General features: G+C 43.2%; 4 protein-coding genes across 6 annotated transcripts; 2 read left to right on the top strand and 2 right to left on the bottom strand.

Moving 5' to 3' along the window:
• Positions 1-23,545: 23,545 nt before the first annotated feature.
• kdr (kinase insert domain receptor (a type III receptor tyrosine kinase)) lies at positions 23,546-39,831 on the bottom strand. Of its 3 annotated transcripts, none has more exons than XM_029750812.1 (29): positions 39,451-39,831; positions 38,077-38,173; positions 37,658-37,872; positions 37,311-37,432; positions 36,050-36,215; positions 35,753-35,889; positions 35,186-35,369; positions 34,847-34,967; positions 34,566-34,735; positions 34,165-34,321; positions 32,847-32,967; positions 32,646-32,754; positions 32,186-32,530; positions 31,875-32,021; positions 31,631-31,762; positions 28,622-28,728; positions 28,008-28,143; positions 27,789-27,893; positions 27,499-27,612; positions 27,000-27,088; positions 26,633-26,795; positions 25,993-26,213; positions 25,800-25,911; positions 25,597-25,696; positions 25,298-25,403; positions 25,002-25,150; positions 24,744-24,828; positions 24,571-24,656; positions 23,546-24,442 (listed from the first exon to the last, which is right to left on the bottom strand). In XM_029750812.1, exons 1-29 carry the CDS (start codon positions 39,518-39,520, stop codon positions 24,226-24,228), a joined length of 4,083 nt encoding a protein of 1,360 aa, XP_029606672.1. In that variant the 5' UTR covers positions 39,521-39,831; the 3' UTR covers positions 23,546-24,225. The 3 variants fall into 3 exon arrangements, with proteins under 3 accessions (XP_029606672.1, XP_029606669.1, XP_029606670.1); XM_029750809.1 differs by having other exon boundaries at positions 36,050-36,218; positions 39,451-39,830; XM_029750810.1 differs by having other exon boundaries at positions 25,993-26,210; positions 36,050-36,218; positions 39,451-39,830.
• Positions 39,832-68,288: 28,457 nt separating this feature from the next.
• Positions 68,289-71,523, top strand: srd5a3 (steroid 5 alpha-reductase 3). The gene is made up of 5 exons (XM_029750807.1): positions 68,289-68,528; positions 68,773-68,927; positions 69,060-69,251; positions 70,160-70,291; positions 71,180-71,523. The coding sequence occupies exons 1-5, from the start codon at positions 68,308-68,310 to the stop codon at positions 71,437-71,439; spliced, it is 960 nt and encodes a 319-aa protein (XP_029606667.1). The 5' UTR covers positions 68,289-68,307; the 3' UTR covers positions 71,440-71,523.
• A 647-nt stretch (positions 71,524-72,170) lies between these two features.
• On the top strand, positions 72,171-77,208 carry LOC115192383 (transmembrane protein 165). Its single transcript, XM_029750808.1, has 6 exons — positions 72,171-72,542; positions 74,699-74,927; positions 75,084-75,259; positions 75,377-75,559; positions 75,833-75,938; positions 76,262-77,208. The coding sequence occupies exons 1-6, from the start codon at positions 72,396-72,398 to the stop codon at positions 76,336-76,338; spliced, it is 918 nt and encodes a 305-aa protein (XP_029606668.1). The 5' UTR covers positions 72,171-72,395; the 3' UTR covers positions 76,339-77,208.
• Positions 77,209-83,271: 6,063 nt separating this feature from the next.
• Positions 83,272-143,461, bottom strand: clocka (clock circadian regulator a). The gene is made up of 24 exons (XM_029750806.1): positions 143,376-143,461; positions 126,570-126,659; positions 111,644-111,704; positions 111,139-111,384; positions 110,938-111,029; positions 104,367-104,429; positions 104,092-104,240; positions 102,250-102,341; positions 100,551-100,640; positions 100,279-100,399; positions 98,611-98,724; positions 98,343-98,461; positions 98,110-98,192; positions 97,603-97,709; positions 95,400-95,547; positions 95,183-95,264; positions 86,287-86,431; positions 86,085-86,179; positions 85,746-85,990; positions 85,565-85,643; positions 85,303-85,461; positions 84,660-85,078; positions 84,230-84,476; positions 83,272-84,144 (listed from the first exon to the last, which is right to left on the bottom strand). Exons 5-24 carry the CDS (start codon positions 110,955-110,957, stop codon positions 83,866-83,868), a joined length of 2,856 nt encoding a protein of 951 aa, XP_029606666.1. The 5' UTR covers positions 110,958-111,029; positions 111,139-111,384; positions 111,644-111,704; positions 126,570-126,659; positions 143,376-143,461; the 3' UTR covers positions 83,272-83,865.
• Between the last annotated feature and the right edge of the window lie 718 nt (positions 143,462-144,179).

The raw sequence follows: 144,179 nt of genomic DNA, 5'->3' as shown, positions 1-144,179 counted from the left end.
AGGATGTTTTTGTGCTGGTCAAGGGCAGACAGGTCTGGAATGAACCAGGGGCTATATCTATTCCTGGTTCAAAATTTTTTGAATGGAGCATGCTTATTTAAGATGGTGAGGAAGGCACTTTTAAAGAATAACCAGGCATCCTCTACTGACTGGATGAGGTCAATGTCATTCCAGGATACCCCGGCCAGGTCGATTAGAAAGGCCTGTTCGCTGAAGTGTTTTAGGGAGCGTTTGACATTGATGAGGGGTGGTCGTTTGACCGCAGACCCATTACGGATGCAGGCAATGAGGCTGAGATCTTGGTTGAAAACAGCAGAGGTGTATTTGGAGGGTGAGTTAGTTAGGATGATATCAATATGAGGGTGCCTGTGTTTACGGATTTAGGGTTTACCTGGTAGGTTCATAGATAATTTGTGTGAGATTGAGGGCATCAAGCTTAGATTGTAGGATGGCCGGGGTGTTAAGCATGTCCCAGTTTAGGTCACCTAGCAGCACGAGCTCAGCAGATAGATGGGGGGCAATTAATTCACATATGGTGTCCAGGGCACAGCTGGGGGCAGAGGGTGGGCTATAGCAAGCGGCAACGGTGAGAGACTTGTTTCTGGAAAGGTACATTTTTTGAAGTAGAAGCTCGAATTGTTTTGGTACAGACCTGGATAGTAAGATAGAACTCTGCAGGCTATCTATCTCTGCAGTAGATTTCAACACCACCCCCTTTGGCAGTTCTATCTTGGCGGAAAATGTTATAGTTAGGGATGGAAATTTCAGGGTTTTTCGTGGTTTTCCTAAGCCAGGATTCAGACACATCTAAAACATCCGGGTTGGCCAAATGTGCTAAAGCAGTGAATAAAGCAAACTTAAGGAGTAGGCTTCCAATGTTAACATGCATGAAGCCAAGGCTTTTACGGTTACAGAAGTCAACAAATGAGAGCACCTGGAGAGTAGGAGTGGAGCTAGGCACTGCAGGTCCTGGTTTAACCTCTACATCACCAGAGGAGCAAAGGAGAAGTAGGATAAGGCTATGGCTTAAGGCTATAACAACTGGCCGTCTAGTAAGTTCGGAACAGAGAGTAAAGGGAGCAGGTTTCTGGGCACGATAGCATAGATTCAAGGCATAATGTACAGACAAAGGTATGATAGGAAGAGAGTACATTGGAGGTAAACCTAGGCATTGAGTAACAATGAGAGAGATATAGTCTCTAGAGACGTTTAAACCAGGTGATGTCATCGCATATGTGGGAGGTGGAACAACATGGTTGGTTAAGGTATATTGAGCAGGGCTAGAGGCTCTACAGTGAAATAAGACAGTAATCACTAACCAGGACAGTAATGGACAAGGCATATTGATATTAGGGAGAGGCATGCGTAGCCAAGTGATCGTATGGGTCCAGTGAGGGGTTGGGCTGGCTGGGGACACGGCAATTCAGACAGTTAGCAGGCCGGGACTAGCAAGCTAGCAGTTAGCAGGCCGGGGCTAGCAAGCTAGCATAAGGGCCTTAGAGGGACGTTGCGATGTCGCAATGCAGCTGCATTGTTGTTTAGTGTGGCTGCCGGAGCAGAGGCAGTAGGGATGACAACACGTTTTATATTGATAGGTGCGTGAATTGGACCATAATTGCTGTCCTGCCCGAGCATTTGAAATGAAATCTCACTTTACCCCAACCTACATGTACATACCTCAATTCCCTCGACTAACCTGTACCCCTACACATTGACTCGGTACCGGTACCCACTGTATATATCCTCGTAATTGTTATTTTATTGTTGCTCTTTTATTTTTTACTTTAGTTAAATTAGTAAATATTTTTCTTAACTGCATTGTTGTTTAAGGGTTTGTAAGTAAGCATTTCACGGTAAGGTTTACTACACATGTTGTATTCGGCGCGTGTGTCACGCCCTGACCAGGGGAACTCTGCTATTTTTGGTCAGGGTGTGGTATTTCTATGGTTTATTTTCTATGTTTTGTTATAGCCTTTCTTTGTGGTTTATTTCTATGTTGGGCTCGGAGGTGATTTCCAATCAGACAGCTGTCGCTAGTTATGTCTGATTGGGAATCACATTTAAGTTCCTTTCCCCCCACGATGTTTGTGGGTTGTTGTCTCTTTGATTTTGAGCAGCTAACGTATCGGTATTTTCTTGGTTTTGTGTACGTGTTTTATTCAGTGTAAGAATAAACATGTGTTCGCTCCCAGCTGCGTTTTGGTCCGCTTCTTCATCACCCGACGCCAATCGTTACAGAACAACCCACCGAACCAGGACCAAGCAGCAGAGGAACAAGGAGTTGAGGAAAGTCGAGAGGCCTCCCTAAGAATTTTTTTGGGGGGGGCACAAGGGGAGTTTTGCGGGGCAAGTTTGGAGCCCCAGGCCAAATCCCCGGACTGCTTTTCGGAGGCCAGTTAATGGACAGGGCTTATGCTTCGGGGTAATGGGTGTTATGGCGAGGCCAAGTGTTTTTAGGCCAGTACGCGCTATACCAGCGCCCCGCAGTTACCAGGGGGTAGTAGGCATTCAGCCAGAAAGGGCGATGCCAGGTTTAAGCTCGAGACCGCCAGTAAGCCTCCATGGTCCTATATATCCTGTTCCCGCTCCACGCACTAGCCTAGAGGTGCGTGTTCCCAAGCTGGCATATCCGGTACCAGCACCACGCACCAGGATTATAGTGCGTCAGCCCGCCAGTCAACAGTCGTCGGAGCTGCCCGCCAGTCAACAGTCGTCGGAGCTGCCCGCCAGTCAACAGTCGTCGGAGCTGCCCGCCAGTCAACAGTCGCCGGAGTGGTCAGACTGCGCTGAACTGCCGGAGTGGTCAGACTGCGCTGAACTGCCGGAGTGGCCAGACTGCGCTGAACTGCCGGAGTGGCCAGACTGCGCTGAACTGCCGGAGTGGCCAGACTGCGCTGAACTGCCGGAGTGGCCAGACTGCGCTGAACTGCCGGAGTAGCCAGACTGCAATGAACTGCCGGAGTGGCCAGACTGCCCAGACTGTCCCGAGCTGCCAGACGTCCCCAGTCCAGTCTGGCCCGTCCCTGCTCCCCGCACCAGGTTGGTGGTGCGTGTCCCCGGTCCTGTCCGGCCCGTCCCTGCTCCCCGCACCAGGTTAGTGGTGCGTGTCCACAGTCCTGTCCGGCCCATCCCTGCTCCCCGCACCAAGCCAGTGGTGCGTGTCCCCAGTCCAGTCCGGCCCGTCCCTGCTCCCCGCACCAAGCCAGTGGTGCGTGTCCCCAGTCCAGTCCGGCCCGTCCCTGCTCCCCGCACCAGGTTAGTGGTGCGTGTCCCCAGTCCTGTCCGGCCCATTCCTACTCCCCGCACCAAGCCAGTGGTGCATGTCCCCAGTCCAGTCCGGCCCGTCCCTGCTCCCCGCACCAGGTTAGTGGTGCGTGTCCACAGTCCTGTCCGGCCCATCCCGGCTCCCCGCACCAAGCCGGTGGTGCGTGTCCCCAGTCCAGTCCGGCCCGTCCCTGCTCCCCGCACCAGGTTGGTGGTGCGTGTCCCCAGGCCAGTCCGGCCCGTCCCTGCTCCCCGCACCAGGTTGGTGGTGCGTGGCCCCGGTCCGGCCCGTCCCTGTTCCCCGCACCAGGCCCACGGCGCGTGTCCACAGTCCGGCACGGCCTGTGTCCGGTCCACCGGTGACCAGTCCTGTTCCGGTCGGCGGCTCCGCTTCGGAGCCTGAGCATGCCGCTCCACCGTGGTCCAGTCCGGGCCAGAGGGGTAGGGCTAGGGTGGAGGCAGGGGGAGAAACACGCCCGGGGCCAGAGCCTCCACCGAGGGTGAGGCGCCCACCCGGGTCCCCCCCCTAATAGACTTTAGGTTGGTGCGCCGGGAGTACGCACCGTTGGAGGGGGGGTACTGTCACGCCCTGACCAGGGGAACTCTGCTATTTTTGGTCAGGGTGTGGTATTTCTATGGTTTATTTTCTATGTTTTGTTATAGCCTTTCTTTGTGGTTTATTTCTATGTTGGGCTCGGAGGTGATTTCCAATCAGACAGCTGTCGCTAGTTATGTCTGATTGGGAATCACATTTAAGTTCCTTTCCCCCCACGATGTTTGTGGGTTGTTGTCTCTTTGATTTTGAGCAGCTAACGTATCGGTATTTTCTTGGTTTTGTGTACGTGTTTTATTCAGTGTAAGAATAAACATGTGTTCGCTCCTAGCTGCGTTTTGGTCCGCTTCTTCATCACCCGACGCCAATCGTTACAGCGTGTGACAAATACAATTTATTTAATGAGTACTTTTGTCTGGGAAAATGTATTTACAAAGTACATATTGTCTTTAGGAATGTAGTGGAGTAACAGTAAACATTTTCAAAAATATAAATAGTAAAGTACAGATATAGAAAAAAAATACTTAAGTAGTACTTCAAAGTATTTTTACTTAGTTTCTTTACACCACTGACTAAGACTAGACTAAATCTAAAAAAGAGTGCCAAAATTAACACTGCACCAGTGGCATACAGCAGTTTTGCAAGACCACCCTGCAAAGTTTGATCAAGGAGTTTTAGGAAAACAGATTGTTTGGAAAAACAGCTAACTTCTTGCTATTCTACACATTTTGCCATGGGGACAGAGAGAAACATGTTTAATTAGCTGATTTTCTGCTATACAAAAAATAAAATAGGGTGGGGGGGCTGCTGTGTTGTGTGGTACGCCAGTGACACACACACACACACACATCCGGCAGCATGTTATCATACATCTCTCTCAACCCTGTATCACCTTATCATCCAAACATCCTGTCTTACCAGTATAGTGATATCACTCTTCCTGCCCTCTCAGCCATCAGTATCTATGTTTACACTAGCTAAATAAACACACACTACGTCAACTTGAGTGTAGGTGATGCTTTCCCTATCCACACGGTAGTTTGAATAACAGATTAACCTCATGGTGTGATGTTGGCTAGGGACGATACCAATAAGACACGTTTTACTATCATTTTTTCTGGCTCAGTTGGTAGAGCATGGCGCTTGCAATGCCAGGGTTGTGGGTTTGATTCCCATTGTGGACCAGTCCAAAAATGTACTGTAAATTGCTTTGGATAAGACTGTCTGAAGGGACAGTTTTTTGTGATCTCTCAATGCAGAATTGTGTTGACGTGTTAGCTGGCCAACTCTGTATGTTCCTTTATGGCAATCTAAAGAAATAGCAAGTGTGGTGATGGTTTATTGAGAAGGGCCGTGGAGCTGGTGAGGGGTGTTAGGTGTTCAGGCTGATTTTGTTGGGTTGTGTTGTGATGGCATTGGTACCTATGTGGTCTGTGTAGGGGTTGATGTGGAGTTCTCTCAACTATGGTGTCCCTATCCCTGTCCCTGCTGCCTTTCTCCTGCCACTGTGGGTTTTCACGAAGACAGAGCACAGAAAACACTGGGACGTCTGCAGCGTAGCTGGGATCGAGAGTGACGTCCATGTCTCCGGTGAGAGTCCTGATAACCTGACAGGGTCGACTTCCTGTACAGCTGGACCACTCCAGCTACAAAACACTCACTGGTGAATCATTCACAGAAAGACACACCAGAACACACACACACACCGGAATAAACACACTTTACGTACGTGAAGTATGAAAAACTCTCTCTCAAATGCACATACATGCGAAGACATAGATTCTAGCAGAGGACAGGACACTACTGCCATTCGGTGTTTTTCCTTGATATTCCTTCCTATTTGTCATTTGTTTTGCAGAAGGAAGAGACGACGAGAAAGAAAAACATCCTGAGGTTATCCAAATAAAGATCCCTGTTCTGCACCCCTCTCTGCCCCAGCCCCCTCTCCCTACCCCTGTTTTCAATCTCAAACAGTTAATTACATCATTAGACATTTTGTGAATTGAGAGTGCCTGGTCATTCAGTCTTATCAGCCGCAGCAGATTTCACCCCCCCTCCGTAGGCCCAGGAGACACACAATAACAGTGAGACAACCCATCCTGTCCGCCTCAATGCATAATGGTTAATTGTGCAGTGAAATCTTGTTTTGAATTCAGTATAATTGCTTTGACATTACTTAATCTATTTGGGCAGGATGTCAACCATGATAACCTGGTCTTTAATCCATTTAATATTAATGAAGCTAACAAGAAATATAATGATCATAATCATATCAATTTAGCAACCTGTATAGCAGTCTATCTAATTCCAAGACACGATTATTCTTTGCCTTATATTTGAATGTTTGGAGTCTTCCTAAAAATCATGACCACCTTGTTCATTATCTGTCTTCTCTCAACCATGAATTTCCCATGATTGCCCTTTCAGAAACATGGTTTACTGAAGCGACAACAATGCATTATGATATGTCTCCTTATAATACTGTTCACCACCGTGGAACATCAAGAGTGTGGGGAGGTGTGTCCATTTTTGTTCATAAAAGTCCGAATTTCTTTGTAAGAGAGGACCTTGCGCTTACATCTGATAACATTGATGTTGAATCGCTTTTCCTGGAAATTCCCTCCTTGAAAAATGTTTGTGGTAAAAAAAAAATGGTAATTGGATTTGTCTATCGGCCACCCGATACTGCCATTGGTAGTTTTATTGACGTCCTTGCATCAACCTTGGATTTGATTAATAATTAAGATAAAAGAGGTATTCTATTGGGTGACTACGGCATGAATTTATTTAAAAGTGAGAACCACTCACTAACATCTGACTTTTTGAATATTTTACAAACCTACACGAGAGACCAGATCATCTGCCACCCTTATTGATAATTTGTTTACTAATTCTTTGAATAATGTGGCTATAACACGTATATTTTTGTACTGACGTTTCTGACCACTTTCCAATATTCCACTTCTCGTTGGTAGCTGGAAATGAACAGGTGGGAATGGATGGTAGCATTAAATGTAGAATATTTAACAAAAGCAATTGTGAGTGCTTTATGATGTTGATTGATGATATTTCATGGGAAAATGTTTAGAATCATCCTTCAATTCTGTATTTTACCACTTTCCCTTAGACTTAGTAAGAGAGCAACACATGGGTTTTGGAAACCTTGGTTTACAACCGGTCTTAGAAAAGTTGTATAAAAGGTTTCTCACAAATCTCAATTTAATGATGGAAATAAGACCTATAGTGATCCTCGTTATATCATGTGAATTTAATAACATTTTTGTGAATGTGGGTTCCTCTCTGTCAAAGACAATTAGAAAAAATGTACGTTTTCTGAATGGTTCCAGATAAACAAATTATCTTTCAATAAACAAAAATCCAACTTCATTGTATTCACTGGTAAGAATAAGAAATATAGTAAAAAAAATTGGGGAAAAGAGACAGAATCTCAATTGGTGGGAATGAACTACACCAGGTTGCGTACATTAGATTCCTACACTCTGAAAAATAGGTGTCACGTCCTGACCAGGTAAAGAGGTCATTTGCCATAGTAAAATGGTCAGGGCGTGGCAGGGGGTTGTTTTGTGTGGGTTTTGGGGTTTTCTGTTTCTATGTGGGAGTGTTCTAGTTTTCTATTTATATGTATTGTTTTTCCATGTTTGGCCGGGTATGGTTTCCAATCAGAGGCAGGTGTCTTTCGTTGTCTCTGATTGGAAGCCATATTTAGGCAGCCTGTTTTCCTTTGGGGTTTGTGGGTAGTTGTTTCCATTTAGTCTTGTGGACCTGACGGGACTGTTATCGGTCGTTTGTTGTTTTTTGTTGATTAAAGTAAAAAGAATGAGCACTTTACACGCTGCACCTTGGTCTCCTTTCAACGACCCCTGTGACAATAGGTGCTATCTAGAATCTTTTTAAAAGATTCTTCGGCTGTCTCCATAGAAGAACCCATTGAATAACTATTTTTGGTTCCAGGTTGGGTTCTACATGAAACCCAAAAGGGTTCTATCCGGAACCAAAAAGGTTTTTCCTATGGGGACAGCTGAAGAACCCTTTTGGAACCCTTTTTTCTAAGATTGTAGGTGTTCTAGTTGATGAAAAGTTGTCCTGGAAAGATCATCTCTTTGTCTGCAGTAAAATAGTGAAGTCCGTTGGTATAATCATAAAGATGAGTGGTTTGGTTCACCAGGCTTGCTTCCTTTTACATTTTAAGTCATTTAGCAGACACAATTATCCAGAGCAACTTACAGAGGTGAATACATTTCATAAACATCATACATTTTTCCATACTGGTCCCCCGTGGGAATCGAACCCACAACCCTGGCGTTGCAAACACCATGCTCTACCAACTGAGCCACACGGGACGGAGCTCCCTGACATTATACTACAGGTTACACGTGGCCAGTACATATGCTTCCTACCTACACAAATTACTAATCTCATAGAAGACATTTGCAAGACTAGTCACTAATTTTAGCTACTTGGCTCCATGTTCCTCTCTGTTTAAGAAAAACTTAACAAAAATATAGAAGTAACATGCAACAATTTCAAAGATTTTTCCGAGTTACAGTTCATATAAGGAAATCAGTCAATTGACATAAATTAATTAGGCCCTAATCTATGGGATTCACATGACTGAGATTACAGATATGCATCTGTTAGTCAGAGATACCTTAAATAAAGGTAGGGGCATGTGACCACCATTTGCCTCATGCAGCGCGACACATCTCCTTCGCATAGAGTTGATCAGGCTGTTGATTGTGGCCTGTGGAATGTTGTCCCACTCCTCTTCAATGGCTGTGCAAAGTTGCTGGATATTGGCGGGAACTGGAACACGCTGTCATACACATCGATCCAGAGCATCCCAAACATGCTCAATGGGTGACATGTCTGGCGAGTATGCAGGCCATGGAAGAACTGAGACATTTTCAGCTTCCAGGAATTGTGTACAGATCTTTGCTGCATGGGGCCGTTCATTATCATGCTGAAACATGAGGTGATGGCAGTGGATGAATGGCACGGCAATGGACCTCAGGATCTCGTCACGGTATCTCGTTGCATTCAAATTGCCATTGATAAGATGCAATTGTGTTCGTTGTCAGTAGCTTATGCCTGCCAATACCATAACCCCACCGCCACCATGGGGCACTCTGTTCACAACGTTGACATCAGCAAACCGCTCGCCCACAACGACGCCATACATGCTGTCTGGAAGCTATCAAATTACAGTACTTTTTGTTTTTAGTTCAGTGCCTGTCCAGTTTTGTTTTGGTCGGTTTGTTTTTATTAGACTCTAGTTTTCTGGATGAGCTCTAAAACAAAGAGCCTCTAGTGTTTCTGGATTAATTCTAAAACAAAGAGCCTCTATGGTTTCCAGGATTACTTCTAAATCAAAGAGCCTCTAGTGTTTCCTGGATTAGTTCTAAAACAAAGAGCCTCTATGGTTTCCTGGATTAGTTCTAAAACAGCTTTTTATCATCTGGTCAACAGATTCATTCTTAGTACAGTAACTGGCCTTAACGCAACACAGGTACCCAACAGCCAATAGCTTATTTCCCTCAATCAACCAATCCGTACTGGCTTGACATCAGTTGTTGAGGACACATTCCAACAGAACAAAGTGTATAAATCAATATCAAATATTTCAATGCCCAAGGTTCATGAAACATGGGACCAACACTTTACATGTTGTGTTTATATTTTTGTTCAGGGTACAAATACACATACCTCCCAGACAGCCTACCGAAACCCTTCAATGGATTCTTCCAGGTTAATTCCCAAATCCAACAATATACAACACAAGACACTGCAATAACCTTCATCCTCTCCACTGCCACACCTCACATAATCAATTCTCTATCAGATACAGAGGTTTCATACTCTCAAATTTCTATCTTCACAATGCCAAAACTTCATCATCCCTCAATAACTTGAAGCGTACACCGGGGATCAGCCTGATGACTCAAACTACCCAGTAGCCTCCTCCATGTAGCCTAACTCTCACACCCTTTTGGGTTTCCAACCTCAGCTGCACAGTATTTTTGACCATTTTTTTTATCTGTACTGTTTTGTCTTTACTTGTTTTCTTTTGTGCGAATAAATGAAACCATAAAAATAAAACATTTCCTGATAACAGCTGGCGATAGCTGTCTTTGGTCCAGAATGCAGGTTGGCTGGACAGTCATAGAGAGCCTCACGTGGGTGTTTGTGTTCACACTATCGTTGTGCTGTTTAACAGGGCTAATTGGGGTACCTGATAGGACACGCTGTGGGGGAATATAATTTACATGCCAAGTACCCAAAATCATTCAAAGAAAGGGCCACTGTACATTAAGAATGAACAGGCAAAATTTGAGAGGCTCTTGGCTACGTAGATTTTTTTTGTGCATAGTTTGATCAACAAGAACTTTGTATCACCATTATCCATAAATGATTGCTAAAGTAAACTCAATATCAGAATCAACATAATCACATAGGAATAATTTCTTATCATCCATCTTTATTGGTATTTTTCAAACTCATTTCACTGCTGCTTGTGGATAGGCTCACATATTAAGTTATGGTTTCCTTGTGGTCTTTTTCTCTGCAATATAATCACATTGCTTCTAAATGATGTGAAATGTATCTCTTTTCCATATTTCCTGAATGGCTCCTTGATGTAATAAGGATCTTGTTCTTCTTGATGTCCCGGTCATCTTTTGCTTTTCATTGGATCAAATCTATATTTCAGTATAGTAATATCTGTGAACTAATGATCCATCTGAATGATCAAATCTAATACCAGCGGGGGAAAACATGTGGCTCAAAATCTGCATCAATTTATTAAACCAAACTATTTCCTTAGGAGAACAGTATAGTGGCACCAGCACCATCTTCTATTCCTTATATGGGGATATAGGACACCTTGATAGGACGTCCTATTATAATACACACTCCATTGTTATGTCGCCTTGACTATTTTAAACAAATAACCAAACTGATTATCTGTAAGGGACTCGTGATTGGCTGGTGTTTTTATTAAAGGCGCAGTGCAGGGTAAATTAAACCCATTTGTCCCATCGTAAGTGAATGGAGTGAATTGGAGTACCACTATCTTGCTTTTGGAGACACAATACAGTAAAACATTTAAATAACGATGTTTTAAATGACAGCAGAAGAACAACAAACCAACAGAATGTGACACCTGCCGATGACTTTATCGCCACATACATTTTAACTGAGATGGATCAGTTGGCATTATCAGGGTCTGACCTCCCAGCTAAACCTGCAGGTTCTTCCAGACACATTTCTTCCTGTGAGTGTGAGGTTATACTGTAGATACGGATCAGTCGGTATGGGGCGTGCGTGGTGGCAGTATCACACCTGAGGATTGATGTGTAATGTCTCTTTAACACCGCTGACTGATTGGGAGCTGACACTGACAGATGGATGGGTGGCACCGCTGCTCTCAACATCCTGGCCAACCACAGCCGCACATAGAGATGATGGATAAACGAGGACATTATAATCTGGCATCAAAGGTGACACAGCACTTTCATCACCTTTGACCCCCTTGGTCATCTGCTCCGACTACAATAGGATGGATTGTGATAGCTCCTGTTGAAATAGGTTATTTTGCTCTGTTAGAATAGCGTGGGCACGGTTTCCCAAAAGCATCTGAAGGTTAAGTTAATTGTTAGAACCGATTGGAACCATTGTGGTTCTAACGATGGATTTAGCCTTAAGATGCTTTTGGGAAACTGGGCTCTGGTCTGTAACAGAGTGAGAGAGTGAGGAGGAGCAACACGGGCCTTCAAAGAAGCGGTGGTCATGACTCATGAACCAAGGTCTATGATGCCCCCTAAGGGTACATTTCAGTACTTATCATACTCTGCTGTTGTAGAAGGTCTTGAGAAAGAGATAACTACTCTGTCTCTTAAGCTGACAAGCAAAGATGAGAGATGAATTAGTAATTACATGAACTGCAGTTATCTACATACAGCAACGTCTCTTCAAACTGACAGCCCCCAGAATCAAACCAAAACCCAACAAATTCCTCTGAAATATCATGACCAGTCACCCTGCATGCAGACGTTATTTACGAATAAGTGTGTTTGAAGAAATGACTGGGTTATATCTAGCACTAGACAAACCTGCATCCGGACACACGACACAAGCACACACACACACATACACACACATTGTTTAGTAATAGACTGTTTGGCTGAGGGAGGGAGGAGCAGGTAAGAGAGAGATTGACAGGCTGATAACAGTGGGGGTGGAGGTATGCGGACAGAGCTGTGTGTCTGTTTCCCAGGGGCAGCAGGAGAACTACCCATCACACCCTGCTGCCAAGGCCCAGACACCTACCCACCCCACCCTACCCCAACTGACACACTCCCACCTCAGGCCTCTGATAGCACCTGTGAATAATGAATTATGCTCCAACAGTTTGTTCCATAATAAGCACAGTTATGAGTTATGATGATGCTCTGCTGTTCTGAGGATACATGCTTTCGTTTCCACAATGACGATGGAAAGAATCTGCCGTTATGATATTGTTTTTCAGTAGGCGTGACTAAATAATACAATATTGCCGCAAGATTCCAACTAAATGTTGTCCATAGTTATCAGCTCGAGGCTATTTGTTGTTGACATATCTCAGGGATTTTTTTTTTTACTAACGATGAGATCTGTGAATATTTCAGTAAATATTTCAGAGCACCTTCTTTAATGTGCTAATACAATATGCACAGTTAAATGTGGATTCTGATCATGATGTGCTCTTTTGAATACGATAATATTGATTGAAATGTTTGACAAACACAGCATAATACTTTTAGCTATCATTTTAAACAGAATATGTTTCGAATGCTGCAATTGAAAGATAAGCCAACCTCTCCCTCCACCATAAGCAGAGACACACACATTATTCCTTTACAAGACACAGACTCTTCCCACTCCTACAGTAGTTGCTTTTCCCATGCTGATTTCTTTCCAGATTGACAGAGAATCCCAGAGTCAATCTTGACTACAGAGGAGTGAGGGACAGGTCTTTATAAACCAGCCTTTAGAGGCGTGTGGCAATTGATGAGCATATCTGATAAAGGAAGGCCATCAATTATAAAGCTGTCAGATCCCAGTCAGATTCCAGTCAGAAAGACAAGCCTATTTCGCTGCTCTCTGTGTGTGTTATTTGTAATATAGGGACTGGGCACAGACGTCAGTTCAACGTCTAGTTTTGATTTAGATTTGGTTCAGCTGTCAACCAATGTGAATTCAATGTAAAATCAACAAAAAATGTCACCATTTCATTGTGATGACTTTTTGCAACTCATCACATTGAATTTGTTTGTTGAAATGATGTGGAAACAACATTATTTCAACCAGTTTTTGGCCTGTGGGTAGTGTTTCCTGGTTACTCAGACTCCAGAATGAGTCAGTTTTGTATACCTACATATGTAGATTTTGATCCCCCCTGTTTAACTTGTAATGAGGTAAAAAAGGCTTCTAAAGTTTGCAATTTACACAGTGAAATTTCAGACTTGATTTTCCCTTATGAAAAATGTATCAACCGCTACAAAAATGTCCATCAATTACACTGACTATAAAAAACATTTGGAACACCTTTCTAATATTAAGTTGCACCCCCTTTTGCCCTCAGAACAGCCTCAATTCGTCAGGGCATGGACTCTACAGGGTGTTGAAAGCATTCCACAGAGATGCTGGCCCATGTTGACTCCAATGCTTCCCACAGTTGTGTCAAGCTGGCTGGATGTCCTTTGGGTGGTGGACCATTCTTGATAAACACGGACACTGTTGAGCGTGAATAACCCAGCTTAAATCTTTTGTCTTGCCGATTCACCCTCTGAATGACACACATACACAATCCATGTCTCAATTGTTTCAAGGCTTAAAAATCCTTATTTAACCCGTCTCCTCCCCTTCATCTACACTGATTGAAGTGGATTTAACAAGTGACATCAATAAGGGATCAACTCTTTCACCTGGATTCACCTGGTCAGTCTATGTCATGGGAAGAGTTCCTCATGTTTTGTACACTTAGTGTATAATCCACATAATAATTCACATTTCCTGTTGCTGCAGGATTATTTTCCTGCCGTAGGAGGCTGGCTCAAATTAAGATCCTACATCTCTATAGGCCTACCCTTAAAACATCTATTGGCGATACATTTAAGAGAGAGACAAATCGTTGAAATCAATTCCTCAGATAAAACAATGTAAACATTGTCTACTGTCTATTGTTAGACCAGTGGGTATTGATGTTATGCAGTGAAAATGAACTCCAAACTCACATACCAGAGGGCGCTATAGCATTGTCTTAATATCGCATTGTCCGTTTACACAGTGCACGGTCTGTAACACACCAAGAGAGAGCTCATGAAAGGCAAAATACTAAGATACACTCAAGTTTTTCCAATACTCAGTGGTATCGGTGCTGCACAGACATTCACACCATAATGTAGGTTATAGTATACCCTCTAATGAAACAGCCTTATGGCTGAGTGTGTTTGTGCTGTTGGTGGGGGCGCATCTTATACCCTACTGCCCATAAGTCTCATGTCCAGTCAAGTCTGTCGTATGTGTGTGTGTGTATGCGTGCATGCGTGCGTGAGTGTGTGTCGTGTCAGGGTCTAGGCCTGTGTCTGTGTATATACCAAGGTATTTCCTGGTGGTACAGAACTATGCCCAGGGCCCATTTGTCCATTCCAGAGGAAATGACACCGAGTTCCTGAAGCAGAGAAGGATGAGCTGTTCTACCCTTTAATGTTCTGTTTTTATATGAGCGTCTGTGTGTCTCTACTCTCTTCACCGACAAACACATTTGTATCCACACATTTGCAGCCTTTCTTTTAACGTTTTGTTTTATTTTACCAAACAATAGACATTACCGGAATTTGGACCTAATCACAGACAGACACACACACACACACACACACACACAGGCACGCACACAAACAGATATGCATGCATGCACAGACACACAGACAAGCACACATGCATGTGCACTAAGATGTTCCCCACAGGACCGAACAGTGTAAGACATGTAGATGCTGTATCTACATCATTCAAACAGCATAGGGACCCGTAGCTCTGCTATCTTTTGAGTACAGACAAGGCACATAAGACAGAGGCATCTACAGTCAGTGAGTGGAACTTCATACAATTTCCTGAAACCCCTTAGAACTACCAGATGCTGCAGAACCACGGCTCAGAGTTCCGCTCGAACGGACAGTTGAGAGTTTTGGTGTTCTATATTTACTCCTCTATATTTATCGTAGAAGTGGGAAAAAATGTTCAGCTTTACTTCCTGGTACAGTGGGGGTCAGAGATAAAAATACATTCATTCAACAGAACCCAGTAAAGATGCCAACTCCAAACCAATACCTTGACACAAAACAGTTACAAACTGTCGGTGTCACCCAGGATAAGGCTCAAAAGTAGTTTTACAAGTACTGTATCTGCATGGATGTTGTTTTGTATTTTACATTGCCCTCAACTTTCAGAGTCATGCCAGCAGTGTACCCCCAGCTTAAAAACACCCGTTATGTCACCAAGTTCACACTGGCCTTGTCTGGGCTATTCTGGGCATCTGTTGAAGGCTGGATATACATAAGAAAATACCCAAGGGTGGTGGACGTATTGTTTCCACAGAGATCTCCTACACACAAACACACACACGAACAGAGGAACTCAGACCTTGGTTATACCCACGTAAATGGAATTTACTTAATTCCCTTTTTATGCCCTTTTCTGTCTACAGGGATTCTGACCTTTAATTTAAGCATGGGGAAACGCATGCGCCAGCCAGGTATTCATTTGGGGTGGAGATCACACAAATGGAGGTGTGGCAGAGGTGTGTCTACAGATATACCGTATTCTGACCTTGACTTAATTCCCTCATAATTCCATCACCTTTACACGTGAAGAAACCATGAATAAGGTAGAGCAACCTGTCAGTTCCACGTGTCTTCCAGACTGTCTTTTCCCAATAGAAATAACACCGATCTCCATGCACTGCAATTAATAAATGAATTAGAGCTATTGATAAGACTCAGGTAAATGGGTAATCCATTTGTGTAAGGGGATTGTAAATATAAAAGACAATTGTTTTAGACCTATTTGACCTTATAATGTGAAACCAGTCATATTTTAGCAAATTGAAAAGCATATCAACATGACAGATATTTCGGTCTCTTTTCCACAGTGAAGTGTAAATGGCTGTCATTATTTTAATTGTAGGCCTAACTTTGGTGACCCAAACCGAGGATGTAGCCTATGGAAACTTGTGAGCACTGACAGTAGCACCGATCCTACTGAGTGGATTTATGCACCCTAGAATGTTTTACTTACAGTGCATTTGGAAAGTATTCAGCCCACGACTTTTTCCACATTCTGTTACGTTACAGCCTTATTCTAAAATTGATAAAACAAAAAATGTTCCTCATCAGTCTACACACAATACCCCATAATGACAAAGCGAAAACAGGTTTTAGAAATGTTAGCAAATATATTAAATCTTATAAACAGAAATACCTTTTTTACATAACTATTTAGACCCTTTACTATGAGATTCGAAATTGAGCTCAGGTGCATCCTGTTTCCATTGACCATCCTTGAGATGTTTCTACAACTTGATTGGAGTCCACCTGTGGTAAATTAAATTCTTTGGACATGATTTGGAAAGGCACCCACCTGTCTATATAAGGTCCCAAAGTTGACAGTGCATGTTAGAGAAAAAAACAAGCCATGAGGTCGAAGGAATTGTCCTTAGAACTCCGAGAGAAGATTGTGTCAAGGCACAGATCTGAGGAAGGGTAAGCAAAACATTTCTGCAGCATTGAAGGTCCCCAAGAACACAGCGGCCTACATCATTCTTAAATGGAAGAAGTTTGGAACCACCAAGACTCTTCCTAGAGCTGGCTGCCCTGCCAAACTGAGCTCCAGAGTTCCTCTGTGGAGATGGGAGAACCTTCCAGAAAGATAACCATCTCTGCAGCACTCCACGAATCAGGCCTTTGTGGTAGAGTGGCAGACGGAAGCCACTTCTCAGTAAAAGGTACGACAGCCCGCTTGGAGTTTGCCAAAAGGCACCTAAAGGACTCTCAGACCATGAGAAATAAGATCCTCTGGTCTGATGAAACCAAGATAGAACTTGTTGGCCTGATTGTCAAGCGTCACGTCTGGAGTAAACCTGGCACCATCACTACAGTGAAGCATGGTGGTGGCAGCATCATGTTGTGGAGATGTTTTTCAGCGGCAGGGACTGGGAGACTAGTCAGGATCAAGGGATAGATGAATGGAGCAAAGTACAGAGAGATCCTTGATGAAAACCTGCTCCAGAATGCTCAGGACCTCAGACTGGGGCGAAGGTTCACCTTCCAACAGGACAACGACCCTAAGCACACAGCTAATACAACGCAGGTGTGGCTTCGGAATAAGTCTCTGAATGTCCTTGAGTGGCCCAACCAGAGCCCGGACTTGAACCCGATCGATCATCTCTGGAGAGACCTGAAAATAGCTGTGCAGCGACACTCCCCATCCAACCTGACAGAGCTTGAGAGAATCTGCAGAGAAGGGAGAAACTCCCCGGGAGACACTGTGGCCCCGTCCGACAACTAGGCAGGATATAACCCCACCCACTTTGCCAAAGCACAGTCCCCACACCAAAAGAAGGATATCTTCAACCACCAACTTACTACCCTGAGACAAGGCCGAGTATAGCCCACGAAGATCTCCCCCACGGCACGAACCCGAGGGGAGCGCCAACCCGGACAGGAAGATCAAGTCAGTGACTCAACCCACTCAAATGATACACCCCTCCTAGGGATGACATGGAAGAGCACCAGTAAGCCAGTGACTCAGCCCCAGTAATAGGGTTAGAGGCAGAGAATCCCAGTGGAGAGGTGGGAACCGGCCAGGCAGAGACAGCAAGGGCGGTTCGTTACTCCAGTGCCTTTCCATTCACCTTCACACCCCTGGGCCAAACTACACTCAATGATAGGACCTACTAAAGAGATGAGTCTTCAATAAAGACTTAAAGGTCGAGACCGAGTCTGCGTCTCTCACATGGATAGGCAGACCATTCCATAAAAATGTTGCTCTATAGGAGAAAGCCCTGCCTCCAGCTGTTTGCTTAGAAATTCTAGGGACAATAAGGAGGCCTGCGTCTTGTGACCGTAGTGTATGTGTAGGTATGTACGGCAGGATCAAATTGGAAAGATGGGTAGGAGCAAACCCATGTAACGCTTTGTAGGTTAGCAGTAAAATCTTGATATCAGCCCTAGCCTAAACAGGAAGCCAGTGTAGAGAGGTTAGCACTGGAGTAATATGATCAAATGTTTTGGTCAAGATTCTAGTAGCCGTGTTTAGCACTAACTGAAGTTTATTTAGTGATTTATCTGGGTAGCCGGAAAGTAGAGCATTGCCGTAGTTTAATGTAGAAGTGACAAAAGCATGGATACATTTTTATGCATTATTTTTGGACAGAAGGTTTACTGATTTTTGCTATGTTACATAGTTGGAAAAAAGCAGTCCTTGAAACAGTCTTAAAACCTCTTGGGGCTAGGGGGCAGTATTTTCACGGCCGGATGAAAAACGTACCCAATTTAAACAGGTTACTACTCTGGCTCAGAAAATAGAATATGCATATTATTAGTATATTTGGATAGAAAACACTCTGAAGTTTCTAAACCTCTTTGAATGGTGTCTGTGAGTATAACAGAACTCATATGGCAAGCAAAAACCTGAGAATAATTGAATCAGGAAGTGGGAAAAATTAGAAATGTCGTTTTTCTTTTGAATCCCTTGAAAAACTACAGTGACATAGGATTTACGTTGCACCTTCTAAGGCTTCCATTGGCTGTCAACAATCTTTAGGAACTGGTTTCATCCGTCACCTGTTACAGGGCAGAAAATTGGCCAGTCTGAGGACAGGTGTCGCGTGACGCACATGCACGCGAGTTCGCTGTTTGTTCTTTTTCTTCTGGGATGAATATCTATTGCCCGGTTGTAAAATTATCGCAATTTTATGTAAAAAAATACCCTAAAGGAATGATTGTAATCATCGTTTGACATGTTTCTACAAACAGTAATGGAACTTTTGAACATTTCGTCTATGGATTTGCGTCCACGCCTCATGGCATTTTAAAGTGTTCTGGATCGGTCAACAAAACGGACGTATTTGGACATAAATGATGGACTTTGCAGAACAAATGAAAATTTCTTGTGGAAGTGGGAGCCCTTCCGAGTGCATTCCGCCGAAGATCAGCAAAGGTAAGAAAATATTTCGAACATATTTTTAGAGATTTGTCGACGCCGTGGTTGTAGGCTAACTGTATAGCTTAGCATTGAAGGCTAAGTTCTGTACTCAGAATATTCAACAATGTGCTTTTTCCGTAAAGTTATTTTGAAATCTGACAAAGTGGTTGCATAAAGGAGTAGATTATCTCTAATTATTTAAATAATTGTTATAAATTTTGTCAACGTTTATGAGTTCTTCTGTAAATTAATGTGCCCATTCACCAGTAGTTATGGGGAGAAAACATTTCTGAACGTCACGCACCAATGTAAAAATTGGGTTTTTGGATATAAATATGAACTTGATTGAACAAAAAATGCATGTATTGTCTAACATGATGTCCTAGGAGTGTCATCTGATGAAGATTGTCAAAGGTTAGTGCTTAATTTTATCTGTATATCTGGTTTTGTGATGGCTATCCGTGCTTGGAAAATTGCTTTTTTTTTTTGCTAAGATGCTATCCTAAAATAATCTAATGTTTTGCTTTCACCGTAAAGCCTTTTTGAAATCGGACAATGTGGTTGGATTAACGAGTAGAGTATCTTTAAAATGCCGTATAATACTTGAATTTTAATTTAGAGATTTTTTTTTTTGAATTTCGCGCCGTGCTATCTCACTGGTTGTTGTCCAACCAATCCCGTTAATGGGTTTTATCTCGAAGGGGTCCTCAAGAGGTTATTAATATGTTTGTCAAAAGATCAGAGAGATCAGGGTCCAGAGTAACGCAGAGGTCCTTCACAGTTTTGAGACGACTGTACAACCATCAAGATTAATTGTCAGATCCAACAGAAGATCTTTGTTTCTTGGGACCTAGAACTAGCATCTCTGTTTTGTCCGAGTTTAAAAGTAAAACATTTGCCACCATCCACTTCCTTATGTCTGAAACACAGGCTTCCATGGAGGGAAATTTGGGGGCTTCACCATGTTTCATTGAAATGTACAGCTGTGTATCATCCGCATACCAGTGAAAGTTAACCATTATGTTTCCGAATGACATCACCAAGAGATCAAATATATAGTGAAAACAATAGTGGTCCTAAAACGGAACCTTGAAGAATACTGAAATTAAAAGTTGTCAGAGGACAAACCATCCACAGAGACAAACTGATATCTTTCCCGACAGATAAGATCTAAACCAGGCCAGAACTTGTCCGTGTAGACCAATTTGTGGTGAATGTGGTGATCGATGGTATCAAAAGCAGTAATAAGGCTGTAACATAACAAAATGAGGAAAAAGTGAAGGGGTCAGAATACTTTCCAAATGCACTGTATATGCTCAGACTTTTCCATTTTTTTTTACCATTTCACTGTCAGTAATATCCATATACTAAATAACTGTCATTTTAGTGCAGTGACTGTTAGTTTCCTTCAATTTGTAGCCTTCATTTTTCATCATTCCTTTACATTGTTAGTTTACCTTTCTTTCCTCTGTCATGTCCATGTGGTTGTTTCTGAGGGCCGGTAGTAAATTTAAACCTTTATTGATCTAGGCAAGTCAGTTAAGAGAAAATTCTTATTTACAATGACGGCCTACACCGTCCAAACCCGGACGACGCTAGGCCAATTGTGCGCCACCCTATAGGACTATAGGCCGGTTGTAATTCAGGCTGGATGTCATTGTTCCTGATGGTCAACTGAGGGTACTGCTGTGTGCTGCAATAGTGGATCATAATAGGCTAATGTATAACAAGTTGTGCAATAATTTGGGACATGTAGCCTATCTGAATCATTATGGAACGCAGACCATACATAGCAGTTTAAACATGAAGACTGGCCCACGGGTCATTGTCATCACAGTTCTGTGATTAGTGAGGATTATTATTGTTCAAGAACTATTTCTTACCTTACAATATTTTATGGATTAGACAATTGAATTATTATTTTCTATGGTATTTGTTGTTTTGTTCATTCAGTTTATTTGTATGTATTGCACAGTTTCACAGTTTAATAAAGAAAATGTGGAACGATACACACCCTGCGCTTTGGTCCGCTCCTTCATCCTACGACAACCGTGACAGAATCTCCCACCACCAAAGGACCAAGCAGCGTGGTAAACAGGAATGGACATGGGAGGAAATCCTTGATGGGGCAGGACCCTGGACAAGGCCCGGGGAGTATCGCCGTCCTAAGGAGGAGATTGAAGCAGCGAGAGCAGAACGGCGATATTACGAGGCGTTATACCATCAAGGCAAGCAGGCGGAGACAGCAAGAGAGGAACGGCGACAATACGAGGAAATAGCACGGCAACGACGGAAGCCAGAGAGGCAGCTCCCCCCAAAAATTTGGGGGGGGGGGCACACGGGGAGTTTGGTGGAGTCAGGTTTGGGCCCTGAGCAAACTCCTCGTGCTTATCGTGGAGAGCTGAGGGGTGAACCAGAGCCAGTCAGGGAGACGAGTGAGGAACTCAACGCAAGATTCCGGAGAGAGGTGTTAGCATTGAGAGCGCTGCAGAGCGGGCGTGCTGAGGAGCGTGACACCAGTCCGGTGTCATATGCACCGGTTTCATGACATCGGGCCTTCAGTGCACCTCCCCAGTCTGGTACGTCCTGTGTCTCCTCCACGCACTCGCTTGAGGGAGCGTGTGACCTGTCAGGCACCATGTTTTGCGGTGATACGCACGGTGTCTCCAGTGCGCATTCACAGCCCAGTGCGTCCTGTGCCAGCGCCCCGCACTTGCCGGGCTAAAGTGAGCATCCAGCCAGGACGGATTTTGCCAGCCCTATGCTCCAGACCTCCAGTGCGCCTCCACAGCCCAGTACGCCCTGTGCCTGTGCCTCGTACTCACCCTGAAGTGCGTGTCACCAGTCTGGCTCCACCTGTGCCAGCCCCACGCATCAAGCCTCCAGGGTGCCGGCCCTGTCCGGGGTGTCCTGTTCCTGCTCCCCGCACTCGCCCTGAGGTGCGTGTTACCAGTCTGGCGCCACCTGTGCCAGCCCCACGCATCAGGCCTCCAGTGCGCATTCCCAGTCCAGAGCTTCCGGCGACAGTTCCCAGTCTGGAACTCTGGAACCTCCTGAGACGGCCCACAGTCCGGAGCCTCCTGAGACGGCCCACATTCCGGAGCCTCCTGAGACGGCCCACATTCCGGAGCCTCCTGAGACGGCCCATATTCCGGAGCCTCCTGAGACGGCCCACATTCCGGAGCCTCCTGAGACGGTCCACAGTCCGGAGCCTCCTGAGACGTCCCCCAGTCCAGAGTCTTCAGCGACATCCCCCAGTCCAGAGTCTCCAGCGACGGTCTGCAGTCCAGAACCTCCGGTGATGATCCACGGTCCGGGTCCTTCGGCGACGATCCAGGGTTTGGTGACAAAGCGGAGGGATCAGCGTGCAGAGCGGGGGTTACGCCCTGAACCGGAGCTGCCTCCTCTGCTGGAGGATCCGCGGAATGAGAAGGTTCTTCGTCCTGCACCAGAGCCGCCACCGACATTAGTCACCCACCCTAACCCTCCCTTTTTTTTGTTTTATTTGTTGTTTTAGGTGGCATTCGGAGTCCGCACCTTTGGGGGGGGGGGGGGTACTGTCACGTCCTGACCATAGAAAGCTGTTATTTTCTATGGTAGAGTAGGTCAGGGCGTGAGAGTTTATTTTTCTAGTTTAGATTTTCTATGTTATGTTGTAGTTTTTGTTATTTTCTGTTGGGCTTTTTTGGGGATGATCTCCAATTAGAGGCAGCTGGTCATCATTGTCTCTAATTGGAGATCATACTTAAGTAGTTGTTTTTCCCACCTGGGTTTGTGGGAGATTGTTTTTGAGTACGTGTATGTTGTAACTCTTCGTCACGGTTTGTTGTTTTGTTCATTCAGTTTATTTGTATGTATTACATAGTTTCACAGTTTAATAAAGAAAATGTGGAATGATACACACGCCTGGCTTTGGTCCGCTCCTTCATCCTACGACAACCGTGACACTCCAACCCTGTTTATGTATGACTCGTAAATACTTTCCTAACCCTAAATAATCTACAAAATCAGAGTATTTTTTTTAATCTATCAGTTGGTGCAACAACAAATAAAGGATCCGAATATATGTGTATTATTTAAGATGGTTTGCTTTCATAATTCCTATTCTGAACTTCTTCTCTCGATATACAGTATATTCTAGTCAGTGAGTCTGTTGAGAAAATTCTAATTTTCGTATGTTTTCGTAAATCGTATGTAAAGATATGGCTTTTGATAAATGTACTGAAAACCCTGTTGAATGAAAACTCCATGAGAAAATCTGTTGGCCAGCAAGTGGGAGGGTTTTCAGCGGTTTAATTAAATGTTTTCAATGCACAGTCAGGGAGTCACACCTGCAAAGCCTGTTATGCATAAGGTAAGTGTAAATACCAATTACTGAGAAGGGCTTAAATCAAAACACGGACTATGGGTGGGAAAGTATTGTCTCCTCAAGTTCAATTTGACAAAGAAAGGAAAATACACACACACAGGTCTACAAGTATATATTTATTTTATAAAACTAGTTACATTTATTACAGGTTTAGTACAGTAGATATCGGTTTCGATCAAATAAGGCAAGTTATTATAATAAACTGTACAATTGAGAGGCAAGAACAATCTAGAAAAAGCAAAACATCTGATAGAAACTTGTCCGTACAAAATATTTGAAGGTGTTGCATTTGATAAAACCACTTGTGTGAGATGTAGACTGGCTTTTTCCAAGAAAACACAATTGACAGAAAAAGAAAGAAAAAAGAATGAAAACATTTGCTAATTCAATTGTCAAATTCCAGTTGCCATTTCCTGCAATAGAGGAAGTGGGCGGATTGCTTCTCAGGAACTGGGTGTGTCCCTGTGGCTCCCCTGACCTTCCATCTACTGTGTAAACATGATTGCATTCCAAGGGTTTGCTAAAAACAGTGGTCTTTACAATGATCTCATACAACCTTCATCAATCCCATTGAATATATTACATTTATCTCATAACAAAATACTTTGACTGAATAAACAATGCAATGGATAAGCCACTACTACGTATGTGATGTCATTGTTCCTGATGGTCACCTGAGGGTACTACTGTGTGCTGCAATAAAACAGGCTCAAGGAGAGGGGTATATTTTGTGGGCAGTTAGGGGAACAGTGCTAGTGATGATGGTGGTGACCATTAGGGGCTAAACAGGGGGTGCACTGTAGCGCACCTCAACACTGAACTTGTCTGCTGTTTTGGGCGGCAGTGGCTTCTTTACAATGCTTCTCTTCATGATCATCTCCTCATTAGCATAAATGGGTGCGTCAGTGTCGTCTGAGTGGTAGCCTGACTGGTACCCACTCGTCTGATTGGACGACTCGGAGGCCAGAGACTCCTTACTCTTACATCGCTGGATGTGACTATAGGAGGACAGGAGCCATTTATAATCCAATAAACAAATACAGTAACAATCACACAAATGCTGTGAGAGTCCAGAGTGTAACACATAACCATTGGGTTGGGGGTTATGGGCCTCCTGTTTTCTCACCTGAAGTTGGACGTGCGGTGACGCTGATGGTCCAGACTCTTCATCTCCTCTGGTGATAGGCCCATACCGCTGTCCGTCTGACCCTCCTGTAGGGAACACCCACATGCACTCAGATTATTGGCTGTTGATATGTAAGGGGGAGTGACACTGTGTGTAACCATGGAGACACTCACCATGATGCTGCTATGCCCCACAGGGACGTCATCAAAAGTCTTCACACTGAGTGGTCGACTGCACCTGTCACTCTGCTGGGAGAGCCTATAAGGAGCAGTGAGGGGGGGGGGATCAACAGCTTGGCATCACAAGTTACACTAACAACTAGCAAGTGTTCATACAAACTACACAAAGGTAGTCCACTATATTGGGGTTTCATTTGTGACGGATCAATGTGATGCTTGGTGTTAATTTGAGTCAGTGTGCATGTTGCTGACCCGAGGGAGATGGCGGGTGTGTTGTCGCAGTGTATCTGGGGGACATGGGTTTCCTCTCTGATGATCCTGGTGAAGGGGTTCCTGGGTTCAGGGCTGAGTGAGCCCCCCTCCACCTCCCCTGCTGTCAGAGGGATGTAGTCCTTCCCATCCTGAAGGTAAACACACATCGATTACACTCTCAGACCTTACACTCTCACCTCATACACACACAATAAGATGAACTAACTCACACACCGTGCACCAATACCCTCATAAATAAACTAGCGCTCGTAACACATGTATGTACACCAACAGACCTGATGAGCGCTGGCCTGTAGCAGGTTCCCCAGATGTTCTACGAGCTCGGTGAAATTTGGTCTGTCGGTAGGTTTGTCCAGCCAGCAGTCCAACATGGTTTGATATCTAGCAGAACAATCATTACCTGGTCATTTGTTAATTCATCACTGAAACACACTGCAATGGAGTCACATTGTTGTCTATGGCTTCACGTGGCAGATTCTATTGGCAGATAATTGTATTTCACAGTCATAATGGAATTGAGCAGACTTCAGTATGTAATGTCATGTGATATGCTGTATTTCAGTAGTCCACTCACATCTCAGTGGTGGCGTAGTCTGGTGCTCTCATCCTGGTCCCTTCCTTCAGCCTCCTGCAGAAGGCCTCATCAATGCCAACACCAGGGTATGGAGATGCCCCTGTGGTGGAGAGAACAGCCGTTATAATACAGTTACAGTGTGGTCATGGTCCGGCCACTAAGTGGTCAAGTTGTGTTTGAAGAGGTACTGTCACTTGGCTCACCCAGAGAGAAGATCTCCCAGAGCAGAATGCCAAAGGACCACACGTCGCTCTGTGTGGTATAGACCCGGTCAAAGATGGTCTCAGGAGCCATCCATTTCAGAGGAAGCCGCGCCTGTAGAGAGAATCACAGTTTATGAGACGTTGTAATAACCACTGCTAGTGACTGAGGTACGGCGTGTTCTTAGTAGCTTACGTCTCCCTTGCGGACGTAGTCGGGGTCTTTGTAGACGTCTCTGGCCAGACCAAAGTCACAGATCTTCACAATGTTGTTTTCTGAGAGCAAGATGTTCCTAGCTGCTAGGTCCCGATGGATGCACTTGCGAGAGGATAGGAACTCCATGCCCTTGGCCACCTGGAAGCTGTAGCTGATCAGGTCCTCCATGGTCAGGTGCTCCTCCCACTCACAACTCTCTGCTTGGGTTCAAATTGGGCATTTAGTAATAGCAGAGAGGTTCAATTATCACGTCATACATTATACATTGTGATCAGTGAAGTGGTGCATACAAATGAAGGATCTTAATTTGATCAATCTTTTGTTGTTTAGAATTTTCCTGCAAATAGTGTATTTGAGTTTTAAAAAGGCTTCTAAAGTTTGTAATTCCCACTTTGAAATGAATTTCAGACTTGATTTGCCCTAACGAAAAACGTATCAAAACCTACAAAAATGTATATTAAATATAACCCACATAATAATTCAAATGTACTGTTGCTGCATGATTATTTTCCCGCTGTAGCACACTGGCTCAAATTAAGATCCTACATCTATATAAATCCTATTGATGGTATGTACAGTATTTGCATGAGGTGAGTATAGCGGTATAGAGCTGCAGTACCATCCTCCTCCTCTACGTGGCTAACAGAGCTCTCCTCTCCCAGTCTGGAGCAGACTGCTGTCCCAGTGCAAATGTCCAAGTGGGTGCTGGTCCCCAAACCCAGGTCCCCTTCAGTCACGTCCTCCTCCATCCGCTCCCACTGACCTGACCGAGGCCGCCTCCTCTGTAAACATGGAGAAATGGCAGGTCAAAGGATCAAGGACGAAAGGTCCAATAGAAAAACTGGACTGGAAAACAGTGGCTCAGGCAGGCAGACAACGTGAGAGCATCACGGAGAACACTTGTGTAATGGTCTGGGATCAGTGTAACCACATCAGAGGCTGGCTGAGCTTTACAGACCTCTGTTGCTGGGGCATGGCTCATTTACCTTGAAGGGGCTGTACTCTCCACGCTTGCTCTTTAAATAGCTGGAGAGGTTGCCGTGTTTACAGTACTCCACAATCACCATCAATGGACCTGCGGGGAGAGGGAGAAAAGGTTCAATATCAGAGGAAGAGCATCACTTCACTAGAGCACTGTAGAATGGGAGTGTGTAGTAAAGTAAGGGAAAGCGTAGGAGTGAGAAAGAGAGAGAGGGCATGGAAACAGAGGCCCTCTTCCCCGTTCCCAGAACAGGGCTTCCTCTCTGCGGTTTGAGCAGATATACAATTAGGACAGATAGAGCATGCTTGTTATTCTCTGCCTCTCACCACTAATAAAGCAGACACTTCCTGATGAACACAATGTGCAGAACACAAATGGAAGAGTGGGAGAAAGGGGTGCCAAGAAAGGTAGAAGCAGAGATGGTGCGAGAGAAAAAGAGGGGGGAAAGAAAATAGGAAAGGGAATATGTGAAATATGAAATGTGTGAGTGTGTGAAGACTCACTCCCTGGTTTGGTGCAGGCCCCCAGCAGGTTGACCACATTGAGATGGTGGCCGATGTGGATGAGGATCTTCAGCTCTGACATCAGTGCACGGCACTCACTGGAGGTGGCTCCCTCTGTGGTGGGCAGAGATAAAAACTCAGTCAGCTCATTTAGTGTGCGTGTGTGTGTGTGTGTGTGTGTGTGTGTGTGTGTGTGTGTGTGTGTGTGTGTGTGTGTGTGTGTGTGTGTGTGTGTGTGTGTGTGTGTGTGTGTGTGTGTGTGCCAGGGGATGAGAAGGAGGTGTACCCACCTTTCAGCATCTTGACTGCCACTGTAGTACAGGTAGTGGCTTTCTCTATGCCAAAGGCTGCGGCCTCTACTACCTGTCCAAAAGCTCCACGGCCCAATTGGTCACCTTCAAAACACACCATATATCATTTCAGACAGTGGATTTAAAACGTTAAATCTCGCCTGTGTATAGCGTCCCTTTCTCCCCAACACTGTGCCCATAAGGATCTGAAAGTCTCACCTAGCTTCAGCCTGTCACGAGGGAATTCCCACTTGTTGGCGTCGTATGTGAGCCTCTCACAGTTCTCGTCCATGGGCATGTCCTCAGAGTCAAGGATGATGGACAGGTACCCTGTCTTCATGTCCCCATTATTTGGCTAGAGAGAGGGAATGGGGGGATGAGAGAGAACGAAAGAGAGAGAGAAAAGTATATATTTTTTATATATATTACATCTTTTCTATAATGACCTACAGATACAGTGTCTTCAGACATTACCCCTGATGGATGGAAAGCCCCCTTTTATGTTTATTTATGGAAGTTTGTCCATGAGAGTTTGTCATGTGTTAGTCCCCTCTCTGCTGGTTCATCAGTTAGATGCCATGCCAGGCCCGGCCAGTAACGGAGGGACTGGCAGCAGAATGTGGCTCTGTTGTTCCCCAACACAAAGGAGTGTAGACACTGACCGCTAGACCAGTCACTTCTCATCTGTCAGACCCATCCGTCTGTGTGTGTGGCTGTGAGTGTGTGTGTGTGGCTGTGTGTGTATGGCTGTGAGTGTGTGTGTGTGTGAGACTCTGTGTGTGGGCCTGTGCAGAGGAGTGTGGAGAGGGGATGAGTAGAGCAGTCTGTCTTACTCTTTTCCTGCTGCGGATGACGAAGACGATGAGTAGCCAGAAGAACATGGCGATGACCACAGAGCCAATAGGAACAATCAGCTCTACATTAGTCTTCTCCTCTGCTCCTACAACCAAAACAATAACCAGAGTGAGTATGAAGTAGTATGAACTACAGTAAACTGTACAAGGGTATTTACCTCTTCATTACTCAATCGTTATACAGTGCTGCTTGAAAGTATGTGAACTCCTTGTTGAAATTACAGATTGTTTTAGTTTTTACCATGAAATCTTAATTGGATCAGAACCAGTCGTTTTGATCTGACATAGCAGGTTTATATTTACCAATACCGTATGTTGGTGTAGAGAAAATCATGCGTGTAGTAGAAAAACGAAATGAAAAAGGAATTAGTGCAGGTGCAAAAATAAGTGAAAGCCAAGTTGCATTGGTTAAATCAAGTAGGTAAGTAGAATCAGGTGGGTAAATAATTGGGTACCAAATGAACCAATCAAAGGAGAGATCGTTAGGAAAGAGTTTGGGCGGGACTCTGATAAATAGAGATAAGAAGCCTGGTCAGTTTGTTGTTACCCATCCAGGTGAATGCAAAGCACACCATGCCGAGAGGAAAGGAGATCTCAGAGGACATCAGGACTAGCGTAGTGAGAGCTCATCAGTCTGGGGAAGGCTATAAAATCATCTCAAGATGATTTGAGCTCCATCAGTCCACTGTGAGGCAAATCATTTACAAATGGAGAGCATTTAACATGACAGCAACTCAGCCTAGAAGTAGACGCCCTTCCAAAATATCCCCAAGAGCCACAAGAAATCAGGTAAAAGCCAACCCTAACATAACATCTAGAGATTTGCAGACCTTCCTTGCTGCATCACAGGTGACTGTGCATGCTTCAACAATAAGAAGAACACTGAATCGAAATGCCATTCATGGGAGGGTTGCTAGGGAGAAGCCTCTGCTGTCAAAAAAGAACCAAACTGCCCGTCTTAACTTTGCCAGAGACCACCTGGACAAACCTGAAGGTTTCTGGAAGTCCATTCTCTGGACCGATGAGTCCAAAATGTACCTTTTTGGTCACAATCAACACTGCTATGTTTGGCAAAAACCCAACACTGTCTACCACCAAAATAACATTATCAGATCAGTCAAGCATGGTGGTGGGAATGTCAAGATCTGGGGCTGCTTTTCCTCCTCTGGACCTGGAACCATGAATTCTGAGGTGTACCAGGAGATTCTTAAACAGAACGTCAGGCCATCAGTCAAGGAGCTAAAGCTGGGCTTAAAATGGGTCTTCCAACAAGACAATGACCCAAAGCATTCAAGCAAATCTACCAAAGAATGGCTCAGGAGAAAGAAGATTTGTGTTTTGAATTGGCCATGTCAAAGTCCTGACCTAAATCCAATCGAGATGCTGTGGCAGGACCTGAAGCGGGAAGTTCATGCCAGACACCCCTCAAACCTCACTCAATTGGCTGAGTTCTGTAAGGAGGAGTGGGGGAAGAAATCTGTCAAAACAGACGTCAGAGACTGATTACTGGCTATAGGAGACGTTTACTCCCAAGTTATCGCTGCTGATGGAGGTGACACAAGCTATTGACTGAAGGGGTTCACATATTTTGCACACATCAAATCTGAGTTTCTGTTAAATAAACCACTTCTGTTAAATAAACAAAAAAATGATTTGAAATAGATTTTCTCTGTCAGTTTGGAATTTGCCAATTACAATGTGCTTTGGCTATAAATCAGTACCAAGCTAGGAGGAACACGGTTTCAGGAAACCTGTGTGTGTGTGTGTGTGTGTGTGTGTGTGTGTGTGTGTGTGTGTGTGTGTGTGTGTGTGTGTGTGTATTGGAGGAAGGGCACTGTTGGAATTCAGGCTGTGAGCAGACCTGATATTCTATCTAGTCATAACAAATGTTCTGGGGTCAGCATCACTCTGGCCAAAGTCAACCTGGGAAAAAAACTGTCATCACACCATAAGCCTGTGACGACAAGCTGTAGAACCCTAATGATCTACCCTCATCGTTAATGTTTCCACCCTACTCCTTCTCTCTCTTTCCATCTATATCCCCTTTTCTCTCTTTTGCCTAATATCCCTCTCTTGTCCTCCACCCACATATAAGAGGAACTTCTCGTTAGTGAGCTGAGGCAGCCTCTGTCCTCTGTCCTGCCTCGTTAGTGAGGCTCACTGGCGCCTGAGAGACCCTGAGCTCTGACTGGGTGACGGGCCGGTGGCCAGAGACCTGTGATGGGGGCTGGGTCACGTAGGCCCTACAGATGCAGGATCTTAATTTGAGACAGTTTTCTACAGAAGGAAAATAATTCTGGAGCAACATTAAATGTGAATTATTATGTGGATTAGAATTAATGGACATTTTTTTGTAAGGGTTGATACATTTTTTGTTAGGGCAAATCGAGTCTGACATTTTAAAGTAGAAAATTAAACACAGCAAGTTTGCATTTTCTGTTGTGCCAGGAAATTCTTAGCAACAAAAGAGTGATCAAATTAAGATCCTACATCTGTAACTGGTCACTCTCTGTACGTCTGTTTGTTTGTTTGTTGCTGTGTCTCAGCGTTCTAGGCCGGCCTCTCCCTTTGTCCTTGCTGGGCTTCTTATTGTTTGGTATTCTGAAACCCCCAGGAGGATGTGCTCTAACAGGGCCCGCTTCCTGCTCCGTGAGGGAACAGTTATTTATACACTTCATCTTTGATATAGCGGAATGTCTTAAGTGGGAGGTGAATCAGGCGAACCTTGAGGCAAGCTATAATAAAATCTATAAATGAATGAAAGGTCTATTTGGGAGTTTATGGGTAAGCTATCATGAGTAAAACTGAATAAATGCATTGTGGTGTGAATCCCTCTTTTGTTATGCCTGTACCTTCTTTTGTAAATGGATACACCACCAGAGAACAGGAAATACAGGCATTATGTCATACTGCATTATATCTGTAGCGTGATTAGTGCTGGCTGTTTCCTATGCTGTGGTCCAGTTTCCCGTAGTGGGAGAGACTGACCTTCAGTGATAAGGTTGCTCTGAGATGTGTCGCAGCCGCGGCTATTACAGGCAGTACAGGTATACAGACCACCGTCCTCCTTCTTCACACGCTGGATTGTCAGGGTCTGGTTCAATCGGCTCAGAATCACACCTGTGGCAAAAAAAGGTCCATGGCGTTAATACCAATATTGTACTGTATGTAACACAAAGTAGACATGGTAGCAGCAGAAGTGGTATTAGTAACCATTGGGTCATGCCATTACCAGAGCCGTCCACCACTGTTTGGTTGTGTTTGGTCCACATCACGGTCGGGGTGGGTGTACCGGTCACCTCACATATTAGCATGGTCGTCGCACTGACGTTCACTCTCTGGTCTGTCAAATTGTTCAGGATCCTCGCGGCCTCAAGTGCTAAAAAAAAACCAAGAAGACAGGACTCTAAATATTTTGCCAAACACTAGACTAGATCTAGAAACCTGCGGTACCCATGAGAGGACCTTGGTTAAAGACCTGTGAGAGTGGCCCAAGTGATTGTAGAGATGGCTGATAAATATGGTCCAGGTACAGATTTGTACCTCTGAGGGTGAGGTGTCGGAGGAGACAGGTCCTCTCCCCGGTCTTGATGTTCTCCACCTGGCAGGCGTACACCCCCTGGTCCCCCCGAGACACGTTGGTCAGGGGCAGCTCCAGGGTAACGTTGGTGCCCTGCAGCCCAGAGAGGACAGCCTGGGACAAGGGCTGCTGGGACAGGGACAGGCCTCGACAGGACTGCACGGCAGGGACCTGCTCTGGGTCAAACTCATTCTCCACACGGAACCAGGCCAGATTTCCATAGATCAGCCTGTCTGCCTTACACCTCAGAACCACCTGGTCCTGCTCAATGGGCTCACGGGACGGAGACACACTCAGCTCCAGACCACCTGTAGAGTAGACAATCACACACACACACACACACTTAATCATGAGGTGTTCTCATGGACGACGCACCAATGAACACAAACAGAAAGAACAGAAGAAGCATAAAAAGAAGCTTACGTGTCACATGGAAGACGATAATGCGTGAATCTTGTCCCGCTCTGTTAGAAGTCAGGCATTTGTAGAGGGCGTGGACCTTGGCTTTCTGGATCTTCAGAGAACTCACAGTCTGCAGACAAAAATGATCTTGACTATTATTTTACTAATTCATTGATATAATAAATGACTGAGATCACTTAGAGAGGAAGGAATGATCTTTACCTTGTGTAAGTTATCTGTGTCACTGCTAATTTGGGCGATAGGATTCTGCCCTGTGGATTTGCTGATGTCCCTCCATTTGGTACAGTCCTCCAGCTTGACCCCAGAGCTCACCACTCCTGACCTGCAGGGCAAAACCAAAATCACTCCATTGACACACTGCTATTGTCCGACACACACAAAAAAATCCATATAAGCACAGCACCGTAGATACACAAAAACAAATAAACATACACACGGACACAGAAATATAAATAGAAGACTATAGCCTTTATAATTACAACATGTTCCTGATCTATTGGTCCCTGTTCTCAGCTGGGAGATGGTGATTTCAGGAGAGGTTACGTCATTTGTTTACAGACTGGAGTGGGTGGGATTGTCAACAAAGACACACCACTACAGTAGAGACCAGAACTCAAACAGACCAGAACTCAAACAGAGAAGCAAGAGAACAGAGACGCATAGAAATAGACGGATCGAGAGAGAGAGAGAGAGAGAGAGAGAGAGAGAGCAGAGAGCAGAGAGCAGAGAGCAGAGAGAGAGAGAGAGAGAGAGAGAGAGCAGAGAGAGAGAGAGAGAGAGAGAGAGAGAACACAAAAATGATCTGTGAAATGGGGAGCCAGAGATGAATGGAGTGATGGTGGTAGTGAAGGATGGAGGGAAGACGAGGAGGTAGAGACAGGGTTGCACAGGAAGAAGCCTTTAGACTGAGTAGTGCACTGGGAACAACAGGAAACCCTGACCAGGTCCGAGGAAGTGCTTGGATGTGCAGGCTGAAGATAAGACCTTACTGTTGGTCTGTACAGTAGACTGGACCAAACACTCCAACCACTCTATCAACAATCCTCACATTACTGCATACCTGAGGGGCCCATTCACTAATCACAGCCCATTATGAAGCCCCAGCTCTACCCAATCACAATTTTCCTAAGAGACTCAATCATCAAAGTTCTCTGGAATACAAGGCTATCCATAATCCATAGAGAATACTTGGATCATATAAAAATCCATACAAAACCATACAAAGATAAGATCGGACTGTTTTCTCCGTCTAAAGCTCCCTGGTGTTTTTAAATTATGCACGCAACTTATTGTGAGAAGTATGAATCACATCCTACAATCTGATGCAGGGCACAGGGCACACTCATTGTCTCTGTTAATGCTTTCATCAACATCTAGAATGCTGATGTTCCTCTACAGAATCAACAACCTGTTAACAATGACCGTCTGAGGAGCAGCAGGGTGAGGTTACACACACATGCACACGCATCATGCAGACACGCACGCACACACACACACGCATAGTGAACGTGAGACTTACTGAAAGAGGAGTGGGCAGTCCTCTCTGGACATCCACTGCCATTGGATGCGTGTAGGTGTGGGGATTCCACGGGCAGTGCACCTGAGGGTGGGGCTGCTGCCGTACATGTGAACATCAGTGTCCACGGCAACCTCCTTCTCAATGATATGGGGAGGGACTGAGGAGACATGAACCATGACTTGACAGGTGCAAACTCCATATGGCCTAGGCTAAGTGCAGTGTGAACGCGGCAATGGTCACGTCACAGTTTAAGTCTAAGACAGAGGTACAGCATAAAGGAGAAAGAGAGAGGGGGTAATTATAAGACAAATTGGAGGGAGGCGCTAGAGGGGAGAGGAGGAGAAGACTGGTGAGAGTAATGAGAGAGGAATGGGAGAGAGGAGAGGGGAGGAGGTCCATACCATTGACCAAGAGCTGGACGGAGCGTCTCTGCTCTTCTTTTGTTATCTTATTGATCAAGACCACGGTGTAATTCCCAGCATCCTTTTCAGCTAGGCCAAGGATCATGAGAGAGTCCCTGGCAGGTTTAAATCTATAGTCATCCTTAGTGATAGGCCGACCATTCTTATACCTGTAGAAATAAGGACAGGTTAAATTTACACAAATATCTAGTATACATAGAATACAATACAAACTACTGCAAGCATATACACTATATCATTACTGTACATGATCAACATACCATCTGACTGTAGGTTCTGGGTAGGCGTCGAACTTGACTGGGATCTTAATGTTCTGGGCACTAGCGTTCACCCCCAGAACCTTAACCCACTTGTGGTCATCAAAATCAATAAAAGGCTTTTCTAATGACAACAAAAACAACATAAACATTGTCAGCTACCATCGTCATCAAAACAATTCAATGTCACAAAGTAACATGACGGATTATTGTGCAATAAATCCAGACCAGGGGTCATTATTAATATAAGACAATAAGAGGATATCTACAAAAGAAGTGTAAAAACCTCCAGACTATGTACCTTGGACAACAGATGTGGCTTAAACCACTAAGTGTACCTACCAAAAACCACAAGAGATGCAGATGCAGTTTTGACCATTTTTCCACTGGAGGCTGTACAGGTATACTTTCCTGTGTAGTTGCCGGTCACGTTCTCCACTATGAGTGTGTTGGACAGTTCCAGAGAGCTCCACAGCTTCTTCTTGTGTGATGTGATGTAGGTCCGACCAGAGCCATTCACCGGGGCCTGCAAGTGGGGCAGAAAGAAGAGTGAGGGGATAAAAGCACTGTAAATCAACCTAAAGACTGGTAGAAGTGAGAAGACAACACTATGAATTATATAAGGGCAGCATTGAACTGAAGTTGTGTTTAAAAACATTCCTGAAAGCAGGAAGTAAGGAGGAAACCTTGGGAGTAAGAGGAAGGGATATATCATATGGTATCCCTCTCTTGAATGGAATATGTCTATGGTGAGTCAGGTTAGTGTCAATATCATCACCATGTCTATGATTTCCGTGTCTGGTGGAATGTGATGAGTAACATGTCAGTCAATAAAGCCTGAGTTAGTGATTTCATGTGCATTTAGTAATCACAGTCTGTCTATAAGAGTGGGCCATGCAGGGTACTGACCAGGCTGATAGGGTGTGTCCAGGTGAAGTTGATGGCCACGCTGAGCTCTGTGTAGGCAGTGCAGTTTAGCACCAATTTCTCCCCCACAGACAGCCTCTCATGTGCCGGGGTCAGGGTGAGGTCATAGATCTTATATCCTGCGGAAAAGGGAGGGGAGACACAGCGGAGTGGTGAGCAGGCTATTGTTCCCCTGAGACTCACAAACTTAGATTGACAGTTTCAATGACACCTTGGTAAGTCATACATACAGTGGATTAAATAGGATTCATACACTAAACTGAAACCTAACCCACTTACCAACAACTGTAACAATGTAGAGCGATGACTTGTAGGTCTCATTGTTTATGCGTGTCTGACAGAAGACCAATCCAGCGTAGCTGATCAGGTGACTGGGGACTGAGACACCCTTCATGCTATCCCAATAAATGTCCTTCCCGTTTGGATAAAGTTCTTTTGTAGGATACTTCTGACGAAAAAAGGACACAGAATAAAAAAAGAAAAACTAATTACAGATATATCACAACATTGCATCGACTTGACAAAACGGAATAAAGCAGGTTCTTTGGTAGTGGTGGTGACCGACCAACCCTCACATGGAAATGATGAGTGATGTTTTACCATTTGATCAGCACTGGCTAGGTCAGGGGGCATTGTGGCTTTTCCAACACTCATTTTCAGTAAAATGTCCTATGAACCATACAGGCCATATACAAGGTCCCAGAGTTCTAATACTGACTGAAGGTGGGGACAACCCAGACAGGAAATGAAAACTCAGTTTATTGTTCCCTTGAACTGACATGGAAACAACGCAACAGACTCAGAATCTCAACTGACATTATCTGCCGCCCACAAAGCCTGCAGTCTAACAAAAACATACCTGAGAGAGCAAGGTCTTTACCAACTGGCTTTGTTGACAGAAGAGAAGCACAAATGTAGGCCACTTCATGTAGTTAGACTAGAGGAAAGGCAGGTATGAGGTGAAGCAGTCTTAGTTGTCAACTTTAGACAAAATAAGACGCGATAGAATAACTTCTGGAATTTTGACTCCATTCTGAACAGAATATATTGCATGTATCCCATACTGTACATACTGTTCTGTGTTTTAATGTCTTTAAAGACATTCTCCAGAACATTGGAAACTACTAAATCGTTTTAAAACCTGCCTCTTTGGGCTGGATATGTCAATGTGTAGTTCATACATGCATAATCTATTAGCAGAATTACTGTCTTGCCTCAATTAGCCACGGAATCCTTAGAGCGACTGTTTTTCTGGTAGCTGTGCTGTGCAATTTCCCAACATTTTCCCCCACTTGGGTAAGCCCCCTAGCATTTTTGAGTTCTAACCAATGAGCTTCAGTCGCTGCCATTTGAGTGACAGCTAGCAAGATCCACACACAGCAGAGCGAGAGAGAGCAATGATGTTGGGCACATATCTGCACATACAGTATGTGACACAGCGAGCAATTTTCGGGGGCCACTTTTGGCTGGTGAGGTCTACTTCAGTATGCCTTAAAATGTCCGCCCAAATGGACAATAAAGTCAGTGGATCTGTCCTTACGGTATGTAGCGTGACATTGAGATTTTCCACGGACCCTAGGCATGGGATGACCACCTGCACTCCCTCACTGATGAACACAACGTCATAGTCCTTGTCAGAGGGAACAAATGGCACTTTATAGTCTGAAATAAAACACAAATACATAAAGGAGTCATGAGACATCATGAGAGTCAACAGCATACACTGTATGTAATCCATACTGTACATACATCAGATCAGGTAGGCTCATTATTAAGGCAGCTCTAAGCAGCTCTTGGGTCAGATAGTCAAGGTTACCCATTGGGTCACGCTTGAGGGATTCGGTAAGCCTACTTGTCATTCCAAAGTGAGATAATGATGATGCACACCTTGGACATAGACATAAACGGCCACAGAGGTTTTTCTATCCTCCACCGCCAGGTCTCTGTAGGAGCACTGATACTTCCCAGTCTCATTGACGGTGGCCGAGGAAATGTGTAATGTGATGCAGAAGAATCCTGACCCACTGCAGTCTACTATGGAGAGACGACTGCCAGCACGGCTGCGATTATAGGATGTGGTCCATTCCAGGTTCTGACGGCCACTGCGGATCCAAAGAACAGAGTGAGAATGATGTAGGGGAAAAGTTTGATGGATGGATGGATGGATGGATGACTTATATGGAGATTTATTATGTGAGGTATCAGAGTTATTTATTATCAGTTTTAAGACCATTTGAGCTATGTTTGCGGCCATATTTGCCAGGCTTCTGGAGAAGAGAGGCCCATCAGGTTCCAGTATGTCTCACCTGCAGGTGATCGCCAGTGTGTCTGAGGTGTTGATCCTGAGGACTTTCTCCTGGATGCTCAGTGTTGGCGGGTCAGGCATGAACCGGAGTTCTTTTGCTGTAGGAATGGAGAGGTAAACAGTCAGTCAATCACCCTGATGATTGACTTATCTCAACAGTTCAGTCAGCATTAGCACACTTTGGAGATCAATATGAGACTGCTCACTCTCATGTCAAACCAACCTTAAATCATGTGTATAGAAACATGTAGACTGGGAGACTCCCGGAGTGTAGAGTGCGAGTGATGTCTGAACATGAAATCAGATGGGTAATGGTTCCTATCCCAACTCTGGTTATGCTCTCCAATATCTAATCTCAGAATCCACACGAGACTCCTCAGACACACTAGTTTATTCTCTGCATCTAGAATGCTGATAGCTAGAACACATCATAACACATTTGTAATTCAATGATAAAATGAAGTTTCATGAATCATTCCAACAGTGGATCGCACAGACGGGAGAAATGTTTTGCATCCATGGCGTGGACTCTATGGACTCTGTCGCTATTTTTCCACTCCTGTAGCAAATGGCGGAGCGGAGCTGTGTCAAAACAGGAAGCCAGGGCAGATGGGCCGGGTCAGGCTGAATAGCCCAGCTCTGTGTCGCCTAAGGTGGGGTTCCTGTTCCAGAGGATACGGCCTCCCAGAGAGGGCCAGGACATATACTATACATGCAGAAATGTGGAATATTTAGCCCCAAATTATCCAACGTTTATGGAACAGTTCAATATTACTGATGTCTTTGATTAGCGTACTGATCCAAAGAATATGAAAATGAAGTGTAGCACCAGAGTATTGAGGGGAGGAACATGTGTTGGCTCAATGGTCATTTGCTATACTGCCACAAATGAAGTGTCAAAATGGATTGTTAAAAGGATTGAGGGCCAAGGGCCAGGGGTAATGAGGGCCACAACAGAATGTGGGGCCAAAACGAATTGTAACTGACCTATGCACATAAGAATAATCAAAGCCACTGTTAACACATTGTAATTATGTAATGCATCAAGTGTTATACCTGGCAACTGCACTTGTGAATGTTACCAATTATTACACAATTTCTACTAATTCATGGTCAATAATTCAACTGTGTTCTATTATATTGTCTACTGACCTAGTGAGATAGAACCAATATTTTCGAGTTCAGACTTTTATACCAAACACAAAATCCCTGAAATTATTTTAAGTTCTTATAAACATCTAAATACAATTGTTAGTTTTAGTAAAGTCAAAATAAACCACAATTGAAACACATAAAAGGTAGCCTAAGATCCCAATGTTTTCTGAACATATTAAACTTAATCATTTTGATCAATATGATTTCTGTTTCATCTTACCAATCACCCTGCTGGCTCCCAGAAGAATGCCCACGAAATATAAAGTAATGACGGAGAATGCCTTTGCCATCGTCGACAATAGAGATGGATTGTCCCCGCATGAACACGCAATACGCAAAGTTCACTCCAGAAAGTAATCCAAGGCTATCCTATCCGTTCATCACCTCTTCATGCACACTGACGATATTTGTCTATTCCACTGGACAATGTTAGAAAATGCTGAGCCAAAAACACAATAAACTGAATATAATAGATAATCCTATTTCACAGCAGTGTAACTTGGCTACAGTCTGACAGTGAGTCGTGCTCAACAGTTTGGCGGAGTTGATGGGTCGCTCTGAGGAAGGATGGAGCGCAGATAGGAACGGGCAGTGGAAACGCGCTGTAGCGGAAAGAGGGAGAAAGAGGAGTGAGACAACGCAAGGGAGGAGTAAGCGTCCCCATCTCCTCAGCCCCCGGTTCGTTATCTCTCAACTTAACTGACCTGTTTCAAAGAAACTTGGATAAGTCCACCCAAATAATTAGGGTCAAAGGCTAGATCTATAGGGAAGGAACTTTGGGTTGTGCAACACAATCTCACTCTCAATTCGTGCAATTATGTAAAAAAGGTATTTCAGCTTATTTCATGCTTTTTGTGCATTTTTGTGCGGCTTAATTTGTGTGAAAATACACACATTTTTGTGCGACTTAATTAACAGGAAAATACATTTTTGGGAGGCAAACTTCAGAACATTGTTTTGAAAGTTATTGGAGCAATGCATTTCGCGCAATGGTGTTCTACACTACCTTGTTTTGTGTCCCACATTTATTTATATATATAAAAAACCGTGTTAAAACCTCTTACATCTAGACGTTCCGCTAGCGGAACACCACTCCAATATCCAACGATAGGGCGTGGCACGAAATACAAACTCCTCGAAAATCCGAAAACTTCAATTTTTCAAACATATGAATATTTTACACCATTTTAAAGACAAGACTCTCCTTTATCTAACCACACTGTCCGATTTCAAAAAGGCTTTACAACGAAAGCAAAACATTAGATTATGTCAGCAGAGTACCCAGCCAGAAATAATCAGACACCCATTTTTCAAGCTAGCATATAATGTCACAAAAACCAAAACCACAGCTAAATGCAGCACTAACCTTTGATGATCTTCATCAGATGACACTCCTAGGACATTATGTTATACAATACATGCATGTTTTGTTCAATCAAGTTCATATTTATATCAAAAAACAGCTTTTTACATTAGCATGTGACGTTCAGAACTAGCATTCCCACCGAACACTTCCGGTGAATTTACTAAATTACTCACGATAACAATTATTTTAAGAATTATAGATACAGAACTCCTTTATGCAATCGCGGTGTCCGATTTTAAAATAGCTTTTCGGTGAAAGCACATTTTGCAATATTCTGAGTAGATAGCTCGCCATCACGGGCTAGCTAATTTGACACCCACCAAGTTTGGTACTCACCAAACTCAGATTTACTATAAGAAAAATTGGATTACCTTTGCTGTTCTTCGTCAGAATGCACTCCCAGGACTTCTACTTCAACAACAAATGTTGGTTTGGTTCCAAATAATCCATAGTTATATCCAAATAGCGGCGTTTTGTTCGTGCGTTCAAGACACTATCCGAAGGGTGACGAAGGGTGACGCGCGGACGCGCGGACGCGTATTGTGACAAAAAAATTTAAAATATTCCATTACCGTACTTCGAAGCATGTCAAACGCTGTTTAAAATCCATTTTTATGCGATTTTTCTTGTAAAAAAGCAATAATATTCCGACCGGGAGACGTCCTTTCCGTTCAAAGACTCAAAATCTAAAATGGACTCTTCATGTGCACGCGCGCGCCCGTCTCATTGTTCTCAGATCGACCACTTACCAAATGCGTTACTGTTTTTCAGCCATGGACAGCAGAGTCATCATTCAACATTCTGGCGCCTTCTGAGAGCCTATGGGAGCCTTAGAAAATGTCACGTTACAGCAGAGATCCTTTGTTTTGGATAGAGATGACAAAGAAGGCCAAGAAATGGTCAGACAGGGTACTTCCTGTACAGAATCTTCTCAGGTTTTGGCCTGCCATTTGAGTTCTGTTATACTCACAGACACCATTCAAACAGTTTTAGAAACTTTGGAGTGTTTTCTATCCAAAGCTACTAATTATATGCATATTCTAGTTTCTGGGCAGGAGTAATAACCAGATTAAATCGGGTACGTTTTTTATCCGGCCGTGAAAATACTGCCCCCTATCCATAACAAGTTAACAACCCAATATTGCCTCTTAAGGATCTGCCCCTTTTTTTCCATTTTCGCCTAATATGACACCCAAATCGAACTGCTTGTAGCTCAGGACCTGAAGCAAGGATATGCATATTCTTGATCCCATTTTAAAGGAAACACTTTGAAGTTTATGGAAATGTGAAAGGAATGTAGTAGAATATAACACATTAGATCTGGTAAAAGATAATAAAAGAAAAAAAAGGTGTTTTAAAAAAAAGTTTGTACCATCATCTTTGAAATGCAACAGAAAAGCCATAATGTATTATTCCAGCCCGGGCATAATTTAGATGTTGGCCAATAGATGGCAGCAGTGTATGTGCAAAATTTTAGACTGATCCAATAAACCATTGCATTTCTGTTCAAAATGATGTACAAAGACTGCCCAAATGTGCCTATTAATAACTTTTCAAGTTCATAACTGTGCACTCTCCTCAAACAATAGCATGGTATTATTTCACTGTAATGGCTACAGTTAATTGAACAGTGCAGTTAGAATAACAAGAATTTAAACTTTCTGGGAAATGTTCTTGTTACTTACAACCTCATGTTAATCGCATTAGCCTACGTTAGCTCAACCGTCCCGTGGGGGACCCACAGATCCTGTACAGGTTCAACCAGGTTGTCACCAAAATACTTATAATATAATAGTTGTCTTAAGTTTTTTCAATATTTTTATTAATGCCAATGCTGTTTTCTATGCTTGTTTTTGGGAGGTGCTATGTCAGATTTAATGAGGGTTACCAGATTGGAGTAAAAAGCTGTGTTTGTCTGGGGTTTTTTTGTGGTATTGATTAAGATATTTGATTGGGGAATGGGGACACATTTTCATGATGGGAAATTCATTCATCAATAAATGTGGGGAAACAGAAGACCTGCAAAAAAAAATCTGTTTGGTTAAAATTCCCTTGGTGCAACTTCATGGTATTTGCAACTATAACAAGTTTGGACTATGATAAATTAAGTCATATCAATGCAGTTAAACAGGTCAATGTAAAATAATGAATTATGTTGACTTATGGCACTTCCAAAGCCATTTCATTATGATTATTACAGTTGTGTCAATCATGTTATATACTTAGGCTATTGTAACAAGGCATATGCCAGCATTGTAGGCCTACTGCCCCTGCCCAGAGGCCTACTAGGCTTTCATAGCAATGGCCATTAGAGCTCACTTTGCCACAAATGAGCCCTGATTAGACCCTGTTGCAGCTTTCACTTTCTTCCGTTACACTGGTGGCAGCGTTGGGATCAGTCCAGCTCACGTGTAGTTATGTGATCTAGTGGTGGGAAGCATTCTGTTTTTCAACATTGTGTTGGGTGTAATTACATTGATATATCTAGTGAACAATGGATAAGCAACAATGGGCGTGACATATAGAAGTAGTCACTACAGGTGTGATCAAGCCTCACATCAAAGTTGCTTGAAGCTTCCTGACATCCAGGACCTATATATCAGGCGGTGTCGGAGGAAGGCCCAAAAAATGGTCAAGACTCCAGTTACCCAAGTCATAGACTGTTCTCTCTGCTACCGCACGGCAAGCGGTACCGGAGCGCCAAGTCCAGGACCAAAAGGCTCCTTAACAGCTTCTACCCCCAAGCCATAAGACTGCTGAACAATTAATCAAATGGCCACCCGGACTATTTACATTGACCCCTCCCCCCCTTGTTTTTACACTGCTGCTACTCGCTCATAGTCACTTTACAAATGACCTCGACTGACCTGTACCCCTACACATTGACTCGGTACCGGTAGCCCCTGTATATAGCCACGTTATTGCTATGTCATTTTCTTGTGTTACTTTTTATATGTATATTTTTTTTAATTTAGCTTATTAACTAAATATTTTCTTAACTCTGTTTCTTGAACTGCATTGTTGGTTATAGACTTGTAAGTAAACATTTCATGGTAAGGTCTACACCTGTTATATTAGGCACATGTGACAAATAAAATGTGATTTGATTTGAAATGAACGTGCTATGCCCTGACCAGTGTTTCAGAACAAATTCCTCTGTGTTAACTTGTTAACTTAACTTGTTAAGTTTTGGGTCCAAACTTACCAGTGTGGACCCAAAACAAACACATTCTAGACATTTACAAACTACCTGTTTAAAGTGTTATTACATTCATGGTGTTGTTTTGTTACTGAAGCTTATATATGGGATCAATATCATGCCAAATGTATTCAGAAATGTAAATCACTTTCCACAAATGTAAATCACTTTCCACAAATGTAAATCACTTTCCACAAATGTAAATCACTTTCCACAAATGTAAATCACTTTCCACAAATGTAAATTCCATTCCACAAATGTAAATCACTTTCCACAAATGTAAATTCCATTCCACAAATGTAAATCACTTTCCACAAATGTAAATCCCATTCCACAAATGTAAATCACTTTCCACAAATTTAAATCACCAATACACAAATGTAAATCACTTCCCACAAATGTAAATCACTTTCCATAAGTGTAAATCACTGTCCACAAATGAAATTCACTATCCACAAACAAATACCTTTTGATTTTTTTTGTAAATCGATATATTGCATTCGAATTTTTGTATAACTGCAGATATGCAGGTCATTTAAATTAAATAAGTCAAGTCAAGAGTTGGCTATAATATGAGTACAAACAGAGTGTGTGTATTTGTGTAAGTGCTTGTGTGCGTCAGTGTGTATTATGGTGTGTATTATAATTTCACATCATAAAAATGTATCCAATTTCCCCAATCAAACACCTTAAATGATACCAAAAAATAAAATAACAATCTGTATTTTTCTCCAATCTGGCAACCCTCATAGAATTTGATATAGCCTTGTATAAAATGCACTATGAAAGAAATGGTGTAATGTACATGAAAAAGTGAAGCCTTGTATTAAATGCATCCACGAAATATGAAATGTTTTATGGAGAAAATTGTGTAGGCCTACAGTTGCCTACATGAAAAAAAGGTCTGTTTTGACTACAAGTGCACCATTATCCCAAAGTATTAAGTGAAAACAAGCATAAAAAACAGTATTGGCATTGATTAAAAAAAGGCATTAATACAATTTTAAAAACTATGTAAGGCTACTATTATATTATCATTATTTCAGTGACAACCTGTTTGATTAACAATATTGGATTGTTAACACGTTTTTTTATATATATAAATAAATGTGGGACACGCTGTGTTGATCACCATTGCCCATCATGCATTTCTCTAATAACTTTCAGATTGTTCACAAAGTGTGCCCCCAAACAATGTTTTTTGCTATGAATGAAGTCGCAAAATAATGTGTCTTTTCCTACAAGTTAAGTCGCACAAAATGTTGTGTCTTTTCACATGAATTAAGCCACACAACAAAGCACGAAATCTGCAGAAATACTTTTTGTACATATTTGCACACGAATTGAGTGTGAGATTGGGTTGCAACATTTCCACACAGCTACTCAGGCGCCATCACTCCACTCCAGCAATATTGGCCTATGTCGTGTCATATATATATATGCCTGTAGTATTTCACAATCTCACTTCACAATATCATTTTCGTGCTCACCTCACAAACACACTTCCTACACTTACAGTATTTTCCCCATTAAAATGTTTGCTTATCTATTGAATTTAGCTATTAGGAGTAGATACATTTTAAATCTACTCAATATACTGAAGGGGAAATTGCCTACAAGAATCAAAGTGTATTTGATTGGTGAGTAACATGATTCAATTAAAAAAAACTTGGGAGAAGACATGGGAAGCAGATACCACAGAATAATGAGAAGGAGACTATGCTGATATTCTAGGCTTCTTATTGAGTAGCCATGTTGCCTCAAAAGCAGTCACTATGGTCTGGCTCAGAGTAGGCTATGAAGAAGGACATGACTAATCAAGGAAACATCGGTAGTGTGGTCATGTGCCACATAACTTAGATGTGCAGCATGTTTAAGAGGATGATTTTTGATAATCTTAAATGATTCCTGATGATTTTGCAGTTGGAGCTTCTGTCATTCATGGACAAATTGTTATTTGAAACGTTGTTTTGTTATTTTAGCTGATAATGCTGATGGGGTGGTGGGATGTGGGCCCCTCTGCTGTTTGCTGTTGGGGGTGGTTGTGGGGGGGTTGGATGTCAGAATGTAGGTCTCCCATCTCCACATGTTTCCTGTCCCGGTCACTTCTGCTGGGACTGCCACCTGAACCGCCTGCCCTCCTCCTAGCCAACACTTCCTGGCGGGCACTCCAATCCCGACAGGGCACTTAGAACAGGAAGTTTTCTTTTTTTCTTCTTGTGTTGTTAGATTCACAATACAAGGTTCTAATTGTTCTCTACTCAACAAAGAGAATGAGAGAGCGAGAGAGACTGAAAGAAGAAAGGATGGTGAAAGAGAGAGAGGCAGGGGCTCTTGCGGGAGAGAGAAATGTTCTACCAGAAGATAATGATCCTCTATGTTTATGAGGTATTTGGCTGTTGCTGGATGGGGAGCACATATCTCACAGTGGGGAAAAGCCAGGGTTGTGATTCCTGCTGGAGATTTGTGCAAGGTTTTGCAGTAGTTAAAACAAAGACCACTGCCCTTGTTCTAAATGTGCACCTTGATTTACCCACCCATATGTCACCCTTGCCAAAGTCAGACAGAGGTGGGACTCCGTTTCTGTTCTCTCAACAGACAGCCACTGGAGAAGGAAACAAAGAGAGGAGTAGAAACTCTCAACACTCATACAGTTTATGTGGAGTACTACAAAATAACCGATACTGGCTGTGCTGAGAGTGGTACAGTAGAACATAACGTTATGACTAGAACTACTGTTCCCTTAAAGAGGGAAATGAGGTACAACATATTATGGGGAGTTGCACTCTTGCGACTTCAGTTGAAGGATATACAATCACGCCTGACAAGGCCAATGAAATCATACCGTTATGAACATAATAGGTATATCATAGTAGGGAGAGTCAACGACCAATCATATTCACCTGAAGAAAACATAAATCATACTCAACGGGCCAATGGGTGCCGAGCCCGCTCTCAGAAGACCCGTGCTCTTGGCTATAGTACCGGGGATTGCATCCATTTCCTCAATTCAGTACCGCTCTTCAGCGAGCCCAAATCCCCTGATGGTGCGGGACCAAAATAGTTATATTCATAACTGTACGTTCCCTTTAAGTCGGTCACTTGGTATAACATACTATGGGGACATACAATCACGCCCCAAGCCGGCTCAGAGGGTACCAAACAAGGAGGCCCACTCCAACTGTATAGTCATAATCACGTTTGAGGGTAAACCCCTAGCCGTCAAATTCAAACCTTCAGGGGCCAAACCCTCAGATCCCATATCTGCAGTCGTCGGTGCCAAACTCTCCCGAGCGCCTGAGACAATAGATCCCGACGTCAGAGAACCCTCCACGGATCCCCGCCCAACAGGCAGATCATCTCCGGGAACCAGGGTTGTCTATGCCAACGGGGAACCACCAGAATCAACAACAGACCCTCCTGACAGACCCTCTCCACAGTGGCCTGTATCACGTCCACAGGAGGAAACGCATAGAGTAGGGTGCGAGGCCACTAATATGCCAAGCATCCATTCACAACGGAGCACCCAGATCCCTAATTGAGAAGAATAGACGAAAAATAGTGTTTTCTCGCGGGGCGTAAAGATCTACAGTATGTCGGCCCTCCAGAACTGGTCCCATATCTGGGCAATCACCGAGGGGTGCAGTCTCCACTCTGTAGAGATAGAACCCCCCCCTGGAAAGTAGATCCGTACTCACTTTGAGAGATTGGGAAGATACATTGCCCCGAGCAACAGAAAATGCGAACTGCTCCATAAGAGCAGATAACAGGCCAGGTTTAGGAGAGAAAGACCGCGTCTCCCCCTGCCTGTTGATATACGCCACCACCGTGCTGTGGTCAGACATTACCAACACATGCTGGCCCTTCAACATTGGAAAGAATCACCTCAGCGCCAGTAAAACAGTCAGTAGCTCTAAGTAATTGATATGCAGCGCCCTTTGTGCTGTTGACCAAATCCCTCTTTCTGAGTAGCCAACACACAGACGTTCCCATCCCAGTAAGGATGTGACTGTCGTGATCACCTGCGGGATTTTACCGGGCCCATAACAACTCCATGCAATAGCACAGTCACGGGTCCCTCCAATGCCCTTAGGCAATGCCCAATGAGTCAATGCCCTTAGGCATGATGGGGATACCTTAAGCAACCAATGGCAGTGGCAAGATATGTCCGGACGTGTAGCAATCACCCAACTGAAGCATCAACAGAAGTCCCAGATGCACCACAGCTATCAAAGAGAAACCGTGCAAGACAGAGTAAGAACGCGACCCTCCTCTGTTGAGACAAAAATGCATGATTCAGAATGAGACCCAGATACTTCATGCGCTGAGCCAGAGTCAAACAACTTTTCACTATAAACCCCAGAGACTGAATATGGGAAACCAGCATGGCAGTGTGGAGCTCCAACTGTTCCCTCGACTACGCTACGACCAGCCAATCGTCCAGATAGGCCAATACTCTGATTCACTGGCACTGCACAGGTTCCAAAGTCACCTCCACCACAATAGAAAAGGTGCAGGGCAATAGGGATAGCTTTAAGGGGTGCGCACTGGCGGCGGAGAAGTCAGGCGCAGGACAGCAAAAAATGTGTTTACAACGGCGCAGTTTAATAATAAAACCCACCAGAAAACAGAACAATATATCAATGGGTACAAAACCCGTCGCACACCAGACATAACGTGCACAAGCACTTACAATAAACAATTCCGGACAAGGACATGGGGGGAACAGAGGGTTAATTACACAACATGTAATGATGGAATTGAAACCAGGTGTGTGGGAAGACAAGACAAAACAAATGGAAAATGAAACGGAATTGAACGGGTAAGGGGTGTAACTTCCCTCTGGGCAGGTGCCTAGGAGCCTTACACTGGGCGCACACCGAGCAGGAGGAAACATAAACCCTCACGTCCTTTGCCAAGGTAGGCCACCAGTACCTCCCGCTCAAACAGCGCACTGTCCAACCGATCCCAGGATGACCAGAGGAGGGTACGTGTGGGCCCAATAGATCAACCGGTCACCAACAGCAGACGGGACATACAGATGCCCAGCGGGACACTGGACGGGAGCGGGCTCTGCACGTAACGCCTGCTCAATGTCCGCGTCCAGCTCCCGGCGCAACCAGGCAGGAGGCGGGAAGTATGGGAGTGGGATCCATGGGCCGCTCCTCTGTGTCATACAGCCGGGACAATGTATCTGCCTTCACGTTCTGGGAGCCTGGTCTGTAGGAAAGGGTGAACACAAAACGGGTGAAAAACATGTCCCACCTTGCCTGCCGAGGGTTCAGTCTCCTCGCTGCCCGGATGTTCTCCAGATTGTGGTGGTCAGTCCAGATGAGAACGCCAAAGAGGGATCCGGATGGGCCAGCACGGGAGCCGAGGTAAACAGAGCTCTCAGGTGACCAAAAGCCCTGTCCGCCTCAGCTGACCACTGCAAACATACCGGGCCCCCCTTCAGCAATGAGGTAATGGGAGCCGCTACCTGACCAAAACCCCCGATAAACCTCCGGTAGTAGTTGGCAAACCCTAAGAACCACTGCACCTCCTTTACCATGGTGGGAGTCGGCCAATTACGCACGGCTGAAATGCGGTCACTCTCCATCTCCACCCCTGAGGTGGAAATGCGGTACCCTAAGAAGGAGATGGACTGCTGGAAGAACAGGCATTTCTCAGCCTTGACGTACAGGCGAACAAGCACCCTGCGCACCAGGGAGACATGCTTGGCACGTGGAGCGGAGTATATCAGAATGTCATCAATATACACCACTACACCCTGCCCGTGCAGGTCCCTGAAAATCTCGTCTACAAAGGCTTGGAAGACTGATGGCGCATTCATCAACCCGTACGGCATGACGAGGTACTCATAGTGCCCTGAGGTGGTACTGAAAGCCATCTTCCACTCGTCTCCCTCCCGAATACGCACCAGGTTGTAAGAGCTCCTGAGATCTAGTTTGGTGAAGAAGCGCGCCCCGTGCATTGACTCAATCACTGTGGCTATGAGCGGTAGCGGGTAACTATACCTCACAGTGATCTGGTTCAGACCTCAATAGTCAATACATGGGCTCAGACCTCCCTCCTTCTTCTTTACAAAAAATAAACTCGAGGAGGCGGGTGAAGTGGAAGACCGAATGTACCCCTGACGCAGGGATTCGGAGACATATGTTTCCATAGCCTCCATCTCCACCTGTGAGAGGGGAAACACGTGACTCCTGGGAAGTGCAGCGTCTACCAGGAGATTTATCACACAATCGCCCCGTCGATGAGGTGGTAATTGAGTCGCCTTCTTTTTGGAGAAGGCGAGAGCCAAATCGGCATATTCAGGGGGAATGCGCATGGTGGAGACCTGGTCTGGACTTTCCACCGTAGTAGCACCAACGGAAACCCCTAAACACCTCCCCGAGCACTCTCGCGACCACCCCGTGAGAGCCCTCTGTTGCCAGGAAACAGTGGGGTCATGACAAGCTAACCAGGGTATGCCTAGCACCACGGGAAATGCAGGAGAGTCAATAAGGAAGAAAATAATTATCTCCTTGTGACCCCCCAGCGTCACCATGCCCAGAGGAGCGGTGACCTCCCTAATCAACCCTGACCCTAATGGTCGACTATCTAAGGCGTGAACGGAGAAGGGCACAGCCACGGGAACAATTGGGATCCCTAAACTATGGGCGAACGATCTATCTATAAAATTCCCAGCCGCGCCGGAATCGACGAGCGCCTTATGCTGGGAATGCGGGGAAAACTCAGTAAAAGTGACATCCAAAAACATATGTGCAACAGAGGGCTCTGGGTGAGAATGGTGCCGGCTCACCTGGGGTGACGCCAGAGCGCCCTGCCTGCTGCCTCGATACCCAGAGGAACCAACACGGCACCGACCGGCAGTGTGACCTCTGCGGCCACAGATGGTGCACAAGCTGGAACCCTCTCCGGTCTCCCTGCACACCGCCCCTCCCAGCTCCATATAGTTTGGTCCGGAATTCTGTAAGGGGTGCGCACTGGCGGCAGAGAAGTCAGGCGCAGGAGAGCAAAAACTGTGTTTACAACGGCCCAGTTTAATAATAAAACCCACCAGAAAACAGAACAATATATCAATGGGTACAAAACCCGTCGCACACCAGACATAACGTGCACAAGCACTTACAATAAACAATTCCGGACAAGGACATGGGGGGAACAGAGGGTTAAATACACAACATGTAATGATGGAATTGAAACCAGGTGTGTGGGAAGACAAGACAAAACAAATGGAAAATGAAAAGTGGATCGATGATGGCTAGAAGACCGGCAACGCAGACCGCCGAACGCCGCCCGAACAAGGAGAGGAACCAACTTCGGCGGAAGTCGTGACAATAGCCCAAAAGTCAGGACCAGAAACTTGTAGGCCACACCCTCGTAATGAAACTACATAAACTTTCTGTGGGGAGGATGTATAGCCACATGAAAATACTCATCCTTCAGACCTATGGATGTGAACTAATCACTGGGACGCACCGACTGCAATAGCTGGCGAAGTGTGAGGATTTTGAAATTGCAAACCTTGAGGTGCTTGTTTAAAACAAGTCCAGGATGCAACGTTCCATCGCTCTTGGGAACTAAGAAGTACCAGCTGTACCAACCACTCTGTACATCTGAACTATGAGGAACCTCGGGTAGAAACAATGTGCTTTCATGGTACTACCGTTCTGATACCAGACTCACCCTGGGTTTGGGTACTTCGGCAACCAGTAACTTGCCCCCATTGACCGAGCCACTTGGGAGCACTGTTACCATAGTAAATGCTTAGGGAGGAGGGCCCCAAGAACATGCCACCTCCCCTGGCCTCCAGCTAGGGTTGCGAGGTCTGCTACTTCCCCCGCACAGCTTTCACCCCGTTTTCCTTTCGACCCTGCATGGCTTCTTTGCCAAGACGTCCGCCACTGCCAAGAAGCACCAAGACTGTCAAAAATTGACCTTGAAGCCGCCCCCTGGCCCGGGGCAATCCGCCTTTGGTCTGGACCCTTTCCTTCATGCTTCGGGAACTGCCAAACAGCCCTTGGAAAGGATTTTTCTGGGAGAAGGACCAGTAGAGCTGCGTCCTGTTTTTGTTTCTCCTCAAAATGAGCCTGTAAGGACTTCATAGCCCAGAAAAACAACATTGTCAGCAAAACTGGCTCATCCAAATGCATCTGCCTGTCCCTAAAGAACCACACCCTCAGCCTTGTACACTTTGTCCAGCTGATCCACAGAGAACCGGCACTGTTTACTCGGAAGCACCGTGCTAGGATTAGCCCACTTGTTAGCCTCTGGATTTAAGTAACTGGCCAGCTTTCCATCCATCGGCAGTGTGCAAACAAGCCTTGCCTCCTCCATACCCTCAACATTCATGAACTCACCATAACCTGGTAGAACCAGCCTTGCTAAATGAGGGGAATCCCAGGTCGCCTTTAAAGAAGGGTAAGCAATGCTTCACTGCTGCAATTACAGGAGGTAAATACAGTACCTTCCCCCAAACCTAGAGGAACTCCAATGCGGGAGGTAAAGATGTCCAATCCATCCCCAGGTGATCTGCCATCCCTACGACACCTCTCCATCAAAGGCGCATTAACCACCAATGGTTCACTCTCCTCTCCCCATCGAATCCACAGCCTGGGGTTTAGACTGCCCCGGACTGATGTCAGGGTGTCTGTTGATAGGGCTGTCAGTCACACTATGAAAACATTCCAGAGCCAACCAGGGACAGCATATCATCCCCGGAATCCGGACTCTGTACACCGCCAGAGAAACCGGAATGAGCCTCACTTGGCTGGGATGACAGCCCTATAAACTTCAACCACCGCTGCTGCTCTCACCCGGCATCAGACAACCCCATTCCCCAGGTCGCTTCACCGGAAGACCCTTTGCCAGAAGCCCCAATCTTTCTCACAAAGTCAGCCCGACACACAATGGAAGTTGAGCCCAGCTGGATCTAATGGTCACACGAACTGGTCCGAGCCAAAGCCTCCTGAGCGTGTTTTTACCCCAGACAAACAGGACAGCACTTTAATTTTCATGGTGAAACTACATGCCCTAGGTGAGTGATTCCCAAACTGTGGGGCGCACCCTCTGCCTACCCCTCGGGCCCCCCCTAGGGGGATGTTCCCCAATGCTGAAAGGGGGGCCTGAGTTAAAAAGTGATGCCCAACTCACCTCAGCACAAATATCTCCTATAGTTAATCCTTTAAGCAACGCCCAAGACACTGCTGGACCCCAGGTAGAGTGGGCGTGTACACCGCTAGGTAACCGTTGTCCCTTGTTGTTATATGCCAGGGAGATAACCTCCACAATCCAGTGGGAGTGCGCCCTGCTGCAAACTGGATTAGCAAAACAAACAAAAAGCTGGTCACCTGGGTTCGTTCAATGTACATGCGTAAAGTTTGCACAGGACACAGGACATGTAACCTCTGTTGCTTTTCAGAAGCAAACGGAGGAGGTGAAAGGGGAACAAACTCAAAAGCTAAGGACCTGTAGGACATAGTCATGACCTTTGGTGTGAAGGCCGCATTGAGACGCAATGTCACCTTAAAGTCGCCCGGGGCGAACTGAGTACAGGAAGTGATGTACGGATAATACGTAGAGGTCCCCAACACAATAGGCAGAGGCCAAAGCGATGAGCAGGGAGGTTTTGTAGGAGAGAATCTTCAATCCACCAACTCCAGAGGCTCAAAGTGCGCTGCACATGTGAGTGCAATAGGTTCACATGACATGCTGAGATAGCGGCCATGTGCCCTTTTAAAGTGGAGAAGACTTGAAAATCTCCTGTATGAACATAAGGATGTCCCTCACAGATCACTGAAAAGGAACCAGCCCTTTATCTTGGCACAAGAGCTCAAACGCTTGCAACTTATACGCATACATCCCTCTCATGGAGGGCGCCCTTGCGGACTGAATGGTAGCAATAACATACAGAGGTAAACCTCTAGCCATCAGATTGGCCCTCTCAAGGGCCAGGCCCATAGGAACCAAATCTCAGGCCTCACGTGCCAAACCTGACCATGCGCTTGGGACACAAGGTCCCTGCTCAACGGGAGTTGCAATCTCCACAAGCCAAGGCTGCCTAGGCCACGGGGAGCCACAATAATCAATCCTCCCGGCGCACCCTCTCCAAAGTGGGCTGAATCAGAACATTTTAGTCATTTAGCAGACACTCTTATCCAGAGCGACTTACAGTAGTGAATACATATATTTCATACATTTCATTTTCATTTCATGCATTTTTTTGTGTACTGCCCCCCCATGGGAATGGAACCCACAACCCTGGCGTTGCACACACCATGCTGGCGTTGCAAACACCATGCTCTACCAACTGAGCCACTGGCGGAAATGCAGAAAGGAGGGTCCGAGGCCACTTATGCGCCAGAGTGCTCATTCCCAACAGGGCACTCGGGTCCCTTATTGAGAAAAATAGGCGACACTGCACGTTTTCTCACGATGCATAAAGATCTACGTTGCTGAACATTTCCCATATCAGGGAGTCCACCCCGGGGTGTAGACTCCACTCCTGAAAGAGAGGGCCCCACCTGGATCAAAGATCTGCACCAGAGTTTCGGCAACCGGGGAAATGCGTCGCCCAAAGGGAGAGCATGTTCTCACTGCTCCCCAGAAATGGGGAGCGAGCCAAGGTTAGGTCTGTTGATGAACACCACCACTGACATATTGTTGGTTCTGCCCAGCACAAACCGACATGAAAAAAGCAGGAAGCACCTGAGCGCCAGAAACACTGTTAGGAGCTCCGGGTAATTGATATGCAGTGCACTCCGCACCAGTGTCCATAACCCCCAATCGAGTTGCACCCCACCCTCAAGGGGATGCGTCTGTTGTGATATCCTTGTGGAATACAACTCAGCTCATGGGAACCCCCTGACAATAGAATAGGGTCCCACCAATGGGCTATGGCCGTAGGCCTGACAGGGACACCCTAAGTGACCGGCTTAGGCTGTGAGATGCATCCAAGAGAGTGGCTAACACTCAGCGCTGGAAGGGTTGTATCAACAATAGCCCCACTGGAACGACTTCCCTCACAGAAGCTGCCATCCCCAGTAGGCGTAGGCACTGGCGTAAACGTAGTGTGTGACCCAACCAAAATTTGGCTTAGCAGAGCAGGAACCCGGACACCCTTCGTGAGGATAGATAACCGTGGTACGCTAGTGAGTCTAGATTGAGACCCAGAAACAGAATGCGCTGAGATGGAGTCAGACAGCTCTTTTTCTGGTTTCTTTTGAAGCCTAGAGACTGAATATGGGACAGTAGCATGGTTGTGTGTAACACTGCTTGCCCCTTCGACTCCGTCGCCACCAGCCAATCGGCTGACGGCTCGTGAGAATTTTGAGTTTGTAGACTCTGAGATGCTTGCGGAAGGCACGTAGGTCTAGAATGGGACGCAAAGTCCCGTCCATTTTCGTAACCAGGAAATACCGGCTGTACGAGCTGTCCCAGATCTTCAACTTAGGAGCACTTGGATTGCCTGCTTCTGGAGACAAAACAGGTGCTGAGGCCTCAAGAACAGGCAACATGATGATGCTGCAGAAGCATGGGTGACACACAACAAATACTAGCCTCTACCCTGTTGTCACTGTTCGCATGAACCAGGGCCATGCTCAGTTTCGGAGCAGACAGCCATGAAGTGCCATCTGAAGGGCCGGGACGCCATCTTGTGGACTGTGAGAGATTCCTCTTCCATTTCCACCACTCTTGACAACTGTGTGTCTGAACGTGGAGAAGGGACACTTTTCATTTAACTCACATGCGGGAGACACCCGTGAACACTGTGTAACTCGAAAAACTCGAAAAACCAGTGTTTCTCTGCCAAGGTTTGCCTAAAGCCCGGCCCACTCCGGTTACATCAGGCTCCGGCGATCAGTGGTGTACGTCAATTGGCAGTGCCACTTGGGGGTACTGTTGTCACAAAGAGCCTCACTCGGTTTAGGCAGTAAGATGCATTCCGGTAACCGGCTGGCACCCAGCTTTGGACCGCACTCATATAAAATAGACACAGGGAAAAAAACGTTATCATGTAGGTTACCCTACCGACCAGTCATGGGTACTGGCAACAAGACGCCTTGTAACCTAGCTGGGCATGGGACAGGCAGTTCTGAAGAACTGACCACTTCTGTGGTAACAGACAGGGGGGATTCGTAATTGAATCTAATTCCCAGGAATGAAAAGCGTTGAGCGAGAGACAGAGGAGTGTCCCCTTGTGGACAGAAACCCAACTAATTACGCTCACCCTGGTGAGATTGATTTACCCCTTGAACCCGTGAACACCGTGGAACGCAGAGTAATGGAGGGGGGATCATTAAAAATGGACAAGCTTCCAACATACGTTGTGTTTCTGTGAGATTGTATAGCCTGCATGAAGCCCTTTACGGGCTCTGGCAATGGCTGATGTTGTACCCTGCTTGGACCGTAACCAAACGTGGGGGCACTGTTGTCACAGTAATGTTTTTGCGGAGGGGCATACTGGTCCCTCACTGGTCACACACTGGTCATATCGTCACGTTTAGCGAAAATATTAGAACTCTTGGTAAATTCTCAGCTGAGGTCCTTTTGAGATAGAAAATGTATTCTAAATGCTCACCAGTCAGGCTTTAGGCCAGGACACAGCACCATCTCGGCTGCTTCTTTAGTCATAAATTACATAGTTAACGCACTAAACAGGAAACAGCACTGCAGCTGGTTTAAAAAGTATGTGCAAGACAGAAGTCAAAGTACAGTGGGGGAAAAAAGTATTTGATCCCCTGCTGATTTTGTACATTTGCCCACTTACAAAGAAATGATCAGTCTATAATTTTAATAGTAGGTTTATTTGAACAGTGAGAGACAGAATAACAACAAAAAAATCCAGAAAATCACAGAGGTCAGATGTTTCTTGTAGTTGGCCACCAGGTTTGCACACATATCAGGAGGGATTTTGTCCCACTCCTCTTTGCAGATCTTCTCCAAGTCATTAAGGTTTCGAGGTTGACGTTTGGAAACTCGAACCTTCAGCTCCCTCCACAGATTTTCTATGGGATTAAAGTCTGGAGACTGGCTAGGCCACTCCAGGACCTTAATGTGCTTCTTCTTGAGCCACTCCTTTGTTGCCTTGGCTGTGTGTTTTGGGTCATTGTCATGGTGGAATACCCATCCACGACCCATTTTCAATGCCCTGGCTGAGGGAAGGAGGTTCTCATCCAAGATTTGACGGTACATGGCCCCGTCCATCGTCCCTTTGATGCGGTGAAGTTGTCCTGTCCCCTTAGCAGAAAAACACCCCCAAAGCATAATGTTTCCACCTCCATGTTTGACGGTGGAGATGGTGTTCTTGGGGTCATAGCCAGCATTCCTCCTCCTCCAAACACGGCGAGTTGAGTTGATGTCAAAGAGCTCCATTTTGGTCTCATCTGACCATAACACTTTCACCAGTTGTCCTCTGAGTCATTCAGATGTTCATTGGAAAACTTCAGAAGGTCATGTATATGTATTCTTGAGCAGGGGGAACTTGCGGGCGCTGCAGGATTTCAGTCCTTCATGGCGTAGTGTGTTACCAATTGTTTTCTTGGTGACTATGGTCCCAGCTGCCTTGAGATAATTGACAAGATCCTCCCGTGTAGTTCTGGGCTGATTCCTCACCGTTCTCATGATCATTGCAACTCCACGAGGTGAGATCTTGCATGGAGCCCCAGGCCGAGGGATATTGACAGTTCTTTTGTGTTCCTTCCATTTGCGAATAATCGCACCAAATGTTGTCACCTTCTCACCAAGCTGCTTGGCGATGGTCTTGTAGCACATTCCAGCTTTGTGTAGGTCTACAATCTTGTCCCTGACATCCTTGGAGAGCTCTTTGGTCTTGGCCATGGTGGAGAGTTTGGAATCTGATTGATTGATTGCTTCTGTGGACAGGAGCCTTTTTTACAGGTAACAAGCTGTGGTTAGGAGCACTCCCTTTAAGAGCGTGCTCCTAATCTCAGCTTGTTAGCTGTATAAAAAGACACCTGGGAGCCAGAAATCTTTCTGATTGAGAGCGGGTCAAATACTTATTTCCCTCATTAAAATGCAAATCAATTTATACAATTTCTGACATGCGTTTTTCTGGATATTTTTGTTGTTATTCTGTCTCTCACTGTTCAAATAAACCTACCATTAAAATTATAGACTGATCCTTTCTTTGTCAGTGGGCAAACGTACAAAATCAGCAGGGGATCAAATACTTTTCCCCCCACTGTATATCTGCTGATGGAGTTCAGTCTAATTTTCGTAACATAACCAAAGGAGTCCCACAAGACTCAATACGAGGCCCTTTACTGTTCACTATTTACATGAATAATGTTGGTCTACCCTGAATAATAATAACTGGGGCTTACATCTCTATGTGGATGATAGTTATTTATTCCCGTGCCCCTTCAGTGCAGTAGGCCATTCACAACCTTCAGCTTGGCTTTGGTTAAATTCAAGAATCGGTCATCGATCTTAAATCAGTGCTAAATGTTGATAAAACCACGTTTATGTTTTTCTCCAGGACTCGTAAAATGTATCCCAAATACCTGCGTATCTGTACCATGAGAGGAGACCAAATTGAGCAAGTCCCTCATTGTACTGTAAGTATCTAGGTATTTGGATTGACAATAAGCTGTCCTTTAAAACACACACTGATAAGCTGAATAAAAAGTTGTGATTAAAGATTGTTTTCATGTATAGAAATGTATAGAAATAAATCCTGTCTCACTTTTGAAAATAAAAGAAAGATGGTTTAAGCAACACTCCACCCAGTAATTGACTATGGATAGTTGATCTACATGCACGCGGCAGCCTACAGTATGTGTTAAAACCTTTAGATTCATTCTACCCCTCAGCCTTGTTAAATCCCTGGGGATAATTTCCGTACGCATCATTGTCTCTGACTACCAGAAGTGCCCAACATTGGCTATTATTCGTAAATAAACCACTTCTCCAGAAACTCCCATATTACTTCACCTCACTAGTAACTATAAGACTCGCTCTCAAGACTAGTACCAACCAGAGGTTCTACATGTCTCCTCTGAGTTAGGGAAGACTGCTTTCAGTTACTATGCTCCTCAGTCCTTGATTGACCTACAGGTCAATCTAAAACTCTATTATTTGGTTCCAAAAGGTGAATTTATGGCTCTGATAAAAATGTGACCAATGAAACTGCACTTGTTTTGATTGATTGTATATATTTGCTTCTACTTCCCTTTTGAATGTAACAAAACTTATTTGAAATATTGTTCCTGTAATTTTGTTGTGGTCATGCTTAAATGTGTTGCTCATATTGTTGTTCTCAGGGCACCACTGGTAATGAGACCCTGCTCTCATTAGTGCCCACAAACCCCGCTTCTTCCACTCCCTCCATCTCAAGAAATTTACTTTTTCTAACCTTTATTTAACTAGGCAAGTCAGTTAAGAACAAATTCTTATTTTCAATGAGAAACAGTGGGTTAACTGCCTTGTTCAGGGGCAGAACGACAGATTTTTACCTTGTCAGCTCGGGGATTCGATCTTGCAACCTTTCGGTTACTAGTCCAATGCTCTAACCACTAAGCTACCTGCCGCAAGTTTCACTCGCCAGAAGTTAAGCATGCTAGCCAAGATTAGCCAAGAGACGTTTTATTCTAAACTAGTTATCCTCTTTGACCACCATTTAGAATAAGCAAGTGACTTAACACTATGTACACTGCTCAAAAAAATAAAGGGAACACTTAAACAACACAATGTAACTCCAAGTCAATCACACTTCTGTGAAATCAAACTGTCCACTTAGGAAGCAACACTGATTAACAATAAATGTCACATGCTGTTGTGCAAATGGAATAGAAAACAGGTGGAAATTATAGGCAATTAGCAAGACACCCCCAATAAAGGAGTGGTTCTGCAGGTGGGGACCACAGACCACTTCTCAGTTCCTATGCTTCCTGGCTGATGTTTTGGTCACTTTTGAATGCTGGCGGTCCTTTCACTCTAGTGGTAGCATGAGACGGCGTTTACAACCCACACAAGTGGCTCAGGTAGTGCAGCTCATCCAGGATGGCACATCAATGCGAGCTGTGGCAAGAAGGTTTGCTGTGTCTGTCAGCGTAGTGTCCAGAGCATGGAGGCGCTACCAGAAGACAGGCCAGTACAGCAGGAGACGTGGAGGAGGGCGTAGGAGGGCAACAACCCAGCAGCAGGACCGCTACCTCCGCCTTTGTGCAAGGGGGAGCAGGAGAAGCACTGCCAGAGCCCTGCAAAATGATCTCCAGCAGGCCACAAATGTGCATGTGTCTGCTCAAACGGTCAGAAACAGACTCCATGAGGGTGGTATGAGGGCCCGACGTCCACAGGTGGGGGTTGTGCTTACAGCCCAACACCGTGCAGGACGTTTGGCATTTGTCAGAGAACACCAAGATTGGCAAATTCGCCACTGGCGCCCTGTGCTCTTCACTGATGAAAGCAGGTTCACACTGAGCACGTGACAGACGTGACAGAGTCTGGAGACGCCGTGGAGAACATTCTGCTGCCTGCAACATCCTCCAGCATGACCGGTTTGGCGGTGGGTCAGTCATGGTGTGGGGTGGCATTTCTTTGGGGGGCTGCACAGCCCTCCGTGTGCTCGCCAGAGGTAGCCTGACTGCCATTAGGTACCGAGATGAGATCCTCAGACCCCTTGTGAGACCATATGCTGGTGTGTTTGGCCCTGGGTTCCTCCTAATGCAAGACAATGCTAGACCTCATGTGGCTGGAGTGTGTCAGCAGTTCCAGCAAGAGGAAGGCATTGATGCTATGGACTGGCCATTCCCCCAGACCTGAATCCAATTGAGCACATCTGGGACATCATGTCTCGCTCCATCCACCAACGCCACGTTGCACCACAGACAATCCAGGAGTTGGCGGATGCTTTAGTCCAGGTCTGGGAGGAGACCCCTCAGGAGACCATCCGCCACCTCATCAGGAGCATGCCCAGGCATTGTAGGGAGGTCATACAGGCACGTGGAGGCCACACACACTACTGGGCCTCATTTTGACTTGTTTTAAGGACATTACATCAAAGTTGGATCAGCCTGTAGTGTGGTTTTCCACTTCCACTTTAATTTTGAGTGTGACTCCAAATCCAGACCTCCATGGGTTGATAAATTGGATTTCCATTGATTATTTTTGTGTGATTTTGTTGTCAGCACATTGTAAAGAAATGTAAAAAGAAAAAAGTATTTAATAAGATTATTTCTTTCATTCAGATCTAGGATGTGTTGTTTAAGTGTTCCCTTTATTTTTTTGAGCAGTATATATTAAACAAGAGAGCTACCACAGCAACTCCACCATGGGGAGGAAGGAATAGTTAGTAATAGCTAACCTTTCAAGCACGCTACAAAGCACATACTTAGCTAGCCGTGTCACAAAAGTCCACATAGGACCGGATCACCGAGGTGGGACCGGACCCTTCATCAACAAGCCTTGGAAGAGAGGCAAGTGGTGCTTGACCAAGGCAGACATAGGTGGCGAGGTGTACCCACAGAACCTGGCCACCCTCTCTTGATGACAGCCTAGGAACAATGGGTTAACTGCGTTGTTCAGGGGCAGAACGACAGATTTGTACCTTGGGGATTTGACTTGCAACCTTTCGGTTACTAGTCCAATGCTCTAACCACTAGGCTACGCTGCCGCCCCAATACTCTCACTCTCAGCTTCGTATCCTCAAGTCTTTCCTCAGTCATTCAGCAGGACTGTTGATCCCCAGTTTGTGGTTCTCAGTTCAGTTTTAACCCAGTGTCATGTGTAATTAGGGATGTCTCTCTCAAAGCTGATGGTGGCGGTCTATGAGGGTACAGGACAGATGGGGCAGCCGTGGACATGGGGCCTAAGGAGGGTCCAACTCTGGCCACAGTGAGCGAGGGAAGGTGGATGGTAGGGAGGGGAAGGGGACAGGAAACAGTCCACGCTTCCCCAGACAGGATACTGCGCTGCTCTAAGAGGCATCCTGGAATCAAACGCCTCAAAAGCAGGACTGTCTCTTACACAGAAACACACACACAGGCCCTAAACACGTGTCACACTGTACACAAGGGAGCAGCATTTGATATATACATATACGTTTCTCTCTCTCTCACACACACACACACACACACAGTGATAGTGCATACCAAGAATCAACCAATCAATGAAATAAATAAAACACTTTCCATATCTATCATACACACACAAAGCCAAGAATACAGTGGATATACACAGTAAACACAAACACCTCTCTCTCTCTCTCTCTCGCTCTCTCTCCCTCTCTCTCTCTCTCTCTCCCTCTCCCTCTCCCTCTCTCCCTCTCTCTCCCTCTCTCCCTCTCTCCCTCCCTCCTATCCATGCACTCACAATAATATACAGTACATGCTTTGACTAATGTAGACCATTCTGTCTCCTGTGGGAAAATTGATTCCTAATTAAGCGGCTGTTGTACTGCAGACACAGTATAATTACTATAGAGGAGGACTGAATTTATAGCCTGGTAATGAATTTCAATTGTCATACATATCATGTCCAGGAAGTGGCTTTATCCTTGAGACAGATAAGAACAGAGTAGACCAAAGCTACTACCATTAAATCAAAGGAACTATAACTGAACCTTGTTGGCTAAAGAATAACTGATATTATGTAAATTAAAACATTATTTGGTCTTGCTCCCCCATGTAGGCTTACAGTACTTTTATGAACACAGCTCACTGTAATCAATCAATATTATTACCAATTATTTTAGACACTATGGAGATCAGTCTCTTTTCCGTTAATAAGAAAGATTTTGTCCATCCTGTACACAACAAGTTTGCCATCGGAATCTTAACACCCATAGTGTTAAATGCAACATTTTCTTAGAAATTATATGTGACCATCTCAAAGTCTTAAACTAACACTAAGTGTTGATAAACTAACACCCCAAGAGTGTTGAGTCCCTAACACCATGGGTGTTGCAAATTCCAACTTAAATTAAAGATCATGACCATTCCAAATCATCATTTTTATGAAATTGGATGATATTTGGATGAAACAAGATCAAAGCATGAAACATAACTCTTGCTTCTACATTGATAAAGTTTGATCATAAAGTTACTGGTCCCCTCCCCAATGTCAAACACTTAAATTCAGAAGGCGGGACTATTAAGGGGATAGGGTGACATCACCCTAACTCTCACATTTTAATACACCAATGGTAACATGACATTCTGTTACCTAATTGAAATAAGTACCACCTTTAAACCAACATCGGAGAAGGCGTGTTTGTAGAGGGGCATGGAATATTTCTTACATTATTAGCCCAGAATTTTTGGGGGGAACTTTTGGATATCAGAGCGACAGTAACTCACCAGCAATACCAGCATTACGACATGGGAATATGACTTTCCCGAATTGGATCCTTTGTTCGTACCCCCCAGGGCAATCGAACTGATTCCAGAGGCTGATCCCAAACACCACCAGCGGAGAAGATGTATATGGAGTGGACTTCTAGTCTGACTCAAGAGGCGCACACCACCCACCGCTTCTGAGTATATTACTCGCTAATGTTCAGTCTCTGGATAATAAAGTTGACAAGCTCAGGGTGAGGATGTCCTTCAAGAGAGACATCAGAGATTGTAACCTACTTGCTTCACGGAAACATGGAATTCTCTGTATATACTGTCTGAGTCCAGAACTTGGGTTCTCAGTTCATCGTGCAGACAGGAAAAAAAATTGAGAAGAAGAGCGGGAGTGTATGTTTCATGATTAACTACTCATGGTGTGATTGTGATAACACAGAAACTCAAGTCCCTCATAATCAAATGCAGACCGCATTGCTTCTCAAGAGAATTCTCTTCGGTTATAGTCACAGCCGTGTACATTTCCCCTCAAGCCGATACCACGACAGCCCTCAAAGAACTACACTGGACTGTATGCAAACTGGACACCACATATCCCGAGTCCGCATTTATTGTTAAGAAAGCTAATCTGAGGAAAACGCTACCGAAGTTCTACCAAAACATTGACTGTAGTACTCGCTCTGAGAAAACATTGGACCACTGCTACTCAGCGTTTCAAAATGCCTACAAAGCCCTCCTCCGCCCTCCCTTCGAAAAATCTGATCACAACTCCATTTTGCTCCTCCCTTCCTATAGGCAGAAACTCAAACAGGAAATACCTGTGCTACAGACTATTCAACGCTGGTCTGACCAATTGGAATCCATACTTCAAGTGTGTTTTGATCACGCGGTCTGGGATATGTTCCGGGTAGCCTCTGAGAATGACATTGACGAATACACAGATACAGTGACTGAGTTTATCAGGAGATGTTGTACCCACTGTGACTATTAAAACCTACCCAAACCAGAAACCATACATTGATGGCAGCATTCGCGCAAAACTGAAAGCGTGAACCACCGCATTCAACCATGGTAAGGTGACTGGGAATATGGCCGAATATAAACAGTGTTGTTATTCCCTCCATAAGGCAATCAAACAGGCAAAACATCAGTACAGAGACAAAGTGGAGTCGCAAAAGACCCACTTCAATTTGCCCCAATAGATCCACAGACGATGAAATCGCCATAGCACTGCACACTGCCCTATCCTGTCTGGTCTCCCAAGAGGAATTCACCTATATAAGAATGCTGTTCATTGACAATAGCTCAGCATTCAACACCATAGTACCCTCCAAGCTCATTGTTAAGCTCAGGGCCCTGGGTCTGAACTTCCTGACAGTCTGCCCCCAGGTAGTGAAGTTAGGACACAACACCTCCACTTCGCTGATCCTCAACACAGGGGCCCCACAAGGGTGCGTGCTCAGCCTCCTCCTGTACTCCCTGTTCACCCATGACTCCGTGTCCACGCACGCCTCCAACTCAATCATCAAGTTTGCAGACGACACAACAGTAGTAGGCCTGATTACCAACAATGACGAGACAGCCTACAGGGAGGAGGTGAGGGCCCTGGGAGTGTGGTGCCAGGAAAATAACCTCTCACTCAACGTCAACAAAACAAAGGAGCTGATTGTGCACTTCAGGAAACAGCAGAGAGAACACCCCCCTATCCACATTGACAGGACCGCAGTGGAGAAGGTGGAAAGCTTCAAGTTCCTCGGTGTACACATCACTGACAAACTGAAATGGTCCACCCACACAGACAGTGTGGTGAAGAAGGCGCAACAGCGCCTCTTCAACCTCAGGAGACTGAAGAAATTTGGCTTGGCATCTAAAACCCTCACAAACTCTTACAGACGCACAATTGAGAGCACCCTGTCAGGATGTATCACCGCCTGGTACGGCAACTGCACCTCTCGCAATGACAGGGCTCTGCAGAGGGTGGTGCGGTCTGCCCAACGCATCACCGGGGGCAAACTACCTGCCCTCCAGGACACCTACAGCACCCGGTGTCACAGGAAGGCCAAAAAGATAATCAAGGACAACAACCACCCAAGCCACTGTCTGTTCACTCCACTATCATCCAGAAGGTGAGGTCAGTACAGGTGCATCAAAGCCGGGACTGAGAGACTGAAAAACAGCTTCTATCTCAAGGCCATCAGACTGTTAAATAGCCATCACTAGCACCTTAGAGGCTGCTGCCCTATAGAAATAGACTTGAAATCCCTGGCCACTTTAATAATGGAACACTAGTCACTTTAATAATGTTTAAATATTTTGTATTACTCATCTCATATGTATATAATGTATTCTATTCTACTGTATTTTAGTCTATGCTCCACCGACATTACTCGTCCAAATATTTATATATTCTTATATATTCCTTTACTTTAGATTGGTGTGTATTGTGTGTATTGTTGTGAAATTGTTAGATATTACTTGTTAGATATTACTGCACTGTTGGAGCTAGAAACACAAGCATTTCGCTACACCCGCAATAACATCTGCTAAACGTGTATGTGACCAATACATTTGATTTGATTTGATTTCATTTAGATAGCTTCTCTACTGATGCCAAAATTTGACTGTAGGGTGTCAGCAAATATAATAACATGTTTACCCTATATATAGGGTAAGCTTGTTTTCCCTTTCATATGTGTTTTGTTTTAGCTAGTTACTGGCTAGCTAGGTCTTCAGCCAGCATGGAACAAAATGGGGTGAAGTGTCGTTCAAAACTCTGACACAGTTTTCAAGTCAATACATCCGTCAGTGCTGCTGTGAACCACATCACAAGAAACATGCGAAACGGGGGATTTCAATGTTGTTTGAGTTGCTTTGTGCATCACCAAATTGGCTTGAGATGATTTTACCACAACACTGCCTACTGCATCAAAGTTTTTTGACATAAGTGTTTCGAAGAGCTGTCAGAAAAGGCGAGCTCATGAATGTAAACTCCCCGCCCACTCAGCCTGTCTTTTAAAACTTTCTGGTAGTAAGCCATGAGAGGAAAGAGTACTTTTTCTAAAAAACAAAAAATTCTATCCCCCAAAAAACATATGGGTGATTTTTTTGGCACTCAAAAGACTATTTTACATCAGAATGACTGTTTGGGACCTTTTAACATTTTATTAGAGCTGATGCTGTTAAACTTTCTCAGTGGTATGGAATTAACACCTGAGGTGTTACATTAACTGGTTTTGGAGTGCTCTTTTAACACTGTAGGGTGTAAAGCCTTATTTGCATATGTTTTTTCCCAGGGTGCCTTTCGATTGAATTATAGAGGTAACAGTGTCACCAATGACTGTATTTGCTAGTGATGGAGACATGATTGTTGCATTCAATGACTTTCAATCCTGTAACCTTTACCAAGTGAGTGCCAAAGTGACTATTTTATCATAAAAATGTAATTAATTATGACAATACCATACTTCGACAACTCAGTGTTACACAGTGGTCTTAAACTCCTGGTTTGCAGGCCACAACAGGCAGTCACATTCTGCTGCCTTGCAAAGTGTTATATAATTCCAATTGGAATTCAGGCAGAGTTAGGATAGCCAACAATTGGACCTTTCCATCACCCGCAACTGCCGTTAGAATGACTACCAAGGTAAGGAAGATTGATAAATGAGACTACCTAAACCATCTAAACTTGAACCACCATCTCAATAATTTGTGAAATAAGTCCAACCATTTACAGATTGGATTAGTTTAGAAAAAAGTTAGTTATCTTCGTGCAGTATAAGATCAATTAATCAATCAATGTGCATACAGAAACATAAATATTAAAACAAACTATTCTTAAAAGCAACCTGCAACAAAGCATGCAGGGAAATACGATAATGAGGCCCCTCCCATGTCTTTTTCACTCAGAGTTAACGGAAATTAACTCAACACAGTCGAGTAACAACAACACCACGATTCTGTAAATTCTGTTATTTTGTTATTATGCTCTGTGAACAACGTGCCCTGATTTTCCAGTAGAGAGGCAACCATCTGCCAACAAAGCCATTGTCAGCCATCCCTCTCCTGTTCTCATTTAGGGTTGTCAGAAGCCAAGGCTTGTGAGCGTCATAGAGAATGTTACATGTGTGTGTTTGTCAGAGTCTCAGCTTTGATAGATAGCTTTTAATAGTTTGTAGCTCAAACCATTCGGACTCTACATACATGCAGAAGAAATAGACAAATCCAATGGTACAAACCAGAAGTCTGTAGCTCAAACACTCTATGTTTAAAAGGGGTAAGAAGTACAAAACGTGTCTGCAATACGGTGTGACTCATTGGGTTAACATCTTTTTAGCTTCCTCTCATGGATATGTTTTGTGTAATTTGTGTACATTTTTTTTTTTTTTTTGGAGACTAGCCCACAGGTTTACCAGTGGAGGCTGGTTTGAGCTGGTCTCCTGTCATTACTTTGCTGAGTTGCTGATCTATGTATCTCTGGGGATTGTGTCTGGCAGTCACACTCTCACCTGGTGGCTCATTGTCCTCTACATAAACACAGGCCCTCACTCACTTTGATATCTAGAGTTCGGACTGGGTCTTGACTGCTGGAGCTGCTGTACCTCTCATACCGCCTCCAACAGAAGGCCCTTAAAGGAAAGAAATGGTATAGAAACAGTTAACATGGTTCTGCCTACATTTGCTGTACCAAAGCTGAAATAAAAATGTCTACAGGAAAGCAAGAAATGAATGTGTTCAATGAAAGTTCCCACCTCAGCCAATATAAGGTTGAGTCAATGACAGTTTGGATATTTTGCATTGTGGATTTTCTGAGCTGTTTTCTCAGGCAGTGGCTCGAGCAGACAAGCCAGAGGCTGTCAGAGGCAGAGAACGTAAAAAAATACATTATCAGAGGTCTTCTGGCCAAACTCTTGCTGCCACCTGCTGTTTACACCTGTAACATCAACAGCACATTAATGAATCGTTGTTTTTTTTATCATCTATTGATTGGATCAGTTATATCAGTAATATATTATCTGATGAACTAACTAATACACGACTGTCCCTGTGTAGTCTTCAAACCCCGACCCTAGGCAACGTTGTCAAGGGTCGGTGTGGGGTCGAGTTTTCGAGACTTGTCCCTTTGCAGCAGTTGTGCATCGGAACTTGAATGCTCCATTGGTGTTTCCAGACGGAGGTTTTTGAGTGCCTGACCGAACAATGCCAACACTTTTAGGATTTTGTGTTATTGATTTCCTATGGTTATCCTTGGCTTTATGCTTTCTCTTAGCTTTTTGTGTCCACAGACTTTCACGTTACCTGCCGACTGGATGTGAGCATTCAAAACTGTATATATTATTCCAGGATCTAATCCGATACGGTAAAACCAAGGGACCACTGAAACGAGACCACTGGCTGCGTGTTTTTGATATCCCAAAAAGGTAATGCTCGGCACTTTTGAGGAAATGGGAAAACATATTTCAACTATATTTTAAATTACTCACTACCATATATTCACTTTATTGGGTGGTCGTTTATCAGCACAACGTAATGTAACAGCTGATCGAAAGTCCAGATTTCGAATGGCTTTGCAAGACTAGAGCCCCGATTGATGATGATGATGATGATGATGATGACACTTGACTGACTGTAGGCTACTGATTTTAATTAAACTCTTCTTTGTAGATGGTTCTGGCACTTCTATGCAATATCTGTTGTCTGGAACGGTTTTCTTATTGTCCTGTCACTTCACATGATTGTATGGGGCCAGAAATTCCCATCGTGGTTGACTGACATATTGGGATTCCTGACTACTGGTGGACCAGTGGCAGTCAGGCAAGGTAACTTTTCCAGATTTGGGATATTTTATGGTTGCCTCATTTGTTTTCACTTGCGGTGTTGGCACCTGGTAAGACCAACTCCTCATATTAGGTTGTATTTGCCTGTAGAATACTGACTCGTGTTTTCTTTAGTTCCACAGGTGTCAGCTGTGCTGGTGCAGGTGCTGTTGTGGGTTCATTCCCTTAGACGACTACTGGAGTGCCACTTGGTCAGCGTGTTCTCTGATGGGGTCATTCACATTGTTCAGTATATATTTGGCTTGGGCTACTACATTTTACTGGGGCTGACAGTGCTGTGCTCGGATCCTTTGATAATTGAAGAAGGTGAGCTTTGTATTGTATTCCTTCACAATTCACATACTGCTTGATGATCTTTACTGAACGAAAATATAAACGCAACATGTAAAGTGTTGGTGCCATGTTTCATAAGCTGAAATAAAAGATCCCAGAAATGTTCCATATGCACTAAAAGCTTATTTATCTCAAATTGTGTACCCAAATGTGTTTACATCCCTGTTAGTAAGCATTCTTCATTTGCCAAGATAATCCATCCACCAGACAGGTGTGATATATCATGAAGCTGATCGAACAGCATGTTCACATTGTGCTGGGGACAATAAAAGGCCACTCTAAAATGTGCAGTGCCACAGATGTCTCAAGTTGAGGGAGCATGCAATTGGCTTGCTGACTACAGTAATGTCCACCAGAACTGTTGCCAGAGAATTGAATGTTAATTTCTCGACCATAAGTCGCCTCCAACGTCGTTTTAGAGAATTTGGCAGAACGTCCAAACGGCCTCGCAACTGCAGGCCACATGTAACCATGCCAGCCCAGGACCTCCAGATCCAGCTTCTTTACCTGTATATCGTCTGAGACCAGCCACCAGGACAGCTGATGAAATGGAGGAGTATATCTGTCTGTAATAAAGTGCTTTTGTGGGAGAAAAAAATAATTCTGATTGGCTGGGTCTGGCTCCCAGTGGGTGTGTCTGGCTCCCCAGTGGGTGGGCCTATGCTCTCCCATGGCTGCGCCTCTGCCCAGTCATGTGAAATCTATAGATTAGGGCCTAATTAATTTATTTCAATTAACTGATTTCCTTATATAAACTGTCACTCAGTAAAATTTGTGAAATTGTTGCATGTTGCGTATATATATTTTTTCAGTGTATTATATGTAATTGTGATATGATTTGATATGCTGCTGATGCCAGACTGACGGTGTTGTTTTGGTAGGGAGCCCTGCTTTCCCATTGCTCTCCCAGCTGAGGTGGTACCATGTGGCTGGAGCTGTATTCTTTTCCTGGGCCTCTCTGCTGCAGCACCGCTCCCTGGTCCTGCTGGCCAGACTGCGCACTGGAGGATCAGGTGAGGTCATGCAGATCAGATGTCTCAATTATTAGCTCAAAATGACTCCGAGAGGACACTCGGCAAGAAAATGTTTGATCACATTAACCCTATCAGTCCCGAGACCCCAGCAAAAATCAGCTTTTTTTTGTCCAGGCCTCACAATGAAGTGTTTTACCATTTTCTTTTCAGGACAACAAGGGCTACAAGTAGCACACAAAACACTTTGACACAAACAGCATTCACGAGTTGTATTGACAAATGTGAATAAAAAGGTCACCCAAAGCAAAAACCTGATAAAAATGTTTATATTTTTTATGAATGCTGTAAGTACAGAAATTGTTTGTTCACTGGGAAATGAATATCCAAATAGTCAGTGACAACTGTGTGGTGTTTCTGACAGCAACTATGTGAGCTTATTACAGTATAGACACTATGTCCTGGGATTTCCTATGATCTTCTTTGTAGAAGAACATCTTACACTCTAACGACTCTTGTGTGGCTTGTGAGCGTCAAAGAGCAAAACATCTGCGTGTTCGTGAGAGTCTCGACTTTTCATGGAAAGCTTTTAATAGTTTTGTAGCTCAAACCATTCGGACTCTGTATATGTTTTTGTATAAAAGACCCGGCCCCGGGCCCCTTCGGGATCCACCCTTGTCTCACAAACACTACTCTAGCTCAGCCCCGGTTAATTACACAGACTACGGATGCAGAAGAAATAGACGAATCCAATGGTAAAACCCAGTAGTCTCTAGCTCAAACACACTGTTTAAAAGGGGTTAGAAGTCCAAAATGTGCCAACGATACAGTGGGACTCATTTGGTTAACATCTTTTTAGCTTCCCCTCATGAATATGTTTTGTATAATTTGTATACATTTTTTCTTGTGTTTTGTTCTCCTCTTTTGCAGGGACAGTGGAGACTCTAGCCCACAGGGTTCCCAGTGGAGGCTGGTTTGAGCTGGTCTCCTGTCCTCATTACTTAGCTGAGCTGCTGATCTATGTGTCTCTGGGGATTGTGTCTGGAAGTCACGCTCTCACCTGGTGGCTCGTTGTCCTCTATGTGCTCTTCAACCAGGCGCTGGCCGCCCAGCTCTGTCATGAGTTTTACACAAGCAAGTTTCAGTCTTACCCACAGCATCGCAAAGCATTCCTCCCTTATTTATTGTAACTGATGCCTGATATGAATAATGTGATTTATTTTGTACAACTTCATTTTCCAGAAAAATAAATCTAAAGACTTTGTTTGTTGAAATGATTGCATTGAATATCTATTTTTTAATAGAATAGATTTAAAAAAATTAACAGGACAAGATTGATGAGGACATTGTTAACAGCGGAAATCGTTTGTGTACATTGGCAAGGACTGATAAGGGAGTGCCTTGGCTTCCGTACATAAGGTGACTAATTAAGGTGCAGGGTTTACGCCAGGCCCTAGCCCAGTTTATGCTGTGACTGACAGCAGCAGCAGCTCCACTAGATAATGAATGGCATTGGTGTCCATTTCGGTATCCATATCCTGAGATTGGACCCAACTTAAAATAGTAGTAATGACATCAATATTTAGAAAAGTCTTCCAACATTTTTTAAATCATCACAGTATTTGAATTGCTTTATTTGACCACTTGTATTACTCTACATTAAAGTGTAGCTACTATATAGTATAGTTTCATAGAGCCTCTTGCTCTCGCTGTATTTGCTTCCCTCCCACTATTGGTTTGCATTTGCAAGTCTCTTTAACTTGACATTTTCCATGACATCTACAAATTGACAGTTGAAGTAGCCAATGACAGTACTGCACAGTAGTTACGTTAGCAGATTACATACGCGTCCTACTTTTAGCGATCCAATCACATTAGTGGTTTACTGTTTTTCAGGTAGCATGTTCACAATTTAAAAATCCCGTATGAGTTCTATTCTCAAAAACAGAAATTGTTATATCCTCAGTGGTTCAATCGGCAAGCTTTTCTACCAACACCAACTAGCTATGTAGTTTACGTTTAGCTAATTATATCGAGTGATTTACGCAGTCAGGGGCAGTGATTTTGATCATTTAACTCATACGCTTATGTAAACTGCCTTTATTATCAGCATTTTAACACAATCTGCTTGCTTCCCTTTGTTAAAATGTATCTACTGGCCGGCGGAAGGAATGGAAGGGCTAACAGAAGTGTGATGTGTGTCCTGCTGCCCCTGGTTGTCGCGGTGTTGTCAGCCGGAGTTTCTGGGATGCAGGAGGAACACAAACCAGTCCAAGAACAACCGCAACAAGAGGTAGTTAGCTAGCTAGCAACTCGGAAAGCATTTCACATAGCTAATAATGCTAACTAGCGAGCGTCGTTACGTTCCCATAGCCAGAGCAAGATGATGTGTAAAGTCACCACCAGTATCTATTTCACTCGGTTACTTTGACCTCTTTCTGGGTTCGTGCTTTGGGGACATGCCATAGGTGGAAAACATGGTTAGCTGGGTTATTGTCCTAGTCTGGAAGTTGAACTCTAATTTTGTTAAATGTAAAAAATTAAAATTATTACATTTTTAAACATTTTTATTATGAACACAACAAATACAAAAAAAAAACTGAACAGGAAGTTGAACTCTAATAACTACCAAGTTGTATTATACCCCCAGTCTACATGACTTTGTCTACGTGACTTTGACTACCTGCTTCAATGAGACAGACTGTACACTTTCCAATATACAGTACCAGTCAAACGTTTTGACACACCTACTCATTCCAGGGTTTTAGTTTATTTTGACTATTCTCTACATTGTAGAATAATAGTGAAGACATTAAAACTATGAAATAACACATGTAATCTTGTAGTAACCAAAAGAGTGTTAAACAAATACAAATATTTTAGATTTTTCAAAGTAGACACCTTTTGCATTGATGACAGCTTGTCATTCTCTCAACCAGCTTCATGAGGTAGTCACCTGGAATGCATTTCAATTAACAGTTGTGCCTTGTTAAAAGTGAAATTGTGGAATGTCTTTCCATAATATATTTGAGCCAATCAGTTGTGTTGTGACAAGGTAGGGGTGGTATACATAAGACCAAGTCCATATTATGGCAAGAACAGCTCAAATAAGCAAAGAGAAACAACAGTACATCATTACTTCAAGACATGAAGGTTAGTCAATCCGGAAAATTGTAAGAACTTTGAACGTTTCTTCAAGTGCGGCAGGTTGGGGCGGCAGGTAGCCTAGTGGTTAGAGCGTTGGGCCAGTAACTGGAAGGTTGCAAGATCGAATTCCCAAGCTGACAAGGTAAAGATCTGTCGTTCTGCCCCTGAACAAGGCAGTTAGCCCACTGTTCCTAGGCCGTCATTGTAAATAAGAATTTGTTCTTAACTGACTTGCCTAGTTAAATAAAATAATTTAAAAAAGTGCAGATACAGGAAAGGAAGACCCAGAGTTACCTCTGCTGCAGAGGATAAGGTCATTAGAGCCTCAGCCTGAGAAATTGCAGCCGAAATAAATGCTTCACAGAGTTCAAGTAACATACACATCTCAACATCAACTGTTCAGAGGAGGCTGTGTGAATCAGGTCTTTATGGTCGAATTTCTACAACAAAACCACTACTAAAGGACACCAATAAGAAGAAAAGACTTGCTTGGGCCAAGAAAAACAAGCAATGGACATTAGACTTTGTCTACGTGGGTTTGGTTTGATGAGTCCAAATTTGTGATTTTTGGTTCCAACCGCCGTGTCTTTGAGACGCAGAGTAGGTGAACAGATTATCTCCACATGTGTGGTTCCCACCGTGAATATGGAGGTGGTGTGATGGTGCTTTGCTGGTGACACTGTAGGTGATTTATTTAGAATTCAAGGCACACTTAACCAGCATGGCTACCACTGCAGCGATAAGCCATCCCAGCTGGTTTGCGCTTAGTGGGACTATCATTTGTTTTTCAACAGGACAATGACCCAACACCCCTCCAGGCTGCGTAAGGGCTATTTGACCAAGAAGGAGAGTGATGGAGTGCTGCATCAGATGACCTGGCCTCCACAATCACCTGACCTCAACTCAATTGAGATGGTTTGGGATGAGTTGGACCGCAGAGTGAAGGAAAAGCAGCCAACAAATTTTCAGCATATGTGGGAACTCCTTCAAGACTGTTGGAAAAGCATTCCAGATGAAGCTGGTTGAGAGAATGCCAAATTGTGCAAAGCTGTCAAGGCAAAGGGTGGCTACTTTGAAGATATATTTAGATTTGTTTTAACACTTTTTTTGGTTACTACATGATCCCATATGTGTTATTTCATAGTTTTGATGTCTTCACTATTATTCTACAATGTCGAAAATTGTACAAATAAAGATACGTTTTGACTAATACTGTATGTGTACAGAAATACAAATTAAAACATGGTTTTCATGGCTAACCTGTTGTGGAACTGAACTGACATTTGTTTCCCCCTTCAACAGAAAACACCTACTGCTCATGCTATTGGCCCAGAGGTCAGTGAAAATGATTCCAGCAAATCTGGTGACCTGGGCTTCATCCATGCCTTTGTTGCTGCCATCTCTGTCATCATTGTCTCTGAGCTGGGAGACAAGACTTTCTTCATCGCTGCCATCATGGCTATGCGCTACAACCGCCTCACTGTGCTGTTAGGGGCAATGCTAGCGCTTGGCGTTATGACCTGCCTTTCAGGTTGGTGGATGGATTGTTGGGATTTTGTTCATGTATCCCAATTAGTGGAGGTGCTATATGCGGATGCGTCCTGGGTTTGTCTGAATGTCCCCCTGAGTATTTGGTTCTGTACAGTCCGTCCTTCGTCCTACTAAGTCCCTCTTGTGTTTTTCTCAGTGATGTTTGGCTATGCCACCACCATCATCCCCAGGATCTACACATACTACGTGTCCACGGCTCTGTTCGCCATCTTTGGTGTTCGCATGCTGAGAGAGGGGCTGAAAATGAGTCCAGACGAGGGTCAGGAGGAGCTGGAGGAGGTGCAGGCTGAGATTAAAAAGAAGGATGAGGAGGTATGTACAACACACACTGTCCACACCTACATTTGCATGTTGGGAATTTTCATATTACCCTGCTGTAACTCTTGGTCTAGTGTTTCATTGTTTGGTTTGTATTCCTATTTCCTATAGCTCCAGCGGTCTAAGCTGGTGAACGGGGCTTCAGATGTGGAGTTGGGCTCAGGGTCAAGCCATCCTCAGGGGAAATGGCACAACTTCATCTCGCCTGTGTTCATCCAGGCCTTCACCCTCACCTTCCTTGCAGAGTGGGGAGACCGCTCTCAGCTGACCACCATCATCTTGGCTGCCCGGGAGGTGAGTCCTGACAGACCCACTATGGATTCTGAGTCTGCTTGCCTAGTAAAAATGGCACATGCTGGCAAATGCTACACTGATCTCAAGCTAAAATGCTGAGGTGTGGCTGCAAAGCATTCATTGTGGATCTAATGTCAGAGTTCATGATTAAGATCAGGATATAGGGTTGCTGTGTACGTGTAATATTGTTGTGCATTTTTTTTCTACTGCACTGTGATACTTGTTGGTTCTGTGAGAGGCTTAAAGGGATCATAAACCAATGCTCTGTCTCAGGATCCTTTTGGAGTGGCGGTGGGTGGTACTTTGGGACACTGTCTGTGCACAGGACTGGCTGTGGTTGGAGGAAGGATGATTGCACAGAAGATCTCTGTCAGAACTGGTGATATATTTTTCCTCACTTGAATAATAATTTTTCAAAAATGTGTTCCTAGTTGTGGTCATAGCCTACACCAGGGCTCTCCAACCCTGTTCCTGGAGAGCTACCGTCCTGTAGGTTTTCGCTTCAAACCTAATCGAGCGCATCTGACTCTAATAATTAGCAGGTTGATTCGATTAATCAGAAGTTACAACTGGGGTTGGAGCGAAATCCTACAGAAGGGTAGCTCTCAAGGAACAGGGTTGGAGAGCCCTGGCCTATACTGTAATGAATGTAGCTAATAGTCATTGGAATTGTGTTATGGACCTCTGTTTTCTCCTCCTCAGTTACAATCGTTGGTGGGATAATGTTCCTGGCCTTTGCATTCTCTGCCCTCTTCGTCAAGCCAGATGCTGGAATCTGATTGGAGTACATACCTGTAAAGCTCAACTATGTGTATTTGGAGAGGCTGTACTCTTTTGACTCTGTGTGTATGACAGTTGTACTGTACTTATGGTGTGGCTAAGATATGGAGAATATTCTAGAATGGGACTCTAATGGGTGAGTGTGTCTGTGTGAATGTTGCCCTCTTGTCTTACTGAGTCTGTGATCCCTCACCGGTCTGAATCCTGTGGCTTACACACAGGACAAGACTTACCTCTCCCTCAGGCCTGTCAGTACTGAGCTTGGGTCTGTTTTATTAATTCGTTCCCCATCCTCCGTTATTATATTATGATTTAAGAGCAGCTCATTCATTGACTGAGTGGATGGAATCTCTCCTCCCCTCTTCAGCATGAGCTCAGTGTTGTTGAGCAGCCAAGTCACTGCTGGTTGAACGCTGACTCCAGGGCAGTCCCATGGAGGGCCAGTCTGTCCGTTATCTACCACTCAAATTGCTACAACGGTTTATGAAGAGGTTGTGTGAGGTCTACTGATGAAGAAATCGTGGAACAAAATACTTCATAGCTTCTTCCTAAATTTCACTGCCATGTTTTGAGACCTGAGCCATTGTCTACTATACCTTTCCTGAAAGTGGTTGGTTATGGTATTTATTTACAACTTTTGAGCAGAGAGATTGGTATTGTTAATGTTAACATTTTCTTTTTTTAGCTGAGGTACTGTAGACAATATACTTTTTTAAAGTGCACAGGGAAATGTCACTACATTGTCAATATTTGACAAGTTGTACCCTGTGATGACCGACCAAGCGTGTACATGTACGCTGTTTGCGATATTCACTTCATTGTTAAAGCCTGATTAATGTAAATACTCAATAAAACCTGTCATGCCAAGACTGGTTTCTTACCTTATACATTCTTATCTAGCCCCTACATTTTATGCAATGACTAAGTCATCCTGGATATGAGTGATTGCTGAAAATTGCGAGAAGCAATTGACACCTGCCTTCTGGTTTGTCCATCAGAAGTGAATGTCCAAAACAAGGGATTTCTCAATTAAAAACATTTTATTCATTTTAAAATGTAATAAGGGGCGCAAGCAGCACTGCTTGCTTTAAAAGGTTCCATTATGTTTCGTTTATGTAGGAATGATCTGGCTCTCGAAATTAATTTATAGCAGCAAACTCCTTAGTGATATTACAGCACCATTAAAATGCAAAATGCCTTCAGAATGTCTCAGGATTTTCACACAATCTAATTTACCTATGCTGCAGAGCATGGTTAGCACCATTGAAATAGAAAGGGTAGAACGGACATTAAAATGCACTTTTCATTTTTACGTCTACTCCGGGGTTCCAAGGGATGAAACTCCCAAACAAATATATCAATATCATATTGGTCCATTCCACTGATTTCTGAGCACCCTCAACGATCAATGTGTTCGAACTTTTGAGTTCAACTGATAGGGTGTCGCAGAACTAGACGGAGGTTGTGGAATTCATTGCTTGAATGAAATGCATTTAACTACAAACTGTCCATTCTACTTGTCCTAAATCTATGGTTAAATGTAATTATGGGTCAAGAACTGATGTAAAAAGTGGAACACAGCCCTAGGTTATGACTCAATTGTGCCAAGATAAACCATTTTCCAGTTCCAGGTGTTTTTTGGAAATTGTACTGAACAGATTAATTTCATGAGCCAAACGAGTGTTCTGCAAAGAACGCCACACATACAAAGATTAAATGATAGAACACTGATAAACATTCAGAACTTCTAGTGTGTACATCAGAACTACAGAACATTAAACATGATTCACTACATTGGGCATTAAAAACATATTTTCCCCCACCCCACATCTAGCATATAGTCTGGGTTGAATTACCTTATTGTAGCCTTTTGAGATACAACATAGGAGATCCCTACTTTGATACTTCTGGTAAACGTGAAAAAGGAACATCAATGTGTGGTCATCCTAGAGATGATCCAATATATTAATATAGCATTCCTCTCAAATCACATTGAGAGAATTCATAAGATTTATTTGGCAATTGAAACCAATTACATGGGGTGGGGACATACAGTATATGCTATTAAATAAGGATTCCTTTCAACATTTCAATACACCTTTGCATAACCATGAGCTCATGAGTCCTTATCAAGGAGCTCCAAGTAGCCGATCCTGTTTTGGGGAAATTAGATCAATAGTTCTTACGCATGTCACAGTTTGTTTAATTCCTTTCTCATTTGAGGTAAATCATTAGGTAGATTTATTTTCCATTTTGCTTTCCCTTTCTACACCATGATAGCAGTATATTACAGTGATAAAAGATAGCTATAGTAGATATTGTCTGAGGTCTAGCTTGGCCATAGAAAAATAATCTTAAAATCTGAGGTGTGTGTTCTGTTAAAACACTTGGTTATTAATTTCTTTATGCATACCAGTTTTTACACAGCTATGTTGGTGTTCGATATTAAGTTACATTCATTCAAGTATTGCACTGCCTGACCCACTGATGGTAGCTGAAAGGTTTATCACGCCATAGATGGCGCACGTTTAATTTGTGTTAATAAAAAAACTGCATAAAATCAATGACCTATTAAGTAAGAGCCACATATACCGTTTCTATACAACTTGTTGAATAATCTGTGTCAATATGCATTACTGGCAATACAATAACTTTGAGGTTATAAGAAGTACCAGCCTTGTTGTACTGTACAGGTCAATGCACCACCAATAGCCTAGCAACAAGGACCACCATTCACACTAAGCGTGAATTTTAACAAGCAGAGACTAGCAGGCTTTGTGTGACTTATTGTACTTGTGAACAGAAGGGCCTGGGACAGTTTTGCCATGAGGTACTGCAACATGAACATGGATTTGACCAGCCAGCCTTGTGAGAGACCAGAGCAGGAAATGACCCCTAGAAGGCCCAGACATTCTACAGTGTTATGCTGTGATACCAGAGAGGTTTTATAGAAAATATGTTATTTGTCAACTTCCACCAATAAAAAAAGTGAAACCTAATGCAGGTTTCACACAATCCTTCTCAATTAAAAGATAGCAAATGATCAAGAATATTAAATATTCTACACTGAACAAAAATATAAATGCAACATGCAACAATTTCACAGATTTGACTGAGTTACAGTTCATTCAAGGAAATCAGTCAATTGAAATAAATTCATTAGGCCCTAATCTATGGATTTCACATGACTGGGAATACAGATATGCATCTGTTGGTCACAGATACCTTAAAAACAAAAGGTAGGGGCATGGATCAGAAAACCAGTCAGTATCTGGTGTGACCACCATTTGTCTCATGCACCATCACGCAACTCCTTCGCATAGAGTTAATCAGGCTGTTGATTGTGGCCTGTGGAATATTGTCACATTTCTCTTCAAAGGCTGTGTGACGTTGCTGGATATTGGCGGGAACTGGAACATGTCGTACACGTCGATCCAGAGCCTCCCAAAAATGCTCAATGGGTGACATGTCTGGTGAGTATGCAGGCCATGGAAGAACTGAGACATTTTCAGCTTCCAGGAAGTGTACAGATCCTTGCGACATGGGGCTATGTATTATCATGCTGAAACATGAGATTATGGCGGCAGATGAATGGCACGTCAATGGGCCTCAGGATCTCGTCACAGTATCTCAGTGCATTTCAATTTACATCGATAAAATGCAAACGTGTTCATTGTCCGTAGCTTATGCTTGCCCATAACCATAACCCCAATGCCACCATGGGCACTGTTCACAACATTGACGTCGGCAAACCGCTCGCCCACACGACGCTTCCCCAGTAGCCATCGAAAGTCAGCATTTGCCCACTGAAGTCAGTTACTACGCCGAACTGCAGTCAGGTCAAGACCCTGGTAAGAATGACGAGCGTGCAGATGAGCTTCCCTGAAAAGGTTTCTGATAGTTTATGCAGAATTTCTTCGGTTGTGCAAACCCAGTTTCATCAGCTGTCCGGGTGGCTGGTCTCAGATGATCCCGCAGATGAAAAAGTCGGATGTGGAGGTCCTGGGCTGGCGTGATCTGCGGTTGTGAGGCTGGTTGGACGTACTGCCAAATTCTCTAAAACAACATTGGAGGCGGCTTATGGTAGAGAAATTAACATTCAATTCTCTGGAAACAGCTCTGGTGGACATTCCTGCAGTCAGCATGCCAATTGCACACTCCCTCAAAACTTGAGACATCTGTGGCATTATGCTGTGTGAAAAAACGGCATATTTTAGAGTGGCCTTTTATTGTGCCTGTGTAATGATCATGCTATTTAATCAGCTTCTTGATATGTCACATGTCAAGTGGATGGACTATCTTGGCTAAGAAGAAATGCTCACTAACAGGAATGTAAACAAATTTGTGCACAACATTTGAGAGAGAAGCTTTTGTGCGTATAGCACATTTATGGGATCTTTTATTTCAGCTCATGAAACATGGGACCAACACTTTAAGGATTAGCCCCCTTTTTTAAAATTTTCACCTAAAATGACATACCCAAATCTAACTGCCTGTAGGTCAGGCCCTGAAGCAAGGATATGCATATTATTGGTACCATTTGAAAGGAAACACTTTGAAGTTTATGGAAATGTGAAAGGAATGTAGGAAAATATAACACCATAGATCTGGTAAAAGATAATACAAAGAAAAAAAACCCGTTCTTTTGTATTTTTTTGTACCATCATCTTTGAAATACAAGAGAAAGGCCATCATGTATTATTCCAACCCAGGTGCAATTTAGATTTTGGCCACTAGATGGCATCAGTGTATGTGCAAAATTTTAGACTGATCCAATGAACCATTGCATTTCTGTTAAAACGTTTGTCTCAAGACTGCCCAAATGTGCCTAATTTGTTATTAATAACTTTGCATGTTCAAAATTGTGCACTCTCCTCAAACAATAGCATGGTATTCTTTCACTGTAATAGCTACTGTAAATTGGACAGTGCAGTTAGATTAAGAATTTAAGCTTTCTGCCAATATCAGATATGTCTATGTCCTGGGAAATGTTCTTGTTACTTACAACCTCATGCTAATCGCATTAGCCTACGTTAGCTCAACCGTCCCGTGGAAGGGACACCGATCCCGAAGAAGTTTTAAATGTTGCGTTTATATTTTTGTTCAGTGTATAATACATTTTTTATAGAGATGAAATTAGCTGACCTGGTCTCTGACCATTCTACTGTAAGTGAAGATTCATGACGACTACTACTAAAGTGCCATTCTGCAGAAGCCCCTGTCAACAAACGAGCAACTGGGACAACCAGAGGCTCAATCCCCAAGAACCTCACTCGACAACATTCACCATAGAAACCTGGAAATCCACTATGGAAGTTAATTTGGCAACATACAGTACAACCAGTCCATAGGACCCCACTCAACAACAGTCGTTTTAAAATGTGCCATGGCACGACAATATAACCATCACCTTATAACCTTACAACACAGTTACATGGTGATATGTACTGCCTGACAGGAGGAGCAGAGCAGCAGCAGAAGAAAAACTTCAAACAGACAACATCTGTTAACCGTATGATAATTGTTTCAATCCATTCTTTTGGCAGGTCCAACTAACACCAGTTTCACTTGTTTCAGAGGTAATTTGCGTTTTAGGATCAAATAGCCTCAGTATTTTCTCTGTTCTTGTCTGGACTGGGCCTAGCCTACACCTTAGGAAACATTTCCAGTAGTGTAGTTTGTCTTCTCCCATTCGAACAACTGAGAAGAAGTGAAGAGTACTGTCTGTAGGGGGTTCTTAATGTTAGAGCCGTCAGTAGCCAGAGTTTCAATAAGTGCTATATGTTTACTTTAACGAATGACCCCAGTAGGTCAGATTAGCAGTTTAACGTCTTGATTAAGACCGCAACCCCCACAGTGTAAAACCTACGTCACTGGCTTCAGACAAACATACAAGCTTACTTCACGAACACATGAAGATGAACTCGGATCACAACAATTGCTAGTGGCATTCTGTCCTAACACGTATTCGATGAGATCCACCTTCAATTACATTTCTCCTCTAAAGAGGACAAATATCAATCATTTGTTTGTTCTGACCCCAAAAAAGCTTCATTGGAGATCAAGGTCATAAACATGCTGTAGTTGTTGGTTGTAAGTGACAGGAGAAAGTATAGACATAAGGGGATGCATTTCATTCATAGAACAGACGCTAAAATAATTCAGTATTCATACAATTTCTAACAGCTAATATGTGATATTGTGCGGAAATATCACTAGCGTATATTGCATTTCTTAGTTTAAGGTAGTGTTTTTGACCATTTAAAACGTCATTGAATAGCTACTTTTTCTATGAGAATACTTATTTTTCTACACATTAAGCCTTCGGGGCTAAAATAACTACAGTATTGTAAAGCATTATGACTTGGCCCTAGTATAGCCTGTATCTAGAGGTACTATTCATGCATCACTATGAGCGTTATGTGACCACTCTTTAAAACAGTCATAATGCCACAGGTTTGAATAAACAAAAAAATGCTTATGGATAGCTTTTGGCATGAGGCATTATGGCCGAGTAAAGAATTAACTCATAGGGTTTCCACAGGATGCATTTAAAGTCTATTTGGTCAACTTTGGGTCTTTGCTTTATTAACTATTTAAAATATTGTTTTGACTAAGATTGTGTCTATTTAGAGTCCTCAACATGTTGCTTTGGACCACAATGTATATTCTAAAAAAATATTGTAACTTTAAAATGTTTTTTTTTTCCTTTACCAAGACGTTAAAAGTGAGGAAGAGGATGAAACAAACTGTGACATGACCAGCAGCATCAGCGGTGTCCGCTAAGCAGACCCCCCCCCCCCCCCCCCCCCTGAGAAGAAGGAAGTCTGTGAAAAGATCTGCCATTAAGCGTGTTAGGTTTGCTTTCTTTCATAGAGTACTAGATAAAAATATATATATTCAAAGCTACAAATAACAGACTACGCTTTTCATTTCATGCATCATATAAAATATTAGTTATCTTTTTGTCCATATATTTACATATTATTTTACATGTGTTCTGTACAATAAAAGTACAATCCACATGACATTCTTAAAAATATTTTCTGACCGATAATTACTTTCACATGAAAAACAAAAATAGGAGGAAAAACGATACACACGAGGAATCTGTCTGCCGTCTGTTCCGTAGGACTTCTTTGAAGCCTGGATTGAAGCTCCAATGTGTCGACTGGATCATCCTGCATAAATTAATCCTGTGAGGGTGACCGGAGCACACACTGAACACACAACACGAGGACAGGGGAGGGGACAAACACTGGCGGGACCAGGGTTTCCTCCTCCTGTCACCGTGGTGAGGGGACCTGGACAGAGTGGAGGTCTCTGTGACGTAAGAGTTCTGAGCATGGCCGTGAGGCAGAGCGACCCTGTGCTCACTGTCAGCACAGCATTGTTTTCTCTCTGAAGCGCCAAATCATTCCCAAGTTCTATTGATCCATCCATCCCACTATACCTCTTCACCCCCTCACACAAACACACAGACCTTGTCTTGGTTCAGTCCACATGTCTAATTGGCTGTTGCCAGGTTACTGGGGCTGTGTGCTGGAGCGGCCTGACATGCTACCTGCCCTGTGAGAGGCCAGCTGCTGCTCCTGTTGCTGCTGCTGCTGTTGTTGGAGTTGCTGTTGCTGTTGTTGTTGCTGCTGCTGGAGCTGTTGCTGCTGCTGCTGATGTTGCTGTTGTAGCTGTTGTTGTTGTTGCTGCTGCTGCAGTTGCGTGGTGGCGAAAGCGCCTTGCTGCTGCAGTGGGAACGCCGCCTGCAGGATCAACTGAGTGGACTGGTTTCCATGGAGCAGCCGAGGGCCCTAGAGAGGGAGAACAGAGAGGTGGGTGGGAGGGAAAAGTACTTGATCTACCTCTACAGACGGTGCTCTCTATTGGTCACCTCACCTGGAGGAACTGGGTTTGTTGCTGGGCCTGTCCGTGCTGTGTGGCTAAGGCCTGAGACTGCGCCTGCGTCTGCTGCTCCTGCTGCTGAGGCTGCTGCTGGGCGATGCTGATTGTCTGAGTCTGGCCCTGCTGAGGAGCGAACGCGGTCACCACCTGGCCCATGAACATGGTCGTAGGGACCATGACCGCTCCACATGCCATCGGACCAGTCACCAGCTTAGTCAGCAACTGAGAGCCAGCTGGGAACCTAAGAGAGATGAGGGAGAGAGGGTGGCAATAAATGAGCAACATAAGAACCAGACACGGAAAACACACAACAAATGTATGCAAATCCCTTGGATAATCATTATAGTTCTCAACAACAATCAGCTGCTGAGTGAGGAGCATGCTGAGTGAGAGGAGAACAAACCCTGTTGATGGAATCATGTACCTGATCTGTCCCGAGCGGTCCTGGGCAAAGGTTGCCACAGTAGCAGCGTTGTTGCTGCTGTTCTGGGCCAGGCTGTTGGCTATCTGGACCACATTGGCCTGGTTGGGCTGAGAGATCATCATGGTGTTGTAGAGGGAGGCCGGCAGGGCACTCTGCTGGGGCGGCAGAGAGTGAGTCGACCTCACAGAAGACTGTGAGAGGACAGAGCTGGTGTCTTGTAGCAGGTTCTGTTGTTGAGGCTGGGCCTGCAGCTGAGGTTGCCGTTGAACCGTGTGCTGCTGCTGAGTACTGCCCTGCAGGTTGCCTGCAGACACCACCTGGCCCTGCATGTTGAGATCGCCGCCTGGCTGCATGGTGGTCCCCTGGGCCAGCTGCACAGAGCTCAGGCTCAGCCCACCTGCACCCTGTTGGAGGAACATCTGCACCAGAGAAAATACCACATAGTAAGACTCTTCTTACATAGAAAAACACAGGCATAATGACACATGCATGCATCCACACAAATGTAAGCAGACATTTTGGTTCAAGTATTCAAACATTCAGTCAGTAAACCCTTTCCCAGCTCTACATAAGAGGGCCATGGTTAGTATATGGGGCCCTTATAGTGCTGTTCCCGAGACAGACAGCAGGGGGCAGTGCTAACCTGTAGGCCCTGGCCCTGCACCTTCTGGAGCTCCTCCTGGATCTGCCTGAGCTCTTGCTGCTGCCTCTGGATGTTGGCCTCAATCCTCCTGGTCCTCTGCTCCAGCTGATCCTTCAGGTGCTGCATGGCATCCAGCTGGGTGGAGAACTGTACCATGGGCTAGCAAAGATGAAAAATAAGGGATGTTTGTGGATGGCTCATTATAATTGAACATTTCTGTCACTGACACTGCCAAATTACAGTCCTGCGGGAGATTTCTCACCTGGACACTGGGCTGGATCTGCAGCTGCAGCTGTTGTGGCGGTTGCTGCTCTTGTGGTGGTTGCTGCTGTTGTGGTGGTTGCTGCTGTTGTGGTGGTTGCTGCTGCTGTTGTGGTTGCTGCTGCTGTGGTGGTTGCTGCTGTTGTGGTGGTTGCTGCTGTTGTGGTGGTTGCTGCTGTTGTGGTGGTTGCTGCTGTTGTGGTGGTTGCTGCTGCTGCTGTTGCGGTGGTAGTTGCTGCTGTTGCGGTGGTAGTTGCTGCTGTTGCGGTGGTGGTTGCTGCTGTTGCGGTGGTGGTTGCTGCTGTTGCGGTGGTGGTTGCTGCTGCCTCTGCTGTTGCTGTTGATGATGGTGTTGTTGTTGTTGTGAAACAATGGACGGGGCCATGTTCTGCCCTGTATTCTGGGTGTGCTGGGAGCTCATTGATTGCTGTTGGAGACAAACACAGGAACTACATTATGAACCAGATTACTATCAAAAATAGAGATGCGGTGACCGCAAGCTGAAGAAAGCCCACACTGACCTGACTGCTGACGGACGACCTTCGCTGTGATGTCATCTCAATAGCAGAGACGGACTGGCATCCTGGTGTACACCTGTCTGTCTTTAGCTTCGGTGCTGAGGAGGAAAAAACAAACACCTTACTCTTAGGATCAAAGTAGCTCTCAGAAAGGATGTGACAATAGACAAGATGGATGTAGTGATGTCATGTGGTCAGTGCTTACATGCTGGATTGGAGACGGCGGTGTGGGACGAGGACTTGCGGGAGCTGCGTGAGGAGGTGGAGGGCGTGCGGCTGCGGTCAAATCGCTCCAGGGCCTCCTTCAGGCTGGAGGTGTTGAGCTGGTGTTGAGACTCAGAACCAGAGTCCTGAGATGGAGAGAGCAGAGAGAGAACAGTCAGACTCACTACTACAACTCCCAAACCTTGTTAGGAGACTTTGGAAATACATCCTTCCTTCCTCGCATGAGGTAATCACTGATCTAACACAGTTCGATAGGTGAAAACAAAATGTTTTTATATAGTTTTTCCATTTGCATGTTTACCTAACATAATATAATTTAAAAGTATGCATTATGGTGTCTGTAATAAATAATACATTTGGCAAAAACGAATGTAGACATTAATAAATGCATTTCCATAGCTACAACAGTGGGGGAGTGCCAAGATGGAGGCACGGTGGATTCAACACTAGCATTCTCTTGCTAGCCTACTGTAGCCATTTTCATCTCTCTTTTGGAATGTTTGTCTTAAAGGGATAGCGTCCTATTTTCAAATCTTCTCAAAATGACATAGTTTAGAAACAAATGAATGCAATGCAATTCTAAAGAATAGAGTAATGACTTGCATTGCTAAATTATATGACACAGCTTTTTAATACATATCATAATAACCAAATATAGGCAATTAACAGCTGAATGTAGAGAGAAAGCATGGCAACCTTTAGGCCAATGCATTTAAGAACCAAACCATGTCCGGGTCAGTAGAAATTATTTTTGGGACACTCGATTTTTGGCAAACTTCGCAGAACAAGGCCCTGTCCATATTTTCACAACAAAACAGCAACAACAGCAACAGCAGAGAATGCCAAGAGTGTGCAAAGCTGTCATCAAGGCAAAGTGTGGCTACTTTGAAGAATCTCAAATAGACTCAGCAAAAAAAGACATGTCCTCTCACTGTCAACTGAGTTTATTTTCAGAAAACTTAACATGTGTAAATATTTGTATGAACATAACAAGATTCAACAACTGAGACATTAACTGAACAAGTTCCACAGAAATGTGACTAACAGAAATGGCTCTTCGCTGGCCATGGCAGAACACTGACATTCCTGTCTTGCAAGAAATCACGCATCACGATGATGTTGTGACACACCGCCCCAGACCATGATGGAATAGATCCCGCTCCAGAGTACAGGCCTCGGTGTAACGCTCATTCCTTCGACGATAAACGCGAATTCGACCATCACCCCTGGTGAGACAAAACCGTGAAGAGCACTTTTTGCCAGTCCTGTCTGGTCCAGCGACGGTGGATTTGTGCCCATAGGCGACGTTGTTGCCGGTGATGTCTGGTGAGGACCTGCCTTACAACAGGCCTACAAGCCCTCAGTCCAGCCTTTCTCAGCCTATTGCGGACAGTCTGAGCACTGATGGAGGGATTGTGCGTTCCTGGTGTAACTCAAGCAGTTGTTGTTGCCATCCTGTACCTGTCCCGCAGGTGTGATGTTTGGATGTACCGATCCTGTGCTGGTGTTGTTACACGTGGTCTGCCACTGCGAGGACGATCAGCTGTCCATCCTGTCTCCCTGTAGCGCTGTCTTAGGCGTCTCACAGTACGGTCATTGCAATGTATTGCCCTGGCCACATTTGCAGTCCTCATGCCTCCTTGCAGCATGCCTAAGGCATGTTCACGAAGATGAGCAGGGACCCTGGGCATCTTTCTTTTGGTGTTTTTCAGAGTCAGTTGAAAGGCCTCTTTAGTGTTCTCAGTTTTCATAACTGTGACCTTAATTGCCTATCGTCTGTAAGTCTTAACGACCGTTCCACAGCTGCATGTTCATTAATTGTTTATGGTTCATTAAACAAGCATGGGAAACAGTGTTTAAACCCTTACAATGAAGATCTGTGAAGTTATTTTAATTTTTACGAATTATCTTTGAAAGACAGGGTCCTGAAAAAGGGACGTTTCTTTTTTTGCTGAGTTAATAAAATATATTTAGATTTGTTTAAACTGTCTGGGCTAGGGGGCAGTATTTTCACGGCCGGATGAAAAACGTACCAAATTTAAACAGGTTACTACTCTGGCCCAGAAACTAGAATATGCATATTATTAGTAGATTTGGATAGAAAACACTCTGAAGTTTCTAAAACTGTTTGAATGGTGTCTGTGAGTATAACAGAACTCATATGGCAGGCAAAAACCTGAGAAAAATTCAAGCAGGAAGTGGAAAGTCTGAGAATTGTAGTTCTTTTGATTCTCTATCGAAGCTACTGTGTCTGTGGGGTGACGTTGCACTTCCTAAGGCTTCCATTGGCTGTCTAAAGCCTTCAGAAAGTGGTTTGAGCATTTTCCTGTCACTGGGCAGATAATAGGAGCTCAGTTACTGAGTGGTCTGCCTGGCAACAAAGGGATTGGATATGCTCAGTCCCGCGAGAGCGCCCCTCCTTCTTTTTCTTCTTGAATGAATATGCTATTGTCCAGTTGGAATATTATCGCAATTTTATGTTAAAAATACCATAAAGATTGATTTTAAACAGCGTTTGACATGCTTCTAAGTACGGTAATGGAACATTTTGACTTTTCGTCTCTCATTCCGCGCTCACGCGTTATGCCTTTGGATAAGTGATCTGTACGCACGAACAAAACGGAGGTATTTGTACATAAATATGGATTATTTCAAACAAAAACTAAATTTCTTGTGGAAGTAGCAGTCCTGGGAGTCCATTCTGAAGAAGATCAGCAAAGGTAAGAGAATATTTCTAATACTAACTCTGAGTTTAGGTTGCCCCGAACTTGGCGGGTGTCTAAATAGCTCACCGTGATGGCTGAGCTATGTACTCAGAATATTGAAAAATGTGCTTTCTCCGTAAAGCTATTTTAAAATCTGACACAGCGGTTGCATCCAGGGGTAGTCTATCTATAATTCTTAAAATATTTGTTATATATTTTGTCAACGTTTATGATGAGTATTTTTGTATATTGATGTGCACATTCACCTTACGTTTTGGTGGGAATACATTTTCTGAACATCACGCGCCAATGTAAAATGCTGTTTTTGGATATAAATATGAACTTTATCGAACAAAACATACATGTATTGTGTAACATAATGTCCTAGGAGTGTCATCTGATGAAGATCGTCAAAGGTTAGTGCTTCATTTAGCTGTGTTTTGGGTTGTATTGACACATGTCATTGCTTGGAAAATGGCTGTGTGATTATTTTTGTCTATGTACTCTCCTAACATAATCTAATGTTTTGCTTTCGCTGTAAAGCCTTTTTGAAATCGGACAATGTGGTTAGATTAACGAGAAGTTTATCTTTAAAATGGTGTAAAATAGTTGCATGTTTGAGAAAGTTGAATTATGACATTTTGTTGTTTTTGAATTTTCCACCCTGATATTTCACTGGCTGTGTCCCGCAGGTGGGACGGTAGCATCCCACCTAGCCCATAGAAGTTAATACTTTTTTGGTTATTACATGATTCCATGTGTTATTTCAGAGTTTATATGTCTTCACTCTTATTCCACAATGTAAAAAATACTATTTTTTTTTTAATAAAAAACCCTTGAATGAGTAGGTGTGTCCAAACTTTTGACTGGTACTGTGTGTGTGTGTGTGTGTGTGTGTGTGTGTGTGTGTGTGTACGTACACAGTTGAAGTCGGAAGTTTACATACACCTTAGCCAAATACATTTAAAAACTCAGTTTTTCACAATTCCTGACATTTCATCCAAGTAAAAATTACATGTCTTAGGTCAGTTAGGATCACCACATTATTTTAAGAATGTGAAATGTCAGAATAATAGTAGAGAGAATTATATATTTCAGCTTTTATTTCTTTCATCACATTACCAGTGGGTCAGAAGTTTACTTGCACTCAATTAGTATTTGACAGCATTGACTTTAAATTATTTAACTTGGGTCAAACGTTTCAGGTAGCCTTTCACAAACTTCCCACAATAAGTTGGGTGAATTTTGGTCCATTCCTCCTGACAGAGCTGGTGTAACTGAGTCAGGTTTATAGGCCTCCTTGCTCGCACACGCTTTCTTAGTTCTGCCCACACATTTTTTATAGGATTGAGGTCAGGGCTTTGTGATGGCCACTCCAATACCTTGACTTTGTTGTCCTTAAGCCATTTTGCCACAACTTTGGAAGTATGCTTGTGGTCATTGTCCATTTGGAAAACCAATTTACTGCTAACCTACAAAGCATTACATGGGCTTGCTCCTACCTATCTTTCCGATTTGGTCCTGGCGTACATACCTACACGTACGCTACGGTCACAAGACGCAGGCCTCCTAATTGTCTCTAGAATTTCTAAGCAAACAGCTGGAGGCAGGGTTTTCTCCTATAGAGCTCCATTTTTATGGAATGGTCTGCCTACCCATCTGAGAGACGCAGACTCGGTCTCAACCTTTAAGTCTTTACTGAAGACTCATCTCTTCAGTAGGTCATATGATTGAGTGTAGTCTGGCCCAGGAGTGTGAAGGTGAATGGAAAGGCTCTGGAGCAACGAACCGCCCTTGCTGTCTCTGCCTGGCTGGTTCCCCTCTCTCCAGTGGGATTCTCTGCCTCTAACCCTATTACAGGGGCCGAGTCACTGGCTTACTGGTGCTCTTCCCTGCCGTCCCTAGGAGGGGTGCGTCACTTGAGTGGGTTGAGTCACTGATGTGGTCTTCCTGTCTAGGTTTGCGCTCCCCCATGGGTTGTGCCGTGGCAGAGATCTTTCTGGGCTATACTCGGCCTTGTCTCAGGATGGTAAGTTGGTGGTTGAAGATATGCCTCTAGTGGTGTGGGGGCTGTGCTTTGGCAAAGTGGGTGGGGTTATATCCTGCCTGTTTGGCCCTGTCCGGGGGTATCATCGGATGGGGCCACTGTGTCTCCTGACCCCTCCGGTCTCAGCCTCCAGTATTTATGCTGTAGTAGTTTGTGTCGGGGGGCTAGGGTCAGTCTGTTACATCTGGAGTATTTCTCCTGTCTTATCTGGTGTCCTGTGTGAATTTAAGTATGCTCTCTCTAATTCTCTCTTTCTTTCTCTCTCTCGGAGGACCTGAGCCCTAGGACCATGCCTCAGGACTACCTGGCATGATGACTCCTTGCTGTCCCCAGTCCACATGGCCGTGCTGCTGCTCCAGTTTCAACTGTTCTGCCTGCGGCTATGGAACCCTGACCTGTTCACCGGACGTGCTACCTGTCCCAGACCTGCTGTTTTCAACTCTCTAGAGACAGCAGGAGCGGTAGAGATACTCTCAATGATCGGCTATGAAAAGCCAACTGACATTTACTCTTGAGGTGCTGACTTGTTGCACCCTCGACAACTACTGTGATTATTGTTATTTGACCATGCTGGTCATTTATGAACATTTGAACATCTTGGCCATGTTCTGTTATAATCTCCACCCACAGCCAGAAGAGGACTGGCCACCCCTCATAGCCTGGTTCCTCTCTAGGTTTCTTCCTAGGTTTTGACCTTTCTAGGGAGTTTTTCCTAGCCACCGTGCTTCTACACCTGCATTGCTTGCTGTTTGGGGTTTTAGGTTGGGTTTCTGTACAGCACTTTGAGATTTCAGCTGATGTAAGAAGGGCTATATAAATAAATTTGATTTGATTTGCGACCAAGCTTTAACTTCCTGACTGATGTCTGGAGATGTTGCTTCAATATATCCACATAATTTTCCTACCTCATGATGCCATCTATTCTGTGAAGTACATCAGTCTCTCCTGATACAAATCACCCCCGCAACATAATGCTTCCACCCCCGTTCTTCACGGTTGGGAGGTGTTCTTCGGCTTGCAAGCCTCCCCCTTTTTCCTCCAAACATAACGATGGTCATTATGGCCAAACAGTTCTATTTTTGTTTCATCAGACTAGAGGACATTTCTCCAAAAAGTACGATCTTTGTCCCCATGTGCAGTTGCAAACCGTAGTCTGGCTTTTTTCATGGCGGTTTTGGAGCAGTGGCTTCTTCCTTGCTGAGTGGCTTTCAGGTTATGACGATATAGGACTCGTTTTACGGTGGATATAGATACTTTGTACCTGTTTCCCCCAGCATCTTCACAAGGGCCTTTGCTGTTGTCCTGGGAATGATTTGCACCTTTCGCACCAAAGTACGTTCATTTCTAGGAGACAGAACGCGTCTCCTTCCTGAGCAGTATGACGGCTGCGTGGTCCCATGGTGTTTATACTTGCGTACTATTGTTTGTATAGATCAACGTGGTACCTTCAGGCGTTTGGAAATTGCTCCCAAGGATGAACCAGACTTGTGGAGGTCTACAATTTATTTTCTGAGGTCTTCGCTGATTTTTTTATTTTCCCATGATGTCAAGCAAAGAGGCACTGAGTTTGAAGGTAGGCCTTGAAATACATCCACAGGTACACCTCCAATTGACACAAATTATGTCAATTAGCCTATAAGAAGCTTTTAAAGCCATGAAATCATTTTCTGGAATTTTCCAAGCTGTTTAAAGGCACAGTCAACTTAGTGTATGTAAACTTCTGACCCACTGAAATTGTGATAGAGTGAATTATAAGCGAAATAATCTGTCTGTAAACAATTGTTGGAAAAATTACTTGTGTCATGTACAAAGTAGATGTCCTAACCGACTTGCCAAAACTATAGTTTGTTAACAAGAAATTTGTGGAGTGGTTGAAAAACGAGTTTTAATGACTCCAACCTAAGTGTATGTAAACTTCCGAATTCAACTGTATGTATGTATGTATGTATGTATGTATGTATGTATGTATGTATGTATGTATGTATGTATGTATGTATGTATGTATGTATGTATGTATGTATGTATGTATGTATGTATGTACAGTCATGGCCAAAAGTTTTGAGAATGACACAAATATAAATTTTTCACAAAGTCTGCTGCCTCAGTTTGTATGATGGCAATTTGCATATACTCCAGAATGTTATGAAGAGTGATCAGATGAACTGCAATTAATTGCAAAGTCCCTCTTTGCCATACAAATGAACTGAATCCCCCAAAAACATTTCCACTGCATTTCAGCCCTGCCAGAAAAGGACCAGCTGACATCATGTCAGTGATTCTCTTGTTAACACAGGTGTTAGTGTTGACGGGGACAAGGCTGGAGATCACTCTGCCATGCTGATTGAGTTTGAATAACAGACTGGAAGCTTCAAAAGGAGGGTGGTGCTTGGAATCATTGTTCTTCCTCTGTCAAACATGGTTACCTGCAAGGAAACACGTGTGGTCATCATTGCTTTGCACAAAAAGGGCTTCACAGGCAAGGATATTGCTGCCAGTAAGATTGCACCTAAATCAACCATTTATCGGATCATCAAGAACTTCAAGGAGAGCGGTTCAATTGTTGTGAAGAAGGCTTCAGGGCGCCCAAGAAAGTCCAGCAAGCACCAGGACCGTCTCCTAAAGTTGATTCAGCTGCGGGATCGGGGCACCACCAGTACAGAGCTTGCTCAGGAATGGCAGCAGGCAGGTGTGAGTGCATCTGCACGCACAGTGAGGCGAAGACCTTTGGAGGATGGCCTGGTGTCAAGAAGGGCAGCAAAGAAGCCACTTCTCTCCAGGAAAAACATCCGGGACAGACTGATATTCTGCAAAAGGTACAGGGATTGGACTGCTGAGGACTGGGGTGAAGTCCTTTTCTCTGATGAATCCCATTTCCGATTGTTTGGGGCATCCGGAAAAAAGCTTGTCCGGAGAAAACAAGGTGAGCGCTACCATCAGTCCTGTGTCATGCCAACAGTAAAACATCCTGAGACCATTCATGTGTGGGGTACTTCTCAGCCAAGGGAGTGGGCTCACTCACAATTTTGCCTAAGAACACAGCCATGAATAAAGAATGGTACCAACACATCCTCCGAGAGCAACTTCTCCCAACCATCCAGGAACAGTTTGGTGACGAGCAATGCCTTTTCCAGCATGATGGAGCACCTTGGCAGTAGGCAAAAGTGATAACTAAGTGGCTTGGGGAACAAAACATCAATATTTTGGGTCCATGGCCAGGAAACTCCCCAGACCTTCATCCCATTGAGAACTTGTGGTCAATCCTCAAGAGGCGGGTGGACAAACAAAAACTCACAAATTCTGACAAACTCCAAGCATTGATTTTGCAAGAATGGGCTGCCATCAGTCAGAATGTGGCCCAGAAGTTAATTGACAGCATGCCAGGGCGGATTGCAGATGTGTTGAAAAAGAAGGGTCAACGCTGCAAATATTGACTCTTTGCATCAACTTCATGTAATTGTCAAAAAAAGCCTTTGACACTTATGAAATGCTTGTAATTATACTTCAGTATTCTATAGTAACATCTGACAAAAATATCTAAAGACACCGAGGCAGCAAACTTTGTTAAAATTAATATTTGTGTCATTCTCAAAACTTTTGGCCACGACTGTATGTATGTATGCATGCATGTATGCATGTATGTATATACACACACACACACACACACACACACACACACACCTCAGGATACTGAAGGAATTTGGCTTGGCCCCTAATACCTTCACAACTGCATATATATATATATATATATATATATATATATATATATATATATATATATATATATATATATATATATATATATATATATATATATATATATATATATATATATATATATATATGAATTTTATCATTCTTATTTCCTGATTGTTTTTTCAACCAGCAACTATCTAGCATTAAAATGTACCAGAGGCCACCAAACTAGAGCTTGTAACACCCCCATCCCAGCCCAGGGGAGCCTGGTTGGCTATTTTCTACTTGGCTGGCTTCTCCATGTGCTTGTAGAAAACACCCTCATCATTAGCCAAACTCAGCCCTGTCTTTATCCCCTAAACTGATTTCTGATTTCTCATGCTTAGGAGTCAGCGAGACGAGCTCTCATGTCAGTCTCATAAATGTCTCACCTTATCTACCGCAAAGATTTCTGGCGGCGGCGACTCAACAATCCCCAACTCCCTGCGCTGTTCAGCCCTCACCTCAGCATAGCTGCAACACAACAGAGAAAGAGGGTTATGAACATCAGAACACAATGAAAAACTACTGGTTATCCATAGTATGACAGACATACTTCTTGTGAAATATACATCCGAATATCATTATTAGTGATTGGCCGATCTATACCTGACGACAGTGTGCGTGCAGACGATGAACTCGGGCCTTGAGTTCCACTGGTGGTAGGTGATGTAGTAATGAGTCTGGAGCCAGATCCACTGCTGCCCTTTGGTGAGAAACCTGTAGTAGCACGACTTCCCCTTCCCATACTGCATTACTGCAGAAGAGAGAGAGAGGAGTGAACTGATGTCACAGATGTGGACATGGGACAGGAAAACACAAACACACTCATAAAATGTGTACCCACTGTGACTATTAAAACCTACCCTAATCAGAAACCGTGGATAGATGGCAGGATTCGCGCAAAACTGAAAGCGCAAACCACCGCATTTAACTATGGCAAGGTGACTGGGAGTATGGCAGAATACAAACAGTGTAGTTATTCCTTCCATAAGGCAATCAAACAGGCAAAACGTCAGTACAGAGACAAAGTGGAGTCGCAATTCAACGGCTCAGACACGAGACGTATGTGGCAGGGTCTATAGACAATCACGGATTACAAAAGGAAAACCAGCCACATCGCGGACATCGACGTCTTGCTTCCGGACAAGCTAAACACGTTCGCCCGCTTTGAGGATAACACAGTGCCACTGACGCGGCTCGCTACCAAGGACTGTGGGCTTTCCTTCTCCGTGGCCAACGTGAGCAAGTCATTTAAGCGCGTTAACCCTCGCAAGGCTGCCGGCCCAGATGGCATCCCTAGCCGTGTCCTCAGAGCATGCGCAGACCAGTTGGATGGAGTGTTTACGGACATATTCAATCTCTCCCTATCCCAGTCTGCTGTCCCCACTTGCTTCAAGATGTCCACAATTGTGCCTGTACCCAAGAAAGCAAAAGGTAAGAGTGTCTGCTAAATGACGTAAATGTAAATGTAAATTACTATTGCCCCGTAGAACTCACTTCTGTCATCATGAAGTGCTTTGAGAGACTAGTCAAGGATCATATCACCTCTACCTTACACCCTAGACCCACTTCAATTTGCTTACACCCTAGAACCCGCCATGTGCAACTGGGTCCTGGACTTCCTGACGGGCCGCCCCCAGGTGGTGAAGATAGGAAACAACATCTCCACTTTGCTGATCCTCAACACAGGGACCCCATAAGGGTGCGTGCTCAGCCCCCTCCTGTACTCCCAGTTCACCCATGACTGCATGGCCACGCACGCCTCCAACTCAATCATCAAGTTTGCAGATGACACAACAGTAGTAGGCCTGATTACCAACAATGACAAGACAGCCTACATGGAGGTAAGGGCCCCGGGAGTGTGGTGCCAGGAAAATAAGCTCTCACTCAACGTCAACAAAACAAAGGAGCTGATCGTGGACTTCAGGAAACAGCAGAGGGAACACCCCCCTATCCACATCGACGGGACCGCATTGGAGAAGGTGGAAAGCTTCAAGTTCCTCGGCGTACACATCACTGACGATCTGAAATGGTCCACTCATATAGACATTGTGGTGAAGAAGGTGCAACAGCACTTCTTCAACCTCAGGATGCTGAAGGAATTTGGCTTGGCACCTAAAACCCTCACACATTTTAGCAGATACACAATTGAGAGCATCCTGTCAGGCTATATCACCGCCTGGTACGGCAACTGCATCGCCCGCAACCGCAGGGCTCTCCAGAGGGTGGTGCAGTCTTTCCACCGTGTCACCGGGGGCAAACTACCTGCCCTCCAGGCGAGGTCAGTACAGGTACATCAAAACTGGGACCAAGAGACTGAAAAAAAGCTTCTATCTGAAGGCCATTAAATAACCATCACTAGCCGGCTTCCACTCGGTTACATTTACATTTATGTAATTTAGCAGACGCTCTTATCCAGAGCGACTTACAAGTTACACAACCCTGCACCTTAGAGGCTGCTGCCCTATATACACAGACATGGAATCACTGGCCACTTTAATAATGGAACACTAGTCACTTCGATAATGTTTACATACTGCTTTACTAATCTCATATGTATATCATGTATTCTATTTTACTATATTTTAGTCAATGCCACTCTGACAATGCTCATTCTAATAATTATATATTTCTTAATTCCATTCTTTTACTTTTAGATTTGTGTGTATTGTTGTGAATTGTTAGATACAACTGCACTGTTTGAGTTAGGAACACAAGCATTTCGCTACAACATCTGCTAAATATAGGTATGTGACCAATACAATTTGATTTGATTTGAAATACACAAATGTGACAGAAATGTACTTACAGTGTTCGTGGCATTTGGCCAGTGACTCCAGGTCATCCACGTGGTAGTAGTCATATCCAGATGTACCCAGAACCTCAAACGGCAGGTAACCTATTATGGGCGGAGCCCTGGGGAGGTAACAATGTCATTAAATGATAGCACAACCCATTCAAATACAAAAATATACAGTTTATCACCCTGTAAAGTAGTGATAATAACATCAAAAACACACAAAAAAATGCATTACTCTCTGGACCTGGTATCTACAGAGGACAGTATAATAAAGGTTTTCAGTGGCAGTGAAACACTAAGTACTCTTTCTAGTGTTGTTGCTCAAAAAGGGGTGAGACTGACTGGCTCAGAGAGAACACAGCAGCCAGCTAATTTGATTTGAGCTGAACCAAACACTCTCACTGTGACTGTGTTCTGACTGCTGTGTGCCTAGTTTCAAACAGCTAGAGGCTAACTCTCTCTAACATGACATAGGCAGGTAAACACACAGACATGGCTATAGACAGCACACATTACCTGTGGTCCAAGAAGAGGAACTTCCATTCTAAGCTGTGTCTGGAGGTGAATTCTTCATTGGGTTCTTCCACAGTGCACATCTCCTGTGAGTGAGTGAGGAAAAACTAGATGTTTACTTCTTATACAAAGGAAATCATTTACAAGGCTGTCACTTAGGAACCTTCACAGTTCAGCATTTGACATACCTGGTTACCTAAATATGCAGTCTGTGATATACTGTATAAGTGTCTTACCTTAATAAACTGTGGTTTAGCTAATCTCACAGTTGCTATGAAACAGACTCGGTCCTCAAAAGCGGGCCGGAGTGAACGCTGGATCACCCCTTCCAAGCCGTTTCGAGTTGAGTTAGGCACTTTGGGAGAAAGGGAAAATAAAGATTGGGACAGACCAAAAGGCAACAGTGACTAAGTGCATTTATGGTCACAAACTAAATACAGAGCAGCTACTTGTATACACATTCCAAGCATATTTTCCCATAAATCAATATAAAAGAAAACTCACCATTATTCAGGGCCTTGAAGTTTCCGATGAACTTGACGTACTCGTACACAGGGGGCGCTTTAGGGTCAATCGTCCCTCTGAGCATGTGGCAACAGAATTCTAACTGGTTTTTAGCTGAAAACAAATTAATTATACAATAAAACAGTACAAATAAACTCATGGGTACATCTAACTCTGAAACAAATTATCTGCTTATGCTGTGGCCAAAGAAACTTGACTATGACGTTACTTTAGCTAATATGGTGACAACGATGTAGGCTGTGTGTAGCGGTTATGATCTAGTTTGGCTTGGAAAGATTAGGTAACATATAGCTGATGTGCACTGAAGTCCACAAACAAAGAGAAAACGTGAGAGGAGGAGAGCACATGGATGCGAGAAGGAAGGAAACGTGGCTGCTCTTAAAGTGAACTGTGTTTACACGTGATCAGGGGTGTATTCATTCTGCCGATTCAGTTGAAAAACATTTCTTAAATGGCAGCAAGCGGAATGAGCGGAGTTAAACATACCTCAATTTGTCCAATAGAAACTCTCGTTTGCAACTGTTGGACTAACAATTACACCCTAGATCAGCTAGATGCAAGCAAGAGTGTGCAAGGCGGTATTGAATGTGTCACTATCTGACCATGTGTTACTGTCTGTCACCTAAAAATATCTCGACCTGTATGCACCCAAGTTGTAAACTTTAATTCACAGGTCGAATTGCTGCAAATAAACTACTACTAAAGGACACCAATAAGAAGAAGAGACTTGCATGGGCCAAGAAACACGAGCAATGGACATTAGACCGGTGGAAATCTGTCTATTTTAGGTTCCAACTGCTGTGTCTTTGAGACGCAGAGTAGGTGAACGGATGATCTCCGCATGTGTGGTTCCAACCGTGAAGCATGGAGAAGAAGGTGTGATGGTGTGGAGCTGCTTTTTCTGGTGACACAGTCTGTGATTCATTTAGAATTCAAGGCACACTTAACCAACATGGCTACCACAGCATTTTGCAACGATATGCCATCTGGTTTGCACTTAGTGGGACTATCATTTGTTTTTCAACAGGACAATGACCCAAAACACACCTCCAGGCTGTGTAAGAGCTATTTGATCAAGAAGGAGAGTGATGGAGTGCTGCATCAAATGACCTGGCCTCCACAATCACCTGACCTCAATCCAATTGAGATGGTTTGGGATGAGTTGGACAGCAGAGTGAAGGAAAAGCTGCCAAGAAGTGCTGAAGATATGTGGGAACTCCTTCATCCTCCCTCATCATAAACGGCACCGACCGCCACTGATATGCACATACATTTATACTGACTCAACACACACGCACACCCACACCCACTCACATACAAGCTGCAGCTACTCTGTTTATCTTATATCCTGTTGCTAGGTCCCCTTACTCCTATACATACAGTATCTAGCTCCATCACTCCTGTATCCCTACACATTGTAAATAGGGTACTAGAGCTGACCCTGTATTTAGTATGCTTACTTACTTACTTACTTATTGTGTTCTTCATATTTCTTCTTATTTCTCATGTGTTTTTTCTAGTATTACATTGTTATTGATTATTGCAGTGTTGGGTTTTGAGTTTGCTAGAAAGGCATTTCACTGTACTTGTGCATGTGACATTACAACTTGAAACTGAAAAAAATACTAAAACAGCTCCAGTACTTACTCTTGAGATACTCAGGCGTTAGCGTCTCGCCCTCCAGTATGTGAGACGACAGGGCTTTATACACGTCTGAATGTTCCCCCAGGGGCAGGAAGTTCAATAGGTTCTGATCCACCAGGTCAGACTGAAACACACACACGGATGTCACCCAAAGTCATGTATGTCATCCTTGGTCATGTATGTCAACCGTCGTCACGGATGTCAAAATATAGTCATGCATAACAACAACCTTACATAGGCATTAAGTAATGTGTATGGACAGAATTAATACTCACAGGAAGATGTTCCAGTAGAGATGTAACACTCTCTGAGACATAGATTATGTTCCCATCAGTCATAATTGCTAGGAAGAAGCCGTCTAACGCCTAGCAGATACAAAACAGTTGTTAAAGCACCATCTACTTGCAATATAGAGTATTACAATGTAAACTATGTAGAAAAAATGGTTCCATTGCGGTTAACTTTAAACTTGAATAGTCCTTGGTGTGTTAAACCAATCAACAATGACATCCAAAAAAACGAAGGGTGGTTTGCACACAAACATTTATACAAATATTCCTTCGTTTTTTTTTTTACCTATACAGTGAACCTGTTTTAACCAACACGCTTTTTTCTCTTGCTTACACAGCAGACAGGGGAAAAAATTCTGACGTTTCATTGTCAACCTTCTTCAGTAAACTATGAACAAAAACATGTTCAGAATGTTGTTACTGCTACTGACAACCTTTTTGACTGACATACTTTATTTGTACACTGAACAAAAATATAAAATGAAACATGTAAAGTGTTGGTCCCATGTTTCATGAGCTGAAATAAAAGATCCTAGAAATGTTCCATACGCACAAAAAGCTTATTTCTCTCAAATTTGGTGCACAAATTTGTTTACATTTCTGTTAGTGAACATATCTCCTTTGCCAAGATAATCCATCCACCTGACAGGTGTGGCATATCAAGAAGCTAATTAAACAGCATGATCATTACACAGGTGTACCTTGTACTGGGAACAATAAAAGGCCACTAAAAATGTACAGTTTTGTCACACAATTCCACAGATGTTTCAAGTTGAGGGAGCGAGTAATTGGCATGCTGACTGCAGGAATGTCCACCAGAGTAGTTGCCAGAGAATTTAATGTTCATATCTCTACCATAAGCCGCCTCCAACATTGTTTTAGAGAATTTGGCAGTATGTCCAACCGGCCTCACAACCGCAGACCATGTGTATGGTGTCGTGTGGGCGAGTGGTTTGCTGATGTCAACATTGTGAACAGAGTGCCCCATGGTGGAGGTGGGGTTATGGTATGGACAGGCATAAGCTAGGGACAACGAACACAATGGCATTTTATCAATGGCAATTTGAATGCACAGAGATACCTTGACGAGATACTGGAGGCCCATTGTTGTGCCATTCATCTGCCGCCATCACCTCATGTTTCAGCATGATAATGCACAGCCCCATGTCACAAGGATCTGTACACAATTCCTGGAAGCTGAAAATGTCCCAGTTCTTCCATGGCCTGCATACTCGCCAGACATGTCACCCATTGAGCGTGTGTGGGATGCTCTGGATCGACGTGTACGACAGCGTGTTCCAGTTCCCGCCAATATCCAGCAACTTCGCACCGCCATTGAAGAGGAGTGGGACAACATTCCACAGGCCACAATCAACAGCCTGATTAACTCTATGCGAAGGAGATGTTATGCTGCATGAGGAAAATGGTCACACCAGATACTGACTGGGTTTTATGATCCACGCCCCTACCTTTTTTAAGGGATGCATATCAGTATTCCCAGTCATGTGAAATCCATAGATTAGGGCCTAATGAATTTATTTAAATTAACTGATTTCCTTATATGAACTGTAAATCAATATAATCTTTACAATTGTTGCGTTTATATTTTTGTTCAGTATAGATCCTACTTAGTGAAAGGATGTGCAAACTACTGCACTTGGAGTGTGTTGACTGCCACTCTCACCTCCAGCATCAGCTGTGTGAACTCTTCATTACTAAGAAAAGGAGGTTTCCAGTCCTGTCGGATCTCGCTCGACTCCGACTGTGCAGCGATTTCTGACAGAGAGAGACACAGATTGAGTAATTCACATCAGTGATTCCCCTGACAGCTTGGTTAATACTAGGGGTTGGAACCGGTTCAGGGAACAGAACCGAAAACTGGCCAAAAATGTTTTTCCGAAGAACAGAACCAGAACCGAGAACGAAAGTGATGTATCCATGTTCTGCACATTTCATCACAATATTGTTTTGCACATTCGTTTTAGAACAGATGCCCAGATGAGCATTCTACTCTATGCAGTCTTAACAGGTGGGGATGACGATCTTGTCTAAAGTGCATTACTGTGCCGATGGCATTTCAAAAGGAGGCAAATAATTAGTAGGACATTTTTTGTCATCATTGTAATGTCGCCAGATTGACTTTAGATGTAGCATAACTTTAGCTAGCTAGCTACGATTGAGGGGAGAGCACCGACATTTTAGCCAGCTTAAAGTTAGCATTGCTAACTATTTCTGAACAACTTTGCAGGCTCATGCCAACATTGCCATTTCTCTAAAGTAAGTTTGACGACATCATAATGCCAATGTTGTTTTCTACAAATTATTTGTCTACTTTAGCAATGTCATCGTATTCCCAGGCCACTATAGTGTAATTTTGACGAAACAGTCATTAGCCCCCATTCAGAAAGACAGAGCATTAACCATCAGTAGGATATCAATATGCTGCGGCATCTGTAGAACCTTGATAGCAATGGCAATAACGCGACCGAGTGATGGAGGTGCAACCCATGAATACTGTTCCGGAACAGAACCATTATTTTAAAAGCATGGGAACTGTTCTCCAATCCCACGCAAAACACAACAAAGCGCCCATGCAAAGAAACTTATTCTAGTGTCTGTCTGCCTACCAGCTGCAAATCTTTGCCAGTGTGTGTAAGCTACCGGCCCCTCCCCTTCCTTCCTTCCAAAGCATGAATAGTCTACTGTAGTTACGGACGTTACAGTCGTGATTTAGAAATTAGGGAGAGAGAATTTTTAATTACAGAACAACGGATTAACTTTTTTCCATGCGATTTAAGGATACTATAGTTACAGCATCATGTTTCACATTGGATTTATTAACTACAAAAAAATATCATTTCAATTTTAATTCTGGTGCTTCTCTAGACACACAAGTTTGCGAGCTCTGGTCTAGCTCTTGAAAACTCCAGGTGGCATTATGAGTAATGTAATAGAACTGAGAGTCATGATCAAGGGCTAGCGCTGGTCCACCGTCAGTTAAGCCAACTCTCTGAAGTTCAAAGACATTCAAAGTTCCTTCATAGAAGCCACTCCTCCGTAGGTATAATTATGTAGGCTTAATTCAGATATTATACGTCATAATTACAAGATACCCAGCGCTTCATGCCCAGCGCTCTCCTCACCCGCCAAATTTCAGTCGCATGTTGCACCCCACACTACACTTGTCTGTCCAATGTATGCACATTGCTTGCCCGCTCCATAGCAGCTGCTCTATCCATTTGTGAAGTGATTTATTGTCAAACTAAATGTCATTTTTTTTAATTTTATTTTTTTAAATCTGAGGTTTAAAAAGGAACAATATAAACAGTTTGTTTTTTGGTGTTTGAACCGGTTCAGATCTTTATTTTGTTGGTCGGAACAGTGGAATGGAATTTAAAAAAATTAAGATTCTGTTCAGAACAAAACTAATGGAAAATAATTTTAGTTCCCTAGTTAAAACACTGAAATGTTCCTATTTTTCTAGACATGTTGATGTCCAAGGGCTAGAAGGAGGAGAGGTCCTTACCTTTATGCTTGCGCAGGAAATCGATGCTCTTCTGTAAGATGGTAGACTTATCCATCTTCCGAGTGTTGCCTGGCAACATGGTAGCCAGCTCCTTGATGAGGACATTGAACTGGTCTCTGCGCTTCTTCTCAGACTTGTTACGGGATACTCTGGAGGGTTGGACATGAGAAAGATAATACACATACTAAGATGCTAACAAAAACAACACAATGAGCAAACTAAGCTGTTGTTCAGAGTTCCCTTTAATGGAGTGCTTGAACTTATTAAGACCTCACCGTTTTGCTTTGTCCTTTTCATCTTCTTCCATTAACCCATCAAAGATACTGCTTGTGTCATCCCTGCAAAACAACCAACCAGCCAACCAGTCAAACAAGATCCTCCAATCCTAAACCTCTACTCAATAAAGACCAGCCAATCACATACCACGGCCCCAAAACAATTTAAAATCCATTTATTTAAACTAACTTTACCTTTACTTACACTTAAATAATGTCAGAGGAATAATATAACATTTATTAAATTACAGACCAGAACAAAAAAACCTTGACAATGGCATTACAAAATATTTTTTTTGTTCCAAATATAAGAGGTGCAGATATCATTGGCCAGACTGCTACCTCAGCCCAGGCAGTAGAGGGCAGTGCCAGGTTCAGTCTATATATAGACAGAGACTTGTGCTCTGTGACTCAGCTGGTATCGAGGAACAATGGCCGGGGATGTGACTCATTTGCCTTGGAAGGGAGAACCTTTCACTTGCTCAGCCGACTAAGACTGATATCACTAATATACGTCAAATTGTCATTATTAGGACCTTGACAAGCAGCATTGGCAATGTTCTGCCTGCAGTTAGAAAATAATCATAAGTACATTGTGTCAGCGTGGATGAGACCTATTGAAGCCTATGGCGCTGTGTATACGTGCCAATATGCATGTAACTATGCGTGTGTGCACATGCCGTAAATGTTAATATGTACACCTCCAAGAAAATATGTCAAAGTGCTCGTCTGTCTGTCTACATGCATAGCATGCGTGGATATGCAGGTGCACTTTCCTCAGATCCAGATGAGGGGTCACTGTGCTCCTCAGTCCTTCCAGCCACTACCATAAAGGTTTATTGGCCAACCGGAGTCACTTCTGAGGTCTATTGTCACTCCATACTTCCTCCCATTCAACAATCATTCATTAATCACTGACCAAGATTCCTTGGAGGGGGAAAATCATGCTAATGCAAATGCGTGCTGATCTAAGCGTGTGCCATTCTGTGGAATGAGGTATACTGCCACGCTTTCTGTGTGTGTGCATCTGTCCCCATATTTGCCCTTATGCGTTTTGGTGCATGCTGTGTGAGTATGAGATTAATGTTTTGTGTGAGTGTGTGTGTTTTTAACCCCAGAATTGCTACGATCAAATCAGCTTCAAATTACACTCACCAAATATATTTTTAGACGAAGCCATTAACATCAACAATGTAGAAACCTGATGGTTTAATATCAAAACAACAAATGCAGCAATAAAGATACAGTAAAAACAAGCACACAGCCACTGACAGATAAGTACAGCCAGGCTCTGGCTTATCATTAACCCTTATGGTGTTTGCTCTCGTATGAGAATGAATGGGACTCGGAAGAAATGTGAACTGATATTTTCATTCTAACTTGCTGGAGGCATCAGAGCAATAACAAATTGCCCATAAAGATGCCACATGAATGAATGAAACTCCCCCCATAGTGCACTATTAAATTAGGCCACCTAAAGCTGGCCGTATTTTATTGTGGTGCCATGTAAAACCTGAGGATTGTGTATTTAAGCTGGTGTTAATAGTGCGTGGACAGCTCTAACCTCTATCCTACAGAGGAGCAGAGGGATAAATATATGGGTGTGGCAGCAAAACACTATTCTCCTCTGAAACCAAGGGACAACGAGTAAGATGGACGCTCACATCCACAAAAATGATACTTACAAACACAACCACCGTCAAAATACTTGAGACAAACTATCAACATACCTTTCACAAACTAACAACAGACTTTTGACAAAAGGTATTTCTATAGCAGTTGTGCAGGTCTTTGTGTTTTCGATCCTCACAAATTCTTAACATGCATTTCTTTATGTAGCAGCCAAAGAGGGCCAAAGTGTGAATAAGTAAATTGAGTGACATTTTTCTAACATTTACAGTGCCTCCAGAAAGTACTCATACCGCCTGACTTTTTCCACATTTTGTTGTGTTACAGCCTGAATTAAAAATGGATTAAACATTTTTCTCTCATCAATCTACACACAATACACCATAATGACAATTATTCATATTATTATTGAAAATGAAATACAGAAATATCTTATTTACATTCACATCCCTGACCAATACTTTGCAGAAGCACCTTTGGCAGCGATTTCAGCTGTGACTCTGAGTAAGACTAAGTACTTTCCACACCTGGATTGTGCAACATTTGCTCATTATTCTTTCAAAATTCTTCTAGCTCTGTCAACTTGGTTGTTGATCATTGCTAGACAACCATTTTCAGGTCTTGCCATAGATTTTCAAGTAGATTTAAGTCAAAACTGTTACTTGACCACTCAGGAACATTCATTGTCTTCTTGGTAAGCAACTCCATTGTAGATTTGGCCTTGTGTTTTAGGTTATTGTCCTGCTGAAAGGTGAATTAATCTCCCAGTGTCTGGTGGAAAGAAGACTGAACCAGGTTTTCCTCTACGATTTTGCCTGTGCTTAACTCCATTCTGTTTCTTTTTTTATGCTGAAAAACTCCCCAGTCCTTAATGATTACAAGCATACCCATAACATGATGCAGCCACCACTACGCTTGAAAATGTGAGGAGTGGTACTCAGTAATGCATTGTAATGGATTTGCCCCAAACTTAACACTTTGCATTCAGGACAAAAAGTTAATAGTTTTGCAGTATTACTTTAGTTTCTTGTTTCAAACAGGATGCATGTTTTGGAATATTTGTTATTCTGTACAGGTGTCATGATGTGTCTCTCTGTGTGTCTCTCTGTGAGTCTCTCTCTCTCTGTGTCTGTGTGTGTGTGTGTCTCTCTCTCTCTCTCAGTGTGTCTCTCTCTAACTGTGTGTGTGTGTCTCTCTCTCTAAGTGTGTGTCTCTCTCTCTCTTACTCTCTCAGTGTGTGTCTCTCTCTATATCTGTGTGTGTGTGTCTCTCTCTATATCTGTGTGTGTGTCTCTCTCTCTCTCTCTGTGTGTGTCTCTCTCTCTCTCTCTGTGTGTGTGTCTCTCTCTCTCTCTCTGTGTGTGTCTCTCTCTCTCTCTGTGTGTGTCTCTCTCTCTCTCTGTGTGTGTCTCTCTCTGTCTGTGTCTCTCTCTGTGTCTCTCTCTCTCTCAAATTTTAAATTCAAATTCAAGCTGCTTTATTGGCCTGAAAAACATTGTGTCAATATTGCCAAAGCAACAATGTATACAATATACATTGTAATAAAATTATAAACAATAACAATCTAAAATGGCAGTAAACAATAATACAAAATTAAATACAAAAATAACAACAATAAAGTGGTAACAGTCAATAGTAGAATGTAATGTAATAAATATAAATATGGAAAATGAAATTATAACTAACTTATAACTAAATAACAGTCATCTTCACCATTACATCAGTACTACAACTACTATCATCATTACCACTACTACTACCACCACCATCACTAAACTGCTATCATTACCAATACCACCCATATCACTACTATTTGGAATGATAAACAACAATAATAATAGTAATAACAATAATAGTAATAATAAGTAAGTTACTGCTTACTATGCAGATGTTATTATTCAGTGTCCCTCAGGCTATGGCAGGCAAATACATATTTGGCTGCAAGAGGAGCCATTGCTCCTTCACCCATGAGTATTTGTAGTTTTTCCTCTGGGTTTAATAAGTTCAAACTTGGAATAAATGTAGTAATTTCTGTGAATAATGAATCTCTTTGTGAGGAAAATTTATCAGAGTAAAGGAGAAAGTGCATCTCTGTTTCTACCTCCCCTGTCGTGCAGTGACCACATTCACGCTCCTCTTTGGGTAGCCATGTCTTTTTATATCTGCCGGTTTCTATTGCCAATCGGTGGTCACTCAGCCTGTACTTGGTAAGGATCTGTCTCTGCTCCGTATCTCTGACAGAGTAGAGATAATCAGCCAATTCATATTCTCTGTTTAGGGTCAGATAGCAATTTAGTCGGCTTTGGGATTTTGTTTCGTTTTTCCAATGTTGTAAATATGAGTCCTTTGATTGGTTCATTATTTTGTTTATTTGAATTCTTTCTTTTGAAGCAGTGCTGGTGTCAGCTTGGTTGGTGCTTTAAATTGCAGACTTGAATTTGGACTTGAATTTAGATGTATGTAGCCAACATTTTTATGATCTTTTCTTTATTTTCATTATTACTGGAAAGCGGCCCAATTCTGTCCTACATGCATTAGTTGGTGTATTTCTCTGGACTTGTAGGATCTTCCAACAGAATTCTGCATGTAGGGCTTCAATTGGATGTCTGTCCCACATTTTAAAGTCCAGTTTATTGAGTGGCCCCCAAACCTCACTTCCGTAAAGAGCTATTGGTAGGATTACACTGTCAAATATTTTGGTCCAAATTCTAATTGGGATGTTGATTTTGAATAATTTCATTTTTATTGCATACAACACTCTGCGGGCTTTTTCTTTGAGTGAATTCACTGCCATATTAAAAAGTTTCCCGATGCAGATATGGTCAGACCAAGGTAGGTGTAATTTTTAGTGTGTTCAATTATGGTATTGTTCAGGGTGAATTTATATTTGTGTTTCTGACGTCTGTTTTTTTGGGGGAAAATCATGATTTTCGTTTTTTGGAAATTTACTGCCAGGGCCCAATTATGGCAATATTGCTCTAGAATATTAATGTTCTGTTGAAGACCTTCTTTGGTTGGTGATAGGAGTACCAAGTCATCAGCATATAGCAGGTATTTCACCTCTGTGTCAAATAGTGTGAGTCCTGGGGCTGGAGAATGGTCCAACATGTCTGTTAATTCATTGATATAAATGTTGAAAAGATTTGGACTCAAACTGCAGCCTTGTCTCACACCTCGACGTTGTGAAAAAAATTATGTTCTTTGGTTTTTGATTTTTATTGCACACTTGTTTTCTGTGTACATACATTTTATTAAGTCATACACCTTACCACCAAGCCCACTTTGGAGAATTTTGTAGAATATCCCTTCGTGCCAAATAGAATCAAATGCTTTTTTTAAAGTCAATAAAACAAGCAAAGATTTTGCCCTCTTTTTTTTGGTGGACGTGTTTATTAATTAGTGTGTGTACGGTGTATATATGGTCAGTAGTGCGATGGTTAGGGAGAAAGCCAATTTCAAATTTACATTTTTTTCTTGAAGAAAGGTTTGAATTCTTGAATTCAAAATGCTACAGAATCCTTTCCCAAGTTACTGTCTACGCAAATTCCCCTGTAATTATTGGGGTCTGATTTGTCTCCGCTTTTGTGGATAGGGGAGATGAGCCCCTGGTTCCAGACATCAGGGAAGCAGCCAGAAGTTAAAACCATGTTGAACAATTTAAGCACAGCATTTTGCAACTCAGGTGTGCTGTTTTTCAGCATTTCATTTCTGATGTTGTCTAGACCACAAGCCTTCTTTGATTTATGAATGAATTTGAATTGGACACATCTCATAGGAAGCAGAATTTGAAATGAATTTTAATTTAAGGAAGTATAATTTTAATTCAAAAGCAATTCAAATCAATTCAACTGAGACGTGAAAGATGAAAGTCTCATTCATTCTGAAAAATATTTTATCAAAAGGATATGCCTCTTAATAACGCAAAGAATACTCAGAGTCGATATTCACGTAATAATAAGGAATTCCCCTCAAACATTCCTTGCCATTGACCCCAGTGTAAAAGAGCCAACTTCATCATACATTTTTAGTTATACAGAAATAACAAAGCATGACGAAAAGCTGCTGTGTTGTTCAATGTAGATGTTATCAGATAAAAAATCCCAACCGTACGGTTTGCAATGCTCCCACGTAGGGAAATAGAGCCTGCGAGAAGAGCCTTGTGGGTTCAGGCTTTTCAGCGTGGGAGAGTGGGAAATGTGGGGAAGCTGGTGTCCAAGTAGGCTAAACGTAGCTATGTGAGTGGAAAGCATCACAGGTAAGACATTTATCTTGTTTAGTATAGTTTGTTTGTAACTCCACTCACTACTTCATTTTTTGACCCTTATTTTACCAGGTAAGTTGACTGAGAACACATTCTCATTTACAGCAACATCATTTTCCTGATATTTAAAAACATTAAGTGGAATTATGAATTATTATATACAACCCACATGACAGTAGAGGGGGAGTTCAGTGGTGCCCAACAGAGAGGCCCATCCGCTGCATAAGACAGCACGCACGCACGCACACTCACACGCACACACACGCACACAAACTGAGGGAAGAGAAAAACACCACCCACTCAAAATGGAGCAGGGCTGAGTGGCATACTAATCCTGGGGTTAAGGCGGGAGATCCTGTGCTGGTAGGATACAGGGACACTCCCGCTGTCACTCAGCTAGCCAGCCAGTTAAAACAGGTGCCGAGCCACAGAGTCCACCCACACACAGGTCAGTCACACACACCTAAAGGTCCACCAAAATGTTGCTTGAAATCACCATGAGGACTCTGTGCAGCCAAGGTGAAGTACAGATGAAGATTTTTTTTTTTAAATACTGCTCGGTTAAGGATTTTTAATCACAGGTGATTTCAGAGACAACGTCTCAGTTACTAGTTTGATGAGCAGGTAAGGTAGGATATTTATTTCTCTCAGGTGTAGGAGGAGATTGCTGGACTGACTCACCCGCCTATGCTGGAAGTCATCTTGTAGCCTGTTCAGGGTCGCAGTGGTGGAGAGGGGCCTTTTAATCGTGAGGTAGACATTTGTGAATTAACCTGTCAGATAAAGCAAGATTAGCAGTGAAATTACAGTACATGGCCTGAAACAAAAAAATAGTCCACAGCCTCCATCCCTGAAGGGCAGTAGCACCCAGCCCAGCCTTACCTCCTGTCTAGCCGACTCTGTGGGAGGATGAGGAGTGTGGTGTAGGATGAAGGTCCAGTCTGTGAGGAGACACTGTGGTGATGGCAGAGGTCTGTGTGCCCACTAGGGGAGGAGGGGTTGTTACGAGAGTCACAGAGAGGATCCTGTGTCAAAGGCCAGCGGTTGTCAACGGGTCCTTGCTGAGCTGAGCTTTCCGCCGGGTTCGGTTGTGGACGTACCTCATGACAGCTACATCGGATGCTCTAACTGGTTACAAAACAGAAGACATTACATTAGTAAACCTTTGGAGTTTTCTATTTATTCAATTCCAAAAGGTACTTGTGTACCCTAGGTCCTTGTGTCTATCTGAAATGAATGATTGGAGAAATGTTACATGGAGAAAATTCCACCTAGCATATCAGTGGCGCTGTATTTCTCATGTGCCTAGGAGGGGAAGGGTTTAGGGGTCAATTTGGGACTGGCTGTAAATCACACTGGTTAGTACAGAGCAGAGGTAAGCACTTACCGATCACATGGTTCGTCGGAGTCGCTACAGCACTACAGCAGATACCTTTTTCTTCTCAGATCTAAAATAAGAAAACGCACATGGCATTATACCCTGAAACATACACAAACACACAACATTATAGTCTGTAAACAGACACACAAATAACCTTACACACAGACGCACATATAACCGTATACCCTTAGAGATGACACACGATGATGGAACAGCTGATTCAAAGAGACAGATGGGTCACAACAGCCACAGCCTCACATACGCAGCCGAAAACTGACATGATAAAATCCTTGTTTAGACAGCGATTAGCGATCCTAATGATACCTACTTCTGCCAATGCAAGGAAGTCTACAGTAGAGCTTGACTGACCAATAGAAAATCACCAATGGTGAGCTTCCCTAAAATGACCAGTATCATGATTCATCCCATTCTGACCCAACAGATAGCAATACCTGGATAGAACAAACCATCAGAGTTGGTGTTCAACACATTTTATTTTAACTACGAACACATTTTAGGATAGAAAGAGCGAAACAGAGACATTGGGGTGTGGTGGCTGTGGCTGAGTGTCTAGGTGAATGATGGGAGTGCCTGATAAGAGGGGGGCGGGCCAGTGTCACAAGCCATTGACTTTCAGCTATGCCCATTTTGCTGCTCTCTGCATGTGACAGATACATTTGACCTACACAGGCAGCATGACCCACAGGCTCTCACACAAAAACACATCACATAACACACAGAGAATAAGGTCTCTGTCCATAACATAAGGTTACAGGTTTAATGAACTCTCAACGTGACCATGTATGTAAGCAGCAGCACGTTACTGTCCACATTTTGTAGCCTTGCAACAAGGGCGTATTGGACACAGCTGTATATGTCGTTAAATATAAATTACATATGTCAAAACAATAAAATAATGTGCACAGAATTTGAAAGATATGGTCATTCTCCGGTGGGAAAAAATATAGAAAAAATGTAAGTGTTCACGTACAGTAGTATAAGCGAGGGATGGCAACAGTTTATCAAAAATACAAACGGTATTCGATCACTTGTTGTGTGTTAATTTGAGAGAAAAAATATTGGGCTTATTTTAACAATGAAAAAGCTGTCTAAATGTAATTAAATTATCCATTTGACATTGTAACATACAAGGATATACCATGATGTTTGAAATTCTTAACTTAATAAAACATCAAACTTTTGAATGTAGTTTTTATGACGGTGCGTTGAACTACCTGCTGCACATTTAGCCCATCAGGCAGCCCTGACAATGATAAGCTATTTTCCCCTCTTCAATTAACGATTACAGGCATGCACCTAACGGAGGTTCCACAAGACCTGACACAGATCAATGCAAAATACCCAGCAGAAAACATTATTCATACAGAATCCGTTCAAATGAAATGTATTTGTCACGAACACAATTTACAGCAGGTTTAAAAGTTGCAGTGAAATGCTTACAGCTTTATCACGGCAAACATCAGACTTCTCTTTCATGATCTACTCAAAGCATATTTAGAACTTTTTATTATAAAAAAAATAAAACATAAAATACTGTCATATGAATAATATTGTGATTTGATATTTTGGCCATATCGCCCAGCTCTAGTTCCTTAGGATTACATAATTACAGATAGCGTAAATAGTAAACAAGGCCAGGCACCACACCCTAATCCTTTCTCTTTATATAGGCCTATATCAAAAGTAACCTTTACCTGTTGAATATAGACACATATAATGTAACAAGATATGCAAATGAGACATACACTATCGTTCAAAAGTTTGGGGTCACTTAGAAATGTCCTTGTTTTTAAAGAAAAGCTAATTTTTGAAATAACATCAAACTCATCAGAAATACAGTGTAGACATTGTTAATGTTGTAAATGACTATTGTAGCTGGAACCGGCAGATTTTTTTGTGGAATATCTACATAGGTGTACAGAGGCCCATTATCAGCAACCATCACTCCTGTGTTCCAATGGCACATTGTGTTAGCTAATCCAAGTTTATCATTTTGAAAGGCTAATTGATCATTAGAAAACCCTTTTGCAAATATGTTAGCACAGCTGAATTCTGTTCTCCTGATTAAAGTATATATCAACAACGTCGCTCTTGCTGCGGGTGATTCCCTGATCCACCTCTACGCAGACGACACCATTCTATATTCATCTGGCCCTTCTTTGGACACTGTGTTAACTAATCTCCAAACGAGCTTCAATGCCATACAACACTCCTTCTGTGGCCTCCAACCGCTCTTAAAACGCTAGTCAAACCAAATGCATGCTTTTCAACCGTTCGCCCACCGCACCCGCCCGCCCGACTAGCACCACTCCCAAATATACCCTCGTAAAACTGACTATCCTACCGATCCTCGACTTCGGCGATGTCATTTACAAAATAGCTTCCAATACTCTACTCAGCAAACTGGATGCAGTCTATCACAGTGCCAGCCGTTTTGTTACCAAAGCCCCTTATACCACCCACCACTGCGACCTGTATGCTCTAGTCGGCTGGCCCTCGCTACATAATCGTCGCCAGACCCACTGGCTCCAGGTCATCTATAAGTCTATGCTAGGTAAAGCTCCGCCTTATTTCAGCTCACTGGTCACAATAACAGCACCAACCTGTAGCACGCGCTCCAGCAGGTATATTTCACTGGTCATCCCCAAAGCCAACACCTCCTTTGGCCGCCTTTCCTTACAGTTCTCTGCTGCCAATGACTGGAACCAATTGCAAAAACCGCTGAAGCTGGAGACATATTTCCCTGACTAACTTTAAGCATCAGCTGTCAGAGCAGCATACCGATCGCTGCAGCTGTACACAGCCCATCTGTAAATAGCCCATCCAACCAACTACCTACCTCATCCCCATATTTGTTTTTTTTCTGCTCTTTTGCACACCAGTATTTCTACTTGAACATCCTCATCTGCACATTTATCACTCCAGTGTAAATTACTAAATTGTAATTACTTCGCCACTATTGGCCTCTATATTGCCTTACCTCCTTACTTCATTTTCACACACTGTATACAGATTTTTATATTGCATTATTGACTGTACGTTTATTTTATTCCATGTGTAACTCTGTCGTTGTTTTTGTCTCACTGCTTTGCTTTATCTTGGCCAGGTCACAGTTGTAAATGAGAACTTCTCAACTGGCCTACAAGGTTAAATAAAGGTGAAATAAAAAATATATATACAAAAAGAGACTAAAGCTTTATAGATGGTAGGCAATTAAGGTCACAGTGATGAAAACTTAGGACACTAAAGAGGCCTTTCTACTGACTCTGAAAAACACAAAAAGAAAGATGCCCAGGATCCCTGCTCATCTGCATGAATGTGCCTTAGGCATGCTGCAAGAAGGCATGAGGACTGCAGATGTGGCTAGGGCAATAAATTGCAATGTCCGTACTGTGAGACGCCTAAGACAGCGCTACAGGGAGACAGGACGGACAGCTGATCGTCCTCGCAGTGGCAGACCACGTGTAACAACACCTGCACAGGATCGGTACATACGAACATCACACCTACGGGAAAGGTACAGGATGCCAACAACAACTGCCCGAGTTACACCAGAAATGCACAATCCCTCAATCAGCGCTAAGAGTGTCTGCAATAGGCTGAGAGAGGCTGGACTGAGGGCTTGTAGACCTGTTGTAAGGCAGGTCCTCACCAGACATCACCGGCAACAACGTCGCCTATGGGCATAAACCCACCGTCGACATACCAGCCAGGACTGGCAAAAAGTGCTCTTCACTGACGAGTTGCGGTTTTGTCTCACCAGGGGTATGGTCGGATTCGTGTTTATTGTTGAAGGAATGAGCGTTACACTGAGGCCTGTACTCTAGAGCGGGATCGATTTGGAGGTGGAGGGTCCGTCATGGTCTGGGGCGGTGTGTCACAGCATCATCGGACTGAGCTTGTTGTCATTGCAGGCAATCTCAACGCTGTGCGTTACAGGGAAGACATCCTCCTCCCTCATGTGGCATCCTTCCTGCAGGCTCATCCTGACATGACCCTCCAGCATGACAATGCCACCAGCCATACTGTTCGTTCTGTGCGTGATTTCTTGCAAGACAGGGATGTCATTGTTCTGCCATGCCCAGCAAAGAGCCCAGATCTCAATCCCATTGAGCACGTCTGGGACCTGTTGGATCGGAGGGTGAGGGCTAGGATCATTCCCCCCAAAAATGTCTGGGAACTTGCAGGTGCCTTGGTGGACGTGTGGGGTAACATCTCACAGCAAGAACTGGCAAATCTGGTGCAGTCCATGAGGAGGAGATGCACTGCAGTACTTTATGCAGCTGGTGGCCACACCAGATATTGACTGTTACTTTTGATTGACCCCCCACCCCCTTTGTTCAGGGACACATTATTCAATTTCTGTTAGTCACATGTCTGTGGAACCTGTTCAGTTTATGTCTCAGTTGTTGAATCTTGTTATGTTCATACAAATATTTACACGTGTTAAGTTTTCTGAAAATAAACACAGTTGACAGTGAGAGAACGTTTCTTTTTTTTGCTGAGTTTACATCTTGTGATAACTGCACTGCGACTCTGCACTGAACAAAAATATAAACACAACAATTTCAAAGATTTTACAGAGTTACAGTGCAATCGGAAAGTCAAAACTGTCAAAACTGTTCGCTGCTCTGGCACCCCTATGGTGGAACAAGCTCCCTCACGACGCCAGGACAGCGGAGTCAATCACCACCTTCCGGAGACACCTGAAACCCCACCTCTTTAAGGAATACCTAGGATAGGATAAAGTAATCCTTCTAACCCCCCCCCCTTCTAAAAGATTTAGATGCACTATTGTAAAGTGGTTGTTCCACTGGATATCATAAGGTGAATGCACCAATTTGTAAGTCGCTCTGGATAAGAGCGTCTGCTAAATGACTTAAATGTAAATGTAAAATGTATTCAGACCCTTTGACTTTTTCCACGTTATTATGTTACAGCCTTTTTCTAAAATTGATTAAATAGTTTTTTCCCCTCATCAATCTACACACAACACCCCATAATGACAAAGCAAAAACTGTTTTTAAGAAATGTTTGTATAAGCATTCAAACCCATACTCAGCACTTTCTTGAAGCACCTTTGGCAGCGATTACAGCCTCGAGTCTTCTTGGGTATGACGCTACAAGCTTGGCACACCTGTATTTGGGGAGTTTCTTCCATTCTTCTCTGCACATCCTATCAAGCTTTCAGGTTGGATGGGGAGCGTTGCTGCACCGCTATTTTCAGGTCTCCCCAGAGATGTTCGATCGGGTTCAAGTCTGGGCTCTGGCTGGGCCACTCAAGGACATTCAGAGACTTGTCCTCGAAGCCACTCATGCATTGTCTTGGCTGTGTGCTTAGGGTCGATGTCCTGTTGGAAGGTGAACCTTCGCCTGAGTCTGAAGTCTTGAGCTTTCTGAAGCAGGTTTTCATCAAGGATCTCTCTGTACTTTTCTCCGTTCATCTTTTCCTCGATCCTGATTAGTCTCCCAGTCCCTGCCGCCTTAAATGGATGGTGCCAGGTTTCCTCCAGACGTGACGCTTGGCATTCAGGCCAAAGAGTTCAATCTTGGTTTCATCAGACCAGAAAATCTTGTTTCTCATGGTCAGAGTCCTTTGGGTTCCTTTTGGAAATCTCCAAGTGGGATGTCATGTGCCTTTTACTGATGAGTGGCTTACCTCTGGCCACTCTACCACAAAGGCCTGATTGTGGAGATGGGAGAACCTTCCAGAAGGACAACCATCTCTGCATCACTACACCAGAGGAACTCTGGAGCTCTGTCAGAGTGACCATCGGGTTTTTGGTCACCTCCCTAACCAAGGCCCTTCTCCATTGATTGCTCAGCTTGGCCAGGCGGCCAGCTCTAGGAAGTCTTGGTGGTTCCAAACTTCTTCCATTTAAGAATGGAGGCCAATGTGTTCTTGGCGACCTTCAATGCTGCAGAAAGTTTTTGGTACCCTTCCCCAGATCTGTGCCTCGACACAATCCTGTCTCGGAGCTTTACGGACAATTCCTGCGACCACATGGCTTGGTTTTTTGCGCTGACATGCACTGTCAACTGTGGGACCTTATTTAGACAGGTGTGTGCCTTTCCAAATCATGTCCGATCAATTGAATTTACCACAGGTGGACTCCAATCAAGTTGTAGAAACATCTCAAGGATGTTTGATCAATGGAAACAGGACGCACTTGAGCTCAATTTCGAGTCTCATAGCAAAGGGTCTGAATACTGATGTAAATAAGGTTAAAAAAATATATTTATACATTTGCAAAAATTTCTAAATCCTGTTTTCGCTTTGTCATTATGGGGTTGTGTGTGTAGATTGATGAAGAAAAAAAGACTTAATACATTTTAGAATAAGGCTGCAGTGTAACAAAATGTGGAAAAGGGGAAGGGGTCTGAATACTTTCCGAATGCACTGTATATGGTAATCAGTCAATTGAAACAAATTCATTAGGCCCTAATCTATAGACTTCACATGACTGGGAATACAGATATGCATCTGTTGGTCACAGATACCTTAAAAAAAAGGGAGGGGCGTGGATCAGAAAACCAGTCAGTATCTGGTGTGACCACCATTTGAATCATGCAGCACGACACATCTCCATGGAAGAACTGGGACATTTTCAGCTTCCAGGAATTGTGTACAGATCCTTGCGACATGGGGCTGTCATTATCATGCTGAAACATGAGGTGATGGCGGCGGACGAATGGCACAACAATGGGCCTCAGGATCTCGTCACGGTATCTCTGTGCATTCAAATTGCCATCAATAAAATGCAATTGTGTTCGTTGTCCGTAGCTTATGCCTGCCCATAACATAACCCCAACGCCACCATGGGGCACTCTGTTCACAACGTTGACATCAGCAAACCGCTCACCCACAAGACATCATACATAATGTCTGCTATCTGCCCGGTACAGTTGAAACCGGGATTCATCTGTGAAGAGCACACTTCTCCAGCATGCGAGTGGCCATCGAAGGGGAGCATTTACCCACTGAAGTCAGTTACGACGCCAAACTGCAGTCAGGCCAAGACCCTGATGAGGATGACAAGCATGCAGATGAGCACTGCGTTTGGCAGTTTGTGCAGAAATTATTCGGTTGTACAAACCCACAGTTTTATCAGCAGTCCGGGTGGCTTATCTCAGATGATCCCGCAGGTTAAGAAGCCCGATTTGGAGGTGCTCGGCTGGCGGGGTTACATGTGGTCTGCATTTGCGAAGCCGTTTGGAAGTACTGCCAAATTTTCTAAAACGATGTTGAAGGAGGCTTATGGAAGAGAAATGAACATTAAATTATCTGGCAACAGCTCTGGTGGACAGTCCTGCAGTCAGCATGCAAAACTTGAAACATCTGTGGCATTGTGTTGTGTGAAAAAACTGCACATTTTAGAGTAGCCTTTTATTGTCCCCAGCACAAGGTGCACCTGTATAATGATCATGCTGTTTAATCAGCTTATTGATAATCCATCCACCTGACAGGTGTGGCATATCATGGCAAAGGAGAAATGATCACTAACAGAAATGTACACAAATTTGTGCCAAAAAAATTAGAGAAATAAGCTTTTTGTGTGTATGGAACATTTTTGGGATCTTTTATTTCAGCTCATCAAACATGGGACCAACATTGTACATGCTGCATGCTGATTTTTCTTAGCGTTAAGGATCCCAACTTTGTTTAAACTTTCACACCCCTAGTAAATAAAATAAAATCACATTTTATTTGTCACATGCGCCGAATACACAGGTGTAGACCTTACCGTGAAATGTAGACTTATAAGCCATTAACCAACAACGCAGTTAAGAAAATATTTACTTAACAAACTAGCTAGCCAGTGCTAGCTAACATATTCATGCTTTGACTATTTCTCTCTGATTTAGAAGATATCGTTGCCCAAACAACATGCTGATCTAGGCCTACACCAGCACTGGTATCAGGCTGTATTACCTAGCAACGTTTGAGCTGATTTTTTACATTTAGCTAATTAGCTAACTAGCTAACTAGAAATTAGCATTAGCAGCTAACACAATTTATTTTAGTCACAACTTTCTAAGAAAAGACAAACTAGCTGTTTGCAGACAGTATGATACGAACTAATAGTGTAATTATAGAACACTTGTGGATTTATATTCAGAAGCAAAGTGGAAATCAGCATCATTGTCACCACATCTTGTTGCATCTGACCATGCAGACAGAGTGAACGGCACAGCAAGTGCTCGAGTGACAGGGTACAGGGCTTGGTATAGGAAGCGCATGGGGAAGCGGCATCCAGGAGGAGCGGGAGAGACGACTCAAGTAGGAAATGGAGTAAAGTATAAAAAAATATGTTACATGCGCCGGAGTGGTGTATCACATTACAAATTGAAATACTGTTATTAAAAAGTAAAGTAAAAACCCAAACCGGTGCATGCATCAATAACAGTATATATAGTAAAATACTAATGCTGCCCAGGCCTATAAGGTTACTATGCCTTTTGCGGACATTTTTCTAATTTGATTCTCTTTTTCCAGACTGTAACAACCATAACAGAGGGTGTAGAATCCATAAGTCATTTTTCGTCTCTAAAGTAATAATGGAAATAACAACTTTAAAAAAAATATTGTTTTTGTGCTCAGCCAAGCCTTTCCTTCGAAATGGCTATCCATTTTATGACCTAAGACTCCTCTAAAAGCTTGTAAATTTCATACAACATCCATAACGCTTCGTATTTGCTTTATTTCTCCAACATGCCAATATTTAGAAGTTAGCTTTTTAGGTATAAACACCCTCCTAGGGCTACTATACACACATAAAAGTTTCATTTATATTTTTTGTAAATTCTTTGACACATTAAAGTTGTGATTTTGCGTGCAAGTCTGGAATCGCCACGAAGAAAAACATGCAGACAGAGCATGACGTGAGAGCAGAGGAATGATAGGGAGCAGGATTAGGGTTAAAAAGCTACAGCAACATTTCTGTTTCTTCTAAAATAACAACAGTTGCAGTAGCAGCAGCAACACTAGCGGTAGCTACAGCTAAAGGCTGTGCTTGTATAACTATAAGGTCACTCAGTGCTTCACTGATCCGCTGACACAATGACCTATTTATCTCCTCCTTCACCTTTAACTTCATCACAGCTCCACAGGCAGCCAATAACAGAGCACTTTCAGTCACCATGAAACCCTGAGCAGCCAACCACTGAGCAGAGAAAGTCACCATGAGCCCTGAACAGCCAATCAAGTCCCTAACCAGCATATCACAACATTCAAAAGCCAATTACACAGTTAGCAAATGCATCCTGGCTTCTCTGGGGCAGTAGTGAGACAAGAAAAGAAGAGAGAGGGAGACATGAAGGATAAAATGAAGGACATGGAAAACGAGAGGGTGGAAGGGGAAGAGAAATGTTTTTAAAAGTAGCCACTCATCAATCACTGAAGCCGCAAATTTCCTGTTTCTCCCTCGTATACATTGAAACCGATTTAATAGACCTCCCAGGCAGGAGCCCCCTCATCATTCCATAGTAGCCTCAAATACAGAGCCTATAGGGAGGAGGTCAGAGACCTGGAAGTGTGGTGCCAGGACAACAACCTCTCCCTCAACGTGAGCAAGACAAAGGAGATGATTGTGGACTACAGGAAAAGGAGGGCCGAACATGCCCCCATTCACATCGACGGGGCTGTTGTGGAGTGGCTCGAGAGTTTCGAGTTCCTTGGTGCCCACATCCCCGACAAACTATCATGGTCTAAACACACCAAGAAAGTTGTGAAGAGGGCACGACAACGCCTTTCCCCCTCAGGAGACTGAAAAGACTTGGCATGGGTTGCCAGATCCTCAAAAAGTTATTCAGATGCACCATCGAGAGCATCCTAACCGGTTGCATCACCGCCTGGTATGGGAACTGCTCGGCACCCGACCATAAGGCGCTACAGAGGGTAGTGCATATGGCCCAGTACATCACTGGGGCCAAGCTTCCTGCCATCCAGAACCTACATACTAGGCGGTGTCAGAGGAAGGCCCAAAAAATGGTCAAGACTCCAGTTACCCAAGTCATAGACTGTTCTCTCGCCCTTAACGTTACCGGAGCGCCAAGCATAGGTCCAAAGGGCTCCTTAACAGCTTCTAACCCCAAGCTATAAGACTGCTGAACAATTAATCAAATGGCCACCCGGACTATTATTTTTAACTTTAGCTAATTTAGTAAATATTTAATTCTCTATTTTCTAATAACTGCATTGTTGGTTAAGGGCTTGTAAGTAAGCATTTCACGGTAAGATCTACACTTGTTGTATTCGGCGCATGTGACAAATAAAATTAGATTTGATTAGATTTTTCTCCCACTTACAAAATCTCACTCACCAAACCCTTTTTCACCAATTCTCTTTCACAGGCATTGTGCTGATGTGCTGTGTGTGTGTGTGTGTGTGTGTGTGTGCGCACGCGCGCACTGTCTCAGATGTAGGTCAGAGGAGCTCTGAGGATATGACTCATTCTAAAGTGGATCCTTGGCGCAGCTCGTCGTCACGCGCACCAACGCATGCATCGAGACGCCAGCATATCGTCAGTGCCCATCAGCAACCCCATAGCAACCCCATAGCAACCGCCCGCGCCATACATGGTAAAAATAGCTCAGCTGAATTCCTCTACAGCTGAGAATTGCTCCATCATGAGTGCGCATCCCCCTATTCTATTATAGAGCAGAGAGAGACTCCCTTTATCTCTGTTGGAGGCTGAGCTCCCCCCTATGATGGTCTACCTACCGCAGAGAGAGGACCTACCTCCATACCTCCAAGACCTTCGCTAGAAAAATTAGAAAAAAAGCATCAATAGTACTGTTTGTCCATCTTGAGACACTGTAGGCAGTATGCACTTCCTCAAAATAGTCTGAATTTATCTAAGATAACTCAAGAAATCGGTCATTAATTTTGACATTTTTGCCAATAAGATCTCATTGAATGACAACAAACACTTCACTGAAGAAGCCCTACTGTCGACCAATCACCAACGAAGGGGCATAGACTTTGGCTATCGACTTCAGGTTGCCTAGAGACATTGTGTGTGCACGAACAACATCTTGGTGTCATTATACTCTTAGTGTGCTCTAACATATGGACCTTCTGAAATACACATTCACATGAATTAATTAATTTAACATTCAAAAATATTAATATGAATCAATCTCAAAAGTACCCTTTTTGATTTTAAGACGTATTGTTTGGAACAATATCTACTCTATAAGTACATAAGATTCACAGAGTGGCCTCTCTGCTAATTGTGGTGAATTTTATGAGCACCACCAACACAGCGAACGGGAAAATGGATTTGAAGGGAACTCTGCTGGTGATTTGCTGAATCTGCAACCCTAAAAGGAGGGCTGTGATTGGTTAATGAACTATCATGTCCATTTCTATGCAGAAAATTGTCATATTTTCAAGTACCAGAGTGCACACTCTTGAAATGTGACGTGTTTGAAGAGTATATGGTTCCAGACAATGTCTAAAAATAAGCTAAATCAAAAAGGGTACTTTTGAGATATTCATATTTTTTATGTTGAATAAATGAATGGGAATCTACAGATATGAGAGCACACTATAGCCTACGGAGTATAATGACACTGTCACACCCTGGCCATAGAGAGGTTTTTATTCTCTATTTTGGTTAGGCCAGGGTGTGACTAGGGTGGGCATTCTATGTCCTTTTTTCTATGTTTTGTATTTCTTTGTTTTGGCTGGTTATGGTTCTCAATCAGGGACAGCTGTATATCATTGTCTCTGATTGGGAGCCATACTTAGGCAGCCTGTTTTCCTTTGGGTTTTGTGGGTGGTTCATTTCTGTTTTCCGTTTAGTAGTTTGGAAGCCTGACGGAACTGTTGGCTGTCATTTTGTTTCTTTTGTAAAGTGTTCTATTTCTTCATTAAACTTCAAGATGAGCACTAAACACGCTGCGCCTTGGTCTACTCCCTGCAACAGCCGTTACAGACACCAAGATGTTGTCTATATCATGTACAGTTCACGGATCAAAGGGTCTAACTGGAAGGATGTAAAACGTACCTATATTAAACACAAGAAATCTGATCCGGATCGTATGGACCTTGGCATACAGAATAGGTCCTTTCTAAGCTCAGCCCAAGCCTGTGTGTACCATCCTGAAATATTCTGACATCGGAAACCGAAAATAATTTGTGGACCATCGATTAGTAAGGGGGTAGGATAGCCAGTGTCACCATATGAAAAGCAGCAGTACTGCTTTTAGGGAACTGACAGTGGGGATGGGAAAATGTCTCCGCCATAGAAACAGGCCCATTGGCTCGCATTGCCGACATTTAAGATATTCAGCCGTTCAGACAAGGAGCTGGAGGAGGAGAGGTTCTGCTCTAAGTGGCAGAGAATCCCTCATTAATCTAACGCAGTCGGAAACCACCAACGAGCATCAACACATTCACTGCCGGGAAATCGAACCAAATATACATTTACCCACACTTTGCTTAAACACCCTCTCTCTCTCTCTCCCACTCTCAGACACAAAGGTTACACCTCTCCCTGTCAAATCCGACAATAACAGAGCGTGCCTGCTACCAGCGCACACTGTGGTTAATGGCTTCTAATTAGTAGGCTGACAATTCCAAGAAGAAGGAGAATACAGTGGAGTTACTGACAAACAAAAACAGCAAGCTCGATGATTCTTCTGACAGTCAGTGATCCGTACTGTAGCTGGGCTAAAGCTTAGACCTTGAGCTACTGTTTCTCTATCCATGCTGCTGCCCAGTTCCCTGCCAACCCCAGCCCGTCTCCCCACCACTGGGCTGCTGAAGCCCCCAGAGCTGGGCAACCAGTTGTGTTCCACCCAAGCACATGCGTCCGCAGCCCCGACAGCACAAAAGGGGTCTTTGTTTGCGTTTGCATCCCACACTCCACAGACAGGAATGTCAGAGTAGGGCAGCGGTTTCCAATGGCAGCAGGAGGAAGGAGAGGCTGCCAGGAGCCCCGCCACTTGCCCATTCTCCCACAGTGGCCAGTTCAGAGTAGAGAGAAAGAGAAAGAGAAAGAGAAAGAGAAAGAGAGAGAGAGAGAGAGAGAGAGAGAGGAGAGAGAGAGAGAGAGGGATGAGCACTGCCAGGCCAACACAGGAGAGGAAGAAATTAAAGACGCCATGCCAACTGCCCACAGTGCCCGCTATCACCGCCTACCACAATATGCGTCATGAGTGTAGGCTTACACTACCGTTCAAAAGTTTGGGCTCACTTAGAAATGTCCTTGTTTTTCAAAGAAAAGCACATTTTTGGTCCATTAAAATAACATCAAATTGATGAGAAATACAGTGTAGACATTGTTAATGTTGTAAATGACTAGTGTAGCTGGAAACAGCAGATTTTTTATGCAATATCTACAAAGGCGTACAGAGGCCCATTATCAGCAACCATCACTCCTGTGTTCCAATGGCACGTTGTGTTAGCTAATCCAAGTTTATCATTTTAAAAGGATAATTGCTCATTAGAAAACCCTTTTGCAATTATGTTAGCACAGCTGAAAACTGTTGTGCTGATTAAAGAAGCAATACAACTGGCCTTCATTAGACTAGTTGAGTATCTGGAGCATCAGCATTTGTGGGTTCGATTACAGGCTCAAAATGATAATGAGCCTCTGTACGCCTATGTAGATATTCCATTGAAAAATCAGCCGTTTCCAGCTACAATAGTCATTTACAACATTAACAATGTCTACACTGTATTTCTGGTCAATTTGATGTTATTTTAAATTGACAAAAAATGTGCTTTTCTTTCAAAATGACATTTCTAAGTGACCCCAAACTTTTGAACAGTAGTGTAACTGTATTGATGTTTTCCCCCATCACTACTTAATAGGCAGGGCAAACCCGTTTTGGTGATTTCATCAAAATAAATAAATCACAGCATGTTTTTGAACTCATTCAGCAGTTTTTACCAAATTAAGTACAATACCATAGGAAATTAATTTTGTTAATAAAGTTCAATATATATTACAAAAACGTAAATTGAAAATTATGCTGTCGCTGCTTTCTGTTGACAAAACATTTTGATAAATAGCCCAAAGTCAAAAAACAGTTTTAAAGTGTCCAAATCAATAACCAGAAACAAATGTTGATATATTGAAAACCTAAACATACAATTTAGTATATACACATACTTAGTAATAGTAATCATATTACTTGTATTTTATTTTATTACAAGCACACATATGGCAAAATAATTAAGCATGCCAATTTATGATAGTATACACTGAGTGTACAAAACATTAGGAACACCTGCTCTTTCCTTGACAGACTGACCAGGTGAATCCAGGTGAAAATCTACTGATGTCACCTGTTAACCTGTAAATCCACTTCAATCAATGTAGATGAAGGGGAGGAGATAGGTTGAAGGATTTTTAAGCCTTGAGACATGGATTGTGTATGTGTGCAATTCTGAGGGTAAATGGGTAAGACAAAGTATGTAAGTGCCTTTGGTAGTAGGTGCCAGGTGCACCGGTTTGAGTGTCAAGAACTACAATGCTGCTGGGTTTTTCATGCTCAACAGCTTCCTGTGTGTATCAAGAATGGCCCACCACACAAAGAACATCCAGCCAACTTAACACAACTGTGGGAATCATTGGAGTCAACATGGACCATCCTCCCTGTGGAAAGCTTTCGACACCGTGTAGAGTCCATGCCCCAACAAATTGAGGCTGTTCTGAAGGGGGGGGGACCCAAATTTAAAATTCAGACCCCAATAAGCTGACACATAGCTAAAATCATCAAATATAAATTACATGCACAAATAACCAAAATTTGTCACTGCGTGTATGCAAAAATGCTTTAGACCCCATTAACTTAATAGACCGGTCACACCAATGGTGCCAGTCTAAATGGAGTCGTTGCATAGACTGCAGTACATTCCTCAAATGCCATGCAGCCTTTTTCTTCCTCTCCTTACCTCTTTCACTTTATTAAGCAATGTCCCGTAAGGCAACCAACCCTCTGCAGCCCATGGTCTCAGCACAGCCGTTTTGTTCAAAATGTCAACCTGGAAAATAGAAATAACAAAGGCCACTGAGAACCACACATACATTTGGTCAAGATTGCCCTGTGGTCTGGGCGAGTCTACATGGTAGGAATATGAAACAGTCGTTACCTAACATTCTTGTGCAGTGACCCACCTGAAGCTTTTCAAATTTCCTTGTGACCAGCCAAAGAAACAAACACAATATATTGTGCCAGAGTGCAGTCTTTAGCAGGCAGGGCTGGGAATTGCCAGGGACCTCACAATACAATATTATCGCGATACTTAGGCGCCGATACGATATGTATTGCGATTGTCACGATTCTACATGTATAGTGATTCGATAATGCGATTCGATGTACCAAACATATTGACCACCATGTCTGCTGCAAAGGGGACACAAGAATGAGCCATGATCAATCAGCCATGGAAATAAAAGTGCTGAAATCATGTTGAGAATAAGCTAGAGATGGAGTTAGGGTCTTGCTTTAGGTTTCATTGGGGTTGGCTGTGTGGTGAACTGTGTGTTTCCAGAGGACAAGGCGGTGCCGTGTGAGGTTCTGTCCCAGCCATCAGCTATGCTTCTCCCAGAGGTTCTGATTAGAGATGAATCACATCCTGAAGCTTCCAAAGCAGTGACACACCAGTCAGAAAACACAGACACACACAACCACACACACACCTCCTAAACTCATTTACAACCAAGGCTTGGCACTGTGTCAGTCAGCTGGGATGGGGGGGGGGGGGGGGGGGTGGTACCACAGATGTAAACACAAGCTTCCGTCTGCTCCTGGATCCACATGAAACTAAACCTCTGTGTGTGTCGTGTCTTGAACCTGGCGAGAGAGAGAAATAGAGAAAGAAAGAGAGAGAGAAGGGTTGGGCTCATTCCAAATTGATTTCAATTTACTTTTCAGTTTATTATTACTATCGGTTTTAGTCCACCAGCTTCAAACAGCTGTAAAAACTACATTTTTTTGTGATTGAAAATATATTTCAGCGCAATTTTGATGGTACAATGATTCCCTACAGCATTCAGTGCTTGTTTTCTCACATAAACTGAAATTGAGCGAACAGTGTACAATTTTAGCAGCCAGGAAATTACAGACCGATTTCTTCATGGCCACATAACACGATTCCCACTAGATAACACAGCCACAAAGTCAAAAAAGCTTTCCCATTTTGATTACAGATGCCGCACCGGTAGGAGAAATCAACAGGAGAATATCACAGCGGGAAGTAATACTGTGAAACACTATCATTGCAAAAACTAAAAATATATTATGTACATTTTCTCAAATTAAAATTCTAAAACAAATCCTGTCTAGCACCTTTAAATGGGAGGATATTGTCTCAATTAGGCTATTATCTGATGAAAGAAAACGAATCCCCGTTTCAATACTCTTTGCACAAAGACAGACCCAGGCTGACCTTCTCCATCACCACTGGAGTGGAGATACACCAGATGTTAAGATGGCGCCGAAGAGGATGGCTGACTCTTTACATGCCCGTAACCAATGTGTGCCCATGTATGCTGACGATTCAACCATAAACGCATCAGCAACCACAGCTAATGAAGTCACTGAAACCCTTAACAAAGAGTTCCAGTCTGTTTTGGAATGGGTGGCCAGTAATAAACTGGTCCTGAACATCTCTAAAACTAAGAGCATTGTATTTGGTACAAATCATTCCTTAAGTGCTAGACCTCAGCTGAATCTGGGAATGAATGGTGTGGCTGTTGAACAAGTTGAGGAGACTAAATTACTTGGTGTTACCTCAGATTGTAAACTGTCATGGTCAAAACATATAGATTCAATGGTTGCAAAGATGGGGAGAGGTCTAGCCGTAATAAAGAGATGTTCTGCTTTTTTGACACCACACTCCAAAAAACAAGTTCTGCAGGCTCTAGTTTTGTCTAATCTTGATTTTTGTCCAGTCGTGTGGTCCAGTGCTGCAAGGAAAGACCTAGTTAAGCTGCAGCTGGCCCAGAACAGAGCGGCACACTTTGCTCTTAATTGTAATCAGAGGGCTGATATAAATACTATGCATGCCAGTCTCTCTTGGCTAAGAGTTGAGGAGAGACTGACTGCATCACTTCTTTTTATAAGAAACATTAATGTGTTGAAAATCACAAATTGTTTGCATAGTCAACTTACACACAGCTCTTACACACTTATCCCACCAGACATGCCACCAGGGGTATTTTCATAGTCCCCAAAACCAGAACAAATTCAAGAAAGCGTACAGTATTATATAGAGCCCTTATTGCATGGAACTTCCATCTCATATTGCTCAAATAAGCAGCAAACCTGGTTTCAAAAAACAGATAAAGCATCACCTCGCGGCACAACGCCTCTCCCTTATTTGACCTAGATAGTTTGTGTGTATGCATTGATATGTAGGCTACGTGTGCCTTTTTAAAAATGTATGTAGTTCTGTCCTTGAGCTGTTCTTGTTTAATGATGTTCTGTATTATGTAATTCTGTATTATGTTTCATGTTTTGTGTGGACCCCAGGAAGAGTAGCTGCTGCTTTTGCAACAGCTAATGGGGATCCTAATAAAATACCAATTGTGCAATTGTTTTCGATTTTCTTTGTTGTTTGTAACTTTTTTTTTTTTACTTATTTTGTACATAATATTGCTGCTACCGTCTCTTATGACTGAAAATAACTTCTGGACATCAGAACTGGGATTACTCAACACGAACTGGAAGATGATTTTTCATTTAAAGATATACTGTTCTCCCGGGAACAGGCCCAGATCCCCGTCATTTGCGTGAAGAAAAGACGGAGGAAAAGAGGACGCAGATCGGGCTGCCTTTTGATAATCCGTAAGCGAGCGAGTAAACTCCCACTGCCACCCATTTTACTTGCTAACAAACAATCATATCTTATGTTTCACTGAGTCGTGGCGGAACGACGACACGGATAATATAAAGCTGGACGGATTTTCAATGCACCGGCAGAACAGAGAAGCTACAGTTGAAGTCGGAAGTTTACATAAACTAGTTTTAAATGACTCCAAACTAAGTGTTTCAACCACTCCACAAATGACTTGTTAACAAACTATAGTTTTGGCAAGTTGGGTAGGACATCTACTTTGTGCATGACACAAGTAATTATTCCAACAATTGTTTACAGGCAGATAATTTCACTTATAATTCACTGTATCACAATTCCAGTGGGTCAGAAGTTTACATACACGAAGTTGACTGTGCCTTTAAACAGCTTGGAAAATTCCAGAAATTATGTCATGGCTTTAGAAGCTTCTGATAGGCAAATTGACATCATTTCTGTCAATTGGAGGTGTACCTGTGGATGTATTTCAAGGCCTACCTTCAAACTCAATGCCTCTTTGCTTGACATCAACGGAAAATCAAAAGAAATCAGCCAAGACCTCAGAAAAAAAAATTGCAGACCTCCACAAGTCTGGTTCATCCTTGAGAGCAATTTCCAAACGCCTGAAAGTACCACGTTCATCTGTACAAACAATAGTACGCAAGTATAAACACCATGGGACCACGTAGCCGTCATACAGCTCAGGCAGCAGACATGTTCTGTCTCCTAGAGATGAACGTACTTTTGTGCAAAAAGTGCAAATCAATCCCAGAACAACAGCAAAGAACCTTGTGAAGATGCTGGAGGAAACAGGTACAAAAGTATCTATATCCACAGTAAAACTAGTCCTATATCGACATAACCTGAAAGGCCACTCAGCAAGGAAGAAGCCACTGCTCCAAAACCGCCATAAAAAAGCCAGACTACCTTTTGCAACTGCACATGAGGACAAAGATTGTAATTTTTGGAGAAATGTCCTCTTGTCTGATGAAACAAAAATAGAACTGTTTGGCCATAATGACCATCGTTATGTTTGGAGGATAAAGGGGGAGGCTTGCAAGCCTAAGAACACCATCCCGACCGTGAAGCACGGGGGTGGCAGCATCATGTTGTGGGGGTGCTTTGCTACAGGAGGGACAGGTGCACTTCACAAAATAGATGGCATCATGAGGTAGGAAAATTATGTGGATATATTGAAGCAACATCTCAAGACATCAGTCAGGAAGTTAAAGCTTGGTCGCAAATGGGTCTCCCAAATGGACAATGACCCCAAGCATACTTCCAAAGTTGTGGCAAAATGGCTTAAGGACACCAAAGTCAAGGTATTGGAGTGGCCATCACAAAGCCCTGACCTCAATCCTATAGAACATTTGTGGGCAGAACTGAAAAAGTGTGTGCGAGCAAGGAGGCCTACAAACCTGACTCAGTTACACCAGCTCTGTCAGGAGGAATAGGACAAAATTCACCCAACTTATTGTGGGAAGCATGTGGAAGGCTACCCGAAACATTTGACGCAAGTTAAACAATTTAATGGCAATGCTACCAAATACTAATTGAGTGTATGTAAACTTCTGACCCACTGGGAATGTGAAATAAATCACTCTCTACTATTATTCTGACATTTCACATTCTTAAAATAAAGTGGTGATCCTAACTGACCTAAGACAGGGAATTTTTACTAGGATTAAACGTCAGGAATAGTTAAACCGAGTTTAAATGTATTTGGCTAAGGTGTATCTAGACTTTCGACTTCAACTGTGTAAATGTTGTACTGAAGTGTATGCCCAGATTGACAGAAGGATCTGGACCCCCTCAAAGGACCAGGGAACCGACTTTTTATTTCTTTGCTGCAACAGTATACATTTTTCTGTTGATTGATGAAGAAGCTGACAACTGGTTGCTTAGCAACTGTGTTTGCCAACTTGAGGACAACGTCACTGGCCTGAATTTTAAATCGGGCTAGCATCAGTTGTGAAACTGGGCTGCACTGGCCAGGGTTTCCTCCGACCCAGCTCTAATTTGAGAATTCCATTCATGCCAGCTCGAATTTGGCCTTCATTCAAATGCCAATGAAAACGGGGCTTAGGTGTCAAAATGCACCTCCTCATATACTTATTTCCTCACTGTACAAACCAAAAGTCACTGGACATTTTCTAGAACTCAGACAACAGGCTACTTACTGTGCATGCTGTGTGCAGTGCTCAAGGACAACTTTCCCACAAATACTCCCAAAGACAAACAATAACAATGAGGACACAGACAAGGCATGCAGACACAGCACTATAGATATCACAAGATGCATGGCGAAACAGATGCAGTTCAGGGTGGATGAGAATTACCATGGCCTGCCCTGAACAACTTGTTCAACCATAGAGCCACTGAACAACTTGTTATTCCATTTCCATTGACAAATGTATGTTTCAACATTGGTTACACGCTGCGTCTGTCAGTGCAGATCAGTAGAATTCAGAGGGCAACTTAACAACAACAGATAGGTACTGCTTCAACAGCTGACAAAGACACATATTGGTATGTTTTCAAGGCTGCCAAAAACACAACCCTACTGAGCATCACAGGAACCAGTGCACCAAACTGCATTAGACAGGCATTCTGTGCATAAATAAACAAATGTGTAGCCTACATCAAGGCAGTACATTAATACAATGAACATGGTCAGATAGCTCTAGTTGAATATAGCAGTGGTTATTAGATTTATGCCATTTGGATACATTGTATCCTAGTCAAAAGCCATATACGGGTGATTCTCATGAAACCAGTTTTAAACATCTCTGTACCAAATAGAGTTACAAAACCTATGATGCATCTGCAAAAATCAATTATCATTCTGCAGACTAAGATGTCTAGTTTTTGTTAAAGTGCAATATGTAACTTTTTGGTGACCTGACCAAATTCACATAGAAATGTGTGTTATAGATCTGTCATTCTCTTTGAAAGCAAGTCTAAGACGCAGTAGATATGTTCTATGTGCACTATTTCTAGGTTTCGCTTTGTGTCTTTTACTTTCGGTTGTGTACACCAGAGTCAAAACAGCTGAAAATACAATATTTTGGGTTATGGAAAATATGTTTCACAGCAGTTTAGATGGTACAATGATTCTCTACATTATACTTCCTTGTTTTGTCACATAAAAACAGAAATTAGGCAAACTATTAGAATTTTAGCAACCAGTAATTGGCAGTGCGATTTCTGCATAGTTAATCTTTAAATACATTTTATATTTTTGCCACAATATCTTATATTTTCACTCCAAAATCTCATTACCGAAATGCGTCCGGATTAAATTAATTATCGGGTCATTCTATACAATTTTACTTTATAATTTTTTTTATTTGAATAAAAGACAAAATAGGTTGCTGTAGTTAGTCTATAAATCATAATTGTTTTTATAATAGTTGACGTTGACATTAAACTATCATTCAGTATTTATGTCTCATTACAGTAACACTTTTTCAAGTTCCTGTAAAAACTACAGTTCTATTCAACCATGCTTGATGCATCATCTAGAGGAGTAGTCTTTAGATGAGCATAAGTTAATGAATTCGCTTAAATTCGCTGGTTCACCAACTACTTCTCAGACAGAGTTCAGTGTGTCAAATCGGAGGGCCTGTTGTCCGGACCTCTGGCAGTCTCTATGGGGGTACCACAGGGTTCAATTCTCGGGTTGACTCTTTTCTCTGTATATATTAACGATGTCGCTCTTGCTGCGGGTGATTCCCTGATCCACCTCTACGCAGACGACACCATTCTGTATACATCTGGCCCTTCTTTGGACACTGTGTTAACTAATCTCCAAACAAGCTTCAATGTCATATAACACTCCGTCCGTGGCCTCCAACTGCCCTTAAACGCTAGTAAAACTAAATGCATGCTTTTCAACCGTTCGCCGCCCGCACCTGTCCGCCCGACTAGCATCACTACTATGGACGGTTCTGACTTAGAATATGTGGACAACTACAAATACCTGGGTGTCTGGTTAGACTGTAAACTCTCCTTCCAGACTCACATTAAGCATCTCCAATCCAAAATTAAATCTAGAATCGGCTTCATATTTCGCAACAAAGCCTCCTTCACTCACGCCGCCAAACCTACCCTTGTAAAACTGACTATCCTACCGATCCTCGACTTCGGCGATGTCATTTACAAAATAGCTTCCAATACTCTACTCAGCAAACTGGATGCAGTCTATCACAGTGCCAGCCGTTTTGTTACCAAAGCCCCTTATACCACCCACCACTGCGACCTGTATGCTCTAGTCGGCTGGCCCTCGCTACATAATCGTCGCCAGACCCACTGGCTCCAGGTCATCTATAAGTCTATGCTAGGTAAAGCTCCGCCTTATTTCAGCTCACTGGTCACAATAACAGCACCAACCTGTAGCACGCGCTCCAGCAGGTATATTTCACTGGTCATCCCCAAAGCCAACACCTCCTTTGGCCGCCTTTCCTTACAGTTCTCTGCTGCCAATGACTGGAACCAATTGCAAAAAAATCGCTGAAGCTGGAGAATTATATTTCCCTCACTAACTTTAAACATCAGCTATCTGAGCAGCTAACCGATCGCTGCAGCTGTACATAGCCCATCTGTAAATAGCTCACCAAATCTACCTACCTCATCCCCATATTGTTTTTATTTACTTTCTGCTCTTTTGCACACCAGTATTTCTACTTGCACATCATCATCTGCTCATCTATCACTCCAGTGTTCATTTTCTAAATTGTAATTACTTCGCTACTATGGCCTATTTATTGCCTTACCTCCTCATGCCATTTGCACACACTGTATATAGACTTTCTTTTTTTCTATTGTGTTGTTGACTGTACACTTGTTTATTCCATGTGTAACTCTGTGTTGTTGTTTGTGTCGAACTGCTTTGCTTTATCTTGGCCAGGTCGCAGTTGTAAATGAGAACTTGTTCTCAACTAGCCTACCTGGTTAAATAAAGGTGAAATAGAAAATAAAATGAATTAAATTAAAATGCCTTCAGAATGAGGTTCTTATTCTCAAACACCCCCTTTACCTCACTTGGCCTTCTCATTACCAAAACGGCTAAAACGTTCAAATAGGGAAAAAGTCAGAGAACCATTACCTTACCAACATTGAGGCATAAATTGGCTTTAGTGATGTGGTCAATTGTTTGCCGACTCATTATGGCTCTCCTATTATTTGCAGATTGAGCTTGGGCCTCATTACCGAAAAACACATTTATCATTACCACATCATTTTTAGGTCCGTTTCGGTAATGAGATCCTTAATTTCGGTAATAATACTAAGCTAATTCTAATGTATAGTCAAATGGGTGTGCTGTGCTGGTAACTTTATTTATTTACTTGGACCACTTCTTAAACCTATTGTATAGATATTTTAGTAAAACTACAGTTATTTGATTAAGTAGGGTTTGTTACGAAAAATGGGGTGTATAAAACCCAATGTAATTTACTTTAAGCCACAATGGGCTGGATATGCCCCATTTCGACACGTGTACCTGTTTTCACACTTGTTTGATATTCCAAAACAGTTGTTAGTCCATATCTCACATATTTAGATACTTTATAGGCATATTGTGTTATGCTGTTTGCCCATAGGATTCCATTCAATCCATAAATACACCTAAAATACCTTTCAACCACAAATATCCACATCCCAATAAACCAATATTACCTGTAATTACCTTGGATAAAAAAAATATTAAGTCACTTTATTAACGTTTAAATCCACTTTTGGATGAAATAACTTTACTTATACTGAAATAACGAGTATTTTTGTAAATTGCATTAAGATCGGTGATTTTAAACTGAACCAAAATGTACAGTTCAAATAAGGAAATCAGTCAATTGAAATATAGTCATTAGGCCCTAATCTATGGATTTCACATGACTGGGAATACAGACATGCATCTGTTGGTCAAAGACACCTTAAAAAAAAAGTAGTGTCGTGGATCAGAAAACCACTCAGTATCTGGTGTGACCACTATTTGCCCCATGCAGCGCGACACACCTCTCCTTCGCATAATGTTGATTAGGCAGTTGATTGTAGCCTGTGAAATGTTGTCCCACTCCTCTTCAATGGCTGTGCGAAGTTGCTTGATATTGGCGAGAACTGGAACACGCTGTCGTACACATTGATCCAGAGCATCCCAAACATGCTCAATGTCTGGTTACATGTCTGGTGAGTATGCAGGCCATGGAAGAACTGGGACATTTTCAGCTTCCAGGAATTGTGTACAGATCCTTGTGACATGGGGCTGTGCATTTTCATGCTGAAACATGAGGTGACGGCGGCAGATGAATGGCACAACAATGGGCATCAGGATCTCGTCACGGTATCTCTGTGCATTCAAATTGCCATTGATAAAATGCAATTGTGTTCGTTGTCCATAGCTTACAACTGCCCACACCATAACCCCACCACCACGGGGCACACTGTTCACAATGTTGACATCAGCAAACCGCTCACCCACACGATGCCATACACGCTGTCTGCCATCTGCCCGGTACAGTTGAAACCGGGATTCATCCGTGAAGAGCACACTTCTCCAGTGTGCCAGTGGCCATCAAAGGTAAGCATTTGCCCACTGAAGTCGGTTACGACGCCAAACTGCAGTCAGGTCAAGACCTTGGTGAGGATGACAAGCACGCAGATGAGCTTCCCTGAGACGGTTTCTGACCGTTTGTGCAAACACAGTTTTATCAGTTGGCCCGGGTGGCTGGTCTCAGACGATCCCACAGGTGAAGTCGGATATGGAGGTCCTGGGCTGGCGTGGTTACGCGTGGTCTGCGGTTGTGAGGCCGGTTGGATGTACTGCCAAATTATATAAAACGACGGAGGCGGCTTATGGTAGAGGAATTAACGTTCAATTCTCTGGCAACAGATCTGATGGACATCCCTGCAGTCAGCATGCCAATTGCATGCGCCCTCAAAATTTGACACATCTGTGGCATTGTGTTGTGTGACAGAACTGCACATTTTAGGAGTGGCTTTTTATTGTCCCCAGCACAATGTGCACCTGTGTAATGATCATGCTATTTAATCAGCTTCTTGATATGTCACACCTGTCAGGTGGATAGATTACATTGGCAAAGGAGAAGTGCTCACTAACAGGGATGTAAAGACATTTCTGCACAAAATTTGAGAGAAATAAGCTTTTTGTGCATATGGAACATTTCTGGGATCTTTTACTTCAGCTCATGAAACATGGGACCAACACTTTACATGTTGTGTTTATATTTTTGTTCAGTGTATTTCACCTCCAAGTCATCTAATTTGCTAGGTCATTAAAAGCTCAAATTGGTCACAGTCTCTGTGGTCATATAGCGATCAGAGATGGTCCCTAATTTAGAGAATCTCCGATGCTATAAATGCTTTTGGTTTTACTACAGTCTATGGCAGTGTTTTTTGTACTTGCAGTCCACCCAACTGAAAAGTGCACATTCACTTCCATAACATTTGTTCAAGGCTACCAGCATGTAAGATAAACATTCACAATAACACAGGATACCCTTACAAAACTGCAGTACAATGAAACAATGGTTGTTTAATTAATGATATCTGTGTTGGCTTCTAATAGTAATATTTTGTCTTGTGTAAGGTAATTGCACTGTTTATTGTGCTGCACATTTTCTTCTATTGTACTAAATGCAGTTTTCATGTTCTATTATGACTAACTACATTTGTTTTCAGAATTGAACAAATATCACATAGGCCTGCCTATGTGCATCTTTTTCAATAACCTACTACAATCCACCAGCATTTACAAAACTCAATTTTTAATCGCATTTATTTCCATCAATAATTACTCAAAAAAAATTGCACCTGAATTTGACACTGAAAATATGACAATTATACATCTCTTTAAAGCTTTTAATAAATGTACATAATGCATGCAGTAATTGGACTTTAATTTCAGTAGCTAAATAAGGAGGTAGGCATATCAGTTCCAGCTAAAGCAATGGAATATTTTTTTTCACTAACACGTACAGTAGTTGGCGGCAGTACACCAATAGGTGTAGTCTCCCATAAAACCTTAAAGAAAACGAAGCTAAAACTTGGATTGGAATCTGTGTCTCACGCGTAGCAAAAGATCTCTGGACTCAGGCAGCCTGCTTGAGAGCAGCCGTCAACATTCCATATGGCAGTTGGGACAGAGTGCCCGGTAAGCTACACAACAACACAGCTAGAAAACCACAACAGTTCCTCGAAATTTACACAAGAAACTTCTAAAAGATTGGACTGCTAAGTGGTAGTCCTCTGTTCTCCTGCATTCTTGTTACACTTTTGCAAGTAAAGCAGCAGTTTGTTGGGAAGAAGAACATCAAGGAATGATTTGAGCTAGCTACTGTAGTTAGCTAGCTTGCAACACTTTGATTTCTTTTAATGATAATAAATGTGTGTGTGTCAGTGGAGGCTCCTCAGAGGAGGAAGTTTCATAAAAATTAAAATTGTAAAACATTTTAAAAGTTATCCTTTTCAGATAAAAATATACAAAATATATTCACATCACCAAATAATTGATTAAAACACACTGTTGAAGGTCTACAGTAGCCTCAACAGCACTCTAAGGTAGCGCCATAGTGTAGCCAGAGGACAGCTAGCTTCCGTCCTCCTCTGGGTACATTGACTTCAATACAAAACCTTGGAGGCTCATGATTCTCACCCCCTTCCATATACTTACACAGTAATTATGACAAGTTCTGGAGGATGTCCTCCAACCTATCAGAACTCTTGCAGCATGAACAGACATGTTGCCCACCCAATCAAAGAATCAGATAATTAATCTACTACTGAAAGCATAAGCTACAGCTAGCTAGCACTGCAGTGCATAAAATGTGGTGATTACTTGAGTCAGAAAGACAATACTTGAACAGAATTTAACAATTTTTTTTCTTCCAAAATGAAGAAGCAAGAGAGAGATTGAGATTTCTTTTCAGAAAAGAAGCTAGCTAGTTTAGCCTACTCAAACACCCTGCTCAAACAGAGGGGTGATGTGTTAGCAAGCTGGCTATGACTATTCAACACAACACAATATATTTCCACCGTGGCCCGACAGTGTAAGTGCTAAACTGCTTAGTGATTGCACACTAACTTTACTGCATGATTGTAGCGGGTTTACTAATGTGTTAGTTCTATTAGCTATGTTGACTATGATGTTACTTTAGCTAATATGGTGACAACGATGTAGGCTGTGTGTAGTGGTTACGTTAGGGTTTGGAAAGGTTTTTTCGCCTGGTCACATACAGCTGATGTGTTGTACATTGAAGTCCACCGTCTGTCACCTCAAATTTCTCTCTCGTCCTGTGTGTACCCACGTTGTAAACTTTCATTCGTAGGCTAGGTTGTAGCCACCTCACGACCGGTATAGGGAAAATTAGAGTATCATGTAGTAGCCTAAACCTAACGCTGTTACATTTAACTTGGTGAATGGAATATCACTGACAGTCATCCTATATGCTATAATAGAAATAAGGCCATGCTCATGAAAAGTAAAACTCGTCCTCCCTCATCTTTAACGGCACCGACCACCACTGGTGTGTGTGTTTGTCCACTGTGTGTGTGTCCTCTACGTGGGTGTGTGAGAGAGAGAGAGATGATCACAATACGTTTAGAAAAAAACACTGTTATGTCAACATTGTCATGCTAACTATGTGTGTATCTGTGTGAGAGGAAGGAGAGATGATTATGATCACAATAACTTATAGAAAAGATTGTCAACATGTCAACGTTGTGTCATGTTAGCTGTGTGTGTGTGTGTGTGTGTGTGTGTGTGTGTGTGTGTGTGTGTGTGTGTGTGTGTGTGTGTGTGTGTGTAAGAGAGAGAGAACATGAATACACAAAACATTGATTGTTTGTGTGTGTAATAACGGAAACTAGGATAATTCTTCAAACTTCTACCCCCAATATGGATGTGAAGATACTCTTGATTCATTAGAGATCCTTGTATATTTTATATTTGAAAATAACATACATTTTGCCAATACCTGCTCCCCATCAACGCGCATTCTGATGTTACACCGATCAACTGCCTTTGTCAATTCTTTGTTTTCTGTTTTTGCAGGAATCTTCTATCTTGGATGGAAGGATGGAGGAGGGAATAAAGGGAACGAGTACAGAAGTTATCCAAGCTGCTGACTAAGAAACGTAAATAGCCCATGCTTTGCTGTCTGTCCCTCTCCGTCTGTCTGCCTGACTGCCAGATTGCCGTAGAACCGTTTTGGAACCCTTTTTTCTAAGAGTGTAGTGTAAGTAGATGCAATTGAAATAGCACCGCTTCTAATAATATAACATAGTAAAGCAAATCAAATCCAATTTTAACTCGCCTTTTTTTCCCCCCAGGTGCAAAACCTTTGTGTACTGATTTAACAGACACCTCCCTTGGTGAGCAATGTTCCCTCTAAACTGTTGCCCAGAGACCGTCGGGAGCGCAGAAGAAATATCAGCCAACAGAGAGAAGCACGAGATTGAACGTCACTCAAATTCCTAGAGTTTCCCCTAATTAACACTATCAACGTTTTCCTTTACTGTGGCAATTGTGATCAAATCAAAGCAATATTAGCAACTTTCAATGCAACATGCTGAAACAAAACAAACTATATAAGAGATGTTGTTGTAGGCAGAACGCATCGGAGCAGGATTCTATTGGGCATGACTCAGCCTGTACTATACACAGACCAGTGCGGCATAACCAATCAGAGCCATATGTCCACATTTTGTTCATAATTTGTAGTCAGCAATGGGGGAGTGATTGCTTCCTACAAGAGCACAAAACATGTACATTTCTAGACATCTTTGAAAGGCAAGTCAGGTAAAGAGCTTTTTTGTCTTAAAGGGGCAGTGTTGTATTTTGAGACAGGCTTGAATAAGCTAAGTAGCCAATAGACAGAGGGTGGCATAATTTGTCTGATTCTTTGTAATAATGGTATGGGAATAATAATGCATTTTATTTTGTAAACTGGTTTCTTGCATCAAACAACAACATTATCAGTTACCACCTTATCTGAAGGACAAGTGGATAAACAAGTTAATGTCAAGCCCTGCATGTTTTTTTCAAAAGTCTCATAATTTAGGCCTACATAGAACACCACACATTGGCTGCTACTTTAGGCTGAATGATAGAAAATCTATTTCCATGTTAAAATGTTATGGGATGCATTTTCTTTATTGTTTTTGATGATAGACCACTCTGTTAGGCCTACATTATGATCAAATAGCCACAGTAGACTATCTGGCCATTGTTAAAACTGTAACTTAAAATGGGTACAGCCTCAGTGTTCACAGCAAAAGCACGCTGGAAGTTCATTCAAGTTTGCGCTCACCAGACCTGAAATTTGCTCAGTGCCGGAATTTCTTTTTAGGTAACATTGTTGGTGAGTCATGTAAAGTTTCTCCAATTTCTCTCTGTCGCTCACTCAAACACGGGTGCAGTTGCAGAAAAGAAGACGAGATTTGCCAATTACACCCATTTCTAACACTATTTGTTGCATTAATGATATGACAGACATCACTTTAGAACAATATAATATTTTATTGTCTTTACACATACTTACATTTAACTTTCTTTTTTTAAGACTACCAAGCTATCCTCAATTGGGGAACCTCTGTCCGGGACAATGTCCTCAGGATTAGGCAGCGGCGTGTTTATAAAAAGTGTTTTGAATATTACATGTATTAAGATAAAGCAAAACTTGACCATTTAGAGAGGAGTTAAACATTTTCATTATCCAACTACTGTCTAATTTTTGTATCCTCTTTCTTCAAAACGTTTCAGATTCACGACCAATTAATTAATGTCCGACTTCAATATGTAGGGACCGAGGAGCAAACATGCTTTTGCTACCACTTTTAGTAGATTCTGACTGTTAAAATATATTTTACTGTGCGTTACTGTCATGTCGTGTCCTGCATGCCCACACTGTTGTTTTTTTCAATGCTCACAATAAGTGTCATGAAAAGCCAGAAAACTCAGGAGATTGATTTGTTGCGGGCCCTCTGGAAAGTCCCGAAATATGCCCCTGAGCCGTGTTGGTAAAGGAAGCAAAGTATGTATATAAGCAAGTTGCACTTTTTTAAAAGACATCTCGAAGCTATAACTGACACAAAATTCAACTAGTACCATGCAAATACTTTTAGCCAGCTGAGTCCACAGTTTCTTCAAGAATGTCCTTTCCTAGTTTGTTTATAAAATCTCAAATTGATAAAAGTTGTAATGTGCTGATTCTCTTCGCTGCAGATCTGAGCCATCACACGACTCTTCAAGAGGACCGCTATGCTCCAGATCACCATCTGTGCTCAGAGGTCCTTGATGAGGATCTACCCCATCACACCACTCTTATTAATCATTAATCGAATAAAACAATGGACCTTTATATACTCACAGTATTTCTATGCATGTCATTTCTGTGGGTGAATAATGAAACAATTACGGTAGACAGATGTGTGAAAAATTGTGATGTAGATTTGTTTTTGCCATTGCTTGATACATTTTTTTTTTAAATATGTTGCAGATTAACTTCAATCGGTGACTATGGAAACAAATAGAAATGTAATGAACAATGTTTTAATATCCAACTTTGTCATCTGCAATAGTTTTTACAGTACACTTTCAGAAAACAAGGTGCTATCTAGAACCTAAAAGGGTTATTCGGCTTTCCCCATAGGAGAAGCCTTTGAAGAATCCTGTTTGGTTCCTGGTAGATCCCTTTTTGGTAATCAGGTACTGTAGAACCCTTTTGGTTTCAGGTAGAACCCTATTGGGTTCTATGTAGGACCCTTTCCACAGAGGGTTCTACATGGAAACCAAAAGGGTTCTATGTGGAACCAAAAAGGCTTCTCCCTAGAACTAAAAATGGTTATTCTATGGAGACAGCTGAAGAACCGTTTTGGAGACCTTTTATCTAAGAGTGTAGTAATAAGCTGCAGTCAGGTGGTCATTACCAGGTTATGATGAGGTCTTAACTATGACCAGTAGGCTACATAATATAGCACATAAAATAGTGGTAAGAATTATGACCAGCTGGTCAGATAGAGATCACAAATATATCCAACTGGTGGTATGGCGGTCTGAAAAATACGTTAAAACACGTCCTTTTTCAACCAGTTTGCGACCAGAATAAGACGTCATACTGACGTCTCTCAAAAAAGGGTTTGCCCACTGGGTAGGCTCCTTAAGAGTACGTCTTGGGCTAGCTCATGACATGCAAAGTGTGTATTCCCGTTATACGGATTTCCTCTGCATAATATTGATGCCTATCTGCATTTCTCACTGGATCACCAAGCTACGTTTGCAGGTTGCGTCCTTAGATCCTGGGTGAAAATGTTGAGGGTTAATTGGATTTGTTTCAGCCCACATCCATGCGAAAGCTTCCGATTGCACTATACAAATCTAACTCACATTCACAGCTACTGTTCACTGCACAACCGTAGCGTTCAACCCACTGACATTATAGGTTCAGCCCCAAACGGAACATCATTAGAAATTACATTGAAAGAGACGCAACTGTGCTGTCATTGCAAACGCGCACCCGAAACCAACTGCGTGTTTCATCCCTCCAAAACAGGGGTCAATGCGAGCTACCAGGCTAAATATAGCAACGTAGTTATAACACATTATGCGACAGATACATCCACAATACTAATGAAAATGGTAAACATACGAAAACCAGGAGCATATTTAAACATCAAAAACCTATGCGGCGATCTACTGCACACTCCCCGGTATTTCTAGCCTAGATTACGAATGTGGGTCACCAGGCCTTCTGAAACAAGCTTGCATATCTAAGGAAAAAAATGCCTCGGTTTACTCCTCTTCAATATAACTGTGTCTACACATAAACCTATGACAGGCGCGTTTCCAAATTTAGTGGATTCTGTCGGTTAAAAGGTCATTCTTACCTTGACTGTTCACCGTTCATCTGGATTTCCCTGCTTCTTGTTTTGCTTTAGCTGGCCGCCTTGAGTTGAACTCATAGAGAATGATATAGGCCTCTAGTGGCCAAAAGGCGGTATTAGCATGGGCAGAGCCATTGAGGACTTCCACCATTTTAATGTAGTCAACTGGGTGGCTGATCCCTCCTGGTGGGTTTCCACTAGTTACCACAGCCACAAAGTCAAAATGGCTATATGGTAAAAATTCATAAAACAAACATTTGCTTTTTGGTCTTCATTTAGGGTTAGGATTGGGCATAAGGATAGCAGTGTGGTTAAGGTTAGGTTTAACATCTTATTATAAGAAGAAACATTTTAGAAATAGGCAGGGTTTATGACTTTGTGACTGTGGTAATTAATGACGACCCTCCTGGTGACCCTGTTGAAGTCATGTCCCACTGTGTCATCAGGAGGGATCAGTCAATCGTAAATAAGAAAATGTACTACTTCAAAATGGAGATTGCCTCAATGGCGCCTCCAATTCTGTCACAGACGCTATAATAGCACACGTACAACGATAAGTTCTCTATATATCTCTATGGTTGAACTGGATTTGAAAAAAACAGCAGTCTACTTCGATCTTTTGACGCGCATGCGCAGTTGTTACTGAGCAATACATTTGACACGAACAAACTCATATATAACCACGTGCCCATTCACAGTTTTCATGCGAGTAAAGTCATAGGCTACTGCATACATACATATATATATTTTTAAATCACGACAGCTGTGATGGAAACGGGAAGTTTCTGTACAATTTTATAAATGCCG

The sequence above is a fragment of the Salmo trutta genome, chromosome 4 (assembly GCF_901001165.1).
Source record: "Salmo trutta chromosome 4, fSalTru1.1, whole genome shotgun sequence".
NCBI classification, from domain to species: Eukaryota; Metazoa; Chordata; class Actinopteri; order Salmoniformes; family Salmonidae; genus Salmo; species Salmo trutta.
The sequence above is the reverse complement of the archived record's forward strand: the minus strand, read 5'-3'. Positions and strand labels throughout refer to the sequence as shown.

Bases quoted from the DNA above. Each gene is read 5' to 3' on its own strand.
- kdr (XM_029750809.1), bottom strand. From the start codon at position 39,520: ATGGCAAAGGCATTCTCCGTCATTACTTTATATTTCGTGGGCATTCTT. The intron at 37,873-38,076 runs GTGAGACATACT...TTGGATCCGCAG, and splicing joins ACACTGGCGATCACCTGCAG to TGGCCGTCAGAACCTGGAAT. The intron at 31,763-31,874 runs GTAATGGCATGA...TTTTTGCCACAG, and splicing joins AACAGTGGTGGACGGCTCTG to GTGTGATTCTGAGCCGATTG.
- srd5a3 (XM_029750807.1), top strand. From the start codon at position 68,308: ATGCCAACACTTTTAGGATTTTGTGTTATTGATTTCCTATGGTTATCC. The intron at 68,529-68,772 runs GTAATGCTCGGC...TCTTCTTTGTAG, and splicing joins GTTTTTGATATCCCAAAAAG to ATGGTTCTGGCACTTCTATG. The intron at 68,928-69,059 runs GTAACTTTTCCA...TGTTTTCTTTAG, and splicing joins ACCAGTGGCAGTCAGGCAAG to TTCCACAGGTGTCAGCTGTG.
- LOC115192383 (XM_029750808.1), top strand. From the start codon at position 72,396: ATGTATCTACTGGCCGGCGGAAGGAATGGAAGGGCTAACAGAAGTGTG. The intron at 74,928-75,083 runs GTTGGTGGATGG...TGTTTTTCTCAG, and splicing joins CGTTATGACCTGCCTTTCAG to TGATGTTTGGCTATGCCACC. The intron at 75,939-76,261 runs GTGATATATTTT...TCTCCTCCTCAG, and splicing joins GAAGATCTCTGTCAGAACTG to TTACAATCGTTGGTGGGATA.
- clocka (XM_029750806.1), bottom strand. From the start codon at position 110,957: ATGACTTCCAGCATAGGCGG. The intron at 104,241-104,366 runs GTGAGGTCTTAA...CCAACCCTCCAG, and splicing joins GAAAAGGACAAAGCAAAACG to AGTATCCCGTAACAAGTCTG. The intron at 97,710-98,109 runs GTAATGTGTGCT...TTACCTCCCCAG, and splicing joins TTCCTCTTCTTGGACCACAG to GGCTCCGCCCATAATAGGTT.